At 43.8% G+C, this 144,179-nt stretch overlaps 1 protein-coding gene across 2 annotated transcripts; it reads left to right on the top strand.

Annotated features, from left to right (window-relative positions):
* Nucleotides 1–23,756: 23,756 nt before the first annotated feature.
* On the top strand, nt 23,757–79,209 carry BCL6 (BCL6 transcription repressor). 2 transcript variants are annotated; one of them, XM_060767272.2, is made up of 10 exons: nt 23,757–23,859; nt 51,905–51,943; nt 52,606–52,777; nt 55,354–55,575; nt 56,472–57,455; nt 62,293–62,474; nt 65,399–65,566; nt 69,254–69,384; nt 73,016–73,153; nt 75,437–79,209. In XM_060767272.2, exons 3-10 carry the CDS (start codon nt 52,617–52,619, stop codon nt 75,575–75,577), a joined length of 2,127 nt encoding a protein of 708 aa, XP_060623255.2. In that variant the 5' UTR covers nt 23,757–23,859; nt 51,905–51,943; nt 52,606–52,616; the 3' UTR covers nt 75,578–79,209. The 2 variants fall into 2 exon arrangements, with proteins under 2 accessions (XP_060623255.2, XP_060623256.2); XM_060767273.2 differs by lacking the exon at nt 65,399–65,566.
* The last annotated feature ends 64,970 nt before the right edge of the window (nt 79,210–144,179 follow it).

Here is a 144,179-nt window from a genome sequence, read left to right as displayed (position 1 = left end):
TCTGGAGAACAAGCCCTATGAGGAGCGGCTTAAGGAGCTGGGCATGTTTAGCCTGAAGAAGAGAAGGCTGAGAGGAGACATGATGACAGCCATGTATAAATATGTGAGAGCAAGCCACAGAGGAGGGAGCAGGCTTGTTTTCTGCTTCCCTGGAGCCTAGGACGCAATGGAGCCATGGCTTCAAACTACAAGAGAGGAGATTCCATCTGAACATGAGGAAGAACTTCCTGACTGTGAGAGCCGTTCAGCAGTGGAACTCTCTGCCCCGGAGTGTAGTGGAGGCTCCTTCTTTGGGAGCTTTTAAACAGAGGCTGGATGGCCATCTGTCAGGGGTGCTTTGAATCCAATATTCCTGCTTCTTGGCAGAAAGGGGTTGGACTGGATGGCCCATGAGGTCTCTTCCAACTCTTTGATTCTAGGATTCCTTGTGGATCAAGACAGGTTATAGAATAATTAGAACACATAAACATTGTGGAAACACCACAAATGCACGTATTAAATTGCATTTCTATAAAAGATACATATTAAAATCCATTTCTAATTATATCCCACTTTCTTAAAAAGAGTCTCAAATTAACTATAATCCCCATAATCCCTTATCCAGCGTGGCCGAAAGCTCTGGGCATTATAGTCCTAAGATGTAAATATCTTCCTATTGTATTGTCGAAGGCTTTCATGGCTGGAATCACTAGGTTCTTGTGGGGTTTTCCGGGCTATATGGCCATGTTCTAGAGGCATTCTCTCCTGACGTTTCGCCTGCATCTATGGCAAGCATCCTCAGAGGTAGTGAGGTCTGTTGGAAATAGGAAAATGGGTTTATATATCTGTGGAATGACTGGATATCTTCCTATTAGGATATCCTAATAGGATATCTTCCTATTGCTATCATGCAACTTTATAAGATCCAAAGCAGGCCCGATATTTTGGTTGATACAGTTTAATATCCTTAGCCGTCCTTCCCGACTCAGAGATCGTTGGAAAGCAGAAATAATGTTATTTATTTGTATTTTTACAAAAAGAAAATTGGCAAAAAAATTTTTTAAAGGCAGACAACTGAGCCTTGGTTCTTGTGGGTTTTTTTCGGGCTATATGGCCATGTTCTAGAGGCATTTCTCCTGACGTTTCGCCTGCATCTATGGCAAGCATCCTCAGAGGTGAGGATGCTTGCCACAGATGCAGGTGAAACGTCAGGAGAAATGCCTCTAGAACATGGCCATATAGCCCGAAAAAACCCACAAGAACTGAGTGATTCCAGCCATGAAAGCCTTCGACAATAAACTGAGCCTTGTTTTGGAGATCGGTGGCAGATTTGCAAGGTGCCGAAAAGCAAAGCAGATTCAGTAGCTGGAACTCTATATAAAAAGGAAATGCACACAATTAAAAGGGATCGTAAGGCCATGTGATGATGATTATGATGATGTTCCAGCCGAAACAAACAGACCGTTAAAAAAAAAAAACCCTGAATGTCAAGGAGATAAGATCTGCGACGCCTCCCACGAAAACCGGTGCAAAATGATATTGACACTAGAAAACAAACTGAATGCAAAGGAAGGTGTCACTGGAGAAGAGGACATATAAATACATGCCTCTCCGACTGACTTCTGCAGTTCAAAAGGCCGGCACATTCTGATCCCAAGCCATTTCATTTTCAAGATCAGGTTTTCGAAGTTCATTCCTGTGCAGCCCAGAATGGAGTAGAACTTAGAATCATAGAATCAAAGAGTTGGAAGAGACCTCATGGGCCATCCAGTCCAACCCCATTCTGCCAAGAAGCAGGAATATTGCATTCAAATCACCCCTGACAGATGGCCATCCAGCCTCTGTTTAAAAGCTTCCAAAGAAGGAGCCTCTACTACACTCTGGGGCAGAGAGTTCCACTGCTGAACGGCTCTCACAATCAGGAAGTTCTTCCTCATGTTCAGATGGAATCTCCTCTCTTGTAGTTTGAAGCCATTGTTCCATTGTGTCCTAGTCTCCAAGGAAGCAGAAAACAAGCTTGCTCCCTCCTCCCTGTGACTTCCCCTCACATATTTATACATGGCTATCATGTCTCCTCTCAGCCTTCTCTTCTTCAGGCTAAACATGCTCAGCTCCTTAAGCCGCTCCTCATAGGGCTTGTTCTCCAGACCCTTGATCATTTTAGTCCCCCTCCTCTGGACACATTCCAGCTTGTCAATATCTCTCTTGAATTGTGGTGCCCAGAATTGTCTCCAGCAGGGAAAAGCAATATAGACAGTTTTAAAATCTACGCATTTCACATTATGGAATGCATGTGGCATTGATTACCAAACACATGTCTTGGACGCTTCTGGTGATGAAGGGGTTAATAAATGGATTTAATGGTCACTGGGTTAATAAATGGATTTAATGGTCACTTTTCTGTGCCGAAGAAAAGCCAAGCAGAGTATTTTTCTTCTTCTTTTTATTATTCCATTTTTATTAAAACGTTGCATAGGAAAGTACACAAATAAAGAAAGCAATAATTATACATACACAAACATACTTGAACAACACTTACATAACTTTGCAAATTCGCTTCCCAACATCTATCTCTTGTCTAAAATACATAACTTAGTTTCCATCCTCTCTTGTCTAACTCAAGCATACAAAATTTACATCCTCTCTTTTATTGGTTTCTCTATGTTTTACTATTTCCATCTTCTATCCAGCAATTATTTTCTTCTGTTTTTACATAAACAAATTAATAACCCAAAGGTTTGTAACATCTCCAAACTTGTACACAAACTTTTCTTATTTCCCCGACATATATTGATAGGAAGGTTTTCCATTCTCCTGTAATATTCTCCAATAAAGGAAAATGAGGAATTGATGAACAGTTATCGATATAAGACATTCACAATGGGTTAATTAATTGCAAATAATTATTAAGCATTACAGATTGGACTATTCGGAAATGTAATAAGAATGGCAAGAGTATCCCTATTGACAACCATGCAGAATGTGTTGAAGACTATATGCTTAAATGTTTGAATATCGATCTATATAAAGACCTCACAGTGGGTTAATTAATTGCAAATAATTAATAAACATTACAGACTGGATTATTCGGGAAATGTAAAAAGAATGGCAAGAGTATCCCTATTGACAACCATGCAGAATGTGTTGAAGACTATATGCTTAAATGTTTGAATATCTATCTATATAAAGACCTCACAATGGGTTAATTAATTGCAAATAATTAATAAGCATTACATATTGGATTATTTGGAAATGTAATAAGAATGGCAAGAGTATCCCTATTGACAACCATGCAGAATGTGTTGAAGACTATATGCTCAAATGTCTAAATATCTATCTAATTATATCTATCTATCTATCTATCTATCTATCTATGTATCTATCTATCTATCTATCTATCTATCTATCTATCTATCTAATCTATCTATCTATGTATCTATCTGTCTATGTATCTATCTATGTATCTGTCTATGTATCTATATCTATCTATCTATCTATCTATCTATCTATCTATCTATCTATGTATCTATCTGTCTATGTATTTATCTGTCTATGTATCTATCTATCTATGTATCTATCTCTCTATCTATCTGTCTGTCTGTCTATCTATCTGTCTATCTATTTATCTATGTATGTATGTATGTATGTATGTATGTATCTATCTATCTATCTATCTAATTATCTATCTATCTAATTATCTATCTATCTAATTATCTATCTATCTAATTATCTATCTATCTATCTATCTGTCTATGTATCTATCTGTCTATGTATCTATCTGTCTATGTATCTATCTATCTTTCTATGTATCTATCTATCTATCTATCTATCTATCTATCTATGTATCTATGTATCTATGTATCTATCTGTCTATCTATCTATCTATCTATCTATCTATCTATCTATCTATCTATGTATCTATCTATCTATCTATCTATCTACGTATCTAACTATCTATCTATCTATCTATCTATCTATCATCTATCTATCTAATTATCTATCTATCTATCTATCTAATTATCTATCTATCTCTCTATCTCTCTATCTTTCTATCTATCTATCTATCTATCTATCTATCTATCTATCTATGGCTCTTTTATGTATGCATTTTGCCGTGCATTGCATGCACACACACACACACACACACACACACACACACACTCTTTGTGGTTTGTTGCAATGTGCAGGAAGCCTGGAAATGAGACGCTGTTACTTTTGCACGTCTTGTGTTTACCAAACTTTCCCATGTTTTCCTTACTGTAACCATTGTGATTGAAGGTGTAATTAGGTAATTATTACACATGTGTTTTTCTTCAAAAGATGAGGAATGCAGTGGGAGGTGAATTGTAGTGGGAACACGGGAAGAAAACACACGCATGGACACATTGAGCCTTAATTTATGGCCTCTCCGAAGAAGGAAAGTCAGGGTTGTGAGTATTAGGCCCAAATGGGAAGTGGAAAAAATATACTATTCTGACAAAATGTATCTATATAAGAATTTTGTATTTCCAGGGATGAGAAAAAAGTAACTTTGGGTGCAACTACAATATTTTGACCCCACATGAACTGCCCTAGTTCAATGCTATGAGATCCTTGGGAGTTGTAGTTTTCTTAGGCCTTTAGCCTTCTCTGCCCAAAAGGACTGGTGCCTAGCCAAACTACAAATCCCAATATTCTATAGTTTTGGAACATAACAGTTCAAGTGGGGTCAGATTGCATTAATTCTATATTGAAATTATTGTTATTACTGTATTGTCGAAGGCTTTCATGGCCAGAATCACTGGGTTGTTGTATGTTTTTTCCTGGACACAGCATATTATTTGAGAACACAGAAATGCTGGACCACGAACAACCACCATGTCAGACTACACAGAGAAGCCATTGCAATCCACAAGCATGTGGACAATTTCAACAGAAAGGAGGAAACCATGAAAATGAACAAAATCTGGCTACCAGTATTAAAAAACTCTAAAATTACAGTAGCAAAACAACAGAGAGTAAACAATCAGGCACATCTAATCACCTCTCAACAAAAGATTCCCCCAGGCACTGCCAAGCCATCAAATGCTAATTAAGGTGGTCAGTTATGGAGCCCCCGGTGGCACAGTGGGTTAAAGCCCTGTGCCGGCAGGACTGAAGACCGACAGGTCACAGGTTCAAATTCGGGGAGAGGCGGATGAGCTCCCTCTATCAGCTCCAGCTCCTCATGCGGGGACATGAGAGAAGCCTCCCACAAGGATGACAAAACATCAAATCATCCGGGCGTCCCCTGGGCAACGTCCTTGCAGACGGCCAATTCTTTCACAACAGAAGCGACTTGCAGTTTCTCAATTCGCTCCTGACATGACCAAAAAGGTGGTCAGTTGAAACATTCACACCTAGCTCCAGCAGACAAGAGTCCTTTGTCCCACCCTGGTCATTCCACAGATATATAAACCCGTTTTCCTCGTTCCAACAGACCTCACTACTTCTGAGGATGCTTGCCATAGATGCAGGCGAAACGTCAGGAGAAAATGCCTCTAGAACATGGCCATATAGCCTGGAAAAACCCACAACAACCCCTATTGTTATTACTGTTATTATTTTATTTGTTACCAGGCTCTCCTTAAGGCTTGAGATGGGGTGCAATAGTAACTTTGGGTGCATCTACAGTGCCAACAACAACAACAACAACAGATTTCATTCCTTTCTTCAAAGCTCAAGACATCTTTGTAGATGCACCTTTCTTCACAGAGAATCAAGAAGTATTACAGAAAGAAACTATTCTGCCAAAGCATATCTAAGGGAATTTTGCACCTCTCAACTTTGCAGAAAAGGCTAACTTCAGGTGGATCTATATGGTAGAATGAATACAGTTTTGCACCACTTTAGCTGTGTATCTCAATGCTATGGAATAATGGGAGTTGTTGTCTTACAAGTCTGTGCCTCACCAAACTACAATATGAATATGGACTGAAGACCGACAGGTCACAGGTTTGAATCCGGGGAGAGGCAGATGAGCTCCCTCTATCAGCTCCAGCTCCCCAAGCGGGGACATGAGAGAAGCCTCCCACAAGGATGATAAAAACATCAAATCATCCGGGTGTCCCCTGGGCAACGTCCTTGCAGACAGCCAATTCTCTCACACCAGAAGTGACTTGCAGTTTCTCAAGTCGCTTCTGACACGACAAAAAAAAATAATAGTTCACATACAATCAAAGAGCATTCTGAACTCCACCAACGACTGAATTGAACCAGTCTTGGCACACAGAACTCCTATCACCAACAGTAAATACTGGAAGGGTTTGATAGGCATTGACCTTGAGTTTTGGAGTTGTAGTTCACCTTTATCCAGAGAGCACTGTGGACTCAAACAATGATGGATCTGGAACAAACTTGGCATGAATACTCAACATGCCCAAATGTGAATACTGGAGGAGGTTAGAGAAAATAGACCTTGACATTTGGGAGTCGTAGTTGCTGGGATTTATAGTTCACCTACAATCAAAGAGCATTCTGAACTCCAACAATGAGAGAATTGGGCTAAACTTCCTACACAGAACCCCCATGACCAATAGAAAATACTGTGTTTTCTGGTGGTCTTTGGCGACAAAAAACAAACAAACTACAACTCCCAGAATTATAACATTGAGCTGCGGCAGGAAAAGTGGTGTCAAAACTGTATTAATTCTGCAACAAAGATGCACCCTCATGGTAGATCAAGACTTAACACAGTCAAGTTCAGGACTTTCAATGGATGGGGTTAACCTGCATCCAGGTTCCTGTTGATCTTTGCACCTGTGAAGCTATGAAAAAAAAGCATTCTTCAGGTCAGACTAGAAGACAGTTGCTTTGTTTTGCAGCCAGCAACTTTTGCGCTTTGAATTTTTGCACATCGGAAATGAATTGTGTTGAAGAACAGCCTCTGCGTCCAAATCCATTTGGGATGAATGTCAGGTTGGAACATCTTCCCGACATTCCAGGTCACGTTGGCCAACTATGTGCCTCTGTTCGAAATAAAATAAACAACAATCCATTGCGATGTTTGCTTTTTCAAGCATTTGATCCTTGATACTGGACATTGTTTGAACATGGACGAGTGACATGGGTTAAATGGCACGACACTCTGTTTTGCACTCGACAGCTGAGATGTTTTCATCGTTCTTCATTGCTACTCAGATGCCATCAGTCTAAAGTTTCAAGTTCTGCACTTAAAGGTCCAGAATTCAAATATATGGACTTGCAAAATATTTCACATCCGAGTTGGAGACATTATTGAATGTGACTTATGATCCCAGAATTTTTTTGTCCAAAGTTATTTGGACAGGACGGGACTTGCATCCATTCTAACTCTGCAATTCTATGATTTTCCCTTCAAATTTTCAAAGAAGAGCTCCATATCTCTGATTTCAGCTTTTACAACCCTGTAAAATGGGCTAGACTTGTTAGTAAACTATGTTTTGATTTAAACCATTTTGGCTCCTCCATAATGGACAGAACGAGGGGGAAAATCATTATCCTTCCTCCGGAATCTACACCAATTTGGCAAATTGGAGTATAAGTTCTTTGCCTCCTCAAAAACTTATTATTATTATTCAGTTCTTGTGGGTTTTTCTGGGCTATATGGCCATGTTCTAGAGGCATTTCTCCTGACGTTTCGCCTGCATCTATGGCAAGCATCCTCAGAGGTGAGGTCTTGCCATAGATGCAGGCGAAACGTCAGGAGAAATGCCTCTAGAACATGGCCATATAGCCCGAAAAAACCCACAAGAACTGAGTGATTCCAGCCATGAAAGCCTTCGATAATACATTATTATTATTATTATTATTATTATTATTATTATTATTCCTAGTTAAGAAAGAATGCTTTATAATGTGGGTTTTTAATCCATGCATTCAAAGTGTTGGTGCCACTCCAGCCACATTAGGATTGTCTCTTTAAATGGATGCTCTTTCGATGTTGGATCCAAACAAATGACTCTGTGAAATCCAATTTACCCACGGCTTTTTAGACCATATCAAAGGACGGGTTTAGATTTCCAGGCTTGCCACCGTTAATAACAGTTCCCTCCGAAAAAAACAGAATCTGTGGATAGATTATGTATTGGAAGGATCGTCTTCAAATCGGTTCCGAATCCAGCTTTCCAAAGAAAATGCCTGGTCAGAGAGGAATATTCCAATGCTGCTTCCTGGGATTAGCTAACAGGCATTTGAATGTCTTTGCTTGCTGGCCGAATGGTCACTTTACAAAGCAAATCCGAAAGTGAACTTTGGTGTTGTAATGGAGAGAGTCCTGCAAACACTGCACGCTCTTTCGAACTCGGGGCCACAGTACAGATTGCCATGAATAAGGCACTCGGTGGCAATGGATCAATATTAAAAGGCCACCCTTCCTTTTGAAAAAAATCCCAAATAGTTGTCGTGCTCCAACCCAATGGGAAACAGATGCATGCAATGTTGTTGTTATGTTGGCTGGAATCGGCCGGCCTAAAAGGCAGCATAAAGTGCTCACATTTTGGATCGGAAATGTTTGGATAATTGAGAAAACTGTCCTCTCAGAAGGTCAAATGGACACCTGGCTTGGAGATAGATTATGCTTGTTATTTCTCCTTTTTTCCCCTTCCAAAATCCCCCCAAATTTGCCCACATGGAATTAGGGAAAACGAGATATGGCCAGACAATTTGGTAAGAGGGAAAGCTTGCCTCTGCTTCCGGTGGAAATAAATATTTCTTTCTTTAATACGGCAACCATGCACTTCCAAAAGTTCTCGCATTTGCATTTGGAAATTTTGCAGAATTTCTTTGCATTTGGAAATATTGCAGAAATGTGGGCCCAAAGTTGCATTTCTGAATGTGCAAATTTGTGCAAAAAGAGATTTTAAAAGTTGTGTTCAGGATGGAATATTTAGACATTCCAAACTAGAAAAATATCTTGCATGTTCTTTCTGGGCCAATACCACTTTACCTATTAATTCCTAATTTACTTATTAAACAGAGGCTGGATGGCCATCTGTCAGGGGTGATTTGAATGCAATATTCCTGCTTCTTGGCAGAATGGGGTTGGACTGGATGGCCCATGAGGTCTCTTCCAACTCTTTGATTCTATGATTCTATGAATTCACTTCAGATATTGATTGATTATAATGTTTTGCATAATCACGTAACTTTTCGGTCGAAGGTTTGTTGACCAAAATAAATACTGACTGACTGAGTGATAATCACCTCTGTCTACTGTGCAACCTTGCAGGAGTGTCACTTATCTATTTAGAGTCCCTTTTAAAAGAGGAAAGCAAAATAATGATAATAATGATAACAACAACAAGTAAAAATATCCCCCAGAGTAGGCACCATGCATGGATATTTACAACTTCAAAATTGTGTGAAGAAATGGTAAAAGCAATAACTGATTTTCAAAAATATTTTTCATGCAAGGATGTTTTCTATATATATATAGTCCCAAAAAGTCTTAGAAAAAGGAAATTAAACGGTTCCAAACCAGAAAATATCTTGCATGTTCTTTCATTAATATCCCCTTATCTATTAAGTCTCTCCAGATATATTAATTGGTAATGTTTTGCATAGATCGTCTCTGTCTGTTGTGCTACTTTGCAGGAGCATTGCTTTCCTGCTATTACCAGCGAGGCTGGTTTGCTTCTCTGCTTCGAGTCTATATTAAATTGCTTCGAGTCTCCTTTAAGACAGGGAAGTAGTAGTAGTAGGAGGAGGATAACAGCACCAACAACAACAACAACATGTAGATGAGACTGGATATTTATTGGTATCGTTTTGCATAAATTGCCTCTGTCCGCTATACTACTCTGCAGGACTGTCATTTACCTGCTAGTATCAATGAGGTTGGTTCACTTATCCACTCTGAATCTCCTTTAAGCCACTTTGGCCCTTCTTCCAAAGAGCCAAAGTTCCAGGATCTGCCCGATATTCCAGAATCAGATCTCAGGTTATCTGCTTTAAATTAGATTATATTAATTGTCGAAGGCTTTCATGGCCAGAATGACTGAGTTGTTGTAGGTTTTTCCAGGCTATATGGCCATGTTCTAGAGGCATATTTTCTCCTGACGTTTCACCGGTGGCACAGTGGGTTAAAGCCCTGTGCTGGCAGGACTGAAGACTGACAGGTCACAGGTTCGAATCCCGGGCGAGGAAGATGAGCTCCCTGTATCAGCTCCAGCTCCTCATGTGGGGACATGAGAGAAGCCTCCCACAAGGATGATAAAACATCAGAAATCATCCGAGCATCCCCTGGGCAACGTCCTTGCAGACGGCCAATTCTCTCACAACAAGAGCGGTCACTCCTGACACGACAAAAAAAACAAAACAAAAACCTGCATCTATGTGGACAATTTCAACAGAAAGGAAGAAACCACGCAAATGAACAAAATCTGGCTACCAGTATTAAAAAACTCTAAAATTAAAACAGCGAAACAACAAAGAGTAAACAATCAGGCACATCAAATCACCTCCCAAAAAAACATTCCCCCAGGCACTTCCAAGCCATTATATGCTAATCAATGGTCAGTTGAAACATTCACACCTACCTCCAACAGACAAGAGTCCTTTGTCCCACCCCAGTCATTCCACAGATATATAAACCCATTTTCCTACTTCCAAACAGACCTCACTACCTCTGAGGATGCTTGCCATAGATGCAGGCAAAACGTCAGGAGAAAATATGCCTCTAGAACATGGCCATATAGCCCGGAAAAACCTACAACAACTTAGATTATATGTGTTTCCACTGTCAGATAATCTGGGACGAGAAGATAATCTGGGATCAGATCCAGGGATATAGGGCAGTGTGGAAGGGGCCTTTGAGATTCTTTTAAGAGAGGTAACAACAACAACAACAACAACACTGATGGTCCCAGTGGTCATTGGCACACTGGGTGCAGTTCCAAAACATCTCAGATGGCATTTGGAAATAATAAACATTGACAAAATTACGATCTGTCAACTGCAAAAGGCCACCTGACTTGGATCTGCGCGCATCATTCGAAAATACATCATACAGTCCTAGACGCTTGGGAAGTGTTCGACTTGTGATTTTGTGATATGAAATCCAGCATATAGATCTCGTTTGCTGTGACATACTGTGTTTTTGTGTCAGTAAAATAATAATAATAATAATACATCGCACAGTCCTAGACGCTTGGGAAGTGTTCGACTTGCGATTTTGTGATACGAAATCCAGCATAGAAATCTCATTTGCTGTGACATACTGTATTTTTGTGTCAGTAAAATAATAATAGCCAGATGTGAAGAAAGAAAAAAAAACCCAAGGTGGGTATCATGCCTGGCTATTAGTAACTTCAGAAACATGGAACAAAACAATAAAATCAGTCACTGCATTTTAAAAGTATTTTCCATGCAAGGATAAGATGCCTCTCTCTCTCTCTCTCTCTCTATATATATATATATACATACACACATATATATACATAGATAGATAGATAGATAGATAGATAGATAGATAGATAGCCAGGCTTGTAAAATGGAAGCAGAGGAGTTGTGGGCAGTGTGGAAGGGGCCTTTGAGACTCTTTTAAGAGCAATAATAATAATAATAATAATAATAATAGCCATATGTGAAGAAAGAAAAAAAATCCAAGGTGGGTATCATACCTAGCAACTTCAGAAACATGGAACAAAACAATAAAATTGGTCACTGCATTTTAAAATAAGATGCTTCTCATATATATATATATATATATATATATATATATATAGCCAGGCTTGTAAAATGGAAGCAGGGGAGATGTGGGCAGTGTGGAAGGGGCCTTTGAAACTCTTTTAAGAGCAATAATAGTAATAATAATAATAGTCATATGTGAAGAAAGAAAAAAACCCAAGGTGGGTATCATACCTGGCTATTAGCAATTTCAGAAACATGGAACAAAACAATAAAATTGGACACTGCATTTTAAAAATATTTTCCATGCAAGGATAAGATGCTTCTTTATATATATATATATATATATATACACATACACACACACACACACACACACATATACATATACATATACACATACATACATACATATACATACTAGGCCTGGGCGGTTTCGTTCGTTAATTTTGTAATTCGTTAAATATTCGTTAATTTTAGCAATTACAAAACGATTACAAAACTTCTTTTTAAACCCGGAAGTGTTTTTAAATATCGAAACGGCATGTGCCAAATATTTTTGTATTTCCGTCCATTTCGGAAATACGTAAGATGGCTAGATGCTTGCTGGGAGCTCTCCTCTCTCTCCTCTCCTTAGCCAGTCAGAGCCTGAAAGAGGAGGAGGAGGAGGAGGAGAGGGCGGGGAAGGCGCCGGCTGAGCAAGCGAGTGAGAGGGCGAGTGACCCTCAGCGGGAAGGCGGTCCGTCCCTCCTTCCTCACCTTTGCGGTGGGTGTGCTTCATTCTCCCAATTCCGCACTGAAACCTTAGCGGAGGGCTGGGCTAGATGGCCTTTGGGGAGCCCTTCTCCCAATTTCGCATTGAGACCATAGCAGAGGGCGGGAGTAGATGGCCTTTGGGGAGCCCCTTCTCCCAATTCCGCATTGAAACCTTAAGAGGGGGCTGGACTAGATGGCCTTTGGGGACCCCCTTCTCCCAATTCCGCACTGAAACCTTAGCTTCGGAGGAGCCGGGCCCGACTCGGCGGCAGCGCTTGAGGGCCCGCCAGAGTGAGTGCCTGCCTTCCCTCCTTAATAATAATTTCTCCTCCCTATTCTACTAAATTAATAATTAAATTAAAAAAAATATTGAAAAAATATTGGAAAAAAAGGGCTCCATCTTTACAAAATGTTTTGTAAATATTAACGAAATTTTGTAAATACCGAACTTTTTTAAGGGAAAATTTTGTAATTATTTTAAATATCGAAACAAAAAAAAAACCCCAAATACAAATCGATTTTAGAAACAAATTTTTGCGTTGTTACCCAGGCCTAATACATACACATACACACACATATATATAACCAGGCTTGTAAAATGGAAGCAGGGGAGATGAAATGCATGCCATGGCAGCCAACTGTTGCATTTGGGATGTTTTGGAGGAAAAGGGTTGCCTCCAAACCAAAGCTGCCTTTTCAATATAAGCATTGCTGCTTTTGCACCACAGCGCCCCTTCTGGACACTTTGGGAAGCGACCCTCGATGGGGCTGGGAGGCCGGAGGAAGAGGAGGAGGAAGCAAAGCCAGCTTGGGGGTGGGTACGAAGGACAGACAGGTGCCAAAATGGGAAGCATCGCAATGTCAAAAGGCCACGTTAGTTGACGTTTGCAGGGATCAGAGGGGGAAGTCACGATGCGTCGCCGAAGCACAGCGGATCCAAAATTCCAATCTTAATACAATGGTGCTTTTCACTTACACAAGGAGTCATTTCTGACCGATAGTGAACTCTAATATATATATCTGGCAGGCTTTTCTTGGAAAGATCTGCTCGGAGGCAGTTTGCCTTTGCTTTCCTCCAAGGCTGAGAGAGTGTGACTCATCTAATGAGTCGCCACAGCCGAGCAAGAATTGGAACGCAAGTCTCCAGAATTGCAATCCAAAACTCAAGCCATTATAATCCACCGACTCTGCTAGATAGATAACATATCCAGTGAGTCTGCACGGATGAAAGGGATTAAAACTCGGATCACCAGAGTTGTAATCCATCATTCAAGGCTCTACAGCCTATTGACTCAACACAGGCATGGGCAAACTTTGGCCCTCCGGGTGTTTTGGACTTCAACTCCCACAATTCCGAACTGAGGTATTCTCATACTGAGGCCTACTAACACTGAGGCCTTTCTCCCACTGAGGCCTTTCTCCCACTGAGGCCTTCTCACACTGATGCCTCTCACATAAAGAGGCAAACTAACCCAGAGGGCCAAAGTTTGCCCATGCCTGTTCTAACACAACTAGTTGTTCTCCATGGCTGAGCAGGGACTCAGGCACTGAGTCTGAGGCATTCTCATACTAAGGCCTACTAACACTGAGGCCTTTCTCCCACTGAGGCCTTCTCACACTGAGAGCTCTCTCAGACTGATGCCTCTCACATACAGAGGCAAACTAACCCAGAGGGCCGAAGTTTGCCCATGCCTGTTCAAACACAACTAGTTGTTTTCCATGGCTGAGCAGGGACTCAGGCACTGAGTCTGGGGCATTCTCATACTGAGGCCTACTAACACTGAGGCCTTTCTCCCACTGAGGCCTTCTCACACTGAGAGCTCTCTCAGACTGATGCCTCTCACATACAGAGTCCAAAACACCCAGAGAGCCAAAGTTTGCCCATGCCTGTTCTAACACAACTAGTTGTTTTCCATGGCTGAGCAGGGACTCAGGCACTGAGTCTGGGGCATTCTCATACTGAGGCCTACTAACACTGAGGCCTTTCTCCCACTGAGGCCTTCTCACACTGAGAGCTCTCTCAGACTGATGGCGCTCACATACAGAGGCAAACTAATCCAGAGGGCCAAAGTTTGCCCATGCCTGTTCAAACACAACTAGTTGTTCTCCATGGCTGAGCAGGGACTCAGGCACTGAGTCTGAGGCATTCTCATACTGAGGCCTACTAACACTGAGGCCTTTCTCCCACTGAGTCCTTCTCACACTAAGAGCTCTCTCAGACTGACGCCTCTCACATAAAGCGACCAAAACACCCGGAGGGCCGAAGTTTGCCCATGTCTGTTCTAACACAACTAGTTGTTCTCCATGGCTGAGCAGGGACTCGAACCCTACTCCCCAGAGTTCTAATTCAAGGCTCAAAACATTATACTATACTGGCTCTGCTAGTTATAATATCCAGTGATTTTCCATAGCCAAATAGGGATTCGAACTGTGTTGCTAGAGTTACGATCCAATGCTGAAACCACTGCAATCCATTGACTACTAGCTAACATATTCAATGGGTTTCTATGGCTGAAGCGGGATTTGAACCTGGGTCTCCAGCATCATAATCCCATGCTCAAAGCATTGTCCCATGCTGGCCTTATGAGCTAAAACACTTCCCATAATTTTATGCTTTCTAATAGTAATTTAGTGCAGTTTTAAAGAGTTCGAGGCAATATCTTCCGGAATCATTGAGTGATTCGTTTGGCCACATCCTTTTAGAAATGTTGCCCAGCTATAATGTAAACATGCACAGGTTTGCATTCCAGGATATGTATAAAACTATAGAGAAATATAAGTTTAATAACCTCAACATGCACATGTTTGCATTCCAGGACATGTATAAAACTACAGAAAAATATAATGACAGGTAGATATATTGGTATCGAAAGTGAGAAGCCAGTCCTTATTGGATTCCCTTGCGCATCAATGTTTGCAAAAAATTTCACAGAGTTCAGTTCTCCTCAAATTGTGTAAAACTGTTCCTTAACCTCAACATGCACATGTTTGCATTCCAGGATATGTATAAAACTACAGAAAAATATAATGTCAGGTAGATATATTGGTATCGAATTGAGAAGCCAGTCCTTATTGGATTCACTTGTGCATCAATGTTTGCAAAATATTTCATAGAGCTCAGTTCTCCCCGAAACATGCACAGGTTTGCATTCCAGGATATGAATAAAACTAGAGAGAAATATAAGTTTAATAACCTCAACATGCACATGTTTGCATTCCAGGATATGTATAAAACTATAGATAAATGTAATGACAGATAGATATATTGCTATGAAAAGTGAGAAGCAAGTCCTTATTGGATTCACTTGCGCATCAATATTTGCAAAAAAATTCATACTGCTCAGTTCTCCCCGAATTGTGTAAAACTGTTCCTTAACTTCAAAATGCACATGTTTGCATTCCTGGATATGTATAAAACTATAGAGAAATGTAAGTTTAATAACCTCAATATACACATGTGTGCATTCTAGGATGTGTATGAAATTATAGAGAAATATAATGACAGGTAGATATATTGGTATCGAAAGTGAGAAGCCAGTCCTTATTGGTTTCACTTGTGCATCAATGTTTGCAAACAAATTTCATAGAGCTCAGTTCTCCCCGAAACATGCGCATGTTTGCATTCCAGGATATGTATAAAACTATAGAGAAATATAATGACAGGTAGATATATTGGTATCGAATTGAGTAGCCAGTCCTTATTGGATTCACTTGTGCATCAATGTTTGCAAAAAAAAATCATAGAGCTCTGCTCTCTCCGAAACATGCTCAGGTTTGCATTCCTGGATATGTATAAAACTATAGAGAAATGTAAGTTTAATAACCTCAATATACATGTGTGTGCATTCCAGGATGTGTATAAAATTATAGAGAAATATAATGACAGGTAGATATATTGGTATCGAAAGTGAGAAGCCAGTCCTTATTGGATTCACTTGCGCATCAATGTTTGCAAAATATTTCATAGAACTCAGTTCTCCCCGAAACATGCTCAGGTTTGCATTCCAGGATATGTATAAAACTATAGAGAAATGTAAGTTTAATAACCTCAACATGCACATGTTTGCATTCTAGGATATGTATAAAATTATAGAGAAATATAATAACAGGTAGATATCGAAAGTGAGAAGCCAGTCCTTATTGGATTCACTTGTGCATCAATGTTTGCAAAAAATTTCATAGAGTTCCTTTCTCCCCAAATTGTGTAAGACTGTTCCTTAACCTCAACATGCACTTGTTTGCATTCCAGGATATGTATAAAACTATAGAGAAAAATAAGTTTAATAACCTCAACATACACATGTTTGCATTCCAGGATATGTATAAAACTATAGAGAAATATATTGATAGGTAGATATATTGGTATCAAAAGTGAGAAGCAAGTCCTTATTGGATTCACTTGCGCATCAATGTTTGCAAAAAAAATTCATAGTTCAGTTCTCTCCGAATTGTGTAAAACTGTTCCTTAACCTCAACATGCACATGTTTGCATTCCAGGATATGTATAAAACTATAGAAAAATATAATGATAGGTAGATATATTGGTATCGAATTGAGAAGCCAGTCCTTATTGGATTCACTTGTGCATCAATGTTTGCAAAATATTTCATAGAGCTGAGTTCTCCCCGAAACATGCACAGGTTTGCATTCCACGATATGTATAAAACTATAGAGAAATATAAGTTTAATAACCTGAACATGTACATATTTGCATTCCAGGATATGTATAAAATTATAGAGAAATATAATGACAGGTAGATATATTGGTATCGAAAGTGAGAAGCAAGTCCTTATTGGATTCACTTGCACATCAATATTTGCAAAAAAATTCATAGAGCTCAGTTCTCCCCAAATTGTGCAAAACTGTTCCTTAACCTCAACATGCACATGTTTGCATTCCAGGATATTTATAAAATTATAGAGAAATATAGTGACAGGTAGATATATTGGTATCGAATTGAGAAGCCAGTCCTTATTGGATTCACTTGCGCATCAATGTTTGCAAAATATTTCATAGAGCTCAGTTCTCTCCAAAACATGCACAGATTTGCATTCCAGGATATGTATAAAACTATAGAGAAAAATAAGTTTAATAACCTCAACATACACATGTTTGCATTCCAGGATATGTATAAAACTATAGAGAAATATAATGACAGGTAGATATATTGGTATCGAAAGTAAGAAGCAAGTCCTTATTGGATTCACTTGCACATCAATATTTGCAAAAAATTTCATACTGCTCAGTTCTCCCTGAATTGTGTAAAACTGTTACTTAACCTCAACATGCACATGTTTGCATTCCAGGATATGCACAAAACTATAGAGAAATATAATGATAGATAGATATATTGGTATCAAAAGTGAGAAGCAAGTCCTTGTTGGACTCACTTGTGCATCAATGTTTGCAAAAAAATTCATAGAGCTCAGTTCTCCCCGAATTGTGTAAAACTGTTCCTTAACTTCAAAATGCACATGTTTGCATTCCAGGATATGTACAAAACTATAGAAAAATATAATGACAGGTAGATATATTGGTATCGAATTGAGAAGCCAGTCCTTATTGGATTCACTTGTGCATCAATTTTTGCAAAATATTTCAGAGCTCATTTCTACCCAAATTGTGGAAAACTGTTCCTTAACCTCAATATGCACATGTTTGCATTCCAGGATAATTATAAAACTATAGAGAAATAACGGTGCTCCATGTAGTCATGCCGGCCACATGACCTTGGAGGTGTCTATGGACAATGCCGGCTCTTTGGCTTAGAATTGGAAATGAGCACCACCCCCCAGAGTTGGACACGACTGGACTTAATGTCAGGGGAAAACCTTTACCTTATAAAGAAATATACATGTTTGCATTCCGAGATATGTATAAAATTATAGAGAAATATAATGACAGATAGATATATTGGTATCGAAAGTGAGAAGCAACACCTTATTGGACTCACTTGCACATCAATGTTTGCAAAATATTTCACAGAGCTCAGTTCTCCCCGAATCTTGTAAAACTATTCCTAAAGTACAGATAAATAGATAGATAACAGTAATCAAAGGCCTTGCATTAATTGCCGGGACGAGCTGGTTTTCCCAATGCTTTCTTGTTTACCCCCATCTGTCCATGATCCAGATTGCATATTAAAATCCCAAACAAGAGAATTGCATAAACAACGCAATGCAAAAAAGTGCATTTGCTTCCAAGCCATTTTTTGCATGCCTTTCAGCTCCCTGGGCAATTTGGTTCTTCGGTTGCACCAGTGCCATTCAAACCAGGCCATTGTTGCAAACCAATTTCCGTTCATAATTATGATCAAGTTAAAAAAAAGGAGCCACCAGGTTATTTTTAGATCCTGCCATAATCTCACCACGATTAGAGGGTTTTATGATCGGTAAATAAACAAGTAATAGATAAACCCACTGGAGCATGAAAGCAGGCGAGCGAGGCCTGGCTAGAGCAAAAAGGGAAAACCAGGAAAATAGAGATTGGTAACATTGACTCCTTTGCAAAGAAGTCAATGTTTCTGACAGTTCTTCCTTGAAGATACATACACACACACACACACACACACACACACAATTAAATACAAGGATAAATGGGTTGGAAAGAAGCCGGCCTTCTGGACTTTGGGGAAAATAATATCAAGCAGATCCAGAAATAAACATCGGATATTTGATGCAATATTAATAATCCATATTTTGAGTCTTTTCTCCCAGAAAGAGAGACCCAATACAAAAATATTGACGTTGAACCAAATGGAAATTTGGGGCTGAAAATGAAAAGATGGCCTGAAATAGACATGGATATCTCAAGTAAGGATTTGAGGGTTGATTAGGGTACATCTGCACTGTATAATTACTGCAGTTCGATAGTATTTTGATTTCTATGGAAGTCCGGGAGTTGTAACTTTGCAAGATCCTATGCCTTGACCCCCTACACATGCCAGGATAAAGTGCTACCAAACTGCATTAATTCAATAGTGTAGATGCAGGCAGAAAGAGAAAGAAGCCTTTCCTTTTCTCCCAATAGATCAATTTCAAAGGACCACTGCTAATCTGACCTTGGGTGCATCTACAGTGCAGATTTGATGCAGTTTGACACCACTTTAACTGCTAAGGCTCAATGCAATGAGATCCTGGGAGTTGTAGTTTGGTGACATACTCTCAGGCATAGAAAGGACAAGCACCTTGCAAAACTACAACTTCTATTATTCAATAGCATTGAGCCACTCTCACTCTTTGGCATAGAAAGGCCAAGCACCTTGCAAAACTACAACTTCCATTATTCCGTAGCACTGAGCCACTCTCACTCTTTGGCACAGAAAGGCCAAGCACCTTGCAAAACTACAACTTCTATTATTTAATAGCATTGAGCCACCCACTCTCTTTGGCATAGAAAAGCCAAGCACCTTGCAAAACTACAAGTTCTATTATTCAATAGCATTGAGCCACCCACTCTCTTTGGCACAGAAAAGCCAAGCACCTTGCAAAACTACAACTTCCATTATTCCATAGCATTGAGCCACTCTCACTCTTTGGCACAGAAAAGCCAAGCACCTTGCAAAACTACAACTTCCATTATTCAATAGCATTGCGCCACCCACTCTCTTTGGCATAGAAAAGCCAAGCGACTTTCAATACTACAACTCATATTATTCCACAGCATTGAGCCATGGGTGTTAAAGTGGTGCCAAACTGCATCATTTCTACAGTTTAGATGAGCGTTCCCTGCACCATGAAAACCTTTTTGAACTCAGGCTCTTTTGGAGACTCCTTTTCTCTCCCTTCATCCAAACTTCACACTTCTATGAACTAGAAGTCCATCTACACTGTAGAATTAATGCAGTTTGGCACCACTTTAAGCTGCTATGCAATCACATGACTTTGACAAAGTCTCTCCAGCCTTTTCTGCCAAAGAATGTTGTTTGTACTTCACCAAACTACAACTCCCAGGAGCCATGGTGGCTCAAGTGGTGTCAAGGTGTGTTAATTCTACAGTGCAGACCAGCCATGGGGAAACTTAGCCTTTCAAGTGTTTTGGACTCCAACTCCCACCATTCCTAACAGCCTCGGGCCCTTTCCTTTCCCCCCTCAGCCGCTTAAGCCTGAGGCTGTTAGGAATTGTGGGAGTTGGAGTCCTAAACACCTGGAGGGCCCAAGTGTGCAGAAGCGTGCTGGGCCCATAACCCTTCAATGCAATTGGATTGCTTCGTATGATCCAATTAACTGACTTCAAACAGTTAAGCAGGAAAGGAAAGGGAGAAGGAAAAGCAAGGGGCCTGAGGCTGTTAGGAATGGTGGGAGTTGGAGTCCAAAACACATGGAAGAAAGGCCCAAGTTTGCCCAAGTGTGGTATAGATAGATACACCCCTATCTCCTTTGGAAAGGCCTGAAAATGGAGACCCAAGGCAGTCAAACTCTCCCAAGAGAAAGCAAGAGGCAAGCCAGGAGTCATGATGTGGAGCAAAGATATTAGACATACATAATATACATACATACATACATACATACATATATATTCGCACACTCCAGTGGAAAAAAACTAGTTGCAAAACATGCATATCCACCCAAACACACACACACACACACACATATATATATGTGTGTGTGTGTGTGTGTATATATATATATATATATATATATATATATATATATTCTTTATTATATAATATATAATGTATAATATAATATTATTTATTATATTATATATTTATTTTATATATAATATTACATATATATATTCGCTTACTCCAGTGGAAAACAACTATTTGCAAAACATGCATATCCACCCCTACACACACACACACATTCTTTATTATATAATATATAATATAATGTATATAATATAATATTATTTATTATATTATATATTATACATTTATTTTATATAAAATAATATATATATATATATATATATATATATATACATACGCGCTCACTCCAGTGGAAAACAACTATTTGCAAAACATGCCTATCTACCCCCTATATACATAGACATACAATATATATATATATATATATATATATATATTCACACACTCCAGTGTAAAACAACTATTTGCAAAACATGCCTATCTACCTCCTATATACATAGACATACATTATATATATATATATATATATATATATTAATATATTATATATATTAATATATATATTCATACACTCCAGTGGAAAACTAGTTGCAAAACATGTATATCCACCCCCTATGTACAAAGACATAATATATAATACTATTATATATAATTTATAATATGTTATATAATATATATTATGTATATTAATATATATATATTCACACACTCCAGTGCAAAACAACTATTTGCAAAACATGCCTATCCACCCCCTATATACATAGACATACTATATATATATATATAAAACACATTAATATATATATTATTCATACACTCCAGTGGAAAACTAGTTGCAAAACATGTATATCCGCCCCCTATATACATAGACATACATAATATATATTATTATATATAATATATGATATATTATATTATATATATTATATATATTAATATATGTATATATACATATATATATATGGCCTATTCATTTTGACTAACCCTGTATATATTCACACACTCCAGTGGAAAACGACTATTTGCAAGACATGTATATCCACCCCCTATATACATAGACATATATTATATGTGTGTGTGTGTGTGTGTGTGTGTATTCATACACTCCAGTGGAAAACTAGTTGCAAAACATGTATATCCACCCCCTATACACAAAGATTTACAAAATATATATTATTATATATAATTTATAATATATAAGATTATATTAATATATATATTCACACAGTCCAGTGCAAAACATTTACATAATATATATATTATTATATATTATATATTATATAATATATAATATTATATATATATTAATACATATATTCACACGCTCCAGAGGAAAACAACTATTTGCAAGACATGCCTAAGTATCCATCCACCCCCCTTCCCTTTGCAAGGGCCATAAAACCCAAGGCTAGACAGAAAGCAAGAAGCAATAATAGAATAAGCTTGACCTTGTTCCATCATCATCCTCACCAGCCATTCCTTTACATAAGAGTCAGGAAAGAAGCAAAAACCAAAACACAGTATATAGTCCCAAAATCCTTCTTCGGAGAGGAAAAATAAAAAATATTCCAGTGATGTAAACAAACAAAAAGCAGAAAAAAATTAAAAAATTGCCAAAAATGCCCAACATAAACAATCCAAAACAAGAAAAATACCAAAAAAATATATATTTTCCTAATCATAAACAATCCAAAACAAGAAAAATACAAAAAAAATATTATTTTTTCCTAGGCTTTTTTCCAAACTGGATTATCCTTGGAAGTCCTTCCTTGGCTTGGCTTTCCCTTTTCAGAGGAAGGAGAGCTGTTGGCATTTTCTCTGCATTGCAAATGAAGCTTTCTGGTTGCTATTTCCCTTTTCTCTTCTGCTTTCTTTCCTTTGCTCCTTTTACTTTCTGGATCCAGGTTGAGCTTTGAGCTTCTTTGCTGTGTCAATCCACCAACACAACACAACACAATATATTTTTTAAAAAATTGCAAAATTGCACAAACCTTTTGCATTCCCTTCTATTTCTCCTTGCAGATTATCCATCCAGGTTGAGCTTTGAGCTTCTTTGCTGTGTCAATCCACCAACACAACACAACACAACAAAATATATATTTTTAAAAATTGCAAAATTGCACCAACCTATTGCATTCCCTTCTATTTCTCCTTGCAGATTATCCATCCAGGTTGAGCTTTGAGCTTCTTTGCTGTGTCAATCCACCAACACAACACAACACAACAAAATATATATATTTTTTAAAAATTGCAAAATTGCACCAACCTATTGCATTCCCTTCTATTTATCCATATCTATTATTTTTTGCAAATATATCTATCTCTATACTTCTATTTTCTCCAAGGATATTGCATATACAATGCACTCCCATTTTCCCCAACCTTAAAAACTGATATATTCCCCTTCTTTCCCCCTTTTTTTTAGTGCCACCCGAATTTGCAAATTACTTCTCAGAATTCCGGAGGGGAGGGGGGAAAGAGAAAGAGGAGAAAAAAAATTGGAGGCGGGGCTTGAGCGCCTGCAACATTGTATCCAGGCCCGGGCAGTGACGTCACAATGGGCCCGGGCAGCACGTGACCCGGGGAGAGCGGGCCGTACCAACTGCGGCGGGGGGAGACGGGGGAGTGTAAACACCAGAATTAAGGCGTTTCTGCACCTTTTGCACCACTTTTCCACTCAAATGCAACAAAATACTAACTTGAAATGCGTATTATAGGATGTGGGACGCTTCTAAAGGTTGAAGGGGGCTTGCAAGTTGCACCAACCCACCCGAGTTCCTCCCCCGAGCTTGCAAAATGGAACACCCCTCCGCTCAAATTCCGAGAATTGAGCTGTGTTGATTCTTAGAACTGGGGTTCTTAGAAGTGGTGATGCAAGGAGTTTCTAGGAAAGCGAGGAGACCAGGTGATGATCCTTTTCCTTTGCTTCTTCTCCTTTGGAGGAGGCTTTTGCCTTGCTCCCCATTGCAAGCAGAATAATTAATACTCCCCCACCATTATATCATCATAATATTATTTTCCTATACCATTTAAGTCCCCAGATGGGTTTGCTTGCCTTTGCATCCTCCTGTAATATTTATATAATGGGTATATTTATATATATATATATATATTTTCTGCAAAAGCCAATCTCCTCCCTCTTTTGCCTTTCGTGGGATTTCTCAGAACTGCTCTTCTCCGAATTTTGCAAAGGGAGGGAAAGGGAGGAAAGGAACAAAACAAGGGAGGGGGGGGGATTTTTTTGGGACAATTTTTAAAAAAACACTAGTGGGAGTGGGGTGTTTTTTTCACGCGTGGGGGAACATGTTATGTCTTATATACTATGTCTCTGTATATGTGTATGTATTTATTTTATTTTGTTAGCAATAACCTCAATTATTTTATATTCTATCTTAAAAAAAACACCAGTGAGAGTGGGGGTTTTTTTCCACGCGTGGGGGAACATGTTATGCATTATATATTCTGTCTCTGTGTATATGTGTATGTATTTATTTTATTTTGTTAGCAATGACCTCAGTTATTTTATATTCTATCTTAAAAAAACACCAGTGAGAGTGGGGTGTTTTTTTTCCACGCGTGGGGGAACATGTTATGCCTTATATATTCTGTCTCTGTGTATATGTGTATGTATTTATTTTATTTATTAGCAATAACCTCGATTTCTGAGAATTGCAAAAAAATTACAATTTTTACCCCCCACCATCGCGAGTGGGGACTTTGGGGGGAACATGCTATTCATTAAATATTATGTGTGTTTATATGTTTACTATGCATTATATATTCTGTCTCTGTGTATAGGTGTATGTATGTATTTATTTTTTTAGCAATAACCTCGATTTCTGAGAATTGCAAAAAAATACACCCGTGGGAGGGATTATCCCCCCCCCCCAATCATCGCGAGTGGGGACTTTGGGGGAACATGCTATTCATTAAATATTATATGTTTAGTTATTTATTTGTATGTATTTATTTATTTTTAGCAATAACCTCTATTTCTGAGAATTAGAAAAAAAACACCCGTGGGAGGGATTTTTTCCCCCCACCATCGCGAGTGGGGACTTTGGGGGAAACATGCTATTTATTAAATATTATATGCGTTTATATGTTTATGTATTTATTTTTAGTAATCACCTCTTTCGTGGGATTTCTGAGAATTGCACAAAAATCACCAGTGGGAGGGTTTTATTCCCCCACCATCGCGAGTGGGGACTTTGGGGGAACATGAAAAGCATTATATATATATTGTGTGTGTATATATTTATTTTTAGCAATAACCTCTTTCGTGGGATTTCTGAGAACTGCCTGTTCTTGGAGTCTCGGGTGGGAAGGAAGGAGGGAGGGGAGGCTATTGAGGGGATTATTCTCTCTGTTTTGCGTGTTTGTTGTTGTTGTGTGGCCTTTTTGTGCCGCGTAGGGACCCCCTTCCTTTCCCTCGCTTTGGCAGGCGGATCTCGGGGGAAATCAGGGGTTTTGGGGGGCCCACGCAGGACCCTTTGGCTTACCTGCTGGTCTCTCTCCCTCGGCGTGAATCCCTTCCTTCCCTCGGCCTCCTCTTCGGGGTTTTCCAGCCCGTGTTTCCCTTCTCCTTCGCCCCGTTTTCCTTTCGGGGGAAAAAGAGGTGGAAGAAGAGGCGCGGCGTGGGCTTCGCGGCCCGTGGGTCTCCCCAATGACACCTCCCGGGCTTGGAAAGGAGAGAAAAGCTTTCCCTCCATGATGTTGTTTTGTCTATGTTTTGGAAGGAAGTATCTGACATTCCACGCGTGGGAGTGGGAGAAAGGGGTCCCCCCATGATTTCGCCTCTAACCCCCTCCAGAATGATTCCTTCTAATCCAAAACATTGCCTAGTTTCTTATCATTTAGAGGCATTATATTTTCTCGAGTGGGAGAAGGGGTGTCCCACGCAGTTTTGATTCCAAAAGAGGCACCCTCCCTTCCCAACACGACACATTCCCTACTTAGTTTCCTGACTATCATCCCTGGATGGTGGTGTGTTTTGTTTCTCGCGTGGGAGTGGGGGTCCCCCTGCCACACTCACAGTTTCCCCCTAAAAGAGGGCCCCCTCAACCCGAAACATTGCCTATCATTCCTGGTTAGTTTCCTGACTATCATTCCTGGATGGTGTTGTGTTTTGTTTCTCGCGTGGGAGTGGGAGAGGGGGTCCCCCTGCCACACTCACACACAGTTTCCTTTCCCCCTAAAAGAGGCCCCCCTCAACCCTATCATTCCCGGTTGTTGTTGTTGTGTTCATTTTCTCGAGTGGGAGAAAGGGGGTCCCGCTGTTTCCTCCCTAGTTTCCTGACTATCATTTCTGGATAGTGTTGTGTTTTGTTTCTCGCGTGGGAGAGGGGGGGGTCCCCCTGCCACACTCACACACAGTTTTCTTTCCCCCCTAAAAGAGGGTCCCCTCAACCCAAAACATTGCCTATCATTCCTGGTTGTTGTTGTTGTGTTCATTTTCTCGCGTGGGAGTGGGAGAAAGGGGGTCCCGCTGTTTGTATTTCCTATCTCCCCAAAAAGAGGGCCCTAACCCTCTTTTTGGGGTGGGCTCGCTTTCCCCGTCCCGAGGGAGACCTCCAAAAGGTTTCCTTCCCCACTCGTGTTTTTGGGGCACTAGATATAGTTATTGGGAACCTCTTCCTCCTCGACTTTCCTGGGTTTCCACCCGTGTTTGGGGTCTCTCGAGCCTCTCAGGGAGGGAACCCGAAAGTCGGGTGTTTTTCTCCCTCCGGCGACAGGAAAAGGGATCTCTTCTCCTTCCACTCGCGTTTTAGGGGCCAAATGGGGGTCCTTAGAGTGCACCCCACGAACCCCAATCCATACCCCTCCTTTCTCCCGTGTTTTCCCCCCAATTCCGTGCCCCCCAAAACCGAAACACGGGTTGCCTTTCTCCGTCCCGGCGGGTGGGTGCTTTCTCCTCCCTCCACTCGCGTTTTGCGGCCCAGATGGGACCCCAAGAACGGCGCCACTTATTGCAGAAGAGGGCTAGGTTGTGCTCCTGCCTTTCCTGCGTGTTTTCCCCGCGTGTGTCCCCAAATTTGGGCCGGAAAAGCCGTCCCGGCGCCGGGTTGTGTTGTTGCTCCGTCCCCGGAAGGAAAGAGAAACAGGCCGCGGGTGGGAAAGGCTGGCGTTAGGCTTCCATCTCGTTCCTCTCTCATTTTGTCCTTCTGTCCACGCAAAAACCAGCCAAACCCGCGGTCTGACCCACGGGGAATGTTTTCTCGCGTGTAAAGCGTCCTTTTATTTTAACTTCCCGCGTCTCTGAGTTGTCTCCGGCCCCACGCCGCGGTCTCGAGTGGGTCTCCTCGGGAGTAAGGCTTTCCCCAACTCGAAGCGTATTCTCTATATTTATTGCTTCAAGCCCTTTTGAAAAACCCCTTCTGCGTGGGGAGAAAAAACACGCGTGGGTTGGAGCTTAGCGTGTCGGTTGCATTCCGACGTGGCCGGAGTTGGTTAGGGTGCCTATGGGACCTGGTTCACGCGACTCCTCTCCCCACGGAGGCTTGTCATGCGTGGGGAGGCCTGCGTGCGCGTGTGAACGCGCGGGTTGCGTGACTCCAGGCCGGCTGCCAATGGCGGCGCGAACAACAACAACCGAGGAAGGGGGAGGGGGAAAGATCAGGGAAATAAAAGACTCTTAAAAACCTCCAAATTGGCACGTGTGAACGTCTATATGCGTGTCCCGGAGTTGGGAGATAACCGCGCGTGGAAATGGAGCCTCCGTTGATGTTCAGCTCCAAAACAGTGTCTTAAATGATCCTTTGAATGCGTGTTTCCCAAGACGCGTGTCTTCTTGCGTGTCAAGTGGAGTTTCCTACATATAGTAAAGGAGGATTTCCACGGGGGCGAAGGAGTGGGAACCCAGTAGGAGTGGGTCCGTGGTCCAAAAGAGAGAAACTCCCCACGCGCGACTTATTATACTGTTTGGATGTGGGTTTTTATGCGTGTATTGACCCTCTGAGCCTCAATTCTCCTCTTTTTGGGGTCACTGTGTGTTCAAGAAGGACTTCCAAAAGCACGCGTGGAGTCTGGAAAATAGATACAGTCCAGTTCCTAAGAGATAGATACATTTAGATACACAGATAGTTATGTGGAAGTATAGACAAATAGATGGGATATCTTCCTTTCCTCGAGTGAAGACATAAACACGCGTGGATTCGGGAAAATGCAAACACTCCAGTTTCTATGGCTTCCTGGGGTTGCGAGTAGATAAGTGTATATATATGTGTCTGTATAAAACGACCACATTTCCACGCATATCTATATAAACACGCGTGGAGAGCGTGGTAAATAATAGCCCAAATCCGGATCCTTTTAAGACACATTGACCCAGGGGGAATTACTCGCGTGTCGAGTCTCCATTCAGAAATCTATTAGTTCTTATGCCAGGTCAGGGAGATTAGAGAAAGCGTGTTATCGCGTTCACACGGGAGGCTTGACCCGAGTGGGGCAAAACCCGATTGTTTGAATGGCGTGGCCCGGGTTTCCTTTGGCGTGGGATTGGGAAGGCAGGCGGGTCCAGGACTGTGTGGCTTGAAAGAGGAAAGCAGGTGGCTATAGTTTAGTTTAATCCGGGTTAGTAAATCCTCATTAGAAACAGGGGCACCTTTGGAAGGTGAACATGTGTCTTTTTTTGGAGAGGAGAGAGTTCGGTATCTCGAAACAGGTGGCGATAGTCTAGTTTAATCCGGAGTATCTTAATCCAGGTTAGTAAATCCGGATTAAAAACAGGGACAGCTTTGGGAGGTGAACACAAGTCTTTTATTGGAGGGGAGATAATCCGGAATCTCGAAAGAGGTGGCTAGTTTAATTCGGAGTATCCTAATCCGGATTAAGTAAATCCGGATTAAAAACAGGGATAGCCTTGGGAGGCGAACACAAGCCTTTTTTTAATAGGGGAGATAATCCGGAATCTCTAAACAGGTGGCTAGTTTAACCCGGAGTATCCTAATCCGGATTAAGTATATCCGGGTTCAAAAGCAGAGGCACCTTTGGGGGAGTGAACACATGCCATTTTTGGAGGGGAGATAATCCGGAGTCTCAAAACAGGTGGCCATTGTCTTACTTTAATCCGGAGTATCCTAATCCGGATTAAGTAAATCCGGATTAAAATGGGGCACCTTTTTAGGGGTGTCTTTTTTTGGAGGGGAGATAATCCGGAACCTCTTGGCAGCATCTAGCGAGAGCCAAGTTACTTTTTTCCCCTCTAAAGGCTTTTGGAGTCTATAGAAAAAGGAATGTAAATAGTAATTTAAAAAGGAATTAAATCTGTTTCAAATAGAATTCCTTTAAAAGAAAATTAATAGAAAATCTTAGGGAAAGAAAGTGGGTGAGGCAGGGAACTCTCTCTGGATATGAAGTAACCCATTCACTTTTGGAACACTAATATTATTATTGATTATTGATTATTAGTACTACTATTATTATTATTGATTAGGCTTTGGCTTAAAGAGAAAGCAGTGAGGGTATCAAAGAGGTGCTGCTTAGATGCCTCTCCTCCCATATTTTTCCCCTTCTTGTTTTTGGGTGGAAAGAGAGAGAGAGAGAGAGAGAGAGAGAGGCACAGAAAGAAAGAAAGACAGAAAAAGGGGAAGAAAGAATAATAATAATAAAAAGTTTGTTGTGAAACTTAGTTTTGAAGCCTGGGTCAATAGTGACACCTGGTGGTCAGGCCTGGAATAGCAGGGCTGTATTCATTCAAACCCTTGTGTTTTCCTCTCTTATGCAAAATTGTGATTTTTTTTTAAAAAAAAATACCAATATTATGAAAGAGCCTTGGCATGCAGAGAAAGGGGTGTGTGCTTTGGGGGAAAATATTCTGCATTTTCCCTATTTTGTCCAGTTCTGAATTTCCCCCTTGTGATCTTTGTGTATTTATAGAATGTATTGGGTGTGTGTGTGTGTGTATGTATGTGTATATATATATGTGTGTGTGTGTATATATATGTGTGTATATATATACATATATATACACACACACACATATATATGTATATATATGTGTGTGTATGTATATGTATGTATATGTATGTATATGTATGTATATGTATGTATATGTATGTATATATGTATATGTATATATATATATATAAGGAGCTGGGGGTGGTAACGGCCGACAGGGAGCTCTGGCGTGGGCTGGTCCATGAGGTCACGAAGAGTCGGAGACGACTGAACGAATGAACAACATATATAAGGAGCCCCCCCCCCACCCGGTGGCGCAGTGGGTTAAAGCACTGAGCTGCTGAGCTTGTTGATTGAAAGGTCGCAGGTTCGATTCCGGGGAGCGACGTGAGCTTCCGCTGTCAGCCCTAGCTTCTGCCAACCTAGCAGTTCGAAAACATGCAAATGTGAGTAGATCAATAGGCGGGAAGGTAACGGCGCTCCATGCAGTCATGCTGGCCACATGACCTTGGAGGTGTCTACGGACAATGCTGGCTCTTCGGCTTAGAAATGGAGATGAGCACCACACCCCAGAGTCAAGACATAACTGGACTTAATGTCAGGGGACTACCTTTACCTATATGTGTGTGTGTGTGTGTGTGTATATATATGTATATATATATGTATATATGTGTATACACACACACATATACATATATATATGGTGTCCCCTTGCTGTGGCCCAGTCTGTGTATATGTGTTTTTGTGTGTATATATATGTGGTTTTCTGCATGCGTTGTAAGTTATATATTTTTTTATTTTTGGGCTTTTGAAGTCGTTTCCACTGTGTTTTTCAGTGTTTTTATGAGTGATGGCCACTTGTTGCCCTGATGGGTGTATTGTGTCCAAATTTGGTGTCAATTCGCCTAGTGGTTTTTGAGTTATGTTAATCCCACAAACGAACATTACATATATATACACATACACATCTCTCTCTCTCTCTATATATATATATATATATTATATATATAATTTTTATATGTGTGTGTGTATGTGTGTGTATAAATTTAATGGGACTCCAGCATCCACAGATTTAGATCCTGGGACCACAACCCAGTAGATACTGAGGGTTTGACATCTATCTATCTATCTATCTATCTATCTATCTATACACACACACACACTAGCTGTCCCCTGCTATGTGTTGCTGTGGCCCAGTCCGGTGTTCTGGAAAATAAAGTAACAAGAAAGTGTTGGTTTCTAATATATGTAATTTCTTTATGCTTGTGTTGATGTAGAGATTGTCTGTTTGGCCTACTCTTGAACATGCAACATATAATTGTCCTTCTTTAGGGGTCCCTTTCAAATCTACGATACTATATCTGTGTGTGAGAGAGTCATATCTATCTATCTATCTATCTATCTATCTATATCGATGGCTGGATGGCTCTTTGTCAGGAGGGCTTTGATTACGTTTTCTTGCCCTGGTGAAGGGAGTTGGACTGGATGGCCTTAAGTATTTTCTGTTGGTCATGGCGGTTCAGTGTGGGAAGTTTGTCCCAATTCTGTCATTAGTGGGGTTCAGAATGCTCTTTGATTGTAGGTGAATTGTAAATCTCAGTAACTACAGCTCCCAAATGTCAAGGTCTGTTTTCCCCAAACTCCATCTGTGTTTATATTTGGGCAAGTTGAGTATTCGTGCCGAGTTTGGTCCAGATCCATCATTGTTTGAGTCCACAGTGCTCTCTAGATGTAGGTGAACTTGTTGTTGTTCATTCGTTCAGTCGTCTCCGACTCTTCGTGACCTCATGGACCAGTCTACGCCAGAGCTCCCTGTCGGCCGTTACCACCCCCAGCTCCCTCAAGGTCAGTCCAGTCCAGGTGAACTACAATTCCAAAATTCAAGGTGAATGCCAACGAAACCCTTCCAGTATTTTGCTGGTGGTCATGGGAGTTCTGTGTACCAAGTTTGGTTCAATTCCATCATTGGTGGAGTTCAGAATGCTCTTCGATTTTAAGTGAACTATAAATCCCAGCAACTACAACTCCCAAATGACAAAATCATAGTTTTTTGAGTGATGGTCACTCCTTGTGTAGTGAGACGTTGTGTTGCCAAATTTGGTGTGATTTCGTTCATTGGTTCTTTTGTTTTTAAGGAACTCATTATGCACAGAGCTTTTTGTATATATATAGTTGTGTGTGTGTGTATACATCAAGTCTCCAGTGTATGTTGTCTCGAACCTTTTCTACCTTCAATTTGAGAACTTCATTCCAAGTCACTATGCATTATCCCTTTCTCAAATGTGGCTAATTTCAAGTCTCTAGTGTATGTTGTCTTGAACCTTTTCTACCTCGAATTTGGAAATATACGCCTGATCCGTTTCCCTAAAGAGAGACAGATGGATTTACAATGATGGCTAATGTGTTTTGGGGAACGTTGGGTTCCTTTCTGGTCAGTCAATGGTGGAATAGTATATTATATTATATAATTTTTTCCCAAATGAATGGAGAGCTTAGAAGCCCTTTCTTGGCTTCCTTCCTGCACCAGAAAGTGTTCAGATCTTCCTTCTCCATCAAGTATTCCCTTCTGGGCGAAAGCATTGATTCGCCACAATAGAGTCTGGTTAAATTGTCCATGACGGCCGGGAGGAAATGCATCTTAACATCTCCTTGGCGGAGGGATGTTAACCTGTCTACAAGCGACTTCAGGCAGAAAGAAACTGCGCTGAAGGATGGGAAATGTCCCAAGTGTTGCATATGTGTGTGTTTTGGAGGCACGAAATAAAATGATACATGTCGTAGAAGAGTGTTGTTCAATCGGTTATTTATTTATTGTGTCAGGAGCGAACCAAAGAGTTGTATTACATTTTTTAGCAAACAAACAAAACACAAAAGTTTGCAGGCTTGGTAGTTGATTAAATGTCCTTTGACCAGTATCTGGCCACTTGGAGTGCCTCTGGTGTTGCCACAAGAAGGTCCTCCATTGTGCATGTGGCAGGGCTCAGGGTGCATTGCAGCAGGTGGTCAGTGGTTTGCTCCTTTCCGCACTCGCATGTCGTGGATTCTACTTTGTAGCCCCATTTCTGAAGGTTGGCTCTGCATCTCGTGGTGCCCGAGCGCAGTCTGTTCAGCGCTTTCCAAGTCGCCCAGTTTTCTGTGTGCCCAGGAGGGAGTCTTTCATTTGGTATCAGCCATTGATTGAGGTTCTGGGTTTGAGCCTGCCACTTTTGGACTCTTGCTTGCTGAGGTGTTCCACTAAGTGTCTCTGTAGATCTTAGAAAACTATTTCTTGATTTAAGTCATTGGTGTGCTGGCTGATACCCAAACAGAGGATGGTCCAGAGATGTCACTGTCTTGGTCCTTTCACTATTGGTTGCTACTTCCCGGCAGATGTCGAGTGGTGCAATACTAGCTAAATAGTATAATTTCTCCAGTGGTGTTGGGCGCAGACATCCTGTGTTTCATTAAGAGCCACATCCACTGTTTTAGTGTGGTGAGATGTGTTCCACACTGGGCATGCATACTAAGCAGCAGAGTACCATAGTGCAATGGCAGATGTCTTCACTGTGTCTGGTTGTGATCCCCAGGTTGTGCCAGTCAGCTTTCGTATGATATTGTTTCTAGCACCCACTTTTTGCTTGATATTCAGGGAGCGCTTCTTGTATGTCAGAGCACAGTGTCTGGTTGTGATCTCCAGGTTGTGCCAGTTCTATCGCTTGGATCCAGGGTTGTCATTCCAGAACTTGCTGAAGTAGAATAGAGTTGAGATATGTCTTCCTTCAATCTTGACACCAGACTCCTATCTGATAAATATGTGTGGGAAAATCGTAGGGAGGAGGGAGCAAGCTTGTCTTCTGCTGTCCTGGAAATTAGGACGCAATGGAACAATGGTTTCAAACTACAAGAGAGGAGATTCCATCTGAACATGAGGAAGAACTTCCTGACTGTGAGAGCCGTTCAGCAGTGGAACTCTCTGCCCCGGAGTGTGGTGGAGGCTCCTTCTTTGGAGGCTTTATGGCCATCTGTTGGGGGTGCTTTGAATGTGATTTTCCTGCTTCTTGGCAGAATGGAGTTGGACTGGATGGCCCGCAAGGTCTCGTCCAACTCTTTGATTCTATGATCTATGAGAGGCTGAATGGCCATCAGTCGGGGGTGCTTTGAATGTAATTTTCCTGCTTCTTGGCAGAATGGGCTTGGACTGGATGGTCCATGAGGTCTCTTCCAACTCTTTGATTGTGTGATTCTATGAGAGGCTGGATGGCCATCTGTCAGGGGTGATTTGAATGTAACATTCCTGCTTCTTGGCAGAATGGGGTTGGACTGGATGGCCCATGAGGTCTTTTCCAACTCTTTGATTCTATGAGAGGCTGAATGGCCATCTGTCAGGGGTGCTTTGAATGTGATTTTCCTGCTTCTTGGCAGAATGGGGTTGGACTGGATGGTCCATGAGGTCTCTTCCAACTCTTTGATTGTGTGATTCTATGAGAGGCTGGATGGCCATCTGTCAGGGGTGATTTGAATGTAATATTCCTGCTTCTTGGCAGAATGGGGTTGGACTGGATGATCCATGAGGTCTCTTCCAACTCTTTGATTCTATGATTCTATGAGAGGCTGAATGGCCATCTGTCGGGGGTGTTTTGAATATGATTTTCCTGCTTCTTGGCAGAATAGGGTTGGACTGGATGGCCCGCGAGGTCCCTTCTAACTCTAGGATTCTAGATTGGAATCGCATTGGCCTTTTTCGCTGCCGCATCACACTCTCGACACCCTCCACCCAGGCGTCTTTCCATAAGAGCTGAAGCACACCAATCTCAACCCTGTGCAATGTGTATATTGCGCAAGGAAAAACCAAAACTCTGGGTGGATGGTGACCTCGGTTTCGGCAACCCCAGCTCGGCTTAGTTTTGAGAAACTTCAGGTTCTGCAAGATGTGGAGAGGTAAGATGGGCTTGGCGGAGGTGCCTTCTCGCTATGCAATGGAATTCAGTTACGGCACAGCTGAGAGCCTGGAAGTAGGCTTCAGAAGCCACAGTCTAGAAGAACATCATCAAGACAACGTGTTGGATTTCAAGGGAAGTGAGAGATTCACTTCTCTTCCCTTTCGAGAGCCATGGGATTTCCAAGACGCCGAGATGCTGAGTTGTGTCTGTAGCGAAACATGAGTCAATGGTGGAGATAGATTTCAGAGTCAAAGGAGACCAGTTCTAGGAGCTGTTGTAGTTCTTGGATTAGGATTCAATACTCAATACTATCGAATCATGGGAGGTGTAGTTTGGCAGAGAAAGCTCAAGATCTTCTAGGACAGGCATGGGCAAACTTGGGCCTTCCAGGTGTTTTGGATTCCAACTCCCACAATTCCGATAGGCTGTTAGGAATTGTGGGAGTTGGAGTCCAAAACACCTGGAAGGCCCAAGTTTGCCTGTTCTATAAGCTTCTCAAAAGTGGTGTCAAAACTGCATTCTTTCCACAGTGTAGATGCATCCTTTGCAAAGGAGGCCAATCTGAGCTGCAAACCCTTCTAGTAAACTCATTGAAAATGGCAGCTAAAGGGAAACTCTAATTTATTTATTTTTGGAGAAGGTGCAATTCTGAATATCAAAATTGGGGAAAAAGCAGAGATCTGAGGACTTAACATCCCTGCAGAAAGCTAGGTTAGATGGATAGTTGAGGTGCATCTGCATTGCAGAATGATTGCAACTTGTTGTGTGAAAAAGATCTTGGAGTCCTCGTGGACAAGAAGTTAAACATGAGCCAACAATGTGATGTGGTGGCAAGAAAAGCCAATGGGATTTTGGCCTGCATCAATAGGAGCATAGTGTCTAGATCTAGGGAAGTCATGCTCCCCGTGCTCTCTTCTGCTTTGGTTAGACCACACCTGGAATATTGTGTCCAGTTCTGGGCACCACAATTCAAGAGAGATGTTGACAAGCTGGAATGTGTCCAGAGGAGGGCGACTCAAATGATCAAGGATCTGGAGAACAAGCCCTACGAGGAGCGGCTTAAGGAGCTGGGCATGTTTAGCCTGAAGAAGAGAAGGCTGAGAGGAGATATGATAGCCATGTATAAATATATGAGAGGAAGTCACAGGGAGGAGGGAGCAAGCTTGTTTTCTGCTTTCCTGGAGACTAGGACTCAATGGAGCAATGGCTTCAAACTACACAAAAGGAGATTCCATCTGAACATGAGGAAGAACTTCCTGACTGTGAGAGCCGTTCAGCAGTGGAACTCTCTGCCCCGGAGTGTGGTGGAGGCTCCTCCTTTGGAAGCTTTGAAACAGAAGCTGGATGGCCATCTGTCAGGGGTGATTTGAATGCAATATTCCTGCTTCTTGGCAGAATGGGGTTGGACTGGATGGCCCATGAGATCTCTTCCAACTCTAGAATTCTATGATTCTTGCAAAACTACGACTCTCCTGGTCCCACATGGGCATTGAAGTGGTGTCCAACTGCATCAATTCTGCAGCGTACACTGGAGGGAAGGATAAGAGAGGCCAAGATGAAGTCCTTTGGCCACGTCATGAGGAGACAGCAAAGCCTAGAGAAGACAATGATGCTGGGGAAAGTGGAAGGCAAAAGGAAGAGGGGCCGACCAAGGGCAAGATGGATGGATGGCATCCTTGAAGTGACTGGACTGACCTTGAAGGAGCTGGGGGTGGTGACGGCCGACAGGGAGCTCTGGCGTGGGCTGGTCCATGAGGTCACAAAGAGTCGGAGACGACTGAACGAATGAACAACGAACAACAAGATGCAGAACTCTTCCAACTCTTTGATTCTATGTTGTACAATGCATTGTTGCATTGTGTCTACGGTGTTGATGCACCCCATGGAGGAAAAGGATCCAAATCCCTGAATGGCTTTGGAAACCAATTGGGAGACCTTGTGGAAGGCACACTCTCTCAGCCTTAGAAGAAGAGACCCAGAAACTCCAAGGGCAGACTCACCATGAGTTGAAGTTGTCTTCCTTCGCGGAGACTTTCAATTTTTCATAGATTTTGTGATGATTTTCCCTTGTGATGGGAAGCTAGTTAAACTTCCACCTGAATTATTTATCGTGGGAGAGTTGGTCGTGTGTGAAAAATGCCATGGTGGTGTTTGTGTCGTCGCCAACAGCGGATGTGTTCTTCTGCATTTGATCTCCCGCAAACTTTCACTTTGATGAATGTATATTTTTGGTGGGTTAGCTGTCATTTTAGGTTCCTGGGTCCAGAACTGAGAGGGAGAGTGAATTGGCTTTGCGGAAGCAGCTGCCGCAGAGTCCTGTTTTTACTCAAGGACTTTTACTTTTAGGTTGAGTCGCAGGTTTTGTGAAACTCAACTTTGTGCTGCACAATGTTTTGCACTTTCTGTTGTTAAGTCAAGGCAACCATGCCACAATTTGGTCTCATCGTTGTTGGGGGTTTTTTTTGTGGTTGTTAAATCATGTCGACTTTGACTTATGGCAACTTCATGAATGGCAGACCTCCGAAAGCTTCAGTCGTCAACTCAAGTCTTGCAAAGATAAGGGTGGCTTCCTGGATTGAACCAATTCACTGTTTTGTGCTCTTCCCCTTTTCCTACTGTCTCTGGGTTTGCCAAGCATTATTACCTGTCTAGGACTCTTAAGATCATCTGGGGAGGCCCTGCTCTCGGGCCCACCTTCTTCACGGGGGTGTTTGCAGACGATACCAAATTGGGAGGGAGAGCCAATACTCCAGAGGACAGGAACAGGATTCAAAACGATCTTGACAGATTAGAGAGATGGCTATACAATATCCCAGAGTACTTGTAGCGTATCAGCACAAACACAAAACAATCTATGTATAATGTCAAAATACAATGTCAAAGGAGCATATAGTATGCTATTTAACAAAATCCCGAGTACATAGCTCAATTCAGTGGCCCAAAACAAAATCAAAAGGAGCAACCGCTCTCAAATGTAACAGTTCCAGGTCTATACACGGGTACCACTGTATATAGGCTTCAGGGATACATACAATGAGACAAATCATACACAAAGTAAGCATAGAGTCATGAGTTGATCAACTCCTGAGGAAGGGGACTGCTTTCCCCGAAACAGGGTACAAAAATACCTGGGCACCCCTGTTGAATGCCATTCGGACTTTTCCTACAGAGACTTATTTTGAGAAGCAGTGCTCCATTTTCACTGGACTTCATTTGGATTTATTCCATGAAGATTTTTGAGAGTGGTGCTCCATCTTCATTATTGACTTCAGTATACATATAGCCTCATGACTCTATGCTTACTTTGTGTATGATTTGTCTCATTGTATGTATCCCTGAAGCCTATATACAGTGGTACCCGTGTATAGACCTGGAACTGTTACATTTGAGAGCGGTTACTCCTTTTGATTTTGTTTTGGGCCACTGAATTGAGCTATGTACTCGGGATTTTGTTAAATAGCATACTATATGCTCCTTTGACATTGTATTTTGACATTATACATAGATTGTTTTGTGTTTGTGCAGATTAGAGAGATGGGCCAAAACTAACAAAATGAAGTTCAACAGTGACAAATGCAAGATACTCCACATAGGCAGAAAAAACGAAATGCAAAGATACAGAATGGGGGACGATGCCTGGCTCGAGAGCAGTACGTGTGAAAAAGATCTTGGAGTCCTCGTGGACAACAAGTTAAACATGAGCCAGGAATGTGATGTGGCGGCAAAAAAACCCAATGGGATTTTGGCCTGCATCAATAGGAGCATAGTGTCTAGATCTAAGGAAGTAATGCTACCTCTCTATTCTACTCTGGTTAGACCACACCTGGAATATTGTGTCCAATTCTGGGCACCACAATTGAAGAGAGATATTGACAAGCTGGAATGTGTCCAGAGGAGGGCGACTAAAATGATCAAGGGTCTGGAGAACAAGCCCTATGAGGAGCGGCTTAAGGAGCTGGGCATTTTTAGCCTGAAGAAGAGAAGGCTCAGAGGAGATATGATAGCCATGTATAAATACGTGAGAGGAAGCCACAGGGAGGAGGGAGCAAGCTTGTTTTCTGCTTCCTTGGAGACTAGGACGCAATGGAACAATGGCTTCAAACTACAAGAGAGGAGATTCCATCTGAACATGAGGAAGAACTTCCTGACTGTGAGAGCCGTTCAACAGTGGAACTCTCTGCCCCGGAGTGTGGTGGAGGCTCCTTCTTTGGAAGCTTTTAAGCAGAGGCTGGATATCTGTCAGGGGTGATTTGAATGCAATATTCCTGTTTCTTGGCAGAATGGGGTTGGACTGGATGGCCCATGAGGTCTCTTCCAACTCTTTGATTGCTACAAATGTGCTACAACAAAGAAAAATCAAATAGACCCTGAACTCTAAACTAGGAGTGGAAATAATATCATTTTTCCTTGGCAGAATCAGACATTTCTTGACTCCAAACAAAGCACTCCGAACAGTGCTCACACATGTGAGAAATCATTTGGGGGAATTCTTCTGCACACAAATACAATTGTTCTTTTTTCTATGCAAACCGCCCACTTTTTTGAGCCATGTGGGCATTTCTGCAAAAGAATAACTCTCCCAAGGAGTCTGCAAGATGCAAATGCATCTTGAGAACTGAACAAATAAATGGGGGAAACCGCGGCGGAGTGGCTGCTATGGAAATTATATTTCAGTGCATGCAATGCTAATGAAAGCAGAGATAGACGTCCTTTGACTAAACCGGATCCAGAAACCAAACGCAGGAGAAGGATGGCTTGCTAATATGGTCCCTCAACTGAGCAAAGACACTCAGAAAATATGGCCATGTTCTAGAGGCATTTCTCCTGACGTTTCGCCTGCATCTATGGCAAGCATCCTCAGAGGTGAGATGCTCACCTCTGAGGATGCTTGCCATAGATGCAGGCGAAACGTCAGGAGAAATGCCTCTAGAACATGGCCATATAGCCCGAAAAAACCCACAAGAACTTAGCTCCAGCAGACAAGAGTCCTTTGTCCCACCTGGTCATTCCACAGATATATAAACCCTTTTTCCTAGTTCCAACAGACTTTACTGCCTCAGAGGATGCTTGCCATAGATGCAGGCAAAACATCAGGAAAAATGCCTCTAGAACATGGCTATATAGCCCGAAAAAACCCACAAGAACTTAGTGATTCCAGCCATGAAAGCCTTCGACAATACACTCAGAAAAGCTGGAACCTCAGCAGATGGAACCAACTTCAGAAAAGGGGAATTTCAGATAAGGAGGATGTTTTCGCTTGTAACTCATGCATCTCCCCAAATGCTGAGTCTTTTGTTTTCTGCGGAACACGTTCTCTTAGGTTTGCTAATCCTTTAGCACCATCAGACAACAACATCCCAACAACTGACGCTATTTGGTAAATAATGGGAATTTTTTTGACATTGGGTCAAACCAAAGTTCCACATCTGGACAATTGCACATGACAGAGAAAATCATTTTTAGAAGGAAATCCAAATTTTCTGCATTCAATGATTCTTTGGACAAGTGATTCCCAAACTCTAGTTCTCTGGGTGTTTTGGACTTCAACTCCCAGAAGCTTCAACTCCCTTGGCCAGTGCTTAGGGATTCTGGGAGTTGAAGTCCCAAACACCAGGAAGACCAGTTTGGGAATCACTGGGAAAACAGCTCTCCAAATCTGAGGGTGATTTGTTGGAAATGCAACCAAAGGAGGCAGACTGGGCTGTGAGGACTGGGATGTGGCAAAGCTAGTTAGTAGCCAGCTGCATTAAATCGTAGAATCATAGAATCAAAGAGTTGGAAGAGACCTCAGGGGCCATCCAATCCAACCCGATTCTGCCAAGAAGCAGGAATATTGCATTCAAATCACCCCTGACAGATGGCCATCCAGCCTCTGTTTAAAAGCTTCTAAAGAAGGAGCCTCCACCACACTCCGGGGCAGTGAGTTCCACTGCTGAACGGCTCTCACAGTCAGGAAGTTCTTCCTCGTGTTTGAAGCCATTGTTTCGTGTCCTAGTCTCCAAGGAAGCAGAAAACAAGCTTGCTCCCTCCCCCCTGTGGCTTCCTCTTACATATTTGTACATGGTCATCATATCCCCTCTCAGCCTTCTCTTCTTCAGGCTAAACATGCCCAGCTCCTTAAGCCGCTCCTCATAGGGCTTGTTCTCCAGACCTTTTATCATTTTAGTCGCTCTCCTTTGGACACATTCCAGCTTGTCAATATCTCTCTTGAAGTGCAATTGCGCATTCATTACAATGGGAGCATCCAAAGAGTTCCAGATGGACCAAAATGTGTGAGATGTTATCTATCACACAGTAGTCCATTGCACAGTTGTGGCTGTGAACTTTGTAATTTGGGGAAGGAAAAAAAATCCAAGCTGAATTGCAATAAAGCGGCAGAATAAAATGAAATTGAACTTTGTGAATTTTCACAGAAGGAAAGTGGAATTGGAAAGAGAGTTGGAAGTCTCATTCATGGAAAAAAGGGAACAGAAGACAGAGCAGTTGTCTGTTCATTCTTGCTACTGGAAAAGTAACTTTTTCTGACTCTTTGCTTGGGATGAGATTTGCAGACACTCTCAACTTCAAGCCATGTTTGCTGCAGAGCTTCTTGCCAATATTTCCATGTTACAGATGGAAGTTGAGGCAGAGAGAGAGAGAGAGAGCAGGTCACCAATGGATGGACCAAACTTTAGAAAACTTCCTTCTTTGGGGAGATGAGACATCTGACTTCCAGAGAACTGAAAGCACTTGAGAGCTTGCTTTCCTAAGAAATTGCGTTGGTCCCTGATGTCGGGAAAAGACATTCGACATTGCTCAAATGATGCACTGGGATGGTTGATCATTTTTGGAGTTTGGGATTTATTCTGCATATAAACAAATACACTTTATTGGCATAGAAAATCGAGTTTTCTGCACAGAAACATGACAACAACAAATTCCAATTCCATTTTAAGGTATAAAAGGGAACATTTTGTCAATTCTTAATAGGAAAGGGAATTGGCAGCTCCACTGGCTGCCGATCCAGTTCCGAGCACAATTCAAAGTGCTGGTTTTGACCTATAAAACCCTATACGGATCCAGCCCAGCGTACCTGTCCGAACGTATCTCCTTCTATGTCCCACCTCGGAGTTTAAGATCTTCAGGGGAGGCCCTGCTCTCGATCCCACCTCTATCACAAGTGAGGCTGGTGGGGACGAGGGACAGGGCCTTCTCGGTGGTGGCCCCTCGTCTGTGGAATTCACTCCCCGGGGAAATTAGGTCATCAACACCCCTCCTCTCCTTCAGAAGGAAGCTGAAAACATGGATATGGGACCAGGCCTTTGGGTAATCTGGCAGACTGACAAGATAATGACGACCAGAAATTGGAAAGGACTATAGTAATGCTGAATGGACTTACGGATATCAGAACTCGGTGAACGTTGACCACTAGATTGGCTTTTAATAGTTTAATTATTGTTTTAATTGATTGTTTTAACTACTGTGGTTATTGCTGTTATGTAATTTATTGTTGAATTGTTGGCATCGAATTGTGCCGGTGTAAGATGCCCTGAGTCCCCCCTCGGGGGTTGAGAAGGGCGGGGTATAAGTGGCCAAAATAAGTAAATAAATAATCCTATATCTTATTGAACTCCTTGCACGTTTGACCATTAGCTGTGCTAGCTGGGAATTATAGTCCACCGATAGACTCCTGTTTAAATGCTTGGGGAAGTTGCTCTTTTGGACTGCATCTCTCAGAAGGCCACACTCAGCTTGACAATTGTACAGGAGTTTGGAAGACATTGTCCTCCATATAAGAATTCAACTGCCCCAATGTTTTGCTTCTGCCCTCTATATTTCTAGCATTGCAGTGACCTAAAAGTGGAGCATAGAATCATAGAATCAAAGAGTTGGAAGAGACCTCATGGGCCATCCAGTCCAACCCCATTCTGCCAAGAAGCAGGAATATTACATTCAAATCACCCCTGACAGATGGCCATCCAGCCTCTGTTTAAAAGCTTCCAAAGAAGGAGCCTCCACCACATTCCGGGGCAGTGAGTTCCACTGCTGAACGGCTCTCACAGTCAGGAAGTTCTTCCTCATGTTCAGATGGAATCTCCTCTCTTGTAGTTTGAAGCCATTGTTCCATTGCGTCCTAATCTCCAGGGAAGCAGAAAACAATCTTGCTCCCTCCTCCTCCCTGTGGCTTCCTCTCACATATTTATACATGGCTATCATATCCCCTCTCAGCCTTCTCTTCTTCAGGCTAAACATGCCCAGCTCCTTAAGCCGCTCCTCATAGGGCTTGTTCTCCAGACCCTTGATCATTTTAGTCGCTCTCCTCTGGATACATTCCAGCTTGTCAAGATCTCTCTTGAATTGTGGTGCCTAGAAATGGACACAATATTCCAGGTGTGGTCTAACCAAAGCAGAATAGAGGGGTAGCATGACTTCCCTAGATCTAGACACTAGGCTCCTCTTGATGCAGGCATGTAGGAAGACTCATCGGGCAAGCAAAGTCTCTGGGTCCCTTTCTAGCTCTATGAATCTATGAAAAGCAAGCATAGCAAATATCAGAAATTTGGAGGCAAAGTATCTCCAGCATCTTACTGTTTGTAGTGCTAGAAATTTGGGGATTGAAGGAACATGTCATTTGGGAAACATCGTCCTTATTTGGAGAGCTAATGCCCATGTTTTGCCGCCCCATCATTCTCTGTAGTTGCTGCATCCCTACTGTTGGGAATATTGTGGGAGGCGAAGCTCCAACAAGATAACTTTCCCAAACAACCATTAAACCTCCCCATTAACGTAAGTGAGGATTTGGAAGCGCAAGAGTGACATATCCAGGGCACGGCAGCTGCTAATCCGCTCATATCTTCTGCTAAGAAAGGCAACCTTTAGACGCCATTTCCAGATTTATTCTGCGTAATGCCAGCCTCGCTCTGTTTCCCTGCCCCACTTTCTCTCTCTCTCTCTGCCAATTCAGGTGGGCAGAGGAGCTGCGGAGTCTGGGTTTCAGGCTTGGCATTGTTGCCTTCACCACCATTTGCCATGTTTCCTTAGATGGGTTTGCAGTAGGAATGTCCTTAATGTGGAAAATGGTACCCGATGGAACAGAAAGGAGCCTAAAGCTGGCAAAGCACAATCCCAAGGCCTTGAATGGACAATGTTGTAATGGAAAGAGTGGCAGGAATTGTTCAGTGTGGCTCTTCCAACATATCCTCCCCTCTACTCTTCAGAAGGCAAAAACTAACATGCCACTAGATCAGGCATCCTCAAATTGTGGCCCTCCAGCTGTTTGGGCCTCCAATTCCCAGGAGCCCTAATGAGCTTGTTTAATTGTCAGGAAGTCTGGGAGCTGAAGGCCAAAACTGCTGCAGGGTCGTAGCTTGAGAATGTCTGCACTATAGTCTTAGAAATGCATAACTTCCTTACTTAGGCAATATTTCCCCTCAGCCTTTTTGGGAACAATCCTTAAATGGGATACGCGTAAGGATGGAGTTGGGGGAGTCTTAAATGGGCCCAAAACCCTACCTTCCCTGACTTCTTTGCTGATTTTTGTGTTGCACTATCAACTCCATGCCTACGGTGGATTTTAAATTTGGGGACAATGTAGGAGAACGAGGACCCTCCGCGGGAATGCGGAATCCTTTTGAAGTGCTCAGCCTAACTTCCGGCGGCGCATCCGGCGAAGTGATCACAGGAGGCACTGGCTGAGCCGGCCGCACATCATCCACCTCTGGGTTGGCGGTAGTCAAAGGGGCCGTCGCCACTGAGGACACTGGCTGTTGCTGCTGTTGGAGCTCAGCCGGTGCCTCATTGGGATTTGCTGATGGCAGGTCATCTGGAAGCCGTTGGGCACCCTGCGTCTCCGTAGGTGGAACCGTCTCTAGAAGAGAAACATGAGACAACAGGGATTTAAAAATCTGTTCCTTACTAGCCCGTCAGCGACCCAGCCCCAGGGGCAACCACATTTTTGTCCATTTTTGACCAAAGGACAACACCTCATTCAGAAACAGCATAGAACATGCAGTGCCATTTTGCCACTGCTGCCAGTGCACATTGCATGGGAAGATCTGCCTGGGCCAATGCACACTGAGCATTGCAATTCTGATTTTGCATTTCCTTGGATGTTGCGTTGTGCATAGTTGCAATTTATTAATGCACAGTCGTCTTGTGACTCTGTCTCCTTAATTCACAACCTGGAGCATTTGGGAATGCCCCAAGTGTAGAGAATAGTACGCAATGGAGCGAAAACTGTTCTCAGGCAAGCAAAGCATCATCTCAAGGTCTGAGTGATCAACAAGCGATGATTGATATGGTGGATGATAAAAGCTGGCATCTTGCTAGTGACTTAGATTTGTCTACGTTCCTTTACTCTGGTGATTGTACATTTCATCTCATTCAGAAACTGAGTTGGCACCCAGTGCCATTTTGCCAGTCGTGCTATTCTGCATGGCATGGGCAGGTGTGCATTGCATATTGCATTGCACGTTGGACATCGTAATCTTCTTCAGACGTTCTGTTGTTGCAATTCTTAAATGCACAGTTGTCACATAGCTTGGCAACTTGGCTTTTTTCATTCATGGCCAGGACCTCAAGTCCATCCCTGTGTCCTTTTGGTCCTTTCTGTTTAGATCCCATTCCTACCAACTTCTTTTTACTTCTCAATGCAAGGCGTGCCGTCCCCTGCAATGTTTCCGGCTGCGCGTCCCATTGCTGTCGCGTCAGCTTTTTGCCGGCAATGCATTCCGCAGCAATGTCGTCCTGAGATGTCGGTGCACCGGAGCCTCGGATGGGGGCAAACTCTGTCGCATTGCAGAGCCCACACCAGAACCGTCCTGCCATTTTGGCAACCCAGCTGGGCGTCCTTCCACCAGCAAAGGAGAATGGACCACCTCTCTTCCCTTTCAGTTGGCTTGGAGGGTTGGCTTTTTCAGTAACAACAACAAAACTGTACATTTGTGCCTGCCTCTCTCCATGGATTGCCTCCCCAAATCTCAGATCAGTGCTAGGTATCCAATAACCCTGTGTGTCTCAACCTTCCTAATGCCGCGATCCTGTAATACAGTTCCTTATGTTGTGGTGACCCCCAAAGATAACATTATTTTCGTTGCTACTTCATAACTGTAATTTTGATACAGTTATGAATTGTCATATAAATATCTGATATGCAGGATGTATCTTCATGCACTGGACCAAATTTGGCACAAATACCTGATACACCCGCATTTGAATACTGGTGGGGTTGTGGGGATGGTGATTGATTTTGTCATTTGGGAGTTGTAGTTGCTGGGATTTTCCATCTGAACATTAGGAAAAACTTCCTGACTGTGAGAGCTATTCAGCAGTGGAACTCTCTGCCCCAGGGTGTGGTGGAGGCTCCTTCTTTGGAGGCTTTTAAACAGAGGCTGGATGGCCATCTGTCAGGGATGCTTGGAATGCAATATTCCTGCTTCTTGGCAGAATGGGGTTGGACTGGATGGCCCATGAGGTCTCTTCCAACTCTAGGATTCTATGATTTGTAGTTAACCTACAAATCAAAAAACATTCTGAATGCCACTGATAATGGAATTATTATTATTATTATTATTATTAAACTTTATTTGTACCCCGCTAGCATCTCCCGAAGGACTCGATGCGGCTTACATAGGCCAAGGCCTCAAAACACAATGGAATTGAACCAAACTTGGCACACAGAACTCCCGTGGCCAATAGAAAATACTGGAAGGGTTTGGTGGGCATTGGCCTTGAGTTTTGGGGTTATAGTTCACTTACATCCAGAGAGCACTGTGGACTCAAATAATGATAAATCTGGACTGATCTTGGCACTGATACTCAATTTGTCCAAATGTAAACACTAGTGATGTTTGGGGAAAATAGGCCTTGACATTTGGGAGTTGTAGTTGCGGGGATGTATAGTTCACCTACAATCAAAGAGCATTCTGAACCCCACCAATGATAGAATTGGGCCAAACTTGGCACACTGATCCCCCATGACCAACAGAAAATCCTGGAAGGGTTTGCTGGGCATTGGCCTTGAATTTGGGAGTTGTAGTTCGCCTATATCTAGAGAGCGCTGTGGACTCAAATGATAGAATTGGGCCAAACTTCCCACATTGAAACCCCATGACGAACAGAATATACTGTGTTTTCTGATCATCTTTGGCAATGCCTCTGACACCCCCTCTCATGACACCCGCAGGGGTTGCAACCCTCAGGTTGTGAAATGCTGCACTAACCCATGAGGCTAGGCTGGAGAGTGCACACTAATCTGGACCTCTTTTCCAAGGTTCAACTCACCCCATCTCTTTTGAATTTCCGGAAAGACGATGGTATTTTGCTTACAATGTAGCTCTTAACATTAGGAACATCTGGTCTGGTTAGTTTACAAGAACTCTCTAAAATGAGCCTTAAAGGAAAGGATGTGGTTTGATAGCACTCTTATCTGTCATGGTGCAATGCTATGAAAATGTGGGACTTACAGTGGTGCAAGGTCTTTATCTTTCATTTCCCTAGTTGGGAAGAATTGAGAGGATTCGGCTTCCAACTCCCACCAGTCCAAAACACTTGGAGGGCCCAAGTTTGCCCATGCCTGATGTACACAGTAGAATGAATGGACTTTCATACTATTTTAATTGCCATAACATCATGGAAACTATCCTTTTGCAAGGCCTTTTTCCTTCTGTGCCTTGCCAAACTACTACAATACCCAGCAGATGAAGTGGTGTCAAACTTCAATCATTCTACCGTTAGCATGCAGCCTTATTTTGGGTCTTGGTTATTTATTTAAGAGTTGTAAGTGGTTTGTTTCCTCCCAAATTGTTATGCATCCTCTCCAAATCCCTGGTGGGTCATGACATGCTAAAGAAACCTACGAAAGCAGGGGAAATCCTGCAAATTGTCATACTTTTTGCTGCAGTAGCAGCTTCCCGGCCATGTTCCTCCTTTATTTCCCGCATCTCGGAGGAGGAACCACACTTTCTAGCCTGCTGAGAGGCTGCCGATAATGCCGCCTTGCCCCCCAACGCTGCTGTGTTTCCTAGAAGCATTTCTCTCCCTTGGCAGGAAATTGGATTACGCCTTGAGCTGGGAACAGGAGGGCTTAACATAGACTTCTGGTAGCCTATTAGCCAAGAGGAGGAGGAGGAGGAGGAAGAAGTGGCAAAGCTTCCAGAATCAAAGACTCACTCATCTGACCTGGTGGAGGACTTCTAGCCTTGGTCCTCCAACTGCCTCTTGAGTTGCAAATGAATCCCAATTTATTTGTAGGCCTCCAATGAAAAGTGGCATGAACTGCAAAGCTCTGTGGCTGATCATCCATAATAATTATTGCTGTGAAGGAAGGAGGCTGCCTGCCATATAGTTAGGCAATCCTTCATTGTCCTAGTATGATCATCCTCCAAGTGCAGTGTCCTGGTATTGAGTCCGTAGGTCATTGTGGAGCTCTGTTCTTGATCCGCGTGTTCTCCCTTAGTGAGGGCATCGGTTTCCAGTGGGATGCGGTCCCAGTCAGGGTTGGCTTGTTTCTAACTTCCTCTTGGCACATTTCTCTCTTTCGCCCTCCATTCGTGCCTCTTCAAATTCCACAGCACTGCTGGTCGCAGCTGACCTCCAGCTGGAGTGCTCAAGGGCCAGGGCTTCCCAGTTCTCAGTGTCTATGCCACAGTTTTTAAGGTCAGCTTTGAGCTCATCTTTAATTTTCCATCCTTGCGTTCAGAGTAGAGCAACTGCTTTGGGAAACAGTGGTCGGGCATCCGGACAACGTGGCCGGTCCAGTGGAGTTGATGGCGAAGGAGCATCACTTCGATGCTAGTGGTCTTTGCTTCTTCCAGCACGCTGACATTTGTCCGTCTGTCTTCCCAAGATATTTTCAGAAGTTTTTTGGAGGCAACACTGATGGAATTGTTCCATGTGGCGTCTGTAGATAGTCCACGTTTCGTAGGCATATAGCAGGGTTGGGAGGACAATAACATTATAAACAAGCACCTTGGTATCCCTATGTATGATGATGATGATGGTGGTGGTGATAACATCCAGAGGGGGAGGTCTCTCTAGAGGACCATCGCTTCAATGATGGTGGTCTTTGCTTCTTCCAGAATGCTGACATTTGTCCGCCTGTCTGCCATATAATTTCTTGGCATATTCATAGAGTCCTAGGGTGGAAAGGACCCCCAAAGGTCATCCAGTCTGACCCTATTCCACCAATCAGGAGGATACAATCCAAACATTCCCAATTGGTGGCCATCAATCCTCTGCTTGGAGACCTCTAAGGATGGAGATCTGCCAGACTCCAAGGCCACATATTCCCCTGCCCAACAGCTCTTGTCATTGGAAGTTCTGCTATTTATTTATCGTGTCATCTGCAACCAGAACATTGTATTGAATTTCTAACAGAACAAAACAAACAAACAGATAAAAAAACAAAACACAATTTTTGCAAACTTGGTAGCTGATTAAATGTCCTTTGACCAGTCTCTGGCCACTTGGAGTGCCTCTGGTGTTGCCGCAACAAGGTCCTCCATTGTGCATGTGGCAGGGCTCAGGTTGCATTGCAGCAGGTGGTCAGTGGTTTGCTCCTCTCCGCACTCGCATGTTGTGGATTCCACTTTGTGGCCCCATTTCTTAAGATTGGCTCTGCATCTCGTGGTGCCAGAGCACAGTCTGTTCAGCGCCTTCCAAGTCTCCCAGTCTTCTGTGTGCCCAGGGGGGAATCTCTCATTTGGTATCACCCACGGATTGAGGTGCTGGGTTTGAGCCTGCCACTTTTGAACTCTCGCTTGCTGAGGTGTTCCAGCGAGTGTCTGCTTAAAGTTCTGCTTAAAGTTTAGGTAGAATCATTTTGTAATTTGAATCCATTGCTCCATTGAATAGAGCCATGACTTCCATTGATCGCGACACTATTGATGCAGCCTAGAATTGCATTGGCTTTTTTTGCTGTTGACTTGTGCTCAAGTGGGGTCAAACTGCATTCATTCTACAATGTAGATGCCTCCATAGACTGGAAAAGCAAAGAATTGGAGACAGGGGTTCTCTGCTCAAAGTGTGTCTGTCTGGAAAGCTTAAACCCTGTAGCACGGGTAGTAATTATTTGATATAAAGTGGCGAGACTGGCGGGTGATAGAAATGCCTTGAATGAATAATACAAAACAAAGGCAAGAGATTGATAGTTTCATGGTGCATGCATGCCACCTAGTGATCGGAAAGGCAATGGCACCATAGCATGAGCATCCTCAAGAGATGATGAGAGACAATGCTTTGAGTGTTGGAGCACCGTTACCTTCCCGCAGAAGCGGTATTTATTGATCTACTCACATTTGCATGTTTTCGAACTGCTAAGTTGGCAGAAGCTGGGGCTAACAGCGGGAGCTCATGCCGCTCCCCGGATTTGAACCGCCAACATTTCGGTCAGCAAGTTCAGCATCTCAGCAGTTTAATCCACTGTTCCACCAGCACTTACTATTATTAGAAGGTGCAAAATTACTGTGGTTAATTGGTGGCTTTATATACCAATAGTTATGTTATACTGTTTGTTATGTTATAGTTATGTTATAATATATAATATCACACATAATAGCTTAATATAATAGTTAAGTTATAGTCTGAGCCTTCCTTGCCCAAGACATCTCTACGAAATGCATACCGTTGTCGTAACTAACCAACATTTAAATTGGCACTAAATTAGATATCCCTATGTAACATGATTTTTGTTCCTGGGTTATAAATTTCATTTCCTAATTCTGTCTATTATTAAAAATATGGGAAAAGTTTATTAGAGTGCAAAAACTTTGTTTTTGTGGAAGGGACAGCGTGCTTTAGCACATTTTGCTATGAAAATTTCTAATTTCATATGTGTGTGTGTGTGTGACTTGGTTGATAAAAAATGGTTCAAAACTTTTCCGAACTTCTGAGACTTCCAAATCTTTTCATTAATGGTTTGAAAGTGTTATTTCCTGTTTCATTGGGTGGTCTTTACTTTGAAAGTAGTTGTTTTACTCCAGAAGTGGGGAAAAGCAAGCCAAGGAAATTCCTTCCTTCTCTGGTTTAAAACTGGCTTCTCTGGCTTGAGCCGAGGCCAAGAAATTACTTCTTTCTCTGGTTTAAAACTGGCTTCTCTTATTTATTTATTTATTTATTTGGGGTTCTTGTACCCCGCCCTTCTCACCCCGAAGGGGACCCAGGGCGGCTTACAGCTGCAAGGCGCACTTAGACGCCTGCTACACAACAATCATCACAAAAAATATAACAGTACAAATTCCCACAATTCAACATTATCCAATAAAATCAGTAAAATGATAAAATCAGTAAAAACAATACAAACCTGGAACTTCCTCCTACCCATCAGTGTACAATTAACTCACAGATCTGTTTTGGTTCCATTTCGACAATCCTGCCGATCTCACACATCTGATTGTCTTATTTGGTTGTCATTGTCTAATTGCCTGGTTGCCCAAAGGCCTGGTTCCACAGCCATGTCTTCACCCTCCTCCTGAAGGAGAGGAGGGTTGGTGCTGTTCTGATTTCCCCCGGGAGTGAATTCCACAGGTGGGGGGCCACCACTGAGAAGGCTCTGCTTCTCGTCCCCACCAGCCTCACTTGTGAGAGTGGTGGGGTCGAGAGCAGGGCCTCCCCAGATGATCTCAAACTCCGAGGTGGGACGTAGAGGGAGATACGTTCGGACAGATACACTGGACCAGAACCGTATAGGGTTTTGTAGGTTAAGAGCCAAGGCCAGGGACCAGGGCTTGAGCCAAGGCCAGGGACCAGAAGCAGGGAAAAGCTGAATAATTTCCGCCTCACTTCCTGTAACAAAAATATTGGAAAAAGCTTTGGAAGGCCAAAGAGACTTCTGGTTTTTAAAAAAACTTTGATATCGCTTCAGAAAGGTAATTTTAACGAAATTATTACGAGCAACGAGTTATCTGACTGACTCTCTCCATGCCTAATACGTATATAAAGAATCTAAACCAATTCAACATAGTGTGTGGCACTAAAATGAAGTTTCTGGAGTGGAACAATGACTTCCAAAGGAAGGACCGACCATACAACTAAGCAGGAAATAATATTTTCAAGCCAGGAACAGAATATTTTTCAAAGTGTGCAACATAGTGTATTTTGTGTCTGTTTCTGTGCTCCTTCCTGATTTAATGCCTCCCTCCTCTTCTCTCTGCCCAGGTCTGAAAGGAACCCTTGGACTGTGAATCGAAGCGCAAGGTGCGTCCCTGTTAATTTCACGCCCGGCTTCTCTCTAAAGTGCAGCAAATGGGATATTTCATTAGGAAATGGAGTGCGGGAGACAGGAAACATGACATGTTCATCCCCCGATGGGGACGGAGTGGGCCGACTGTAACGGAAGCTGACATTGAGCCATTGGGGGGGGGGGGGGGAAGCAACTCTTTCGCTTGCAGGAAAGGTACCGGGTCATTCATGGTGTCTTCCCTGGACTGTCGTTATTTTACATTTGAAATGAATTGCATTTCTGCGTTTGAACAAACTTGTTTTAATAACTGTGTTGCAGCCACTTAGTTGATCCATTCCTCAGCTTTTGCACAGATCACATCTTCTTGATTCACCTTCATTCATTATTGTTTTGGACTTCAACTCCCACAATTCCCAACAGCCTACAAGCTGTTAGGAATTGTGGGAGTTGAAGTCCTAAACACTTGGAGAGAGGGCCCAAGTTTGCCCATGACTAGTTGATGGTCTTCCAGATGCAATCCCAAGTCTTCCTATTTTGGTTCAAGGTGCATTTCAACTACAGTTGTGTGGGATTGCCTCACTTCCAGGTCTTGGAGATGCCTCCTTGATTGTCTTTTGTGCTCTTTGCTGCTATGGAGTCTCCTTGAGGCTCATGTCTTCCTCTTCTTCCCTTCCAGACAGACCCAGGATGGCGTCTCCGGCCGATAGCTGCATCCAGTTCACCCGACACGCCAGCGACGTCCTCCTCAACCTCAACCGCCTTCGGAGTAGAGACATCCTGACGGACGTTGTCATCATCGTCAACCGGGAGCAGTTCCGGGCCCATAAAACTGTATTGATGGCCTGCAGGTGAGGGCTGGGGATCAAATGCAATACAACCTGGTTGTGTGGCAGTTTGAAACAATAGCATCCTAGGGCAGGACTCAATCCAAGCCCTCCTGATAGATGGCCATTCAGCTTCTTCTTTCTCCAGAGAAGGAGACTCCACTCCATTTTGCCAAGCTCCACTCCATTTTCCATGGCAAACAGCTCTGATCATTGTAAAGTCTTCCTAATGTTTAGGTGGGATCTTTGTTCCTGCAACTTGAATCCATGGCTCCATTGTGTTCAAAGTCTCTGGAATAGCAGAAAATAAGCTTTCCCCCTTCTCAATGGGATCACGTTGAAATATTATATTTACTCAAGTTTAATGCACAGGATAGTTTGAGTGGTATTTATTTATCATGTCATCAGCAACCAGAAAATTGTTTTATATTTTTAACAAAAACAAACAGACAAAACACAGAGTTTGCAAACTTGATAGTTGATTAAATGTCCTTTCACCACTATCTAGCCACTTGGAGTGCCTCTGGCGTTGCCGCAAGAAGGTCCTCCCTTGTGCATGTGGCAGGGCTCAGGATGCATTGCAGCAGGTGGTCAGTGGTTTGCTCTTCTCCACACTCGCATGCCGTGGATTCCACTTTGTGGCCCCATTTCTTAAGGTTGGCTCTGCATCTTGTGGTGCCAGAGCGCAGTCTGTTCAGTGCCTTCCAAGTCGCCCAGTTTTCTGTGTGTCCAGGGGGGTGTCTCTCATCTGGTATCAGCCATTGATTGAGATTCTGGGTTTGAGCCTGCCACGTTTGGACTCTCGCTTGCTGAGGTGTTCCAGCGAGTGTCTCTGTAGATCTTAAAAAACTATTTCTTGATTTAAGTCATTGATGTGCTGGCTGATACCCAAACGGGATGGGCCGGAGATGTCTCTACCTTGGTCCTTTCACTATTGGTTACTACTTCCCGGCGGATGTGAGGTGGTGCAATACCGGCTAGACAGTGTAATTTCTCCAGTGGTGTAGGGCGCAGACACCCCGTGATAATGCGGCATGTCTCATTAAGAGCCACATCCACTGTTTTAGCATGGTGAGATGTGTTCCACACTGGGCATGCATACTCAGCAGCAGAGTAGCATAGCGCAAGGGCAGATGTCTTCACTGTGTCTGGTTGTGATCCCCAGGTTGTGTCAGTCAGCTTTCGTATGATATTGTTTCTAGTGCCCACTTTTTGTTTGATGTTCAGGCAGTGCTTCTTGTAGGTCAGAGCACGGTCCAGAGTGGCTCTCAGGTATTTGGGTGCGCTGCAATGCTCCAGTGGGATTCCTTCCCAGGTGATCCTCAGAGCTCGGGATGCCTGTCTGTTCTTGGGATGAAAAGCACATGTCTGTGTTTTAGATGGGTTAGGGATGTAATAGGCAGTAAGAGCATCTAGAGCTTCGGAGAGCTTCTGTTCTACTATCTCAAGGCTCGTCAGCATAGATGAAACTCTCTGTCCCTTCTGGCAGTGGCTGGTCATTTGTGTAGATGTTGAACATGGATGGAGCAAGCACGCTCCCCTGAGGCAGGCCGTTCTTCTGTTTCCGCCATCTGCTTCTCTGGCCCTGAAACTCAACAAAAAAGCTCCTGTTTTGTAGCAGGTTTCCTATGAAGCGGGTGAGGTGGTAGTCCTTTGTGATATTATACATTTTTCTCAGGAGGAGACGGTGGTTCACAGTCTCATAGGCTGCTGACAGTTCTAGGAAGACAGCTCCAGTTTGAGTGGTGAGTAGGGTAGTATTAGCTAGTTATATGAGGAGCTGTAATGAGCCCTGAAACTGAGCAGGAAGGCAAATACATAACAAACGATAACTTCGACCAAAGGATCCACCAAATGCAGTACTGCTTTCAGTTCAATCTACTCACAGCACATGTTGAGGCAGAAAAAGTTCATTCCAAATATTCATATTTTATGTTCTATCTAGTGCATGTGTGGCCATCCTTATCTGAGGTCTATGTGACCAGCACAGAATGTATTCAGAGGTTGTTAGTTGTTATGTGGATATTCAGGAAATTTCATCTGTCGGTGGTGCTTTGATTGTTCTTTTCCTGCGTGGCAGGGGGTTGGACTAGATGACCGACGTGGTCTCTTCCAACTCTGATTCTTCTCATGATCTTAAGGAAAGTGATTTTACTACACTAATATATATAATGGGAGTTGGGCATCTCTGGATGTTGATATCCACAGGGGATCATGAAGCCAAAACCTGGTGAATACCAAACACTCACTGTTTCCCCATTTTTAACTCTTAATGGATTTGTTTAAAGCAGGCACAGGCAAGCTTCAGCCCTCCAGGTGTTTTGGACTTCGGTTACCACCATTCCTAACACCTGGAGGGAGGGCTGAAGTTTGCCTGTGCCTGCTTAAAAGAGACTAAAACCCTCCAAAGTCAGCTTTGTAAATGGTAGAAAATCACCATGTGTTTTCCCCCCAAATTACCCCCAGTTTCCACAAAGCATAGGCAGGATGGGGCATTCCAAGACTGGAAGGAGTCAGAAATGACCCTCCGACCTTACAAGCCTGATCTCAGTCTAACTCCTTCCAAGTCTGAATGTCTTTCCGTCTCGTTTTCCTTCCAGCGGCCTTTTCTACAGCATTTTCACGGATCAGTTGAAGTGCAATTTGAACGTCATCAACCTGGATCCCGAGATCAACCCGGAAGGCTTTGGCATCCTCTTGGACTTCATGTACACCTCCCGCCTCAACCTGCGGGAAGGCAACATCATGGCCGTCATGACCACCGCCCTTTACCTGCAGATGGAGCATGTGGTGGACACCTGCCGAAGGCTGGTCAACTCAAGGTGAGTGGCTCCGGATCGGTCCACCTTGGTGGAGAACTTGAGTGGGACATATCCCCTCTCTCTGTTCCTCATGCATTTCTAATGCATTTCATCCTGAAGGCACTAGATCCCACCTGATCTCAGATGCTAAGCAGGGTCAGCCCTGGTTAGTACTTGGATGGGAGACCATCTACGGAGACTGTAGGCTGTATTTCGGAGGAAGGAACTGACAAAACCTTACTTAAGTAAACTTAATGAAATACACGAGGTCGGCATCCTGAAGGCACCAGATCCCACCTGATCTCAGATGCTAAGCAGGGTCAGCCCTGGTTAGTACTTGGATGGGAGACCATCAACTGAGACTGTATGATGTAGGCTGTATTTTAGATGAAGGAACTGACAAAACTTTGCTTAAGTAAACTTAATGAAATACACGAGGTCGGCATCCTGAAGGCACCAGATCCCACCTGATCTCAGATGCTAAGCAGGGTCAGCCCGGGTTAGTACTTGGATGGGAGACCATCAACTGAGACTGTATGATGTAGGCTGTATTTTAGATGAGGGAACTGACAAAACTTTGCTTAAGTAAACTTAATGAAATACACGAGGTCGGCATTTCATCCTGAAGGCACCAGTTCCCATCTGACCTCGGATACTAAGCAGGGTCAGCCCTGGTTAGTACTTGGATGGGAGACCATCAACTGAGACTGTATGCTGTAGGCTGTATTTCGGAGGAAGGAGCTGACAAAACCTTACCTAAGTAAACTTAATGAAATACATGAGGTCGGCATATGATGGTTCATAGAGCATGGGTAGCATGCTCTTTCTTAACTATGATGTAAGTTGGATGTTTGGAAGTCGAGGACTGCCTGGTATTCATTTTCCCTTTCTCTCCCTCCCCGCTTTGCCCTCTTCAGCGAAGCAGAGCTGGTCTCGGCTGTGAAAGCTCCACGGGAAGAATTCCTCGCCAGCCGCATGCTGAGCCATCCGGAGATGATGGCATACAGGGCCCGGGAAATGTCCGAAAGCGGCCTGCCCCTCCGGAGCGGCCCCATTTGTGATGGGCGGGCCTACATCCCCGGCTTGTACAACGGCCTTTCGGGGTCCCCAATCTCCTACACTGGATACAGCCCGGTGCCCGTCGGCGGCTACCTGTTCTCGGACGAAGAGGCTAGGATGCCGCTGCCGGACATGTCCAGGGCCAACACTTTCCAGAGGGAGCGAGCGCTGCCTTGCGGCGTGTCCCGGACATGCTCCGCCGATTATACCCGGACAACAGCCGACGCTTCTCCCGGCACGTGCCACAATGCCATCTACTCCCCGAAAGAAGCTGCTGCTGAAGAGGTCAAGAGCGACATGCGCTACAGCGCCGCCTCCGCCACCGGACCCAAACCCGCCACCCCTTTGACCCGGAACAACGGCTACTTCGCCTGCGACAAGGCAAGCAAAGAGGAGGAGCGGAGCCACGCGGAGGACGAGATGGGGCCGCGCTATGAGCCGAGCAACGCGCCCGTGAACCGCAAGGTCCTGATCAGCCCCCAGAGCCCCCAGAAGTCGGACTGCCAGCCCAACTCTCCGACCGAGTCCAGCAGCAGCAAGAACGCCTGCATCGGCCAAGGGGCCGGCTCCCTCGCCGCCAAGAGCCCCACGGACCCCAAGGCGTGCAACTGGAAGAAGTACAAGTTCATTGTCCTCAACTCGCTCAACCAGAGTGCCAAGCAAGACGGCCCCGAGCAGAACGAAGCCGGGACCCTCTCCCCGCAGTCCTACGCCCCTTCCCTGACCTGCCAGCAACCCATGGAGCCAGAGAACCTGGACCTGCAGTCCCCAACCAAGATGAACGTCAACGGAGAAGACTCCACAATCCCGCAAGCCAGCCGGCTGAACAACCTGGTGAACAGGTACGAGGAGGAATTAATGATGGCTCATGGGGGGGATTTGGTGACCTGTTAACTTGAATCAGGAGCCAGGAAAAATATGTAGACTAGGCTAATGTCATCTTCTCAGACTGTCCCACCCTGTAGGTTTGTTGAGGAGTTGTGGAGTAGGGTTGTTGTTCATTTGTGTGATGTGGAATGCCACGTGCATTGCCTTGAGACCAGTAGAGCAGTGGTTCTCAACCTTCTTAATGTCACGACCCCTTAATATTTATTATTTATTTATTTATTTGGGGTTCTTGTACCCCGCCCTTCTCACCCCGAAGGGGACCCAGGGCGGCTTACAGCTGCAAGGCGCACTTAGACGCCTGCTACACAAACAATCATCACAAAAAATATAACAGTACAAATTCCCACAATTCAACATTATCCAATAAAATCAGTAAAATGATAAAATCAGTAAAAACAATACAAACCTGGAACTTCCTCCTACCCATCAGTGTACAATTAACTCAAAGATCTGTTTTGGTTCCATTTCGACAATCCTGCCGATCTCACACATCTGATTGTCTTATTTGGTTGTCATTGTCTAATTGCCTGGTTGCCCAAAGGCCTGGTTCCACAGCCATGTCTTCACCCTCCTCCTGAAGGAGAGGAGGGTTGGTGCTGTTCTGATTTCCCCCGGGAGTGAATTCCACAGGTGGGGGGCCACCACTGAGAAGGCCCTGCTTCTCGTCCCCACCAGCCTCACTTGTGAGAGTGGTGAGGTCGAGAGCAGGGCCTCCCCAGATGATCTCAAACTCCGAGGTGGGACGTAGAGGGAGAGACGTTCGGACAGATACACTGGACCAGAACCGTATAGGGTTTTGTAGGTTAAGACCAGCACCTTGAATTGTGCTCGGAATTGAACCGGCAGCCAGTGGAGCTGGCACAACAGGGGGGTGGTATGCTCCCTGTATGTCGCTCCGGTGAGCAATCTGGCTGCCGCACGCTGGACTAGTTGGAGTTTCCGAACAGTCTTCAAGGGCAACCCCACGTAGAGCGCGTTGCAGTAGTCTATCCGGGATGTAACAAGAGCGTGGACCACCGTGGCCAGATCAGACTTCCCAAGGTAATACAGTTCCTCATGTTGTGGTGACCCCCAAGCAAAAAATTATTGTTATTGCTACTTCATATCTGCAACTTTGCTACTGTTATTATGTAAATATCTGATATTGCAGGATGTATTTTCATCACTGGACCAAATTTGAATACTGGGGGGGTTGAGGGGATTTAATTTTGTCATTTGGGAGTTGTAGTCGCTGGGATTTATAGTTCACCTACAATCAAAGAGCATGCTTTACTCCACCAACGATGGAATTGAAGCAAACGAGGCACACAGAACTCCCATGGCCAACAGAAAATACTGGAAGGGTTTGGTGGACATTGACCTTGAGCTTTGGAGTTGTAGTTCACCTACATCCAGAGAGCACTGTGGACTCAAACAATGATGGATCTGGACCAAACTTGGCATGAATACTCAATATGCCCAAATATGAACACTGGTGGAGTTTGGTGAAAATAGTCCTTGACATTTGGGAGTTGTAGTTGCTGGGATTTATAGTTCACCTACAATCAAGAGAATTATGAACCGCACCAATGATAGAATTGGGTGAAACTCCCCACATAGAACCCCCATGACCAACAGAAAATGTTGTGTTTTCTGATGGTCTTTGGCGACCCCTCTAAAAACCTCTTGCGACCCCTCCAGGGGTCCCGACCCCCAGGTTGAGAACCACTGCAGTAGAGGAATGGCAAGCTGTCCGTGGATGCATTTACAGTGTAGAATTAATTTAGTTTGACACAACTTTAACTCCCATGACTCGATACCATGGAACCCTGGGAACCATAGTTTCACAAGGTGCTGAAAATGGCATCTTATCAAACTAAAATTCTCAGAATTCCATGGCATTGAACAATAGCAGGTAAAGTGGTGTCCAACTGCATTAATTCTATAGTTTATTGGACAGCAATTTTCATCACACCCACCCAACATCATCAGTGGCAAAAGTCATAGTCATGGGAATCCCACTTTGTCTCAGAGTAATGTAAATACTAAGCTTGTTTGATAAAAAATATGGTTCAAAACTCATTTCGGATGTGGGGGGCACTGGTGGTTTGATTCGGAAATCAATTCCGATTTTCACAGAAAAAAATGTTCAAAACTTTTTGAAACTTCCGAGACTTCTGAATCCTTCCGTAATGGTTTGCAAGTGTAATTTCCCATTTCATTGGGTGGTCTTTACTTTGAAAGTAGTTGTTTTTTATTCCAGAAGTGGGGAAGGGGGGAAGCAAAGGGAGGAAATTCATCCAGAATGGTTTAAAACGCTTCCCAGGCTTGAGACCAGAAGCGAGGGGAAAGCTGAATCATTTCCGTCTCACTTACTGCTTCGTAACAGAAATGGCAGAAAAAGCTTCGGAAGGGCAAAGGGACTTCTGGATTCCTTAAAAACTTCAAAATTGCTTCAAAAAGCAAATCTTTCCAAATTTATTCCGAACTACGAAGATTCAGACCAAACCTAACCATGCCTAGCAAATATGGCAGACTTAACCTATGCTGTTAGTACACAAACCCCTATTGTGACTGCCATCCTAGTGCAATGTATCGGAAGCAGTGAATGTGCATAGCTGTCCATCCACTGAATAATAAAGCAGTACTGAATTGCATTGATGCACGTGCATTATTGTGAATTTGCAACAATTCTACATACAAAAACTCAGCTTCTGGCATCATCAGCTGGAATATATATATATATTTCGGGTACTTTTACCCTGCCCTTCTCAACCCCTGAGGGGGGACTCAGGGTGGCTTACAAAAAGACACAATTCGATGCCTATAGAAATTACACATGATGTACAAAACCATAATTAAAACAATTATCACAGTTATTATACACACATACACATACACATATATATACACACACACACATACCCATATACATACACACACAAACACATATATAAAATCAGCTGGATAATATCTATAAAGGGGAGGCCCTGCTCTCGATCCCACCTGCATCGCAAACACGTTTGGTGGGGACGAGAGACAGGGCCATCTCCGTGGTGGCCCCTCGGCTATGGAACGCCCTTCCTGGGGACATTAGATCGGCCCCCTCCCTCTTAACATTTTGGAAGAGAGTCAAGACTTGGATGTTTGAGCAAGCTTTTGAAAATGCAAGATAAAAGACATAGGAATTGGAACAATTGGACAACGTGATGGGACAATATTTTTATTAGGAGACACAAATGATGTATGCTTTTAGTATTCTTGTTATGTATTGTCAAAGGCTTTCATGACCGGAATCACTGGGTTGTTATAGATTTTTTCAGGCTATATGACCATTTTCTCCTGACGTTTCGCCTGCATCTATGGCAAGCATCCTCAGAGGTAGTGAGGTCAGTTGGAACTCTAAAAACTCTAAAATTAGAACAGCACAACAACAGAGAGGAAACAAACAAAGACATCTAATCGCATCTCAACAAAAGATTGCTCCAGGCACTGCCAGGCAATCAAATGCTAATCAAGGTGATCAGTTGAAACATTCACACCTAGCTCCAGCAGACAGGAGTCCTTTGTCCCACCCTGGTCATTCCACAGATATATAAACCCTTTTTCCTAGTTCCAACAGACCTCACTACCTCTGAGGATGCTTGCCATAGATGCAGGCGAAACGTCAGGAGAAAATGCCTTTAGAACATGGCCATATAGCCCGAAAAAACCTACAACAACCCATTCTTGTTATGGTTTTATATTATGTGTTAATGTTTTCAAATTTTTTATGGTATTTTGGGCATCGAATCATTGCCATTGTAAACTGCCCAGAGTCACCTGAGGGCTGAGAAGGGCGGTATACAAATATAGTCAATAAATAAATAGTAAATAAATATTCCCCATTGTTCAAAAAAGGTTCCTCCATCATAGTTATGCCTCTATGGATGTCACCAACAAGACTGACTCCTCTGAAGGGACATGGAGAAGAATTTTGCCACTTGTTTGCCCAGAGACTTGGTAGAGGCCTTATTTTGTTTTTGCAATGGGAAATAATCTGGAAGTTGACTTTCCATGGAACTATATTGGCCAAAACATTGCCCCTATTGGGGTCATTTTTTCATTTTTCCAGAATGGATGCCATTGGGGATGCAGCCTTTTGAGGGTCTCCTACTTTTGGTCTGAAATGTATTGGACTTAACTAGTTTCATTTCTTACTACCAAAAAAACAGGGTGAGGATTAGGAGAGTTGTAATCCAACCAATCTGGAAGATGAAAGATTGGGGGAAAATGTCATATACAGGCAATCCTCAAGTTACAAACATCTGATAACAGGAAATGAGAGAAATCTGCCCTTTGGAAGGGAAATCCACGCCTGGAAGAGTTAATATCATGGGGAAAAGGGGTCTCAAAAGAAGCTTGATCTCCAAACCTTGTTTCCACAACAAGCTACATTTTCCAAAATCCAACCATCACAGGGACAGAAAGTGAGGTGAAATCTAAACAGAAGCACGGGGAGCAAAACCAAAAAAAGGGGTATTAAACCTTCCCTATGCTATCCAAAGCTGAGAGAGAGAGAGAGAGAGAGAGAGAGAGAGAGAGAGACCACAACAAAGTTGTAGACCACAACAAAGTTTTTGCAGTTTAATCAACTTTCCCCATGTTTTTATGATGGAACCAATTAGGAAATGACATTTATAACCCAGTAACAAAATTGGTGCTATCATAATGGTAACCATTAACCCATTGGATACAGCTGCTACTTCAAAATGGGAGTTACTTGTTGGTGATAGTGATGTAACCCGTGTGTTTGTGTCTTTTCCTGGCCAGGTCCTTGGAGGGCTCCCCACGGAGCAGCGAGGTCCAGTCCCCCTTGTACCTGCATTCCTCCAAGTGCAGCTCCTGCGGCTCCCAGTCCCCCCAGCATCCCGAGATGTGCCTTCACACCCCCAGCTCCAACTTCGGAGAAGAGATGGGCGAGACCCAGTCCGAATATTCCGATTCCAGTTGCGGTAAGTCCCGGAATCGCCGTTGTGACGTCGCATTTCCTGCTAAGGCAAAAATTCGTTGTGCCGGCTTCCTTCTGTATACAAGGCAGGCATCCCCAAATAGGGTTCCAGAACAGCTTCATTCTGCAAGATGTCTAGAAGCATACCTGAGCCCAGGTGATAGTTCTTTCGAACGCCATAAGGGCAGACCTTTGCACTCTCCAAAGATAGAGGTCCCAATTTTGTTGTGCAATAATGCAATAGCATACAAAGCTATTCTACATATTCTATTCCTTATGGTGTCATGGGAAGAGACAGGTAAGAACTGAGAGGAGAATTGCTGCAGTGTGACGTTGCGATAACAGCTGTGACTCGGTGTTACAGAATGGTGGAAACTAAATAGCGAGTAAGAAAGGTGCCCATTTGAATAGATAGATAGATAGATAGATAGATAGATAGATAGATAGATAGATGGAGATAGGTAGGTAGGTAGGTAGGTATAGGTTTAGTTCCTGGACTGTCAAGTTCACAACCACCTTATGGAGTACCAAACCATTTTACCATCTTTTTGGATCACACGGTGCTATACAAAATTCTTTTGCGAGGGATATTTGTGTTTCTGTTATATTTCTAGGCCTGGGTTTAGGTTTCAAAGCTTCCCTGGACAAGCTACTTCAATAAAAAATCAATAATAATAATAATAATAGTAATCAAACTGCAAAGACTCTGGCACAAGCCAGTCAAGGTGGTCCCAGTGGTGATTGGCACACTGGGTGCAGTGCCTAAAGACCTTGGCATGCACTTAAACACAATCGTGCTGACAAGATTACCATCTGCCAGCTGCAGAAGGCCACCTTACTGGGAAGGGACCACATGGGTCATCTAGTCCAACCCCCTGCCATGCAGGAACAGCACAATCAAAGTATCCCTGACAGATAGCCATCCAAAAATATCATTTCTGATGCCATCATATCCTACAGTTGGCACCACAAAAACCAAAATTTATAAAGTTACTTTTTTCAAAGTAGTTTGAAAGGTAGCTCATTTGGGTTACTCTACAACTTTTTATTACTTTCCATTATTGGGGGCAGCTTTAGAATGGGTAGCATAAGACCTCAAAAACCTCCAGTGATGCCTTCAAGGCTTGGATTCTTTTAGTAAACGCCCAAATGAGATCTGTTAGACCAGTTCTTGAACTGTAAGACAAGAATTTTGTAAACCTAATGGATGCAATTGGGTCAGCTCTAATTGGGAAGCATTACTCTTTGCACCAAGAAAGTACATTTTGCACAAGACTTTCAAAGTCTAATAACACCCTTGCAACTATGGCCTCCAAGAAACTGATGATTTGTAAGTCAGACATGGGCAAACTTGGACCCTCCCACAATTCCCAACATCCTACTGTAGGCTGTTGGGAACAGTAGGCTGTTGGGAATTGTGGGAGTTGAAGTCCAAAACACCCAGAGGGCCCAAATTTGCCCATGTCTGTTTGTAACTTTGTCTCCTGTGCCATGCTAGTAATATAATAATATATAATATAATATAATATAATATAATATAATATATTGTGTATATATAATATTTATAATATTATAATGTAATTCAATATAATAATAATAATAATAATAATAATATATTATAATTATATATTTATATAACATGTAATATTCCTAATAATATTACAATATAATGGTATAGTACAATATAGTAATATTTAATACTCATATTGCAGTATGCTAATAACATAATATATTCTGTGTATGTATGTATGTATATATATATATATACACACACACACACACACACACACATACATACATACACACACACACACATCTTGTAAGCCACTCTGTGTCCACTTCGGGGTCAGAAGGGCAGCATATAAATGGCGTAAATAAATAATAAATAACTACTCTCAGACCCAGACATCCCTGGAGAAAATGCTTCCCTTGACATTTGTAGGTCCTCCAGTGTGATTCTGTGGTCATCTTCTGGCAGGTTTTGACCTTAGAGTCGCACTGGAGCACATAATAATAATAATAATAATAACAATAATAACAATAACAACAACAACAACAACAACAACTTTGTTTATGCCCCGCCACTATCTCCCCAAGGGCAGCTTACATGAGGCCAAGCCCAACTATACATACATCAGTAAATCAACACAGCAATAAAATAAAATAAAAATACAATACAAAATCACTATAAATAACATATAAATAACACTTAGAGATGTCGAAGGCTTTCATGACCGGAATCACTGGGTTGTTGTAGGTTTTTCCGGGCTATATGGCCAAGAGGAGATTCCATCTGAACATGAGGAAGAACTTCCTGACTGTGAGAGCCGTTCAGCAGTGGAACTCTCTGCCCCGGAGTGTGGTGGAGGCTCCTTCTTTGGAAGCTTTTAAGCAGAGGCTGGATGGCCATTTGTCAGGGGTGATTTGAATGCAATATTCCTGCTTCTTGGCAGGGGGTTGGACTGGATGGCCCATGAGGTCTCTTCCAACTCTTTGATTCTATGATCTATGATTCTGGAGGCAATTTTTCTCCTGACGTTTCACCTGCATCTATGGCAAGCATCCTCAGAGGTAGTGAGACCTTACTACCTCTGATGATGCTTGCCATAGATGCAGGCGAAACGTCAGGAGAAAAATTGCCTCCAGAACATGGCCATATAGCCCGGAAAAACCTACAACAACCCAACACTTAGAGATGTCTAGAGAGACCTTTTTCAGACTGGTAGATTCTGGGAGTTGTATCCCCAAACGTTGCGTTGCTCTGCGCTCTCTTAATCCAAGAGCGACGATGGTGCCAAGAAGCCCCGCTAAACCTGTGTGCGTGTTTTGCCTGTGTGTGTGGTGCGGTGCAATGCAGTGCAGCCCCTTTTGCTTGCTTGCTTGCTCGTCTCACCCCGATCCAACTCTTCCTCTCTCGGTCTCCGACAGAAAACGGAACCTTTTTCTGCAACGAATGCCACTGCCGCTTTTCGGAAGAGGCTGCCCTCAAGCGACACTCCCTCCAAATGCACAGCGACAAGCCCTACAAATGTGACTGTTGCCAAGCCTCCTTCCGCTACAAGGGGAACCTAGCCAGCCATAAAACTGTCCACACAGGTACAGCCTCGCCAATTGCAGTGATCTCTGTCCAGGCAGGGGTGGTTGACCTGGGTTCGAATCCCGGTTCAGTGAGTGACTGGCTGGGTGACCCTGGGGGGCATTGTGCGGTTCTGTGTGTCATAAAGACTTCTTAAACTTTCAAAAAGCATTAGGAAAGTTCTTCTTCCAATTCAAGAGAGATATTGACAAGCTGGAATGTGTCCAGAGGAGGGCGACTAAAATGATCAAGGGTTTGGAGAACAAGCCCTATGAGGAGTGGCTTAGGGAACTGGGCATGTTTAGCCTGAAGAAGAGAAGGCTGAGAGGAGATATGATAAGGGCCATGTATAAATATGTGAGAGGAAGCCACAGGGAGGAGGGAGCAAGCTTCCTTTCTGCTTCCTTGGAGACTAGGACGCAATGGAACAATGGCTTCAAACTACAAGAGAGGAGATTCCATCTGAACATTAGGAAGAACTTCCTGACTGTGAGAGCCGTTCAGCAGTGGAACTCTCTGCCCCGGAGTGTGGTGGAGGCTCCTTCTTTGGAAGCTTTTAAGCAGAGGCTGGATGGCCATCTGTCAGGGGTGATTTGAATGCAATATTCCTGCTTCTTGGCAGAATGGGGTTGGACTGGATGGCCCATGAGGTCTCTTTCAACTCTTTGAGTCTATGATTCTATTTCATTTACAGTGAGGCAGAATATATCACAGACCAATACAGAGGGAGAAAAGGTAGACACACAGACCCTATAGCTACACTGGGTACCCAAATATTACATTTTGCTCAGCATTCACAGACATAAAAACTTTCATTCATCACTGTGCATACATTACCATCCCTTCTTCCTTTTCCTGGAAAAGAGAACCCAAAGTAGACCAGATTGTGTCCCTAGCAAATCTGCCATTCTACGAATACACCATCTCTCTCCATCTCTTGGAGAAGATGGTGGGTGGACTCCACTGTCTGCCACAATTTTGGAATAGTAAAGTGTCTCTTATATAGCAATATTTCAGTTGATGTGGTTTTGAAAGCTGTAAATGAAGGACAGGTTATTGTCGAAGGCTTTCATGGCCGAAATCACTGGGTTGTTGTAGGTCTTTTCGGGCTATATGGCCATGTTCTAGAGGCATTCTCTCCTCTAGAGGAGGGAATGCCTCTAGAACGTGGCCATATAGCCCGAAAAGACCTACAACAACCCAAAGGGCAGGTTGTTTGGCCAGCTAAAACATGCCGACTCCATCAGTTCCTGGACAGATGTTGACTTTCCTTCCTTAAGTTTTACTTTATTTATTTGTCGTGTTAGGACAACCAGTCAAATTATATTACATTTCTAACACAACAAAGCAAACAAACAGACAAAATACAAAATTTGTGAGTTTGCTAGTTGATTAAATGTCCTTTGACCAGTATCTGGCCACTTGGAGTGCCTCTGGTGTTGCTGCAAGAAGGTCCTCCATTGTGCATGTGGCAGGGCTCAGGTTGCATTGCAGCAGGTGGTCAGTGGTTTGCTCTTCTGCACACTTGCATGTCGTGGATTCCACTTTGTGGCCCCATTTCTTAAGATTGGCTCTGCATCTCGTGGTGCCAGAGCGCAGTCTGTTCAGCGCCTTCCAAGTTGCCCAGTCTTCTGTGTGCCCGGGGGAGTCTCTCATTGGGTTGAGGTTCTGGGTTTGAGCCTGCCACTTTTGGACTCTCACTTGCTGGGGTATTCCAGCGATTGTGTCTCTGTAAATCTTAGAAAACTATTTCTTGATTTAAGTCGTTGACGTGCTGGCTGATACCCAAACAAGGGATGAGCTGGAGATGTCACTGTTTGGCCAGCTAAAACATGCCAACTCCATCAGTTCCTGGACAGATGTTGACTTTCCTTCCTTAAGTGATAATTAGTTTTCCTTCTTAAGGAGGCTGGTTTGACTTCCTTAACGGATGTTGGTTTTCCTTCTTAACGTAAGGAGCCACTGTGTTGACTTCCTTAAGTTAAAAGAGTCATTGTCTCTGGTAATGTAAACATGTTGTTTTCCACCACTTGTCTCTGGTCATATCAGCAATTCTCATCAGCAACTTTTAATTATAGTTCAGCAGTTTCACCTCCTCTTAGTAGTTTTCCAGGCCTCATTTATTACGATGGCATCTTTAGGCTATATAGACCCCAACCATACTCCTTTCATCCAATTTCATTCAATGTATTGTTGAAGGCTTTCATGGCTGGAATCACTGGGTTGTTATAGGTTTTTTTGGGCTATATGGCCATGGTCTGGAGGCATTCTCTCCTGATGTTTCGCCTGCATCTATGGCAAGCATCCTCAGAAGTAGTGAGGTGAGGATGCTACCTCTGAGGATGCTTGCCATAGATGCAGGCGAAACGTCAGGAGAGAATGCCTCCAGACCATGGCTATATAGCCCAAAAAAACCTACAACAACCCAATTTCACTCAAACTATATCACATATTCACCATATCTCTTCTCTGGCTATATTGATTTCCAAACCTGAGGGTGCAAAATAATGATATTTGGGCTTAACATTTCCCATGAGCCTATAGCCAGCATGGCCAACGAGCTTCTGGGAGTTGGAGTCCAAAAAAGTAATTCAGAAATGTATCTACACTATAGAACGAATTCAGTTTGAGGCTACTTTAACTGCTACGAATCAATGCTTTCAACCCCTGGGAGATGTGGCTTTACAAGTTCTTTGTGGTTCCTCATCCAATTACAACTCCCAGGATTCCAGAGCATTGATCCCTGGTAATTCAAGTGGCATCAATCCGCATTCATTCTACAATGTAGATGCACCCTGATTTCCTTCCAAGCTCTGCACTGAAAAGAGGGGGTGGGCTCATAGTTGCTCTGTGAATCTCTTCTCCATTTGTAAAGCACTCTGTGATCTGTTTCAAAGGAACGACCCAAAACATTCAGTGATATTTGGTTAAGAAAGTGAGCCAGGTAGTCAACAGTTCAATATGGTGGCCTCAGTTATCCATTCCCAATGAGGAGACTATGCTCAGAGGGACCTCAATGGGCCACCCAGTCCCATCCCCTTCTGAACGCAGGAAGACACAATCCAAGCACTCAGGACAGATGTCCATGCAGTCTCTGCTTTGAAACCTTTGGGGAAGGAGATTCCACCAGACTCCCCCAGGCAGCAGCATATCACTTTGTCAAACTGCTCTTACAGAGGAAGTTCTTCCTAATGTTTGGGTGGAATCTCTTTTTCCTGAAGTTGGAATCTATTGCTCCCTTGTGTCCTAGTCTCTGAAGCAGCAGAAAACAACATTGCAGCACAGTCTTCAATATGATATCTTTCCAAATCTCAATCTTCTCCAGGTTCAACATCCCCAGCTCTGTAAACAGTTCCTTATAGGGAGCCAAAGTTTCCAGACCTTTGGCCATTTTGGTGGCCCTTCTCTGGACTCCTTCCACCTTCTCCACCTCCTTTTTGAATTGTGTCCAAAACAGGACAATGACCCTCTGTTCCTGTAAGGCAGGGTGGGGATGCATTTAGTATTTGGTCCATGCAATCTGGTCTTCTGTTATTCATAGTGCCTAGATTTCCTGCTACGAATCAATGCTTTCAACCCCTGGGAGATGTGGCTTTACAAGTTCTTTGTGGTTCCTCATCCAATTACAACTGCCATTTACTTGTCGATGCTTTGTGTCCTTGTTTCTTCCGTTGGGGCACTAAACGGGCTCTGTTTTATTGGGACAGGTGAGAAACCGTATCGCTGCAGCATTTGCGGAGCGCAGTTCAACCGGCCGGCCAACCTGAAGACTCACACGCGGATCCACTCTGGCGAGAAGCCCTACAAGTGTGAAACCTGCGGGGCAAGATTCGTCCAGGTGAATATCCATAGAAGCATAGAACCATAGAGTTGGAAGGGACTCCAAAAGGCCATCCAGTCCAGCCTCATTCTGCCAGGCAGGAAGACACAATTCAATCATTCCTGACAGATGGTCACCCAGCCTCTATCGATGTTCCTTTACTAGCTTGGTCAAAGATTTGACCCCTTGCATATAGTCTATTAGGGCTGGGCGGTTTCGTTTCGTTAATTCGTAATTCGTTAAAAATTCGTTATTTTTTTTGTTAACGAAGCAATAACGAACCATTCTGGAGCAACTTAAAAACGAAACGAATTTTTCAATTCGTTTCGTAAATGCTTCGTATTTCTTTATGTATTCGTTTCGTTATTGGTTTGAGGTCGTTTCGTTATTATTTCCGCATGTCTGGGGCAAGTTTTATAGTTGTTTTTTGTTTAATTAGTGAAAAAAAATTATAATATCACACCAACAGTCAACAACAGAGGGAGAGGGAAGCTTCAGAAGTTTTTTTAGCGTATTGCGCGATCGCGGCCGCCATTAACAAATCGATTCGTTATTGTTTCGTTATTGTTTTGTAATTTTTTTACCATTTACGAAATTTCGTAAATATCGAACTTTTTTTTTAAAAAAAATCGGAATTCTTTTAAATATCGAAACGCAAAAAACCCCAAAAAACGAATCGATTTTAGAAACAATTTTTGTTGTTGTTACCCAGGCCTATAGTCTATGGTTCCCAGATTCAAAGCATTGGAGCAACTTTGCACGCAAATTCACCAAACCTATTTACTAGGGATGTGCAATTTTTTGTTAGTCGTCGTAAGTCGTATCAAATTTGTTAAATTCGTATTTACGATGGGATATATGACACGTGGGTATGGCCCACTCCAAAAACTTAAGAATTGAAAATTACCCAATACTTCAGTGTTTCTCAACCTTCCTAATGCCATGACCCCTTAATACAGTTCCTCATGTTGTGGTGACCCCCAACCATAACATTATTTTCATTGCTACTTCATAATTTTGCTACTGTTATAAATCGTAATGTAAATATCTGATATACAGGATATATTTTCATTCACTGGACTAAATTTGGCACAAATACCCAATATACCCAGATTTGAATACTGGTGGGGTTAGGAGAGGGATTATTTTTGCCATTTGGGAGTTGTAGTTGCTGGGATTTATAGTTCACCTACAATCAAAGCACATTCCGAACTCCGTCAGCAATGGAATTGAACCAAACTTGGCACACAAAATTCCCATAAACACCAGAAAATACTGGAAAGGTTGGTCGGGCATTGACCTTGAATTTGGGGGTTGTAGTTCACCTACATCCAGAAAGCACTGTGGTCTCAAATAATGATGGATCTGGACCAAACTTGGCACAAATACTCAATATGCCCAAATGTGAACACTGGTGGGAGTTTGGGGAATATAGACCTTGACATTTGGAAGTTGTAATGGCTGAGATTTATAGTTCACCTACAATCAAGGACATTCTGAACCCCTCCAACAATGGAATTGGACCAGACTTTCAAGCTTCCAAAGAAGGAGCCTCCACCACACTCCGGGGCAGAGAGTTCCACTGCTGAACGGCTCTCACAGTCAGGAAGTTCTTCCTCATGTTCAGATGGAATCTCCTCTCTTGTAGTTTGAAGCCATTGTTCCATTGCGTCCTAGTCTCCAAGGAAGCAGAAAACAAGCTTGCTCCTTTATGCCCAAATGTGAACACTGGTGGAGTTAGGGGAGTATAGAGCTTGACATTTGGGATTTGTAGTTGCTGGGATTTATAGTTCACCTACAATCAAAGAGCATTCTGAACCCCTCCAATGATAGAATTGGGCCAAACGTCCCACACAAAATTCCCATGACCAACAGAAAATACTGGTGGTCTTTGGTGACCCCTCTGACACCCCGTCGTAACCCCCCCCGGGGGTCCCGACCCCCAGGTTGAGAAACGCTGCAATACTTTTTGATGTGAATTTTGTAAACTTCGGAAGGCTCCCAAAGTCAGTTTCATGTTCAGCACAAGCGAGCAAAGCAAAGCCAAAAAAGCTGCGTTTCCTCTTTAAATTAATGTCCTCTCGCCATTACGAGAGGAAAGCAGCAGGGAGAAAGCAGAGTTCGCTGGGAAAGGCACTGAGAGAGCATAGAATTCTGGGAAATGTAGTTTGGGAAGGTGAGGAGCCCTATGCTAGAGAATATACAAGGTCCTGAACTACATTTCCCAGAATTCGGTTCAGCATCAGGAAACCCCAATCAGGAGAGGGGAGAGATGTGCCCATCCTAGTACCTGCCTTCCAGAGTTCCAGTGAATGGTTGTATCTACAAAGAGGAGGAATGATTGACACTTCTAGTAAATCAGTCTCTGGGCTGGTCCGAGCTAGGCTGGGCTGGGAAGAAATCCTTCAATTGAAGATCTATTGGTTAATATGAGAGACATTCAATGACATAGCTAATTTTTTTTTTGAAAAAAATCCTAGATGTCTGAATATTTCTGAAAGTTGGGAGCAATGATGCCCTGTTTATCTTAGAATCATAGAATCATAGAATCATAGAATCAAAGAGTTGGAAGAGACCTCATGGGCCATCCAGTCCAACCCCATTCTGCCAAGAAGCAGGAATATTGCATTCAAATCACTCCTGACAAATGGCCATCCAGCCTCTGCTTAAAAGCTTCCAAAGAAGGAGCCTCCACCACACTCCGGGGCAGAGAGTTCCACTGCTGAACGGCTCTCACAGTCAGGAAGTTCTTCCTAATGTTCAGATGGAATCTCCTCTCTTGTAGTTTGAAACCATTGTTCCATTGCGTCCTAGTCTCCAAGGAAGCAGAAAACAAGCTTGCTCCCTCCTCCTCCCTGTGGCTTCCTCTCACATATTTATACATGGCTATCATATCTTGTGTTGTCGTATAGAAAGTTCAAGGAGATTGCGCTTGTAGTTTTTGTTTTTAAAATGTTTATAAAAACTTTGATAATTTCCTATCAGTCCGTGGATAAGTGAAATGTTCTGAAACTTGATGGGCTAACAGTGGTAAAGATGTTGTATAATTGCAGCAAGTTTCACCCCAATAGCTTTCAAAATGAGGGAGAAAAGAGCCCCAGAAGCTTCTCTAGGTGCACAATTACTATAACGAAAAAGTAACGAAATTTCGTTACTCTCGTTAGAGTGATGAAATGTTCACCAACAATACTTTAGAATGATAGAATCCAAGAGTTGGAAGAGACCTCCTGGGCCATCCAGTCCAACCCCATTCTGCCAAGAAGCAGGAATATTGCATTCAAATCACCCCTGACAGATGGCCATCCAGCCTCTGTTTAAATGCCTCCAAAGAAGGAGCTTCCCTTCACCACATTCTGGGGCAGAGAGTTCCACTGCTGAACAGCTCTCACAATCAGGAAGTTCTTCCTAATATTTAGATGGAATCACCTTTAGTAATGAAATGCCAGCACCCCTTGATTTTGTAATGACTTTTGAAACATATTTATTGATTGTACATGCCTAGCAAATTGTCCTCCAGAAAATTTGCCCTTGTGGAGGGCTATCTTGAGAGGAAGGTGCAGAATGTCTTTGAATGAAGATTAATGTCTTTGAATGAAGATTTGCGTCCCTCGTGAGAACCGAGCCTCTGACCTTTGTCTCCCTTTGCCAGGTTGCGCACCTCCGGGCCCATGTGCTGATCCACACTGGCGAGAAACCCTACCCATGTGAAATCTGTGGCACGCGCTTCAGGCACCTGCAGACCCTCAAGAGTCACCTTCGCATCCACACCGGAGAGAAGCCCTACCATGTAAGTACCATTGTTATGGGCTTGGAGGAACTTTTAGGGACCTTGCTTCCTTGATGACATGACACAGGACCTCTGGCTCCATGAGGTGCCCAAAAGTGAGCACACCATTGTGCTTTCGAAATGCCTTTGGGGTTCAATACCTTCAAAGTATTTAGGCTGCAGAATCAATCAAAGTGAGTCAAAAACAGAGCTAAATCTCATTATTTAATGTGTTTACTAATAATCAGGTCCATGCCTAAAATTGATTGTTAGCAGTTATTTTCCTAAAAGTTCACATTTTGTACTACAGTTATAGATTTTGTTGTTCTTGCTCCTTATTAAGTAATTCATTCCAAAAAAGATTTTGGGAGGTTGCGTTCATTGACTTTAATCCTTTTCTCTGATAGTCTGTCCAGTTTGGGTGATCTCTATGAGCACATATATGTTGTTGTTGTTGTTCATTCGTTCAGTCGTCTCCGACTCTTCGTGACCTCATGGACCAGCCCACGCCAGAGCTCCCTGTCGGCTGTCACCACCCCAGCTCCTTCAGGGTCAGTCCAGTCACTTCAAGGATGCCATCCATCCATCTTGCCCTTGGTTGGCCCCTCTTCCTTTTGCCTTCCACTTTCTCCAGCATCATTCCCTTCTCTAGGCTTTGCTGTCTCCTCATGATGTGGCCAAAGGACTTGAACTTTGTCTCTAGTCTCGTTCCCTCCAATGAGCAGCTGGGCTTTCTTTCCTGGAGGATGGACTGGTTGGATCTTCTCGCAGTCCAAGGCACTCTCAGAACTTTCCTCCAACACCACAGTTCAAAAGCATCTCTCTTCCTTCGCTCGGCCTTCCCTAAGGTCCAGCTCTCACATCCGTAGGTGACTACAGGGAAGACCATGGCTTTGACTAGGCAATGGATCTTTGTTGCCAGTCTGATGTCTCTACTCTTTACTATTTTATCGAGATTGGACATTGCTCTCCTCCCAAGAAGGAAGCGTCTTCTGTAGTATGTTAGATTTGTTCTTGTTGAAATGTATTGTGTTAGTTCTGGACAATCGGCTCTCTAATCTGTTGAGGTCCTTTTGAATTCTGATTCTGTCCCCTCGAGTATTAGCTCTCCCTCCTAATTTGGTGTCATCTGCAAACTTGATCAACCTGCCCTCTAAACCTTCATCCAAGTCATTAATAAAGACGTTGAACAGTACTGGGCCCAAAACTTTGTAAATTTCCTATTAATCTGTGGATAAGTGAAATGTTCTGAAACTTGATGGGCTAACAGTGGTAAAGGTGTTGTATAATTGCAGCAAGTTTCACCCTAATAGCTTTCAAAGTGAGGGAGAAAGGGAGCCCCAGAAGCTTCTCCAGGTGCACAATTACTATAACGTAAAAGTAACGAAATTTCGTTATCTGTGGATAAGTGAAATGTTCTGAGACTTGATGGGCTAACAGTGGTAAAGGTGTTGTATAATTGCAGCAAGTTTCACCCTAATAGCTTTCAAAGTGAGGGAGAAAGGGAGCCCCAGAAGCTTCTCCAGGTGCACAATTACTATAACGTAAAAGTAACGAAATTTCGTTATCTGTGGATAAGTGAAATGTTCTGAAACTTGATGGGCTAACAGTGGTAAAGGTGTTGTATAATTGCAGCAAGTTTCACCCTAATAGCTTTCAAAGTGAGGGAGAAAGGGAGCCCCAGAAACTTCTCCAGGTGCACAATTACTATAACGTAAAAGTAACGAAATTTCATTATCTGTGGATAAGCGAAATGTTCTGCAACCCTCTTCATGGCACCCAAACAATCACTTCTTGTACAGGGTCTGGAGAACAAGCCCTATGAGGAGCGGCTTAGGGAACTGGGCATGTTTAGCCTGAAGAAGAGAAGGCTGAGAGGAGATATGATAGCCAGGTATAAATATGTGAGAGGAAGCCACAGGGAGGAGGAGGGAGCAAGCTTGTTTTCTGCTTCCTTGGAGACTAGGACGCAATGGAACAATGGCTTCAAACTACAAGAGAGGAGATTCCATCTGAACATTAGGAAGAACTTCCTGACTGTGAGAGCTGTTCAGCAGTGGAACTCTCTGCCCCGGAGGGAGTGTAGTGGAGGCTCCTTCTTTGGAAGCTTTGAAGCAGAGGCTGGATGGCCATCTGTCAGGGGTGATTTGAATGCAATATTCCTGCTTCTTGGCAGAATGGGGTTGGACTGGATGGCCCATGAGGTCTCTTCCAACTCTTTGATTCTATGATTCTATGATATGCCGAAGTACTGCTGGGGTCGGGCACTCGATTAATTCCTCCTCTGTTTCGTTCTCCTTTCAGTGTGAAAAGTGCAACCTCCATTTCCGCCACAAAAGCCAGCTGCGGCTCCACTTGCGCCAGAAGCACGGGGCCATCACCAACACCAAGGTGCAATACCGCGTCTCGGCGGAGGTCACGCCGGAGCTCCCCAAAGCGTGCTAGAGGTGGGCGAGGGCGAAGGAAGGCGAGGGCGGCGAGCCCGGGAGACGGCGGCGGCGGCGGCAAAGACGAGCGAGTGGCGCGGAAGGGGGAGACGATGCCCAAAGGATACTTGCAACACTTTAGCAACTCCTCCACTGCTTTTAATTCGTTTTGTTGGTCACACAATGGAGTGCCTCGAAGAAGCCCAGAGCGCAGGCAGGCAGGCAGGTGGAACAGAGGAAAAGGACTGACGAATGATGAGAATACACGGGTTTTATGTTTTTATTATTAATATTATTATTATTATTTTGGTTTATTTCCCAGTTATGTGAATTTTTCAAGGAAAAAAAGATCTATATATATAGATATATATATATATGTATATGTGCGTAACAGCTGAGATTCTACCTTGGGTTTGCGTTGCGTCGGACTCCACTTGTGGAGCCGCAGATGAATTGTGATGAATGGCTCGGTTATGCCACTGAACCAAGATGTCAAATGTGCCACTACGTGGGCACGCACCTCCGTGCGCAGTGTGTGTGTGCCTGTGTGCGCATCCGTGCACATCCATACACGATTTGTGCCTACGTGCAATGTGCTCATCCATGCGCACCTACTTGCAATGGACATTACCGTATTTCTTCGATTGTAAGGCGCACTTTCCCCCCCGTAGAAAATTGGAGGTGCATCCTAGAATCACATGTATGTATTTCACAAGGAAGGAGCAGAGCATCATAGCAGAGCATCCTTGAAGTGACTGGACTGACCTTGAAGGAGCTGGGGGTGGTGACAGCCGACAGGGAGCTCTGGCGTGGGCTGGTCCATGAGGTCACGAAGAGTCGGAGACGACTGAACGAATCATAGAATCATAGAATCAAAGAGTTGGAAGAGACCTCATGGGCCATCCAGTCCAACCCCATTCTGCCAAGAAGCAGGAATATTGCATTCAAATCACCCCTGACAGATGGCCATCCAGCCTCTGTTTAAAAGCTTCCAAAGAAGGAGCCTCCACCATGCCCTGGGGCAGAGAGTTCCACTGCTGAACGCCATCAGTGCCATGTGCCTCTGCAGAAAGGCCAACTTTGCTTTCAACTAGGTATACATGGTTGACAGGAGGAATCCAGCCAATTTATGGCTGAAACAAGTATAGTGGACTCTCAGTTAACCAATACCCATGGGGATTAGTAGGTACTTTTTGGTTGCTTGGGAGTTACTATTAAAAATAGGAATAATTCATACCCCATAATTTTCCTTACGCTAAACTCTGTGTTGGCATAATAGTTGTGGGATTAACAGAACTCAAAAACCACTGGACAAATTGACACCAAATTTGGACACAAGACACCAAACAACCCGATGTATGTCCTTCACTAAAAAAAAACTGATTTTGTCATTTGGGAGTTGTAGTTGCTGGGATTTATAGTTCACCCACAATCAAAGAGCATTCTGAACCCCACTAACGATGGAATTGAACCAAATTTGGCACACAGTTTTCCCACGACCAACAGGAAATACTGGAAGGGTTTGGTGGGCAGTGTCCTTTGGTTTGGGAGTTGTAGTTCACCTAAATCCAGAGATCACTGTGGACTCAAACAATGATGGATCTGGACCAAACTCTACACAAATACTCAATATGCCCAAATGTGAGCACTGGTGGAGTTTGGGGAAAATAGAATCTTGACATTTGGGAGTTGTAGTTGCTGGGATTTATAGTTCACCTACAATCACAGAGCATTGTGAACCCCATCAAAGATAGAATTGGGCCAAACTTCCCATACAGAACCCCCATGTGGGCCACAGCAATGCGTGGCAGGGGATGGCTAGTATAAAATACAATAAAAGGCTGCGAAAAGGGAGATAAATTCATTAAGAGGAGAATTAAAACACGAGATAGGGTATCTATAAGATATTCAAAGTCATTACTTTTGAGAAGCAAAGCTTTGTTTTGGTTGTGTGCACCTTACAATCAAGGGAATGCGGTATTTGCCACATGCACGCAAATCTACATTCATGCGCCTCCATGTGCAAAGTGCGCCTCCATGCACCCCCCTACACAGTTTGTGCCTCTCTGCAGTGTGCTCCTCCATGCACACCCATTTACAATGTGCACCCGATTGCAAGGTGCGCATGTCCTTGTATCCATGCTCAGTGCACAATAATGTGCCATGTGCCCATCCATGCACTCGGCCCCATTGCACTACCTATGCACTTCTGCTGTTTTGAACCGTATTCTGCATTGGACAAAAACCTCCCGACGACTTCTGTTTGGGAAGTTCTACCCACAAAAGACAGACACTGATAGGATTCTGGCCAGCTATATCTATCCATATATATACGTTTCAAATATACAGTAGACTCTCGGTTAACCGGCACTCATGGGGATAGGTAGATGCCAGATAAATGCAGATTCTGGTTGCTTGAGAGTTACTAATAAAATAGGCCTGACTAATACTATAAACGAGACATGGGCACATTCAGATCTTCGGGTGTTTTTGGACTTCAACTCCCACCGGCTGTTAGGAATTGTGGGAGTTGGAGTCCAAAACATCTGAAATGCCAAAATTTGCCCATGCTTGCTATAAACTCTGCATTGACTTGCTATTAATATTGAAATACAATCATTAGAAGCAAATTAAGACCAACTTAATTGACTGTATTACGAGAGGTGGCGCAACATGTTAAAACTGCTGACCTAAAGGTTGGCAGTTTGAATCCGGGGAGTAGGGTGAGCTCCCATCTGTCAGCTCCAGCTTCCCACGCAGGGACATGAGAGATGCCTCCCACAGGATGGTAACACATCTGGGCAATGTCCTTGCAGACAATAAATTCTCAATTCTCCCACAGGATGGTAACACTGACCTGAAGGTTGGCGGTTTGAATCCAGGGAGCGGGGTGAGCTCCCATCTGTCAGCTCCAGCTTCCCACGCAGGGACATGAGAGATGCCTCCCACAGGATCATAGAATCATAGAATCAAAGAGTTGGAAGAGACCTCATGGGCCATCATCCAGTCCAACCCCATTCTGCCAAGAAGCGGGAATATTGCATTCAAATCACCCCTGACAGATGGCCATCCAGCCTCTGTTTAAAAGCTTCCAAGGAAGGAGCCTCCACCACACTCCGGGGCAGAGAGTTCCACTGCTGAACGGCTCTCACAGTCAGGAAGTTCTTCCTCATGTTCAGATGGAGGGTAACACATCTGGGCAATGTCCTTGCAGACAATAAATTCTCAATTCTCCCCCAGGATGGTAACACTGACCTGAAGGTTGGCGGTTTGTATCCGGGGAGCGGGGTGAGCTGCCATCTGTCAGCTCCAGCTTCCCACGCAGGGACATGAGAGATGCCTCCCACAGGAGGGTAACACATCTGGGCAACGTCCTTGCAGACAGTCAATTTTCAATTCTCCCCCAGGATGGTAACACTGACCTGAAGGTTGGCGGTTTGAATCCGGGGAGCGGGGTGAGCTCCCATCTGTCAGCTCCAGCTTCCCACGCAGGGACACGAGAGATGCCTCCCACAGGAGGGTAACACATCTGGGCAACGTCCTTGCAGACAGTCCATTTTCAATTCTCCCCCAGGATGGTAACACATCTGGGCAACGTCCTTGCAGACAGTCAATTTTCAATTCTCCCCCAGGATAGGATGGTAACACATCTGGGCAATGTCCTTGCAGGCAGTCAATTTTCAATTCTCCCCCAGGATAGGATGGTAACACATCTGGGCAACGTCCTTGCAGACAGTCAATTTTCAATTCTCCCCCAGGATAGGATGGTAACGCATCTGGGCAACGTCCTTGCAGACAGTCAATTCTCTCACACCAGAGGTGACTACAGCCAACCATTTTGTCTGGTTGCTTGAGAGTGCCGGTTAACCGAGAGCCTACTGTATTTGTGAAGGAGAGGGATTGTGAAAGACGTCTCTGTCTCTCTCCGTGTTAGGAAGGGATCGGAAAGGTTTCCTTTCGTTCGTAGAAATCTATATAGTGGAGAGTCAGGGAAAATACCGACTCTTTTGCGGCCAGAACAAAAATATAATCAAATGAGGAATGTATATCGTTTTACGGGAACAACATTTATTTTATTATTATTTTTTTGAAATGCAAAAAAGTTTGTTTGTAAACAAAAGAGAGCGGGGAGAGAAAAAGATTGTATATGCTATACGACATGGGCAAAGTTTGGCCTTCTGGGTGTTTTGGACTCCAACTCCCATCATTCCTAACAGCCTCAGGCCCTTTCCTTTTTCCCCTCGGCCGCTTAAGCGGCCGAGGGGAAAAAGGAAAGGGCCTGAGGCTGTTAGGAATGATGGGAGTTGGAGTCCAAAACACCCAGAAGGCCAAACTTTGCCCATTGCCACAATCAGACGAAAAGTAAACAAAGGAGAGGGCTTTAACTTTTTAACCAAAGGTGAAGGAAAATCTATGGCAGAGTTGTACATATATGAACATATATATAAATAAAGTATATATATATATATATAAAAATATCAACCTTTAAGAAAAAGATATATTAAATATATAAATATATATATATTAAAATGCACTGGAGTCTCCGTCTCGGTCTCTGCGGGCAGACGTCCGGTTCGGAGAGGCTTCCTTTGCGACAGAGCACTTAACGAGATATTTTACGAGAGAGAGAGAGAGAGAGACGCGCGCGAAAAAGTATTGCATCTGTATTAGTGAGGAAAAATATTTTGTCTAAGAGCATTTGAGTGTGTATTTGTATTTTTTTGCAAGTGAAGGTTTACAATTTACAAAAAAAAAATATATAGTGTGTATTAAAAAAAAAAACAACCAACGAAAGCTGCAGAAGGAATTTTAAGGAAAAAATAATAATATAAAGTGTAATAATAATTATAATTATATTTTTTTCAGGGTCCCCCCACCCACCCACCCCCCTAAGTCTGTATATATTATATGTATGTGTGTGTGTTTGTGTATAATGTTTGTTTGGGGTTCTTCGTTTCTCGTTTTTATTGTTTTGTTTTTTCTCACGGTGCCTTTCTTTTGCAACTCGGTTTAGAGCCCTGCTTTGAGGTACGATGATGGTTGGATCTTTTATGGAAAGCTTAAAAAAGGTATTGTCGAAGGCTTTCATGGCCAGAATCACTGGGTTGCTGTAAGTTTTTTGGGCTGTATGGCCAGGTTGCAGAAGCATTCTCTCCTGACGTTTCGCCTGCAGCCCTCAATCAAAGAGTATTCTCACCCCACAACAATAGAATTGACAAAACTTCCCAAACAGAACCCCCATAACAAACAAAAAATACTGTGTTTTCTTATGGTCTTTGGCAACCCGTCTGACACACCCTTTCAACCCCCCCCAGGGGTCCTGACCCCCAGTTGAGAAAGGCTGGCTTAGGTAAACAGAAAGCTTGGGCTGACAGGAGCTCACGCCAACCTGAGGCTTCAAACTGAGAAAGGCTGGCTTAGGTAAACAGAAAGCTGGGCTGACAGTCAGGAGCTCACGCCAACCCAAGGCTTCAAACTGGTAGTTGGTAGATCTTGACATTTGGGATTTGGTAGATCTTGACATTTGGGATTTGTAGTTGCTACGATTGATAGTTTACCCACAATCAAAGAGCATTCTGAACCCCACCAACAATAGAATTGGCAAAACTTCCCAAACAGAACCCCATAAGAAACAAAAAATACTGTTTTTGCTTATGGTCTTTGGTAACCCCTCTGACACCCCCTTGCAACCCCCCCCCCCAGGGGTCCTGACCCCAAGTTGAGAAAGGCTGGTTTAGGTAAATAGAAAGCTGGGCTGACTGTCAGGAGCTCACGCCAACCCAGGGCTTCAAACTGGCAGCCTTTCAGTTGGTAGATCTTGACATTTGGGAGTTGTAGTTGCTGGGATTTATAATTTTCTTACAGTCTTTGGCAACCCATCTGACACCCCCTTTCGACCCCCCCCCCCCAGGGGTCCTGACCCCTGGTTGACAAAGGCTGGCTTAGGTAAATAGAAAGCTGGGCTGACAGGAGCTAACGCCAACCACCATGACCAACAGAAAATACTATTTTCTTATAGTCTTTGGCAACCCCTCTGACACCCCCTTGTGACCCCCCCAGGGGTCCTGACTTCCAGTTGAGAGAGGCTGGCTTAGGTAAATAGAAAGATGGGCTGACAGGAGCTAACGCCAACCCCCATGACCAACAGAAAATACTGTGTTTTCTTATGGTCTTTGGTAACCCCTCTGACACCCCCGTTCACCCCCCCCCCCCCCGGGGTCCTGACCCCTGGGTTGAGAAAGCCTGGCTTAGGTAAATAGAAAGCTGGGCTGACAGTCAGGAGCTCACGCCAACCCGGGGCTTCAAACTGGGCAGCCTTTCAGTTGGTAGATCTTGACATTTGGGAGTTGTAGTTGCTGGGATTTATAGTTTACACACAATCAAAGAGCATTCTGAAGACCCACCAACAATAGAATTGGCAAAACTTCCCAAACAGAACCCCCATAACAAACAAAAAATTCTGTGTTTTCTGATGGTCTTTGGTGACCCCTCTGACACCCCATTGCGACCCCTCCCAGGGGTCCTGGTCCCCGGTTGAGAAAGGCTGGCTTAGGTAAACAGCAAGCTGGGCTGATAGTCAGGAGCTCACGCCAACCCAGGGCTTCGAACTAGCAACCTTTTGGTTGGTAGAGCTTATCATTGCTGGTGATTTACCAGCTGTGCTAAAGTCCGGCCCTTTCTAGTAATACAATCACAGTTCCTCTGGAGTATCTCATGCATGGTCCTTGCCTTGAATTCATGCAATGCTTTCCATCAGAATATATGTCTTCTCCCAATCTTCATTCCTTTTCATGGAGATGAGCATGGAAGACATCCTGCCATAGATGCAGGCGAAACATCAGGAGAGAATGCTTCTGGAATGTGGTCATACATCCCGGAAAACTTACAACAACCCAAGCTAAAAAGGTTTGGCCCAAAAGCAGTCCCTCGATGGGGGAAAAATATATATCAGGTGGTTCTTTGCGTTTCCTTTGTTTTCTTTTTTTTAAATTACTAAAAAATTTAAAAAGGTAAATTGGTCTCATGTTTTCTACACTTGTGTTAACAATCAGTCAATCTCGGGAGAACAGGGTCTGGGCTGCAACAAAACTTGCATTGATGCGTTTCTGTAAAATAATAGCTGTACAAACTCAAAAGAGAAAAAAGGAGAAAAAAATAAAACAGCAGAAAGCAACCATGAACGAGACTTTGTGCTGAGTTTTCTTTCGTTTGGCTCTGAAATCGGTGGAAGGGATGATGGACCCAAACTTGGAGGGATGGCTAAGACCTCAAAGGGGGTTACGGTTTGACCAGCAGAATCATTGAATCCTAGAGTTGGAAGAGACCTCATGGGCCATCCAGTCCAACCCCATTCTGCCAAGAAGTAGGAATATTGCATTCAAATCACCCCTGACAGAAGGCCATCCACCCTCTGTTTAAAAGCCTCCAAAGAAGGAGCCTCCACCACACTCCGGGGCAGAGAGTTCCACTTCTGAACGGCTCTCACAGTCAGGAAGTTCTTCCTAATGTTCAGATGGAATCTCCTCTCTTGTAGTTTGAAGCCATTGTTCCATTGCGTCCTAGTCTCCAAGGAAGCAGAAAACAAGCTTCCTCCCTGTGACATCTCCTCACATATTTATACATGGCTATCATATCCCCTCTCATCCTTCTCTTCTTCAGTCTAAACATGCCCAGCTCCTTAAGCCGCTCCTCATAGGGCTTGTTCTCCAGACCCTTGATCATTTGAGTCACCCTCCTCTAGACACATTCCAGCTTGTCCATATCTCTCTTGAATTGTGGTGCCCAGAATTGGACACAATATTCCAGGTAAAGTGGTCTAACCAAAGCAGAATAGAGGGGTAGCATTACTTCCCTAGATCTAGACACTAGGCTCCTCTTGATGCAGGCCAAAATCCCACTGGCTTTTTTTGCCGCCACATCACATTGTTGGCTCATGTTTAACTTGTTGTCCACGAGGACTCCAAGATCTTTTTCACACGTCTTGCTCTCAAGCCAGGCATTGTCCCCCATTCTGTATCTTGGCATTTTGTTTTTCCTGCCTAAGTGGAGTATCTTGCATTTGTCTCTGTTGAACTTCATTTTGTTAGTTTTGGCCCATCTCTCTAATCTGTCGAGATCCCTTTGAATCCTGCTCCTGTCCTCTGGAGTCTTAGCTATCCCTCCCAACTTGGTGTCATCTGCAAACTTGATGATCCTGCCTTCTAGCCCTTCATCTAAGTCGTTAATAAAGTTGTTGAACACAAGATGAGCAACACAAGTAGAGGACATGCAAAACTTAAATTTTACTCTTGTGCAGCGGAGTTCATGAAAAAGAAACAGCCATTTCAATAATAACACTTTATTTATATTCCGCGCTATCTCCCCAAGAGGACTCGGGACAGATCACAGTACACATACACAGCATTTTGTATAGACAGGACAGAGACAAACAGAACAGAATGTTGTTATGTCAACGTCTAGCTTTTTGGTGCCTTGGAGGTTGTGCTTACATCCAGCCACAGGTGGGTGCTGTCAATCCATCCTCTATGATTGTCGCACCTCAGAGTAATTCACCTTGCTGAAAAACACCAAACTGCATACAGCCAGTTTATTCTCACCACAGAAGCGACCAAAAGCAAGTTGCGCTATGCTACTCTGCTGCTGAGTATGCATGCCCAGTGAGGAACACATCTCACCACGCTAAAACAGTGGATGTGGCTCTTAATGAGACATGCCGCATTATCACAGGGTGTCTGCGCTCTACACCACTGGAGAAATTACACTGCTTAGCCGGCATTGCACAACCTGACATCCACCGGGAAGTAGCAGCCAATAGTGAAAGGACCAAGGTAGAGACATCTCCAGCTCATCCCCTGTTTGGATATCAGCCAGCAAGTCAACGACTTAAATCAAGAAATAGTTTTCTAAGATCTACAGAGATACTTGCTGGAACACCCCAGCAAGCGAGAGTCCAAAAGTGGCAGGCTCAAACCCAGAACCTCAACCAATGGCTGATACCAAATGAGAGACTCCCCCCTGGGCACACAGAGGACTGGGCGACTTGGAAGGCGCTGAACAGACTGCGCTCTGGCACCACGAGACGCAGAGCCAACCTTAAGAAATGGGGCTACAAAGTGGAATCCACAACATGCGAGTGTGGAGAAGAGCAAACCACTGACCACCTGCTGCAATGCAACCTGAGCCCTGCCACATGCACAACGGAGGACCTTCTTGCGGCAACACCAGAGGCACTCCAAGTGGCCAGATACTGGTCAAAGGACATTTAGTCAACTACCAAGTTTGCAAAATTTGTGCTTTTTTTATCTGTTTGTTTGTTTTGTTCTGTTAGAAATGTAATGCAATGGTCTGGTTGCTGATGACACGATAAATAAATAAATAAATAGCCAGTTTATCGAAAATAAAAGGTAAAAAGTTCTTAAAAGCAAAAGGTAATGTTGCAAAAATTGAATAAAAAAGCACTTTGAAGATTAATCCAAAAATGCACCAGCAAAACAAAAACCCAAGAGAACATGACAAAGTCCTGGAAACATGAACACAAGAACGCAAGGTAATTATAGAGAAATGCTATAGAAATCACTATTATAAATCATGCCGCTTGCCACCACTGTAATAAAGTATGTATAATATATCCCACCACTGGTACCAATTATAATGTATATACTATAATATCCCACAGCTGGACACTACTGTAAAGGATTATATATAATACTAGCTGTGCCCTGCCACGCGTTGCTGTGGCCTATAGTAAAACTTATCAAAGTTGAGGTAGATATCTGGACTATTATGAAAGAGAGGTACCTACCTATTCCTTCCCCCTTTTCCTCCCCCTTTCTCCTTTCTTCCTTCTCTACCTCTTTCTTTCTTTCACTACTTGGTTTCATCCTTCTCTCTTTCCTTCATTCCCTCCCCCTTTCTTCCTTTGCCTTTCTTCCCTCCCTGTTTGCTTCCTTCTTTCTCTTTTTATTTCCTTTTATTTCACCACCATCATAACAATAACAATAATGCAATGCATTGCCTCTGGGACCTGACACCTCTCCCATTCCCCCTAAAAGGGTCTCAGAGGAATAATAGCATCATCATCATAATAATAGAAATAACAACCTTTACCCGCCACGTGTTGCTGTGGCCAATCTTCCCTCTTTCTCTCCTTCTTTCCCTCCTTCCTTCCTTCCTTCCCTCCCATCTTTCCTTCTCCTCTTCTTTATCTCTTTCCTTCCTTTCCCCTTTTTCTTTCTTTTCTGCTGTCTCTCTTTTCTTTCCTTCCATCTTTCCTTTTCTTTCCTTTTCTTCTTCCTTCTTTCTCTAACTTTCCTTCCTTCCCCCTTTTTCTTTACCTCCCTTTCTCTTTCTTCCTTCTTTCCTTCCTTCCTGTCTTTCCTAGATTTTGACAGGGCGGGAAGGGGCGGGGTGGGGTTTGGAGGTGGTGTGAAATAAAAGGAGGTAAGATTGGGGTGGGGGAGTGATGGAGCGTGGGGTTGCGTGTGTGTGTGCGGCGGCGGGGGGAGTGGGGTTGCGTGTGTGCGTGCGGCGGCGGGGGGAGTGATGGAGTGTGGGGTTGTGTGTGTGTGTGCGGCAGGGTGTGTGTGTGTGCGGGAAGCAGCGCGATGGGGCTTGGAGTGAGTTGTTTTTCATTTTGAGTAGATATGTTTGTACCTTGTGGGTTGTGTTATGGGCACGGGGATTTTGGTTAAGTTTCGTTGGGGGATTTTTGAGTTTTGTTGTTTTGCCGTTTTGTGAGTGTGTTGTTGTGTTGTTTTTCATTTTGAGTACATATGTTTGTACCTTGTGGGTTGTGTTATGCGCATGAGAAGTTTGGTTAAGTTTCGTTGGGGGATTTTTGAGTTTTGTTGTTTTGCCATTTTGTGAGTGTGTTGTTGTGTTGTTTTTCATTTTGAGTAGATATGTTTGTACCTTGTGGGTTGTGTTATGGGCATGGGAATTTTGGTTAAGTTTCATTGGGGTTTTTTTGAGTTTTGTTTCCTCGTTGGATGCCCCTAACAAATTTATATATATAGATCACACCACTGGACACCAGTATAAAGTATTATATTATGGACAATGACACAAGGCTGGAGGCTTATTGATAATACGTCTGGGTAGGATGGATCTTCCCCAAAGATTTTCTTCTCCTCAAAAATCCCACCCCAGTGCCTCCAATATGGTAGCGAGAAGCTGTTAGATATGTGTATTGGTAGAGTGAACACTGCTTGTCTTTAAGCTTTCTTTTTGGATTAAAGCTGCCACCAACCTAAGTAGTTTTAGGATTTTTAAAATGAGTATTTAAGGTAAATTTTTCCCACTCCTGCCAACACTGCTTTTCCCCTGGCTCCCAAAATGGCTGTTTGATAAGAGGCTTTTCAGTAGTAACAAGATGTTAAAATGCTGGAATTATCACAAAAGCTTGTTGATGGAGAGATGTACAATAGTGACCTTTTTGAAAGTTAAATAGAAAAAGATTTATTTATAAAAACAGACAACTAACTACTTCTGAGAGGTACAAAAATGTAGCTTGTTACAAAAGTACTTCAGCTTGATGGTTGCTTGAATAAGTTTCTTCACTTCATTACAGACAGAGCTAATCAAGCAGATCTGACTGTTGGCAACAAAACCCTCACTCTACTTCAGAGAAATAGTAATGAGTTCTGACTAACCTATCCTAGGTAGTCCCCTGGGTTATTAACTAACTCTTCCCTACATTTCTTCCTGCTAACTAACCCAGCCTAGTGAGCTAATCTCTTGTGCCAACTCCCACAAGAAATCAGGTTGCTGTCGGGCCCTTTTCTTGTCAGCTCACAGCACTGTCTGACACAGTCTGGAGGCGGGTGGGAATTGATTTTGTCATTTGGGAGTTGTAGTTGCTGGGATTAATAGTTAACCTACAAAGAGCATTCTGAACTCCACCAATGATGGGATTGAATCACAACCTTAGATATGCAGATGATACCACTTTGATGATTGAACACAAGGAGGAATTGAGGAGCCTTCTAACCAAAGTGAAAGAAGAAAGTTCAAAAGCTGGGTTGCTGGGTTGCAGTTAAACATTAAAAAAAAAAACCCAAGATAATGGCTACCAGAGTAATTGATAACTGGCAAAGAGAGGGAGAAAACATGGAGGCACTGGCAGGGTTTGTATTTTTAGGCACAAAGATGACTGCAGCCAGGAAATCAGAAGGCGTTTACTTCCTGGAAGGAGAGCAAGGACCATACTCAATAAAATAGTATTTATATTTATTTATTTATCGTGTCCTCAGGAACCATACCATTGTATTACATTTCTAACAGAACAAAGCAAACAAACATTTAACCCCCCCCCCCCCCCCCACAGATTTTGCAAACTTGGTAGTTGGTTAAATGTCCTTTGGCCACTTGGAGTGCCTCTGGTGTTGCCGCAAGGAGGTCCTCCCTTGTGCATGTGGCAGGGCTCAGGTTGCATTGCAGCAGGTGGTCAGTGGTTTGCTCCTCTCCGCACTCGCATGTTGAGGATTCCACTTTGTGGCCCCATTTCTTAAGATTGACTCTGCATCTCGTGGTGCCAGAGTGCAGTCTGTTCAGTGCCTTCCAAGTCGCCCAGTTTTCTGTGTGCCCAGGGGGGAGTCTCTCATTTGGTATCACCCACAGATTGAGGTTCTGGGTTTGAGCCTGCCACTTTTGGACTCTTGCTTGCTGAGGTGTTCCAGAGAGTGTATCTGTAGATCTAAGAAAACTATGTCTTGATTTAAGTCGTTGACGTGCTGACTGATACCCAAACAAGGGATGAGCTGGAGATGTCACTGCCTTGGTCCTTTCACTATTGGCTGCTACTTCCCAGCAGATGTCAGGTGGTACAATACCGGCTAGACAGTGAAATTTCTCCAGTGGTGTAGGGCGCAGACACCCTGTGATAATGCGGCATGTCTCATTAAGAGCCACATCTACTGTTTTAGCGTGGTGAGATGTGTTCCACACTGGGCATGCCTACTCAGCAGCAGAGTAGCATAGCGCAAGGGCAGATGTCTTCACTGTGTCTGGTTGTGATCCCCAGGTTGTGCCAGTCAGCTTTCGTATGATATTGTTTCTAGCGCCCACTTTTTGCTTGATGTTCAGGCAGTGCTTCTTGTAGGTCAGAGTACGGTCCAAAGTGACTCCCAGGTATTTGGGGAAAAAAGCAACCAGAATAAAATAGTGAATAGTAGAGACATCACACTTGCAATGAAGATACACATAGTTAAAACAATGGTATTCCTTGTAGCAACCTATGGATGTGAGAGCTGGACCAGAAGGAAGGCTGAGTGAAGGAAGATAAATGCTTTTGAACTGTGGTGCTGGAGGAAAATGCTGAGAGTGCCTTGGACCGTGAGAAGACCCAACGAGTCCATAGTTTGGGAAATAAAGCCCTTAGGGTCTCCTGCGACTTAAGATCCTATGATTCCTTGACTAAGAGCCCTGGAGCCTTTTCTCTAGTGGCACCATACCTAATTGAGCCATGAGTATGGAATAGGACTGGGAAACCCCATTTGGATTTCCTCCAGCTGTCCATCCAAAGGAACCAATTGCTTATAGAGGGTTCACCTTCTTTGGATTGCTTCAAAAAGAAGCTATAAAGCACCCATCTGGGCATGCTTTAGCTGGAGATCCTACATTCAGAAGAGAGTTGGGCAGGATTGGCCTTGGGATAAGTGTTCAATAGACATGGTTAGGTCCAGTCAGAATCTTCATAATTCGGAAAAATTACCTTTTTGTAGGAAACTGGAAGTCCCTTTGCCCTTCCGAAGCTAGCCTCGCCATTTTTCTTTTGACTCAAGAAGTGAGTCGGAAATTATTCTGGTCCCTGGCCTCAACTCAAGCCAGAGAAGCCAGTTTTAAACCAGAGAAGGAAGGAATTTCCTCCGCTTGTTTTTCCCCACTCCTGGTGTAAAACAACTACTTTCAAAGTAAAGACCACCCAGTGAAACAGGAAATAACACTTTAAAACCATTAACAAAAGGATTCAGAAGTCTTGAAAGTTTCGAAAAGTTTCAAACATTTTTTTCTGTGAAAATTGGAATTGACTTTAGAATTGAACCACCAGCGCTCCCTACATCCAAAACGAGTTTTGAACTCTTTTTGGATCAAACAAGCCTAGTGTTCAGTGTGAATCCATGAATAACCCCATCCAGAAAGTCCAAATTCACTAATTTGGGGGGCGGGGGACACACACACCTGTATCGCACAACTAAAGTTTCATGCATGGAGTTTTATGCAAATTGTAAGATCATAGCCAATATGAATTAAGAAAGCAAGATCTCAATCTACAGAATAATTATTTCTTTCCACTCATTGAGCCTTCCAGATATTTGTCCTTAAAGGCTGAATCCTAACCAGCAATAATGGTCATACCTGTCACCACCACAAGGTGGCAGGTGAGGCCAAGATTTGAGTCTCCATTGAACAAAGTTCCATTCCTGGGTGCTTCTATCCAGTAGAATTAGTAATACAATTTGAAACCTGTCTAAATATAGTAGGAGCTCCATATGTTTCCAGCTGGTTGAAGCTGCAGGTACACCATTGAATTACCCAACTTCCTGCCCAAGTACTTACTTACTTACTTACTTAGGCAATCCCTCGTTGGATAAGTAAGATGGTCTTCCATTATACGTTTCCTTGTGGATTCGTAGGTGTCTGTGGAGCCCTATTCTTGACCCGTATCTTCTCCCACAGTGAGGAGATTGGTTTCCAGGTGGAAGGCGGTCCCGGTCGAGGCTGGCTTGACGTGCCTTCCTCCTGGCACATTTCTCTCTTTCACCCTCCACTCGTGCCTCCTCGAATTCTGCAGCACTGCTGGTCACAGCTGACCTCCAGCTGGAGCGCTCAAGGGCCAGGGCTTCCCAGTTCTCAGTGTCTATGCCAGAGATTTTAAGGTTGGCTTTGAGCCCATCTTTAAATCTCTTTTCCTGTCCACCAACGTTCCGTTTTCCGTTCTTAAGTTCAGAGTAGAGCAACTGCTTTGGGAGACGGTGGTTGGGCATCCGCACAACGTGGCCGGCCCAGCGGAGTTGATGGCAGAGGACCATCACTTCAATGCTGGTGGTCTTTGCTTCTTCCAGCATGCTGACGTTTGTCTGCTTGTCTTCCCAGGAGATTTGCAGGATTTTCCGGAGGCAGCGCTGATGGAAGTTCCAGGAGTTGCATGTGACATCTGTAGACAGTCCACGTTTCACAGGCATATAGCAGGGTTGGAAGGACAATAGCTTTGTAGCTTTCCTGCCCAAGTATACAAGGGTTGAATAAAAAGTAATGCCTCCACCTTCGTAATGCCTCAACAGATGCCAGTACTGCTATGCAGTAGGTACTGGCTTGTTCAGTAGACTCTCTTCTACAGTTCCATTTTGGCGGGAAGCCTCAACATTTAATAGTTGTGCTGTTAAAATGTGAAGTATGGAACCCTGCGCAGACAGTCGGTCAATGCGACTTAAGCAATGTACAGTCATTGAATTCTTGAGAGCAGAAGGTGTCACCCCGAAGGAGATTCATCGGAGAATTCAAGCTGTTTATGGTGATTGTGTTGATGTGAGTACTGTACGTCATTGGGCGAGTAAGTTTAAAGATGTTGAGGTGGGAACATCTGACTTGCGTGACAAACAAAGAGTTCAGTTCTTGTGGGTTTTTTCGGGCTATATGGCCATGTTCTAGAGGCCTTTCTCCTGACGTTTCGCCTGCATCTATGGCAAGCATCCTCAGAGGTGAGGTCTGCTGGAACTGTGAAAAAAGGGGTTTATATATCTGTGGAATGACCAGGGTGAGACAAAGGGCTTTTGTAAGTTGGGCTGGGTGTGAATCTTTCGACTAACCACCTTGATTAGCATACAATGGGCTGACTGTGCCTGGAGCAAACTCTTCTTGAAAGGTGATTAGATGTCCCTGCCTGTTTTTCTCTCGGAAAAGGATGAAGGATGCTTGCCATAGATGCAGGCGAAACGTCAGGAGAAATGCCTCTAGAACATGGCCATATAGCCCGAAAAAACCCACAAGAACTGAGTGATTCCAGCTATGAAAGCCTTCGACAAAACAAAGAGTTGGTCGTCCTGTGACAACAACCACTGAGTTTCATAAGCAAAAGGTTGACAGATTGATTCAGGATGATCATTGTATCACTCAGAAAGAAATTTCAGGCATAATCGGCATTTCACAAGAATGTGTGGGCCACATCATTGCTTTGCTTGGCTATCGGAAGGTCTGTGCACGATGGGTACCCAGGATGTTGACGCCTGAAATGTCAGATGCCACCACAGCAGAACTTCAGAGACTGGATCTCACCACCGTACGACATCCTCCATGTTGTTGTTGTTCATTCGTTCAGTCATCTCCGACTCTTCGTGACCTCATGGACCAGCCCACGCCAGAGCTCCCTGTCGGCCGTCACCACCCCCAGCTCCTTCAAGGTCAGCCCAGTCACTTCAAGGATGCCATCCATCCATCTTGCCCTTGGCCGGCCCCTCTTCCTTTTGCCTTCCACTTTCCCCAGCATCATTCCCTTCTCTAGGCTTTGCTGTCTCCTCATGATGTGGCCAAAGGACTTCCACTTTGTCTCTAGTCTCCTTCCCTCCAGTGAGCAGCCGGGCTTTCTTTCCTGGAGGATGGACTGGTTGGACTTGCGTGACATCCTCCATACAGTCCCAATTTAGCACTGTTTGACTTCCATGTGTTCCCAATAATGAAAGAAGATCTGCGGGAACATCATGATGCTTCCGATGAAGACGTTGAGAGAACTGTGAGATGCTGGTTGCGGAAACCGAGTGTCGACTTCTTCCGTGATGGCTTCAGAAAACTTGTTCATCGTTGGCAGAAATGTTTCCAATTGTCTGGTGATTATGTGGAAAAGTGAATGGTGCAGACTACTTCATTCAGAGAAGTCACCCATATTATTTGAGAACACAGAAATGCTGGACCAATCTCACAACCACCATGTCAGGCTACACAGAGAAGCCACTGAAATCCACAAGCATGTGGACAATTTCAACAGAAAGGAGGAAACCATGAAAATGAACAAAATCTGGCTACCAGTATTAAAAAAAACTCTAAAATTACAACAGCAAAACACTAGAGAGGAAACAATCAAGGACATCTAATCACCTCTCAACAAAAGATTGCCCCAGGCACTGCCAGACCATCAAATGCTAATCAAGGTGGTCAGTTGAAACATTCACACCTAGCCCCAACAGACAAGTGTCCTTTGTCCCACCCTGGTCATTCCACAGATATATAAACCCTTTTTCCTAGTTCCAACAGACCTCACTACCTCTGAGGATGCTTGCCATAGATGCAGACGAAACGTCAGGAGAGAATGCCTCTAGAACATGGCCATATAGCCTGAAAAAAACTACAACAACCCAAAGTGATTAGTGGTAGTTAAAGAGCACGTTCTAAGGATTATTTCTGCATTTGATTTATTAAAATATTCCCATCCAATTCCAAGTAACGAAGTTGGAGGCATTACTTTTTATTCAACCCTCGTACTATAGATTTGTTTTTACTTCTCTAGGAATTTGTTAAATCCTCCCACACAACTCTAAAGTAATTTCAAATGCTACTCACGCTCATGGGTCTGGTACTGTACTTCTTTACAAAAGTTACTAAATTTTGCAGAGAAAAAAAAATCCCCAATGCAATAACACCAATGCCCAGCAGAGGGCAGTGTAGCATCTCATTTCATCACTCCTGAAGAACAAAGGGAAAATGCAAAAAGAGTTGAAAACACTTTTCAATATCAGAAAGAAATATTATTTCTGAACAATGCCCCCAATTGAAAATAATGCCAGAGTTCAGATACTTATACGTGTAGAGAATATCCCTTATTTTGGACACAGAACTGGCTTCACAAAGTGCTTTTTTTCGTGTCAGGAGCAACTTGAGAAACTGCAAGTCGCTTCTGGTGTGAGAGAATTGACTGTCTGTGAGGACGTTGCCTGGGGGACGTTGCCCAGATGTTTTGATGTTTTACCATCCTTGTGGGAAGCTTCTCTCATGTCCCTATATGGGGAGCTGGAGGTGACAGAGGGAGCTCATCCACACTCTCCCTGGATTCGAACCTCCGACCTGTCTGTCTTCAATCCTGCCAGCACACAAGGGTTTAACCCATTGCACCACCAGGGGCTAAGTGCTAAGAATCAATGAGTGAAAGCCAAAAAAAGATCTAACATGATCTTCTTCTTCTCCTTCTTCTCCTTCTTCTTACTTACTTACTTAAGCAATCCCTCGTAGTCTGAGGATAGTCCTCCAAGGTCGGTGTTGTGTCGGTGGGTCCGTAGGTTACTGTGGAACCCAATTCTTGATCTGCATCTTCTCCCCCAGTGAGGGCATTGGTTTCCAGGTGGAAGGCAGTCCCAGTTGGGGTTAGCTTGACACGCCTTCCTTTTGGCACATTTCTCTCTTTCGCCCTCCATTCGTGCCTCTTCAAACTTCACAGCACTGCTGGTCACAGCTGACATCCAGCTGGAAGAAGCAAAGACCACCAGCATTGAAGCGATGATCCTCTGCCATCAACTCTGCTCCGAACTCAAGAATGGAAAACGGAATGTTGGAGGTCCGGAAAAGAGATTGAAAGATGAGCTCAAAACCAACCTTAAAAACTGTGGCATAGACGCTGAGAACTGGGAAGCCCTGGCCCTATTATTATTATTATTATTATTATTATTATTATTAGTAGTAGTAGTATATTTATACCCTGCTTTATCTCTCAAAGCAGCTTAACATAAACAGATCTCACAACCTCTGAGGATGCCTGACATAGATGCAGGTGAAATATCAGGAGAGAATGCTTCTAGAACATGGCCATACAACCCATAAAAACATCAGCATACCATTTAAAATATACAAATATTAAAACAGCATTAAACACCATATTTATTTATTTATTTACAGCATTTATATTCCTCACTCCAAAGGGTGAGGAACACAAACATGGTGAATATGCAGTGCATTAAACATACAGGAAGACAACAGATAGAGGGATATGTCAGTATTTTTCCCAAGTTCGGCATTCTGGAGGTCATTTTCAATTCTGGCCACAAGGGGGTACTGTCGCTCCATCCTCTATGACAAAGAGCCCTTGATTACAGACTTCCTCCTTCTTTGATTGACAGTATTTTCTAGTATTTCCTTTTTAAGGTGCCTTAAAATACCTTCCTGCTTAATAATAATAATAATAATAATAATAATAATAATAATAATAATAGAGTTTATTTATACCCTGCCACCATCTCCCCAAAGGCGGTGCCTAATTTCTCTACTCACAGCTGTTTTTGACCTACTTAGGTGGACAGTGAGTTGGGCTGAAGGTTGGGTGCTCACCCCGACCCGGGCTTCGAACTGCCAACCTTTAGATTGGTGTGATCTATTGTGCCTGGTGATTAACCAGATGTGCTAAAGCCCAGCCCTCAAAACAATTTAGCTTAAACCCATAAAATATATAAAACCACAGCCCCCTGCCCTGCTCAAATCATGTGTTGGACTATAACTCCCACCAACCTTGCTCCTGGGCTGGGGATGATGGGGTTTGTAGTCCAAAAACTGCTTGGAGGCCACTGGTTAGAAAGAAATTGCAGGCGGCACTAAATTGGGAGGGATAGTAGTGGATGCATATCCAAAACGACAGTGGAGCAAAAGTAACAAAGTGAAGTGTAATAAGGGGAAATGTGTGGCATGACCCTGAGGCAGAGAACAATGACATGCACAGATATAAGTCTGGCTTGGAAACAGTCCAAGTGAAAGGCATCTACCGGCTGTTAGGAATGGTGGGAGTTGAAGTCCAAAACACCTGGAGGGCCCAAGTTTGCCCATGCCTGTTCTAGATGCTTGCAAAGCAGCATGTGCAAGAGAAGTCCCGCTAATTCCCAAGGGATTGAGGTTTGTATATGAGCACATGCTGATAGGCAGCTTGCATTTTTAGCCAGCGCTTCTTCCGGTTCCCTTTTGTGCAGCTTCGTAAGGAGGATATTATATTTAAGCTCACAACGGGATTTAATGGGAACCCATGCTCTGCTTGAAAATGGAATCTCACATTTGAAAAATGTGAAAAAATACTTATGTATTGTTTCAGGAAAACATAAAAAGATTCATGGTTGGACACGTCGTCTCATAAACACACACCCCTGAAAAAGCCTGAAATAGACTTTCATACAAGGACCATTTCTGAAAGGGAGAAAATGAACATTTTGTAGATCTAAAATGCAAGCTGTGTGAAATTGTGTTTCTTGCTAGTCTTTCAAAGGACTCTGGAAATTTTCCTTGAGGAATGTATGTTTGAATAAAAATCACAAAAAAAAAAAGAGAATGCATTCTAAACCCGAAATAAGAATGGTTACGCCTCTCTGTTTGTGGTTTGTTATTCCAGCTTGACTTCCAGGGTACTCTGGATGTTGAGAATGACAACGAGGTTCATGTATCTAATGATATTTCTAATGATGAGGTTGCTCTAGATGCAGAGAATGAAAATGGGATTTCTGTTCAAAGTGCCTTTTCTGATAAGAATGTTCCTGTAGGGTTTGGGGATGATGGTATGGTCCCTGGAAGAGGGCCTGAATTGCTACCAGAGAATTCCCAGGACTTTGAGCCTGAGAAAAGCTCAGCACCTGACCCAGCTGCAGAAATCAATTAGCCAGTAGATAGAAGGCATATTTTCAGTCAGCACAAGCAAACAAACCAATCTCTCTGGCGCTCTGCCAGGTTGAGAGAGAGATTGATAGCAGAGTCAAGGCTGAAACGAAATGCTTGGGACATAGAGTAGATTAGGGGATAAAAGTGCCAAGTATAGAATCTATAGTCAGACGAAGCAATGTTGAAATTGAGTCAAGACATCTTCCCTGGTTCTTGAAAACCTTGCCTTGGATAGATTAATGTGTTAAATGCCTTGTTTGATTCATGATTCAAGTTTTGGGGTTTACCTTGGAAGTTTCTGTATTTGTTTTTCCACACTTGATCTTAGCCAAAAGGCCGAGAAGCCTTCATTTCTATTGGCTGGTTATAATCCCATTCTGACAACACAAGTTGTCCTTTATCTGTTTAAAGCTGCTAAAAGGAGATCAGAGTACATAGATCAGATTGGGGTGCAGTGTAGGGGAGACGAGGATAGTTGATGCATATATCTATGGCTACCTGTATGTTCGTATTTTATTTTAAGAGGATTAGATGTATGTTGTATGTTATGTCTGCATTGTTTGTTTTTGATAAGGCCAATTGGCCAATCAATAAAAATTGTTGTTGTTGTTGTATTTGTTTTTCATGAACTCTGATGGACTAATTTCCTGGACTATTTGTTTCTGCTTACTCTTCTACCTAATTAGATTTACCTATTTTTGTGGAGTGTTATTTTACTGCTACTTTAATTATCTTCAATAAACTGCTTGCATTTTTCTCCTGGAGTCTGATTGACAAACGATTACTTGAAGGAACAGATGGAAGCTCAGAACTTAACTAGGTCTCTCTTGATAACTCCGAAGGGATCTTCTTTCCAGTCTCTTTTCTGTGTCCTTTGCCTGACTTTGTCTTCTATTAACACCTCTCCTTAAGTCTCCTTTCTTCTTTAAATTGCAGGCTTGGTTCCTTAATACTTCAAGCTTGCTTCTCCAAGACTTGAACTTAGTTTCTCAAACTTTTGACATAGTTTCCTAACCTTTACACTTCTTAAACCGAGTTCCCTCAACCTTAGACATAAAACTTTGACTGAGTTTTCTCAATGTTAGACATGGAAGATATTGCAGCCTCTAGGCTTCTAGGCACCCTTAGACTAACCAATTGGCTGCAAAGGAGTAGCTGGGGAGGAGTGCAATCTCTGCCTCTGGGGAGGTTTCTTAAAGGGATAGGGTCTAATTAAGGTTACCTTCCACAGAAAACTATATAAAAAGAAACCGAATATATTGTAACTAAGGGAATAACTGAGGCTTAACAAAGAAAACAGTAAAAGCCTCTGTGGGGGCATGACAAGGAGATTTTCCAACATTGACTCGCCTTCCAACAATCAATTCAATGGATTTCAGTCAGCACAGGCAAACCAACCAATATCTCAGGTGCTCTGCCAGGCTGAGAGAGAGATTGATAACAGAGTCAAGGCTGAAACGAAATCCATTCCTGGCTGCTTGGGACCAACATATGATTCTATTATTCTATGATTTATCCTAATAGGGCTAACCAACAGAATTCACAGGGAGGAGGGAGCAAGCTTGTTTTCTGCTGTCCTGGAGACTAGGACGCAATGGAACAATGGCTTCAAACTACAAGAGAGGAGATTCCATCTGAACATCAGGAAGAACTTCCTGACTGTGAGAGCCGTTCAGCAGTGGAACTCTCTGCCCTGGAGTGTGGTGGAGGCTTCTTCTTTGGAAGCTTTTAAACAGAGGCTGGATGGCCATCTGTCAGGGGTGATTTGAATGCAACATTCCTGCTTCTTGGCAGAATGAGGTTGGACTGGATGGCCCATGAGGTCTCTTCCAACTCTTTGATTCTATGATTCTATGATTCACATCATAATTATCCTTGAAGTGACTGGCTTGACCTTGAAGGAGCTGGGGGTGGTGACGGCCAACAGGGAGCTATGGTGTGGGCTGGTCCATGAGGTCACAAAGAGTTGGAAGTGATTGAACGAATAAAAAACAACATGTTTACAACAATCTAGTGTGGGATTTATTGAGTGGCGCCAGAGTGGAGGCTTTGGGGAGCCCAACCATATGTGCCATGCCACTGTACATGTAGCGCTGCAGTATGTGCAAATCTTCCCTGTGCATTCTGCATGCAGATGAGCATTGCAACCATGCACTTTGTATTGATGTATTGTCGAAGGCTTTCATGGCTGGAATCACTAGGTTCTTGTGGATTTTTTCGGGCTATAGGGCCATGTTCTAGAGGCATTTCTCCTGACGTTTCTCCTGCATCTATGGCAAGCATCCTCAGAGGTAGTGAGGTCTGTTGGAACTAGGAAAATGGATTTATATATCTGTGGAATAACTTGGGTGGGGCAAAGAGCTCTTCTCTGCTGGAGCTAGGTGTGAATGTTTCAACAGACCACCTTCATTAGCATTTGAAGGCCTGGCTGAGCCTGGGACTACTGCAGACTACTCCAACCAGAGAAGTCAGCCATAGCAGAGCACCCGATGAACCAGCCTGGACACAGCATATTATTAGAGAACACAGAAATGCTGGACCACACCAACAACCACGATGTCAGACTACACAGAGAAGCCATTGAAATCCACAAGAAGCATGTGGACAATTTCAACAGAAAGGAAGAGACCATGAAAATGAACAAAATCTGGCTACCAGTATTAAAAAACTCTAAAATTACAACAGCACAACAGCAGAGAGGAAACAACCAGGCACATCTTAACACCTCTCAACAAAAGATTTTCCCAGGCTCAGCCAGGCTTCAAATGCTAATCAAGGTGATCAGTTGAAACATTCACACCTAGCTCCAGCAGACAAGAGTCCCTTGTCCCACCCTGGTCATTCCACGGATATATAAACCTTTTTCCTAGTTCCAACAGACCTCACTACCTCTGAGGATGCTTGCCATAGATGCAGGCGAAACGTCAGGAGAAATGCCTCTAGAACATGGCCCTATAGCCCGAAAAAACCCACAAGAATCACTTTGTATTGGTTTGCACATTCAGCGTTGCCACGCACTTGTGCACGATCTTCATGGAAGGAGTGTAAAGTTAGGCTCTTTTTCTTTGATTTAGGGTCTCCGCCGAACATTTCCACCAACACCACCACCAACATGTGACTGAACCTGCCTGACTTAATGAGGCTATGTGTGAAGGGGGTTAGCCTTGAGTGTGGACATCTCGATATCTTGGGATTCGAGAGGGTTCAAAGCAAACAGCAATTAAACTGCCCACAACTTGCAGGTTTGCTGAGCTCCGGACCAGAGATCAAAGGGGGAAAACAGCTGTGTTCTCCTCATTTGGGTGGACATTAATCAGCTTGGTTTTCCCAAAATGTCAGTTGAAAAGCACTAATGAGTTCTGGTGCTAACTTGCTAATGATGAAGTAACATTCTACAAATGTAAAGGAAGGAAGGAGGAAATGGAGACATGCCTCGTGGGACAAATACGACCAAACCTATACCTATGGAAACAACAAAATTCAACTCATTTGTAATCTTCCCTTGTTGAGTTTCTCGTTTCCTATTTATTCCATGGTTGTTGTTCCTTGGTACCTGCCATCCAGCGCTCTTTGCTTAAATGAAAATGGATGCAGCATTTATTTTCAATTAACATTCATTACGAAGATGAAGTTTTATGCATTCCCATTTAATTCCACCTTCCTTGGTAAATAATCAAGTGCAATTAATAGATGACTTTGCCTGCTCAAACAACCCGCACTTGGAGAGAATCAACATTATTTATTGTTTCATTTCAGAAACAAGAGGGAACCAAAAAAACAACGTGAAGCAAATTTGTTTTACTGAGACTTGCACAGAAGCTCTTAAAAACAGCAAGAGTTCAGAAGGGCACGGCATACTGTTGACCGGTGGATTCCATGTCAGTGGAGAGGCTGATCTGCTTTGGGTTCTAATTTGAACGTTAGGAAAAACTTCCCGACAGTCAGAGCTATTATAAGGTGGAATCAACTGATGCCTAGGATGTTGGGACTCAGCCTGTGATTGAACCTGAGCCTGTGCATGTGTTTCAGTCTCCTGATGTTTCTGTGTCTGATGTGGGTAATGAGGAGGGAAATCAGTCCCCTGTTTCTTCTGATGTGCGGGATGCTGGGACTGACTCTGAGGTGCAAGATGGAGACACTTCAGTCAATGAGTTTCATGCAGACAATGACAGAGAGGCTTCAGCGCAAAGGGCAGATTCTGTTGGGGTTCAGCCTGATCCTGATCTGTGTGAACCGAATTCTCTGATCATTTTTCCAACTGAGCAAGCTCTCCCTGACTCTGACAGTGTGGAATCTGTTGTTGATGCAGAGATCAGCAAGGATGAAAACGAAATCCAACAGCTGGAGGAAAATGTTTTGGAAGTTAGCCGTGATATCACTAGCCGTGATATCTCTCCACCTGGGGTTTTTAATGAGGACCGAAGAGAACAGATAGTTAGAGACAGAAATATTTCCCAGTTTCTACGACGATCACATCGCTTACAGGAGAGACAGGCCCAGACGTCAAAGTCAAGGGGCGTTTCAAAGAATAGCTTCTTTGGTTTAAGAGGCCTCCTGCCAGGTGCCTCTTTAGATCAAGCAACGTTTGGGACTGTGGCTGTGCCTTGGCAGAATTCCTGTGTTCCATGGCCAGTAATCCCAGAGGCTTCTAGTTTTCAAGTTCATGGTTAGTAAAAGGCTAAGAGGTTCCTGGTTCTTGTTTTGTGGCTTTTGAAATTTTGCTCAAGTTCAGAGATTCTACTGACTGCTGTGTTTTTCTGTGGCTTTTTGACTTTGCATTTACCTTTCTTTTGTAACCAATTTTTCATCAATAAACAAGGATTGCTTTTCCTACAGTCCAGTGTGGTGGATTTAATCTTAGGGTCTCATTCCTTGAACTGGGATGCATCAGATTCTCATGAGAATGTTTCTGTCAGGCCTTGGGAGAAAGGTTTACTCCCTCTGTCTGTGAGGTCTCCAGATTCTAGTCTGGAAAACAGCCTGACACCTGGTAAAGTTAACGAGGAGTCAGATAAGCAGAGTCGGCAGCTGGAGATTAGCCAGAATTGACAAGAGGCCCAATGTTTATTCGTCAATTAAAGTCAAAGACTGGAGGAAAACGAAACCAGTTTTTAGGATTTAAGGTTTGCCTGTAGAAAATCTTGTCAGATCAAGCATCATTTGGAAACCAAGTTCTTGCGCCATGGAAGTCTTGTTCAAGGGACCTTGTTTCTATGGAGTTTTTTAGCCTTTTGAATTGTCTTTGCATCCTGCTTGATTCCTGTCTGGATTAATGCTGCCTTGGATTGCCTATATTTCTTGTGTGGACATTATTTTGGGTTACTACTGTTTGTGGACTAATACTTTTTGGAACCTGCTGATTTTCTTACGAGCATTTATTTCTTCTGGCTATTTGTTGTTGTTCATTCGTTCAGTCATCTCCGACTCTTTGTGACCTCATGGACCAGCCCACGCCAGAGCTCCCTGTTGGCCGTCACCACCCCCAGCTCCTTCAAGGTCAGTCAAGTCACTTCAAGGATGCCATCCATCCATCTTGCCCTTGGTCGGCCCCTCTTCCTTTTATCTTCCACTTTCCCCAGCATAATTGTCTTCTCTAGGCTTTGCTGTCTCCTCATGATGTGGCCATTTACTGGCTATTTACTAAGCTTTAATAAAAGAAGATTTGATTCTTCACTCTTCGTGTGGTGTGTTTTAAGTCAGAGGGCTTCTTCTGGACCTGGAGTGCAACATAGGAGCCTGGTGGAATTTCTTTCCCTGCAGGTTTTTAAGCTGGAGTTGGATGGCCATCTGTCAGGAGGGCTTGGATTGTGTCTTTTTGCATGGCTGAAGAGGGTTCAATGGACCTTAGGGTCCTTTCTTGAGTTATTCTGCTCAGAACTGGATAGAGTGTTACAATATTCCAAGTGAGAATTGACGCAAAGATTACTGCAGATGCAGACTGAGGCCAGGAAATCAGAAGACGCTTCCTTCTTGGGAGGAGAGCGATGCCCAATCTCGATAAAATAGTGAAGAGTAGAGACATCACATCTGCAACAAAGATCCGCATAGTTAAAGCAATGGTATTCCCCATAGTCACCTACGGATGTGAAAGCTGGACCACAAGGAAGACTTAGTGAAGGAAGAGAGATGCTTTTGAACTGTGGTGCTGGAGGAAAGTTCTGAGAGTGTCTTGGACCACGAGAAGATCCAACAAGTCCATACTTCAGGAAATAAAGCCCAACTGCTCATTGGAGGGAAGAATAGTAGAGGCCAAGATGAAGGACTTTGGCCACATCATGAGAAGAAAGGAAAACTTCTCCTCCTTCCTCCTTGTCTTTCTCTCTTCTTCCTCTTCTCCCTCCTTTTCCCCATCCTCTCCTCCTCTTCTTCATCAATCCTCCTCCTCTTCTCTCTCTTTCTCCTTCCCTTCTTCCCCCCCCCTCCTCCTTCTCTTTCTTCCCTTTCTTAGTTTCAACACATTATCTGACCTGCACTAATTCCTCATTCCCCTCTGCTGGACTGGTGCCTACATACATATGGAGGAAGCCATAAAAAATTAAAGGGCCGTGGGCAACGGAGGCTCGGGCCTCAATGAAAAATTAACCGTCCTCCTGGTATTGGGACATTCATAAAGGATGAAGACACCTTGGCAGCTGGACAGGTACATGTCGCTTCCTTCAACCAAAACTTAACCTTTTCAAAGCCAATTGACAGCCCATTCCTTCGTCTCCTGGTTCAGGAGAAGTAATATTTCATGAAGAAGAAGGGAGTCTCTCTTTCTCTTGGGTCTCCATTTAGGACTGTGGTTATTTGGGCATCTCCAAAAAAAGAAGACAAAAAGGTGACACAGACATGTATAAAATGCCATCTGCTTATTTTACATATATACTAATGCAATTACACTATGTAACATTATTTCTGTTCCTGGGTTACAAACGTCATTTACTAATTGATTATATTGTGAAATATGGGGAAAGTTTATGAAACTGCAAAAACTTTGTTTTCGTGGGACATCCTGCAGCACATTTTTGCTATTGGTTGTTGTAGGTTTTTTCAGGCTATATGGCCATGTTCTAGAGGCATTCTCTCCTGACGTTTCGCCTGCATCTATGGCAAGCATTCTCAGAGGTGGATCCCCCGGTAGCGCAGTGGGTTAAACCCCTGTGCTGGCAGGACTGAAGACCGACAGGTCGCAGGTTCGAATCCAGGGAGAGGCGGATGAGCTCCCTCTATCAGTTCCAGCTCCTCATGCGGGGACATGGGAGAAGCCTCCCACAAGGATGATAAAACATCAAACCATCCGGGCGTCCCCTGGGCAACGTTCTTGCAGACAGCCAATTCTCTCACACCAGGAGCAACTTGCAGTTTCTTAGGTTGCTCCTGACACGACAAAAAAAATCCTCAGAGGTTGTGAAGCCAGACCTTGAAGCTGCTAGGACATTCAATGCTAATCAAGGGAGCCAATTGCAACATTCACACTTGCCTCAAGCAGACACACCCTGGACATTATTTCACAGATATATAAACCCAATTTTCCTAGTTTCCAACAGACCTCACAACCTCTGAGGATGCAGGCGAAATGTCAGGAGAGCATGCTTCTAGAACATGGCCATATAGCCCGAAAAACCTACAACAACCCAGTGATTTCCAGCCATGAAAGCCTTCGACAACCAGAGAAATAATACTTTAAATCAAAATAAAACCACAAAGCTGCTGTTATGAACAAAAAACTGTGTTACATGAAGTGTGCCCTAATTTGCTTTTCATGACTGTATTTCGATATTAATTTTTTTGATATTGATGTCTTGTCTTATGTCTGTTATAACAGGCTGTGGTTTTTGAAATTTAATTTTGTGGCAGCCACAAAAGCAAAGTTTCTGGAGAAGAACAACTACTTTCAAAGTAAGGAGTACACAATTAAACAGGAAATTACACTTTCAAACCAGAAACAGAAAAAAACCCCAATTTTAATGTAATGTTCATTTGCGGGATGAACATAACTCAAAAACCACTGGACGAATTGACACCAAATTTGGACACAATACACCTAACAGGCCAACAAGTGACCATCACTCATAAAACACTGAAAACCAAATTGCTTTATCAGCAAGCACTGACCAATCCCTCTGCATTGCCCATACATAGTGGGGTCAATGGCACTTGGAATAGGATCAAGGCACAGTGGTCCTCTTCCAATTTCTATTGAACTTGGAATAGGACCAAAGCAATGGAAGCTGACACATGGTGGAAGGGCCTCTGACCCACTGAAGGGACCAAAGCATCATTGCTCTGGCTTCTCCTCTGTCCTTCAGAAAGCAGAGCAATGTTTGTGGGAATATAACTAAGGCCACCGTATACCATGCAGCTGTGGACAAGTCTACATAGGGACCACCAAACGCAGCGCCCAGACACGCATCAAGGAACATGAAAGGCACTGCAAATTACTCCAGCCAGAGAAATCAGCCATAGCAGAGCACCTGATGAACCAACCTGGACACAGCATATTATTTGAGAACACAGAAGTGCTGGACCACTCTCACAACCACCATGTCAGGCTATACAGAGAAGACATTGAAATCCACAAGCACGTGGACAATTTCAACAGAAAGGAAGAAACCATGAAAATGAACAAAATCTGGCTACCAGTATTAAAAAACTCAAAAATTACTACAGCAAAACAACAGAGGGGAAACAAACAGGCACATAAAATCACTCTCAACAAAAAATTCCCCCCAGGCACTTCCAAGCCATTGAATGCTAATCAAGGTGATCAGCTGAAACATTCACAGCTAGTATTGTCGAAGGCTTTCATGGCTGGAATCACTAGGTTCTTGTGGGTTTTTTCGGGCTATAGGGCCATGTTCTAGAGGCATTTCTCCTGACGTTTCGCCTGCATCTATGGCAAGCATCCTCAGAGGTAGTGAGGTCTGTTGGAATTAGGACAATGGGTTTATATATCTGTGGAATGGCTGGGGTGGGGCAAGGAGCTCTTCTCTGCTGGAGCTAGGTGTGAATGTTTCAACTGACCACCTTCATTAGCATTTGAAGGCCTGGCTGAGCCTGGGAAAATCTCTTGCTGGGAGGTGTTAATCTGTGCCTGGTTGTTTTCTCTCTGTTGTTTTGCTGTTATAATTTTAGAGTTTTTTAATACTGGTAGCCAGATTTTGTTCATTTTCATGGTTTCCTCCTTTCTGTTGAAATTGTCCACATGCTTGTGGATTTCAGTGGCTTTTCTGTGTAGTCTGACATGGTGGTTGTGAGAGTGGTCCAGCATTTCTGTGTTCTCAAATAATATGCTGTGTCCAGGTTGGTTCATCAGGTGCTCTGCTATGGCTGACTTCTCTGGTTGAAGTAGTCTGCAGTGCCTTTCATGTTCCTTGATGCGTGTCTGGGCAATGCTGCGTTTGGTGGTCCCTATGTAGACTTGTCCACAGCTGCATGGTACACGGTAGACTCCTGCAGAGGTGAGAGGATCCCTCTTGTCCTTTGCACAGCTAGCTCCAGCAGACAAGAGTCCTTTGTCCCACCCTGGTCATTCCACAGATATATAAACCAATTTTTCCTACTTCCAACAGACCTCACTACCTCTGAGGATGCTTGCCATAGATGCAGGCGAAACGTCAGGAGAAAAATTGCCTCCAAAACATGGCCATATAGCCCGGAAAAACCTACAACATCCCAATATAGCTAAGCCTTGGCAGTAACCACATCTGGCTGTTGTTCTTTCCTTCATGGAGACCACACACCACATTTCTGGACATATCTTCAGCACTGAGTGTTTTTTAAGGATGCCAAACTGTATGAGAGAAGAGTCCACTTTTCATAGAATCCTAAAGCTGGAAGGCACCTCAAAGGCCATTCAGTCCAACCCCCTTCTGCCATGCAGGAAGACACAATCAAAGCACCCCCAACAGATGGCCATCCAGCCTCTACTTCACAACCTCCAGAGAAGGTGAATGTACTGGACTCTGAGTACATCTCTCCCTTGTGCCCTAGTTTCAGAAACATCAGGAAATAATGCCCCTCCTTCAATATGGTATTCTTTAATACCTAAACATGGCTATCAATTCCCTTTCTTCACTTTCTCTTCTCCACTTTTTGTCTTTTTCCTTTGACTCTAAATGCGATGCAGGGTTAGAACTGCAAAAGCCGAAGGCCTTCACTCCACATCTATTGCCTCCGACAGAGCGGAGGGGTTCGTTTAGATTCATTCCATCAAAAAACATTAATTGTTTTCTGTAGTTCTCCATCCACCCGCGAGTCAGGGGCTCATTAATTTGAACAAAAGGGTATCTGGTTTGCTCCATCGATCCTCGAGTATTTCGAGCCAGAGGGTCTTGAATGTGATTCTGACAGTACATGGGCCATTTAACTGAATGTAATTGCCATCGTGTTAGAATTAATCGTTTGTGCCTTCAAGAAATCGGTGCCGTCACCACTCCGGAAGCAGCCGCTAAATATGGAGAGAACATTGGGCTCCTGGTTTTTTGTTTTTTTTTATGTGGGCTTATATGAGTTTGTTTATTGTGCAGTGAAGTTTGGAAATGAGCATGTTCACAATCAAACTCATCTCTCCCCCTTCCTTTTAGTGTTCAGTTTGATCGTTGTGTCAAACAAATGAACACAAACAAACTTGTTTCTTAAACACTGAGCTTTTTGAAACCAAAACAGCACCACCCATGTAAAGCAATACAGGAAATTACTTGAAATCTAGAATCCTGGAGTTGGTAAGGGGAGCCCAGAGGCCATCTAGTCCAACCTCCTAACAAACTGAAGTTCAACAGGGACAAATGCAAGGAGTCCTCGTGGGGAGGAAGGGGAACATGAGCCAGGAATGTCAGGCGGCAGCTTAAAAACACAGTGGGATTTTGGGCTGCATCAATAGGAGTCTAGTCTCTAGATCCAGGGAAGTCATGCTTCGCTTCTATTCTAGTCTGCATTGCTCAGACCACACCTGGAATCACACAGTGTCCAATTCTGGACTCTGCAATTGAAAGGAGATGTTGACTCTAAGCTGAAATGTGTCCAGAGGAGGGTGACTCAAAGGGTCAAGGGTCTGGAGAACAAGCCCTATGAGGAGTGGTTTAAAGAGCTATGCATGTTTAGCCTACAGAAGAGAAGGCAGAAAGGAGACATGAGGGATAGGTATCAAGAGGTGAGTGGAAGTCATAAAGAGGAGGGAGCAGGCTTGTTTTCAGTTGCCCTGGAGACTAGGACACAATGGAACAATGGCTTTAACCTACTGCAAAGGAGATTCCATCTGAACATCAGGAAGACCTTCCTAACTGTAAGGAGAGCTGTTCAGCAGTATATATCTCTCTGCCCCAGAGTGTGGTGGAGATTCCTTCTTTGGAGGCTTTTAAACAGATACTGCCAGGGATGCTTTGAATGTGATTATCCTGCTTTTTGGCAGAATGGGGTTGGACTGGATGGCCCACAAGGTCTCTTTTGTGAAGTCTTGGCTTTTCCTTCTCCTCTCCTCTAGCACTAGGACATTCTTGAAGGCAACTTGAAGGCATGTACACACATATGCAAGGTTCCTCTTCTCCAAATGCTGCAAGTAATCCTAGGATCGAATAATTGCAAGGGGGCCCCGGAGGCCATCTAATCCAACCTCCTTCTCAATGTAGGATCTCCAAAACATGGAGAATGGTGCCTTCTTGGACAGTAATGCCCAGAATACCCTGATCAGCTATTCTGGGCATAATAATAAACAGAATGGCCTTTCTTTAAGCCCAGAAGGACTACCAAGGTGCTGTAGGCTCCATTTCAAAGCATGGAACAGACAAACTAACAATGTTCTTTGCCTAAGAAAACTCATGAGGTCACCCTAAGTCAACGTTTGACCCAAAAGCACAGACACAGGGCCTGTAAACTGACATTTCTGCCATTCCGTGCTACAATGCTTCTAGATGTTTGGACCTCCTTCTACCTGGTCAGGCCCAATTCATGTGGAAGGTCACTTGGCCACCCTGCTGCATGGCCAACCTTCCTGACCAGCTATCTATTTGCTTGCGGCTGACCTCCCTCTCCTTCTGCTTTCCTTGCCTCTTGTGTTTCAATCGAACAGTTCAGCGGAGAGAATGAGGGAAGAGAGCATATCATACTTGACATTGATGGATCATTACTTACCCCTCAGGAGCCCATTCTCCAGTCTTTCTAAGGATCGACCTGGTTGACAACTCCGTCTGAGAAAACAAGACGTAAATGGAGTGTGGAAGCGTGCCCCTTCCAGTCGATGAAGTCTTCTCAGGGCATCATCATCGCAGAGAGAAGATTTCCCTGATGCCATCAACACAGCTCTTACCTGGTGAATAATCCCTATTGGTCCTCAGGGGAGCCATCAATCAAAGACTAAGTTACTTTCTGAAAACCTACGCAAAGTACACCTCTCCCTGCCTCCCCCCCCCCCCCTCAACTGCTCTTCCACAAACACATAAACTGTGCATGCAGCTTTTTCTAGCAGATTTTGTTTCCCAATGTAAACACCAACTAAAGTAAAGTTTTAGGGTGTTTCTAAGAAGGTTCTCTCTCTCTCTCTCTCTCTCTCTCTCTCTCTATATATATATATATATAGATATGCAGATGATACCACTTTGATGGCCAAAAGCAAGGAGGAGCTGAGGAGCCTTCTAACCAAGGTCAAAGAAGAAAGTACAAAAGTTTGGATGCAGTTAAACATAAAAAACCAAGATTATGGCAACAAGACTGGTTGATAACTGGGAAATAGAGGGAGAAAACATGGAGGCAGTGACAAACTTTGTATTTCTAGATGCAAAGATTACTGCAGACACAGACTGCAGCCAGGAAATCAGAAGGCGTTGGGAGGAGAGCAATGGCCAATCTCGATAAAATAGTGAAGAGTAAAGACATCACACTGGCAACCAAGATCCGCATGGTTGAAGCAATGGTATTCCCTGTAGTCACCTATGGATGGGTGTCAGGTGTCACCACCTGACATCCGCCAGGAAATAGCAGCCAATAGTGAAAGGGCCAAGGCAGACACATCTCCAGCTCATCCCCTGTTTGGGTATCAGCCAGCACGTCAACGACTTAAATCAAGACATAGTTTTCTTAGATCTACAGATACACTCTCTGGAACACCTCAGCAAGCAAGAGTCCAAAAGTGGCAGGCTCAAACCCAGAACCTCAATCCGTGGGTGATACCAGATGAGAGACTCCCCCCTGGGCTCACAGAAGTCTGGGCGACTTGGAAGGTGCTGAACAGACTGCGCTCTGGCACCACGAGATGCAGAGTCAATCTTAAGAAATGGGGCCACAAAGTGGAGTCCACCACATGCAAGTGCGGAGAAGAGCAAACCACTGACCACCTGCTGCAATGCAACCTGAGCCCTGCCACATGCACAATGGAGACATTTAATCAACTACCAAGTTTGCAAAATCTGTGTTTTTTTTCATCTGTTTGTTTGTTTTGTTCTGTCAGAAATGTAATACAATGGTATGGTTGCTGATGACACGATAAATAAATAAATACCTATGGATGGGAGAGCTGGACCATAAGGAAGGCTGAGCGAAGGAAGAGGGACGCTTTGGAACTGTGGTGTTGGAGGAAAATTCTGCGAGTGCCTTGGACAGAGAAAAGATCCAACCAGTCCATAATCCAGGAAAGAAAGCCCAACTGCTCGCTGGAGGGAAGGATATGAGAGGCAAAGATGAGAAGACATGAAAGCTTGGAGAAGAAAATGATGCTGGGGAAAATGGAAGGAAAGAGGAAGAGAGGCTGACCAATGGCAAGATGGATGGATGGCATCCTTGAAGGGACTGGCTTGACTCTGAAGGAGCTGGGGGTGATAACCGCCGACAGGGAGTTCTGGTCTGGGATGGTCCATGAGGTCATGTAGATTCAGAAGTGACTGAATGATTAAACACCAAACAAACAACACACACACACACACACACACATGTATGTATACTTATACATATACACACACATATATGGCATGCGCGATGGATTAAAAAATGAATCAAAAGGGGGAACTGGCATTTCGTTTCTAAAGTGTTTCTAAAGTGTCGTTAAATAAAAATGTGGACTGAGTGGCTCCAGACTAACAAAGGAAACAAATGGAAACCAGTCCATGACAGAGGGATCATTATGGAGTTCAGTTCTTCAGGTGAGAACTAAGCTGAGATTTTTCCATGAGGGCAAGAGGCCACATCTTCTCATCCTGACAGTCGGTAGATCAATTGTGTAAGTTTTTCCAATTCTGAGCAATCACCACAAGAGCTTGTTGTTAACTGCAGTCAGGGGATTGACAAGCTGAAAATGCCCAGAGACAGGTGGCCAAGATGGTCAAAGTTCTAAAAGCCATGGATTCTCTTTGGAGTAGCTGAGGAAGGACGGTATATTTAGTAGAACTCATTCTGCACTAGGCTTTTTCTAACTTTCACATATTCATGCTGGTTATTTGCTTGAATTCCACCTCCTCCTCCTCCTCCTCCTCCTCTTCTTCTTCTTCTTCTTCTTCTTCTTCTTCTTCTTCTTCTTCTTCTTCAATACACAACAAGATGAGTCCATAGCAAACAAGCTCACTCTACTGGCTGTTGTATTAGATCACACGTTGGAGACTTCCCAAGTGTCCAGGACTGTGTGATGTATCTGTGATCCCAGTAAGGTGGCCTTTTGCAGCTGGCAGATGGTAATTTTGTCAGCGCCGATTGTGTTTAAGTGCAGGCCAAGGTCTTTAGGCACTGCACCCAGTGTGCCGATCACCACTGGGACCACCTTGACTGGCTTGTGCTAGAATCTTTGCAGTTCGATCTTTAAATCCTCAGTTTTTCCAATTGTTTCCCTTCAATCCTGCTGTCATCTAGGATTGCAACATTGATGATCCATAGTTTGTTTTTTAACACGATCATAAGGTGAGGAGTCATGTGCTCCAAAATTCTGTCAGTCTGAATTCGGAAGACCCAGAGGAGTTTGACGTGTTCATTTTCCATAACTTTTTCCAGCTTGTGATCCCACCAGTTCTTTGTCGCAGGCAGATGGTATTTGTGGCACAAGTTCCAATGAATCATCTGAGCAACGGTGTTGTACCTCTGTTTTAGTGTGGTGAGATGTGTCCCACACTGGGCATGCGTACTCAGCAGCAGAGACCACACATGTCTTCACTGTGTCTGGTTGTGATCCCCGGGTTGTGCCAGTCAGCTTTCGTATGATTTTGTTTCTAGCACCCACTTTTTGCTTGATGTTCAGGCAGTGTTTCTTGTAGGTAAGAGCACGGTTCAGAGTGACTCCCAGGTATTTGGGTGCGCTGCAATGCTCCAGTGGGATTCCTTCCCAGGTAATCCTCGGAGCTCTGGATGCTTGTCTGTTCTTAAGGTGAAAGGCACATGTTTGTGTTTTAGATGGATTAGGAATCAATTGGTTTCCCCTGTAATAGGCAGTAAGAGCACCTAGAGCTTCGGAGAGTTTCTGTTCTACCATCTCAAAGCTCCCTGCTTGAGCAGTAATGGCACGATCATCAGCATAGATGAAACTCTCTGTCCCTTCTGGCAGTGGCTGGTCATTTGTGTAGATGTTGAACATGGATGGAGCAAGCACGCTCCCCTGAGGCAGGCCGTTCTTCTGTTTCCGCCATCTGCTTCTCTGGCCCTGGAACTCAACAAAAAAGCTCCTGTTTTGTAGCAGGTTTCCTATGATGGAGGTGAGATGGTAGTCCTTTGTGATATTATACATTTTTCTCAGGAGGCAGTGGTGGTTCACAGTATCATAGGCTACTGACAGGTCTATGAAGACAGCTCCTGTGATCTGCTGCCTTTCAAACCATGTTCTATGTGCTGAGTCAGGTTCAGCACTTGCGATGTGCAGCTTTTGCCTTTTCTGAAGCCAGCTTGCTGTGGGATCAGACAGGGGTCTATATTTTCCATAATTCTATGCAAAATAAGTCTCTCCAGAACTTTGTAGAGGTGGCACAACAGAGAGATTGGTCTGTAGCTTTTTGGATCATTACGGTCTTTGCCTGGCTTCAAGATGGCGATGGCTCTTGCTTTCCTCCAGATTTTGGGGATCTGACAGGATGCAGTGCAGTTGTTCATCAGCTCCAGCAGCCAGCGCCTTGCTTTTGGACCAAAGTTCTTGATTTGTTCCATCCGTAGTTCATCCAGGTCAGCTGCTTTGCCATTTTTACATTTATTGAGAGCCATGTCCAATTCAGTAGATGTAAAGGGTTCATGGAGGTTGTTGTTCTCAATCTCTGGTTGTCTGGCTATTTCTTTCCTACTTTGGTGGCAAGGTTGGGTTTCCCATTCTTCAAGAGTTGGTGTGCTATCTGATCAAACCCAGCACCTCAATTCATGGGTGATACCAGATGAGAGACTCCCCCCTGAGCACTCAGAAGACTGGGCGACTTGGAAGGCGCTGAACAGACTGCGCTCTGGCACCACGAGATGCAGAGCCAATCTTAAGAAATGGGGCCACAAAGTTGAATCCTCGGCATGCGAGTGCGGAGAAGAACAAACCACTGACCACCTGCTGCAATGCACCCTGAGCCCTGCCACATGCACGATGGAGGACCTTCTTGCGGCAACCCCAGAGGCACTCCAAGTGGCCAGATACTGGTCAAAGGACATTTAACCAAATACCAAATTTGCAAAATCTGTGTGGTTTTTCTTTCTTTCTTTCTTTTCTTTTTCTTTTTAATCTCTGTGTTTGTTTTGCTCTGTTAGAATTGTAATACAATGGTTGCTGATGACACGATAAATAAATCTGATCTGCCTTTATGTTGGCATGGGTATTGGTTTGTGAGGGGTCGTTGCTCAACCGTCTCAGCAGCCTCCACGCCTTCTGGCTGCTCCTGCCCATGTCGACCTCTGTGATCAGCTTGATCCACTGTTCTTTCTTGGCTTCAGAGATGGAGGACACAATACTCTGCGCTGCCTGAAGGGTTTGCTCACTAAATGGGTCTTCGTTGTGGAGCCTGTAATAGTTTTCCAACAAGGCAGTTGTTTCAGGAGTAATGCCCTGAAGGTAGTTGGTTCTGCAGCGTCTCGGTATCGAGGCTCGTGAGCAGGTTTTCACTATTTCAATAAAGTGCTCGTATTTCTGTGTAACCAAAGTGTGGTTATGCTTGTGCAACATGTAGATTGCAGGCAAAAATAATCAGTGGAGATTGGCTGGACTAGGTTTCTGGGAGAAAGGTTGCCCATAGACTCAACACTGGACCCTTCTTGGTATTTCCTTGGACCATAGTTGTAGTTTGCTGTGGCTTCATGATTCTTTGGCAGAGAAGATTAAAGGCCATTGCAATTAAAGTGGTGTCCAGCTATATTCATTCCACAGTGTAAATAAACCCAAAAAAACCTGGGTTCAAATCCCCATTCAGCTACAGAAATCCACTAAGTAACCTTGGGCAAATGACAATCTCTCAGCTTCAGAGCGAGGGAAAGGATATATTCTGCCAAAAAACCCCAATAATAGGTCTGCCTTAGGGTTGCTGTAAGTTGGAACTGGCTTGAAAGCACACCATTACTACTACTACTACTACTACTACTACTACTACTTTTTGATTATGTGCTCGATGCAGAATCTTGGCTCACCTTCTCCATTTCTGAATTTTGGCACTAAGAACAATTTTTGAAGCTCTTCTTTTGATTTCCATTTAGGATTCGTACAAGCACCTTGCTTTAGTTTGCAGACACAGAACATTCAAATTTCACGCTTTGGCTCCTAGAGCCAACTGTACCAGGGGCGGTTGATATTCTCTCTTGTTTGCTCCCTTCCAAAACAACAACAACAATAATTTAACCGTTCCCGTCAGAAGCGCCGAATTAATGTTTGCCCTGGATTCTGTTTTGTTATGATGAAGAGGCTTTCAGGAGCGTGCATTAGGAGCCAGACTGCTTGAAAACTAATTGCTTTGTCAGACCATCTAACCTACTTTGAACCCGAGAGGCAGCAGAAGCGAAGTTTGAGACTTGGATTCTCTTCCGAAAAGGACGCGGCTGTCAACAACAAAGAATGGCTTGGAGTCCAGAAGCCACCAGTTACAAGTGGCATAACAACTTGCTCTTATTTTTTCCCATAATGAGGGCACAATGAAGTTATTTTTCAGATGTAACATAGTAAATAGGAATGAAACTACAGTGGTGAAGGAAATCAGACAGATTTTTAATTTTTTTCTTAGAATCATAGAGTTGGAAGGCAAAGAGAGTGTGGAGCTCACAAGCTCACCTAGTAGGGGTGCATTCATATTGTAGAATTGTTGTAAAAATCCAAGAGACCCCATAATCTGCACCCAAGGAAGATGCCTTGAAGGATCCCAAAGGCTAACATAGAATCATAGAATCAAAGAATCAAAGAGTTGGAAGAGACCTCATGGGCCATCCAGTCCAACCCCATTCTGCCAAGAAGCAGGAATATTGCATTCAAATCACCCCTGACAGATGGCCATCCAGCCTCTGCTTAAAAGCTTCCAAAGAAGGAGCCTCCACCACACTCCGGGGCAGAGAGTTCCACTGCTGAACGGCTCTCACAGTCAGGAAGTTCTTCCTAATGTTCAGATGGAATCTCCTTTCTTGTAGTTTGAAGCCATTGTTCCGCGTCCTAGTCTCCAAGGAAGCAGAAAACAAGCTTGCTCCCTCCTCCCTGTGGCTTCCTCTCACATATTTATACATGGCTATCATATCTCCTCTCAGCCTTCTCTTCTTCAGGCTAAACATGCCCAGTTCCCTAAGCCGCTCCTCATAGGGCTTGTTCTCCAGACCCTTGATCATTTTAGTCGCCCTCCTCTGGACACATTCCAGCTTGTCAATATCTCTCTTGAATTGTGGTGCCCAGAATTGGACACAATATTCCAGATGTGGTCTAACCAAAGCAGAATAGAGGGGTAGCATTACTTCCTTAGATCTAGACACTATGCTCCTATTGATGCAGGCCAAAATCCCATTGGCTTTTTTTGCCGCCACATCACATTGTTGGCTCATGTTTAACTTGTTGTCCACGAGGACTCCAAGATCTTTTTCACACGTACTGCTCTCAAGCCAGGCATTGTCCCCCATTCTGTATCTTTGCATTTCATTTTTTCTGCCAAAGTGGAGTATCTTGCATTTGTCACTGTTGAACTTCATTTTGTTAGTTTTGGCCCATCTCTCTAATCTGTCAAGATTGTTTTGAATTCTGCTCCTGTCCTCTGGAGTATTGGCTATCCCTCCCAATTTGGTGCCGTCTGCAAACTTGATGATCATGCCTTCTAGCCCTTCATCTAAGTCATTAATAAAGATGTTGAACAGGACATCTACATGATCTCAACCAAAAGCATGATCTAGCTAACATCCGAAGGTAACCTTTGTCCTAGATCTATAGTACAACAAGCACACACCAAAGGGAAACACGGGGCTAATCTCATGATTCCTTCAGGCAGCTAGCATAACCATAGACCGTCCAAAAATGAACCGGGTTGTTGTAGGTTTTTCAGGCTGTATGGCCATCCATCCAATGACTGATCAAGACTAAACTTGGCACACAGAGTCCCCATGACCCACTCTACATCCTGGTGCAGTTTGGAGGACGATGGACTATGGATGATGGGACTTGCAGTACCTTCACTCACTTCCTGTGACTACAGCAACACTCATCCAATGACTTATCAAGACCAAACTTGGCACACAGAGCCCCCATGACCCACTCTACATCTTGGTGCAGTTTGGAGGACGATGGACTATGGATGATGGCACTTGAAGTACCTTCACTCACTTCCTGTGACTACAGCAACACTCATCCAATGACTGATCAAGACCAAACTTGGCACACAGAGCCCCCATGGCCCACTCTACATCCTGGTGCAGTTTGGAGGACGATGGACTATGGATGATGGGACTTGCAGTACCTTCACTCACTTCCTGTGACTACAGCAACACTCATCCAATGACTGATCAAGACCAAACTTGGCACACAGAGCCCCCATGACCCACTCTACATCCTGGTGCAGTTTGGAGGACGATGGACTATGGATGATGGGACTTGCAGTACCTTCACTCACTTCCTGTGACTACAGCAACACTCATCCAATGACTGATCAAGACCAAACTTGGCACACAGAGCCCCCATGGCCCACTCTACATCCTGGTGCAGTTTGGAGGAGGATGGACCACAGATGATGGCACTTGAAGTACCTGCACTCACTTCCCGAGGAGATGGGTTTGCATATTCTTTTTGACCTGTCTGCCAGGGCTTTAATTGTGCTTTTTTTAAAAACTTGGGTGATGGTTGGAGTTTTTTTGTAGGTATCTATCCATGCGTATAGGTTTTCTGTAAACTGTGAGACCCAATTGTTGATCTGGTATGTGGATGACTAAGACATCTAGAAAAGGCAGTCTTCCTTCATTTTCTTTTTCCATGGTGAACTGGATGTTTGGGTGGATGCTGTTAAGGTGGTCCAGGAATCTGTTTAGTTCTTCTTCTCCATGGCTCCAAATGGTAAAGGTGTCATCCATATATAGTCTACATAGGGATCACTAAGTGCAGCACCCAAACACAAATCAAGGAACATGAACAGATATATAAACCCAATTTTCCTAGTTTCCAACAGACCTCAACCTCTGAGGATGCCTGCTATCGATGCAGGTGAAACATCAGGAGAGAATGCTTCTAGAACATGGCCATACAGCCTTAAAAACCTACATCAACCCAGTGATTCCAGCGATGAAAGCCTTCGACAATACAACAATGAATCCTTACACCCATGAATGAATGAATCTCTTGGCAACCAGAAAGGTCACAAAGTTACATAAGTTTTGAAAAGCTTTCCTGTGTCTATGGTGTCATGACCTACTCAACCTTCTTGTTCCCAAGTGTCCAGTTTATCCAAGTGAGCTTCTTGCAAGGGAGACATGACAATTTGTTGACATCCTGCATAGCTTCCAACGATTGATTCCTAGCACTGCTCTGCTTCCATGTCCCAGTATTGATTGCTCAGAAGTTGGAACAGAATGTTTGTTCCAGCCTAACATGGTCCTCTATACTCTCAAGGCACAAGAACATAAATAGAGGTTGTATGAATTACTTCGTTTCCTGTCTACACCTTGCAAAATCAGTTGTTGGTATTCACCCTTGTAAAGCATAAAGATCAAACATTACAAACAGGGTGAATTGCTGGAAAAAGCCAAGTTTGGTCCCCTATGAGTGGCTCAAAAGCATATCCACAAACTCCCGAGACCCCACTCCCTATATAATATATCTATCTAAATAAAAATGTAATATTCGTTTGTGGGATTATCATAACTCAAAAACTACTGGACGAATTGACACCAAATTTGGACACAAGACACCTAACAGGCCAACAAGTGACCATCACTCATAAAAACACTGAAAAACACATCAGAAGAGACTTAAAAAGCCAAAAAAATAAAAAAATACATTACACTGCATGCACAAAACCACATATATACATGCAAACACACACATATGCACATATACAGAAATATAGACACACACATATACACATATACACACACACAAAACACATATACACAGACTGGACCACACCAACACGTGGCAGGGGATGGCTTGTGTGTGTGTGTGTGTGTGTGTATAGGTAAAGGTAAAGGTTTTCCCCTGACATGAAGTCCAGTCGTGTCCAACTCTGGGGTGTGGTGCTCATCTCCATTTCTAAGCCGAAGAGCTGGCATTGTCCATAGACACCTCCAAGGTCATGTGGCTGGCATGACTGCATTGAACACCGCTACCTTCCTTCCAGAGCAGTACCTATTGATTTACTATTGACAAGCTGGAATGTGACAAGCTGGAATGTGTCCAGAGGAGGGCGACTAAAATGATCAAGGGTCTGGAGAACAAGCCCTATGAGGAGCGGCTTAAGGAGCTAGGCATGTTTAGCCTGAAGAAGAGAAGGCTGAGAGGAGATATGATAGCCATGTATAAATATGTGAGAGGAAGCCACAGGGAGGAGGAGGGAGCAAGCTTGTTTTCTGCTGCCCTGGAGACTAGGATGCAATGGAACAATGGCTTCAAACTACAAGAGAGGAGATTCCATCTGAACATGAGGAAGAACTTCCTGACTGTGAGAGCTGTTCTCTTCCCTGGATTGTGGTGGAGGCTCCTTCTTTGGAAGCTTTGAAACAGAGGCTGGATGGCCATCTGTCAGGGGTGATTTGAATGCAATATTCCTGCTTCTTGGCAGAATGGGGTTGGACTGGATGGCCCATGAGGTCTCTTCCAACTCTTTGATTCTATGATTCTACTCACATTTGCATGTTTTCGAACTGCTAGGTTGGCAGAAGCTGGGGCTCACAGCAGGAGCTCACGCCGTTCCCCAGATTCAGACCTGCGGCCTTTCAGTCAATAAGTTTAGCAGCTCAGCTGTTTAACCCATTGCACCACCAGAGACTCCTGGGTTGTATTTAGTTTGGAAGATCAGGGTAAGCAATCCATTTTGGAAGATTAGGGTAAGCAATCCATTGCTGTTGGGGGGCCATTTGGGCCATTTACATGGAAGGAAGTATTGACCTGGAAATTGGCACAAAGTATATATACTTCCTTCCATGTAAATGGCCCAAATGGCTCCCCAACAGCAATGGATTGCTTACCCGAATCTTCCAAATTAAATACAGCCCAAAAACCCCTCAAGTCAGGGGGAAATGGCTCCAAACCAGATTGTTTTCCCTCTGTTTTTTTTTTTTTTGATAGTTTTTAAGGAATGTGACAAAATGAAAATCATGCGTAGTTCAAGTTTGATCAGGCTACACACTGTCTTGCCAGAGAAAGAAAATATACCATGCAGATGATCAAGAAAGAAAAGGTAGTTTACTCTTCGTAATTCAGAACAACATATTTACAATCCTGTGATCAGTTACATTGACTCACATTGACTTGGGAAGTCTGATTTGGCCACGGTGGTCCACACTCTGGTTACATCCCGTATAGACTACTGCAACGCTCTCTACGTGGGGTTGTCTCTGAAGACTGCCCGGAAGCTACAACTAGTCCAACCTGCAGCAGCCAGATTACTAACAGGAGCGGGGTACAGGGAGCTTACTACTCCTCTGTTGCGCCAGCTCCAGTGGCTGCCAATCGGCTTCCGAGCATAATTCAAAGTGCTGGTGTTGACCTATAAAGCCCGGCCCAGTTTACCTGTCCGAACGGATTTTCCCCTACGAACCATCAAGGTTGTTAAGATCTTCTAGAGGGGCCCTGCTCTCGGTCCCATCACCTTCGCAATCGCGTCTGGTGGGGATGAGATACAGGAGCTTCTCGGTGGTGGCCCCTCGGCTGTGGAACTCTCTCCCGATAGAGATCAGATCTGCCCCCTCCCTCTTGACTTTCGGAAAGATGGTAAAATCTTGGCTCTGGAATTTAGCATTCTCAGATTGATGATCGAATCAATAACTGTTGACCACAAGGCGGATGGTGGTGAATTTGTGATTTACCTTGACAAATTGGCTTTATGTAATTCTTGATCTGTATTTTAATGTGTTTTAATGTATTAATGTACTATGATGTTATTATGCTTTAGTTTATTTGTATATTGATTCTCTGTTGTTACCCGGCCTGAGTCCCTCCTCGAAGGTCGAGAAGACCGGGTTATAAAAGCTCTAAATAAATAAATAAAAATAATAATGTGCTTTTATGAGAGATTTAAAAGGGTCTTTCTTTGTCCATGTGGAGAATCTTCCTCAAGGAGCTCATGAAGCAAGAGTACACTCCAAATCAGTCTCTCTCTACTTCTCTCTGCTTCCCTGCAAGCATCTGCACAGCTCAAGCCTGAAAATGTAACAGTATCCAAAAGTCCCAGGCTCAGCCAGCTCCCCAACCAATCAGCTTCATGCATCTTATTTTACAGTTGACATACATACACACTCACTGATTTCTTACATGCTCCAACGGGGGATTGTTTGGAAGATTAGATTACGCAAAGAATTGCAGTTTCGTTAAGGGGAGAAACAAAAGAATCTGCGAAGCCCACCTCCTTCAAGATGAACTGAACCACCTCAACTGGGCTCTCCAGGCCAATGGAGACTCCACCTCAGACATCAGAAGAGCGGCAAGACCACCGAGAACAAGCCACAAGAGTCAAGACCAAGAGGAAAAGGGTTCTTGCCATACATCAAGGGAACCACTGACTGCATAGGGAAGCTGATGAGGAAACACAGCATACAAACTATCTATAGACCCACCAAGAAAATCCAACAAATGCTATGTTCACCAAAGGTCAAGAGGGATCCTCTCGCTTCTGCAGGAGTCTACCGTATACCATGCAGCTGTGGACAAGTCTACAGAGGGACCACCAAACACAGCAGTGCCCAACACATGAATCAAGGAACATGAAAGGCACTGCAGACTACTTCAACCAGAGAAGTCAGCCATAGCAGAGCACCTGAGGAACCAACCTGGACACAACATATGATTTGAGAACACAGAAATGCTGGACCACTCTCACAACCACCATGTCAGGCTACACAGAGAAGCCATTTAAATCCACAAGAAGCATGTGAACAATTTCAACAGAAAGGAGGAAACCATGAAAATGAACAAAATCTGGCTACCAATATTAAAAAAAAACTCTAAAATTACAACAGCACAACAACAGAGAGGAAACAAACAAGAACATCTAATCACCTCTCAACAATAGTTTGCTCTAGGCACTGCCAGGCCATCAAATGCTAATCAAGGTGGTCAGTTGAAACATTCACACCTAGCTCCAGCAGACAAGAGTCCTTTGTCCCACCCTGGTCATTCCACAGATATAAAAACCCTTTTTCCTAGTTCCAACAGACCTCACTACCTCTGAGGATGCTTGCCATAGATGCAGGTGAAACGTCAGGAGAGAATGCCTCTAGACCATGGCCATATAGCCCGAAAAATCTACAACCACCCAACAAAAGAAATATTTTAATAAATAAACGAATGGAATGGGAAAGGTTTGCTTTTCCTGAAGCTTCTTACCCAGATACGTGATTAAATCCCTATTCAAAGCACAAAGAAATATCAAGTCTGTTGGCATGAAATGCTTCCTTCCCAAAGCTCATTTTGAGGAGACTTTATGAAGGCAGGTATAAATGTTCACGTGTCGCTATCCATGGTACTTCAGTTTCTCTTGCACTTCGAAGCCAGGTTCTCCTGCTGAGCCCAGAGAGCAAAGTTTCTTTTCTTAGCTTCATCGGTGGGGTGATCCACATTTTTATGACACATGGAACTCTGGTGCAAGGGCAGCGAAATCCAGGAGGAAATTCCCATTACAATATTCAAGAAGTGTGTCTTGGAGAGACGGGTGGAATAAGGACAGGAGATTGCTAGAGGTTGTTTCCGGTATCAAGAAAGGGATCATAAGCATGACAAGGCCATGGTGTACCTTTGTGGACTTCCATAGAGGAAACTGTGTATAGTTATTGTGAGAGTGCATAGGGCTGAGGCAGTTAGCATGACAAAATCTTTTCCATATTTTTGATAGATAACTGTGACAGTGCGAGTGGCGCCACCCGCGTGTAGAACTTTAAAGTGCAAAGGTTTAAACTTTATAACATGCCCAAACTTGCCTAGTTTATAAATGTATAGTTGGAATGATTGGTTATTTATAGCTGTCAATCAGTGTTGTTTGCACCAGTTCTATTGCTTCCGCAGCTCAATTGCTTGGCTCCACCTCTTCCTGGAGGAGGGCAGAGCTTTTCCTTTTCCATTCTACCATCAAACTTTTCATCAGATAGACGTGAGAAAGAGACTTGGCTCTAAAGCCCTTAATTAAGTTACCTCTCATCACCTATTCTAAGGTTTTTACCCTTGGGACTCATGCTTCATGTCCAGATTGCCCTGGACAACGTTGAGGAGACCCAAGGACCTTCAAATCGGTCCTTTGGCATCAAAAGAAAGACTCTGTGCCTTCAACATAGGCCATTGGACTGGGGGTTGTGTTTGTTCCGACCTTCACAGCCATTGCGAAAAGAGGGAACAGGAAAAGCTTCTCAGCTGCGAAATCTCCTTGGACCCAAGACAATCAGAGACTGTAATGTATATTTCCTTTACCCCCTTTGAAACTTCTAGCTTATTGCCTTAAAGGGATAACTCTTTGTGAACAATAAAAACCTATTTTCAGTTATCTACAGTGTTTTGGTCCTTGGGAGTTCCAGTTCTTTAAAGGAAGGCAAGAAGCGATCCCCTGGGGAAAAGATGTCACGTCTATGTCTCTTTCACTAAGAGTTTTATAGCCCCCAGGCATGACGGCACAATAACAATGAGGAGTGGAAGCAAATAATAGGGCAGGGTTTACAGTAGAGTCTAAAACACAGACATGTGCTTTTCACCTTAAGAACAGACAAGCATCCCAAGCTGTGAGGATGACCTGGGAAGGAATCCCACTGGAGCATTGCAGCGCACCCAAATACCTGGGAGTGACCCTGGACCGTGCTCTGACCTACAAGAAGTACTGCCTGAATATCAAGTAAAAAGTGGGTACTAGAAGCAATATCATACAAAAGCTGACTGGCACAGCCTGGGGATCACAACCAGATACAGTAAAGACATCTGCCCTTGATTCTGTTCAAAGGCTGAGATCCGACATTGTGCTTGTAAGGTGTTAAGCCTACACTCACATACTTACGTGGTGGTTGCAATACCAGTGTTTTGGTGAACACCAGTATTGCAATACTAGTCATGTATTAGAATCATAGAATCATACAATCAAAGAGTTGGAAGAGACCTCCTGGGCCATCCAGTCCAACCCCATTCTGCCAAGAAGCAGGAATATTGCATTCAAAGCACCTCCGACAGATGGCCATCCAGCCTCTGTTTAAAAGTTTCCAAAGAAGGAGCCTCCATCACACTCCGGGGCAGAGAGTTCCACTGCTGAACGGCTCTCCATTGGCTTTTTTTGCCACCACATCACATTGTTGGCTCATGTTTAACTTGTTGTCCACGAGGACTCCAAGATCTTTTTCACATGTACTGCTCTCGAGCCAGGCATCCCCCATTCTGTATCTTTGCATTTCGTTTTTCCTGCCAAAGTGAAGTATCTTGCATTTGTCACTGTTGAACTTCATTGTCCAAATGTCCAAATGTCCAAATGTGTGATCTTTGTGTTGTGAAGGCATATGGAGATATTTCTGCAGTCCTACTGAATCAATCCTACTGAATCCCTACTGAATCCTACTGGAGCATTGCAGTTCACCCACATACCTGGGAGTTACTCTGTACCGTGCAAGAACATATGAAAGCTGACTGGCACAACCTGGGGATCACAACCAGACACAGTGAAGACATCTGTCCTTGCGCTGTGCTACTCTGCTGCTGAGTATGCATGCCCAGTGTGGAACACATCTCACCATGCTAAAACAGTAGATGTGGCTCTTAGTGAAACATACCATGTCTGTGCCCTACACCACTGGAGAAATTACACTGTTTAGCCGGTATCACATCACCTGACATCCGCTGGGAAGTAGCAGCCAATAGTGAAAGGACCAAGGCAGAGACATCTCCAGCCTATCCCCTGTTTGGATATCAGCCAGCACACCAATTTAAATCAAGAAATAGTTTACTAAGATCTCCAGAGACACCTCAGCAAGCGAGAGTCCAAAAGTGGCAGGCTCAAATCTAGAACCTCAATCAATGGCATTCAAAGCACTCCCGACAGATGGCCATCCAGCCTCTTTTTAAAAGCCTCCAAAGAAGGAGCCTCCACCACACCCCAGGGCAGAGAGTTCCACTGCTGAACAATTCTTACAGTCAGGAAGTTCTTCCTAATGTTCAGGTGGAATCTCCTTTTTTGTAGTTTGAAGCCATTGCTCCATTGCGTCCTACTCTGTAGGGCAGCTGAAAACTAAGCTTGCTCCCTCCTCCCTGTGGCTTCCTTTCCTTTCTAACATTCTCAAGTGGATAAGAAGAGAAAGGAAAGGGCCTGGGGGATTTGCAGTACCTTCACTCACTTGACATCCTACTGCAGTTTGGAAGAGGACGGACCATGGATGATGGGACTTGCAGTACCATCACTCACTTTCTGAAACCACTGTGACCTTCATCCAATTACTGATCTAGACCAAACTTGGCACATAGACCTCTCATGACCCACTTTACGCCCTGGTGTGGTTTGGCCAGGGATGGACCATGGATTATGGGACTTGCAGTACCTTCGCTCAATTCCTGAGACCACTGCAACCCTCATCCATTTACCGACGAAGACCAAACTTGGCACACTGAGTCTCCATGATGCACTCTACATCCTGCTGTGGTTTGGGGGAGGATACACCATGGACGATGGGACTTGCAATACCTGTACTCCCATCCTGAGACCATTACAACTGTCAAAAATGATGGATCAGGATCACACAGAGAGCCCGCATGACCCATTTTACATCTTGGTGTGGTTTGGAAGAATTTGAAGATGGATGATGGGACTTGCAGTAACTTCACTCACTTCCTGAGACCACGGACACCCTCACCAATGACTGATCAAGACCAAACTTGGCACACAGAGCCCCCATGACCCACTCTACATCCTGGTGCACTTTTGAGGAGGACAGACCATGGATGATGGGACTTCAAGTGGGACTTCAAGTACCTCACCAGAATGTTGAGTTGGCCATAGGGGCTCCCTGTGCCAAGTTTGGTCTTTATTGGTATTTGGATGAGTGTTGCTGTGGTTTCAGGAAGTGAGTGAAAGTACTGCAAGTCCCATCATCCATCGTCCATCCTCCTCCAAACAGCACCGGGGATGTAGAGTGGCTCATGGGGGAAGGGTCCCAAGACTGCTGCAACCCTCATCTAATGACCGATCAAGACCAAACTTGGCACACAGAGCCCCCATGAGCCACTCTACATCCTGGTGCTGTTTGGAGGAGGATGGACGATGGATGATGGGACTTGAAGTACCTTCACTCCCTTCCTGAAACCACAGCGACACTCATCGAAATACCAATAAAGACCAAACTTGGCACAGGGAGCCCCTATGGCCAACTCAACATTCTAGTGAGGTTTGGGGGAGAACAGACTATGGATGATGGGACTTGCAGTACCTTAACTCACTTTCTGAGACCACTGTGACCCTCATCCAATGACTGATCAAGATCAAACTTGGCACACAGAGCCCTCATGACCCACTCTCCATCCTGGTGCAGTTTGGAGGATGATGGACCACAGATGATGGGACTCGCAGTATCTTCACTAACTTCCTGAAACCACTGCGAGCCATATAAATAACTGATAAAGACCAACCTTGAGACACAATTCCTTTCTCAAATAACCCAGGCAGCGCCGGGTCCCCAAGCTAGTATATATATAGAGAGAGAGAGAGAGAGAGAGAGAGAGAGCGAAGACACACAAAAGACACACTTGGAGTACCCAACTGAGAGCAGCATGAGATGCCAGTCTGTGCCATAAAACATCTTCTGTTTAAAACGCCTGTCAAGCGTGCCTCCTTAGCAGTCATGGCTTGAGCACCTTCAAATATTAGTAATTCCATTATTGTAGAGTGAGTGCCATGAAAAGTGATGAAGTGGGTCATGTGAAATCAATTTTCCAAGACTTCGAATGCTTGACAGACAGATATTTTGTGCCGCCCGTACTGCAGGAAAGAGTTGATTCTTTTCCTCCCTGAAGCTAGACATGCGAGATAATATATCCTCTGCTCCGAGGGATGTTGCAATTATATTTATGGCACAGAGGTGTTAGTTTGTAAAAGCTTGCTTTGCTGTTTGTCTCATCAAACAGCAAAGCAAAGGGAAGAAAAATCACAATTTGTACAGCATTTCCACCCATCTAGAGTTGGATTCAGAACTAGGAGTTTATGGAAAATGGCTGATTCAAATGGGTAAAGCTGCATTACTTACACTCAAACCCCATCTCATTTATTTATCTATTTATCTATCTATCTATTTATTTATTTACTATATACGTATACTAGGCCTGTCGGTTTTAGTTCGTTAATTCGTTATTTCGTAATTTAATCGTTATTTTTACCATATCCGACGCGATTTCAAAACATATTTTCAAACCCGGAAGGGTTTAAAAATATCGAAACAGCAGCCCCATTTTTTTTACGAGCTTCAGCTCGTCTCGTTAATGGGATGGAGGCTGCTGTGCTGCTGGTGCCTGGGAGCCAATCCGGCGCTCCCAAGCACCCCAGCAGTAAATGGGGCGGGCGGGGCGAAGGGGCGGCGCGAGCAACACAGCTGGGAGGAGGAGGAGGAGGAGGAGGGTGCAGCAGCCGGAGCCGATTGGATGGCGCGCGCGCTCCTGCGCCCTCCTCCTCCTCCTCCTCCTGGCACTTCCTGCAACACAGCTGGGAGGAGGAGGAGGAGGAGGGCGCAGGAGCACGCGCGCCATCCAATCGGCTCCGGCTGCTGCGCCCTCCTCCTCCTCCTCCTCCTCCCAGCTGTGTTGCAGGAAGTGTCAGGAGGAGGAGGAGGAGGGCGCAGCAGCCGGAGCCGATTGGATGGCGCGCGTGCTCCTGCGCCCTCCTCCTCCTCCTCCTCCTCCTGGCACTTCCTGCAACACAGCTGGGAGGAGGAGGAGGAGGAGGGCGCAGGAGCGCGCGCGCCATCCAATCGGCTCCGGCTGCTGCGCCCTCCCCCTCCCCCTCCTCTTCCGCGGGCCAGGCCAGCGCAGTGACGTCAGCGCGCCCTTGCTGCCGAGGCTCGGAGACCCCGCAGCCAGACCCTGTCCACGTTTCAGGAAGAAGGAGAAGGAGAAGGAAGAGAAGGTGGAGGTGGAGGTGAGGAAGGGCGCTGCGGGTGTTTGGGTGGGGGCCCCACCTGCCCGCCTGCCCGCCTGGCTTTGGGGGGCCTTCCTTCCCTCGCCGCCCCAGCCCCCCTTTGCCCCCTTTGCCTCGCAGGCAGGCTTCGCAGCGCCGGCTGCCTTCAATATTCATTATTATGATTACCATGTGAGCTTATATATTAGAGTATACGTGTTATGGCTTTAGTCACGCCAATCATATATCAACGGGTTGCTGTTCGTTTTCCGGGCTGCCAGGAAACGCCCCCAGCAGCATTCTCTCCTGACGTTTCGCCCACAACTATGGCAGGCAGGCCTCCTCAGAGCTTGAGGGGTCCCCAGGAAACTAGGCCAGGGGGGCTTGTTGTTTGTGTATATATCTATTAGGCCTGTTTGATCAAGAAAAAATTTGTTTCTAAAATGTTTTGTAAATATTTACGAAATTTCGTAAATAACAAAACATTTTTTTGGAAAGTTTTGTAAATATTTTAAATATCGAAACAAAAAAACACCCCAATTACAAATCGATTTTAGAAACAAATTTTTTCTTGATCAAACAGGCCTAATAGAGAAGGGGTGTCCATTTCTCAATACAATGGCTCTGAGTTAATTCTTGGATTTGGAATTTTAATGAGAGATATTAATCCATCTCTGTCGTAGAGCTCTGTGTCATGTTGCTAGGGCTCTGCCTTATTCAGGTAGAGATGAACCAAACAAATACCCAGTTTGTGTTAAACAATTTAATCAAAACAGCACTGACTTTCTGGCTGTTTTAATAGTCCAAAATACAAAACGTATCGATTGCACTCAGCCACAGAATATAAAACAAAAACAGCAAACACTGTTGCAGGTTCAAGATAACTCCGTAGTCAAAAGGTCCAGTCCAGTGGTCAAATGCCGAGAGTTCAATGAACAAAGTTCAGGGATCATAAGTCTATACCAGGGGTCCTCAAACTAAGGCCCGGGGGCCAAATGCAGCCCTCCAAAGTAATTTACCTGGCCCTTGATCAGGGTCAACCTGAAATGTTAAAATTGTTCTTAATTTTAATCATTGTATTGTTTTTAAGTGTTTTTAAGTGTTTTTTGCACTACAAATAAGATAATTGCAGTGTGCATAGGAATTCATTCATTTTTTTTTCAAATTATAATCCAGCCCTCCAACAGTTTGAGGGACTGTGACCTGGTCTGTGAGTCACAATTAGAGAAGGATATTTTCCACCATCCAAAAAAGAGCGGGCAACAGCAGAGATAATTGAAGCTATTTTGTCTTCCCTCTGTTCCAACCGGCAGCTAAACCAGCATTCAAGGTTCCAGGATTCCAAAGATTCAGGAGACAGGTCAGGACACCGAAAATCCAAAAACCTGGGGGTAAACCAGCAGCATCTACCACCATGTAGCTTCAGAATAGTTGGCGTTTTTGAAAGTTTTGTAGGGTTCAAGAGTGAAACCACCATGTGTTACAGTGTGTTGGGGTTCAGCCTCCGTGTGAACCTGACCCTCAGTCTCCGTGTGAACCTGACCCTGATTCTTTGATTGTATTTCCTGATGCAACTGAACAGGCTACTGAACATGTGTTTTTCCTGATGGTTTGGAAACTGTTGATTCTGGGAAAGTGGAACTAAACATCCTGATGAGGATGTTTCAGAATCAAGTGCTGATAACTCTCCAGAGGAGTTAACACCTGCCTTTTTTAATGAGGATAGAAGAAGGCAGATTTGGGAAAACAGGAGTGAATCACAGTGTATGCGAAAATCAAGTAGATTAAAGGAGAAGGAGGCTTCCAAGCCTGGAGGCGTGTCCCTAAACAGTTTCTTTAGTTTAAAGTGTCTTCCCCGGGCTGTCTGGTTAGACCAAGCATCGTTTAGACTGAGGCATTACCTTGGCTGAGTTCCCGTTTCCCATGGCCTGCATTTCCAGAGGCTTCTAGTTTCCAAGTACGGTTAGTGAGGTACTAACAGGTTTCAGGTTTTTATATAGTGTTGCTTTTGGAATTTTGATCTAGTTCAGAGATATTCCTGACTGCTGAAATTTACTGTGGCTTTTTGACTTTGCATTTTCCTCTATTTTGTAACTATTTTGTCATCAATAAAAAAAGATTGTTTTTCCTTCGATAGAGCTACAAGCTGGGTAGATGCGGGGAATGCCGTGGATGTAGCGTACCTGGATTTCAGTAAGGCCTTCGACAAGGTCCCCCATGACCTTCTGGCAAGGAAACTAGTCCATTGTGGGCTAGGCAAAACTACGGTGAGGTGCATCTGTAATTGGTTAAGTGGACGAATACAGAGAGTGCTCACTAATGCTTCCTCTTCATCCTGGAAAGAAGTGACAAGTGGAGTGCCGCAGGGTTCCGTCCTGGGCCCGGTCCTGTTCAACATCTTTATTAATGACTTAGATGAAGGGTTAGAAGGCAGGATCATCAAGTTTGCAGACGACACCAAATTGGGAGGGATAGCCAATAGTCCAGAGGACAGGAGCAGAATTCAAAACGATCTTGACAGATTAGAGAGATGGGCCAAAACTAACAAAATGAAGTTCAACAGTGACAAATGCAAGATACTCCACTTTGGCAGAAAAAATGAAATGCAAAGATACAGAATGGGGGACGCCTGGCTCGAGAGCAGTACGTGTGAAAAAGATCTTGGAGTCCTCGTGGATAACAAGTTAAACATGAGCCAACAATGTGATGTGGCGGCAAAAAAAGCCAATGGGATTTTGGCCTGCATCAAGAGGAGCGTAGTGTCTAGATCTAAGGAAGTAATGCTACCCCTCTATTCCACTTTGGTTAGACCACATCTGGAATATTGTGTCCAATTCTGGGCACCACAATTCAAGAGAGATATTGACAAGCTGGAATGTGTCCAGAGGAGGGCGACTAAAATGATCAAGGGTCTGGAGAACAAGCCCTATGAGGAGCGGCTTAGGGAACTGGGCATGTTTAGCCTGAAGAAGAGAAGGCTGAGAGGAGATATGATAGCCATGTATAAATATGTGAGAGGAATCCACAGGGAGGAGGGAGCAAGCTTGTTTTCTGCTTCCTTGGAGACTAGGACGTGGAACAATGGCTTCAAACTACAAGAGAGGAGATTCCATCTGAACATGAGGGAGAACTTCCTGACTGTGAGAGCCGTTCAGCAGTGGAACTCTCTGCCCCGGAGTGTGGTGGAGGCTCCTTCTTTGGAAGCTTTTAAGCAGAGGCTGGATGGCCATCTGTCAGGGGTGATCTGCTTCTTGGCAGAAAGGGGTTGGACTGGATGGCCCATGAGGTCTCTTCCAACTCTTTGATTCTATGATTCTATGATTCCCACAGTCAAGTGTGGTGGATTTAATCTTATGGTCTTGTTTCCTGATCTGGGTTGCAACACAGTGGCTTCCAAGTGTTTGGGACCATTTCTGGCTCTTTTACTTCAGCTTGAGCCACGAGGAGAGGCAGATAACACAAATTGTTGTTGTTGATAATGATGATGATGATGTTAGCGATGATGATGATGGCGATGATTCACCATTTCACAATGGATTTGATGGGTCTATTCCAGTTCGCTCTAATCAACTAGATTCTGGATGCTGTATTGTTTGGGAGATAATAATAGAGAAAGCACAAATAAAAACAACCTTAAAATAAAATGCCGACAATAATTTCCACCGAATGCATCAGCAACACAGTACACAGTTACAAAAAAATTATTTCCATCAGCTGCTATCTCTTTTGGTCCAAAACAAGTTCTTCCAAAATGGAATTTTTAATAATGCTGATGAAGATGTTTGTTTTCATTTCCAACCCACGCTTTCTTCGTAAGAGCTCAGAGCAGCTAATACGTCTAAAGGAAAAGTTACTGTCACACCCAGATATTACAAATACCTAAAACCACCAATTAGACATGTCTAACATTACAAATATCTAAAATCACAACTTAAAAGCACCTGCCAAAATATCAAACACAGCCTTGTTTTCCAAATGTTTGCGTCAAAGAAAGACACAGAATAACAAGTACGTTGAAAGACATAAAACATCTGGATCTTTGAAACAAAAAAGGAATTTTGTTGCGGTGTAAATACTTTTATTGGCATTTAATATAAGAAAACCAGGTTTATAACTGGTCCTAGAATCATAGAATCAAAGAGTTGGAAGGGACCTCATGGGCCATCCAGTCCAACCCCATTCTGCCAAGAAGCAGGAATATTGCATTCAAAGCACCTCTGACAGAGGGCCATCCAGCCTCTGTTTAAAAGCTTCCAAAGAAGGAGCCTCCACCACACTCCGGGGCAGAGAGTTCCACTGCTGAACGGCTCTCACAGTCAGGAAGTTCTTCCTCATGTTCAGATGGAATCTCATCTCTTGTAATTTGAAGCCATGTTCTGCGTCCTAGTCTCCAGGGAAGCAGAAAACAAGCTTGCTTCCTCCCCCCTGTGGCTTCCTCTCACATATTTATACATGGCTATCATATCTCCTCTCATCCTTCTCTTCTTCAGGCTAAATATGCCCAGCTCCTTAAGCCGCTCCTCATAGGGCTTGTTCTCCAGACCCTTGATCATTTGAATCGCCCTCCTCTGGACACATTCCAGCTTGTCAATATCTCTCTTGAATTGTGGTGCCCAGAATTGGACACAATATTCCAGATGTGGTCTGACCAAAGCAGAATAGAGCATGGGGAGCATGACTTCCCTAGATCTAGACACTATGCTCCTCTTGATGCAGGCCAAAATCCCATTGGCTTTTTTTGCCACCACATCACATTGTTAGCTCATATTTAACTTGTTGTCCATGAGGACTTCAAGATCTTTTTCACACGTACTGCTCTCGAGCCAGGCATTGTCCCCCATTCTGTATCTTTGCATTTCATTTTTCTGCCTAAGTGGAGTCTCTTGCATTTGTCACTGTTGAACTTCATTTTGTTAGTTTTGGCCCATCTCTCTAATCTGTCAAGAAGTCTTATTTAAGAAAGGAAAGCGGGGTAATAACAATGATAATAACAATATAATAACACAACAACAACACTCCCTGAGCCTCCTGTGGTCCATCCAAGGCTAAGCCGGGTTCCGGTTTCCTCTTTCCGGAGATGCCCCAACTCCACTCCTTGCCTCTCCTTGCCTGTTAGCGGAGCTTCATCCCTTCTCTCCTTCTTTCCGCCTGACTGATTTATTTCATTAACTTATGAAATTACGCCTGACTTTCCTCCCACAGTTGATCTCACATGATGTGTTTTTGGGGGGAGAGGAGGGGAGGGGAGGGGAGGATGCACAGAAATTACTTGTCAAACAACTCGAAGCTCAATGACTGTAATTTTCTTATCAAGGCAAAGTGTGTTCACTGCTTGTAGTTTTGCCTTTGGATCCCTGCTCCTTCCCAGTTTGTAACAAGAAAACTTTACGACACCAGGATTCAGGCTCCGTTCTGTTCAGACGAAGAAGGAAGAGAAGTCAATCTTCTACCTTTTTGATCAGATGGATTGAATTTGGGATTTGAACTCCCACCATGAAATAAAGAGTCAGACACAAGAAAATGGATCTAAAGGGCCATTTTCTGACCTATTTATTGAAAGAATTTGTAGTAAGCTGTAGAGCAGCGGTTCTCAACCTGGGGGTCGCGACCCCTCGGGGGGTCGTTTGGCCATTTTCTGGGGGTCGCGAAGCTGCATTGGCTGGCCACGCCCCCTCCAAAATGGCGGCCAACCCCCTGAGCCACTGGCACTCCCACGCTCGAAGCCATCCGCCTGTCCCTCATCTCCTTCTGATTGGCTAAAGAAGAAAGGTAAAAGGTAGTCCCCTGACATTAAGTCCAGTCATATCTGACTCTGGGGTGTGGTGCTCATCTCCATTTCTAAGCCAAAGAGCCAGCGTTGTCCGTAGACACCTCCAAGGTCATGTGGCCGGCATGACTGCATGGAGCGCCGTTACCTTCCCGCCGGAGCGGTAGCTATTGATCTACTCACATTTGCATGTTTTCGAACTGCTAGGTTGGCAGAAGCTAGGGCTAATAGCGGAAGCTTACGCCGCTCCCCGGAATTGAACCTGCGACCTTTCGATCAACAAGCTCAGCAGCTCAGTGCTTTAACCCACTGCGCCACCGGGGCAGTGGGTTAAGAAGAAAATGAGCCATCAAAAAGGGACAACAAGTATTATATACAAAATATTAATAGAGATTAAAGGGGAGAGAAAAGGGATACAAATAAGGGAACTATAGGAGGAAGAACTGGGAATAAAAATAGGAGAAAGGAATGGGGAAAAATTATGGAGAGCAAGACACCTCAAGAATTTATCAATTAGGATTAAAGAAAACTACTATAAGATGGTATGGAAATGGTACCTGACCCCAACAAAGATACATAATATGGATAAGAGTTGTTCAGAAAAATGTTGGAGGGGTTGCCAAGAAAGGGGTACGTATATCCACATGTGGTGGCAATGTAAATATGCACAGAGTTTCTGGGGAAAAGTTATAGTCGAAATAGAAAGTATTATGAAGAAAAAAATTAATAGAAATCCAGCGACTATACTGTTATCTATTGTTGCAATCCAGAGCAGGGAACGAGGCCCTCAGATAACTATCCACCACACTTGACTGTGAAAAACAATCCTTTTTTATTGAAGAAAAATGGTTACAAAATAAAGGAAAAATGCAAGTCAAAAGCCACAGCAAAATCAGCAAACATGAATTTAAATGGACAAAGCAAAACCAAAAGCCTCACTGGGAAATACTGGAATCTGTTAGCAATCCACTAACCGTACTTGATATAGAATCATAGAATCAAAGAATCAAAGAGTTGGAAGAGACCTCATGGGCCATCCAGTCCAACCCCATTCTGCCAAGAAGCAGGAATATTGCATTCAAATCACCCCTGACAGATGGCCATCCAGCCTCTGCTTAAAAGCTTCCAAAGAAGGAGCCTCCACCACACTCCGGGGCAGAGAGTTCCACTGCTGAACGGCTCTCACAGTCAGGAAGTTCTTCCCAATGTTCAGATGGAATCTCCTCTCTTGTAGTTTGAAGCCATTGTTCCGTCTCCTAGTCTCCAAGGAAGCAGAAAACAAGCTTGCTCCCTCCTCCCTGTGGCTTCCTCTCACATATTTATACATGGCTATCATATCTCCTCTCAGCCTTCTCTTCTTCAGGCTAAACATGCCCAGTTCCCTAAGCCGCTCCTCATAGGGCTTGTTCTCCAGACCCTTGATCATTTTAGTCGCCCTCTTCTGGACACATTCCAGCTTGTCAATATCTCTCTTGAATTGTGGTGCCCAGAATTGGACACAATATTCCAGAAATCTTTCAAAACTATGGCCAGGGAACCGGGAGAACTGCCAAGGTCTTCATCAATTCTGAAACGATGCCTGAACTGAGGCAATCAGCCTGGCGTATTGCAATTAAAACTCAAGAATCGGTTCCGTGAACCGCCCTTCTGTTTTGAAGCCAATGTTTTTAATTCTTGAATTCGGGAGGATCGACGCAAACTGAGTGATTTACTTCTGTCTTCCCAGATTTGGCCCCTTCTGTTGTCATTACAGTTAACAGGTGCAGAAGGGAGGGAAAGTTCAAGGCTTCTCTCTGAAACATTCTCATGAACACTGGTACTTTCATTTTCCAAATCTACAGAAGTTCCTTCCTCACTAATTTCAGGAACATTGGCCTTTTCCAAACCTACAGCAGTTTCTTCCTCACTAATTTCAGGAGCATTAGCATCAAGAGGTACATTTCCACTAGCATCAGTAAATATACTTTCATTAGCATCAGGCGGAACAAACAGAGAATCAGGTTCAAGTTCAAACTCAGGCTGAACCCCAACATCTATTTACAATACAGATGAATGGAAGGAAAATGAAAAGAATTTGATAACAATGTTGTTAACGGCTGCAAGGCAACTAATAGCAAAATATTGGAAAGGAGAGGTGGAAATTAAGATAGAAGAATGGTACAAGGAAATTTGGAAATTAGCAATAAATGACAAATTAACATGTAATTTAAAGGTTAAAAAAGGCCTAAGGAAGGGTAATGATTTTGAAAATATATGGAAAATATTTATTGAGGAAACATTAAGGAAAGAAGATGGGAGCCAACCCCCACCAGAAGAAATGAGGTTCTGGTGGGAGTATAAAGAAAAGAAGAACTCTGGAGATTTATTTACTTATTTATTTACTTTGCTTCTATACCGCTGTATCTCAAGCCCGAAGGCGACTCACAGCGGTTCACAAACAGTAAAAACAGTAGAAAAAGCAGTGGTTCCATACAACTTATAACAATTGACTTAACACATTATCCATAAATTACCAATAAGCCATTACAATGCACAATTATTACGAAAAACAACCGCACCCAATCTTCTCATCATCCAAGCGTAGTCCAGGTTCGTCGTCCATTGTTCCATTCCTATGTTCCATTACCAGATTGCACTAAATTACTCAAACGCCTGCACAAACATCCAGGTCTTCACCTTTTTGCGGAATACCATTAGAGATGGTGCTAGTCTAATGTCCGTAGGAAGGGCGTTCCACAGCCGAGGAGCCACCACCGAGAAGGCCCTATCTCTCGTCCCCGCCAGCCGAGCTTGAGAAGCAGGCGGGATCGAGAGCAGGGTCTCCCCGGAAGATCTCAAAGTCCTGGTGGGTTCATAGGCAGAGATTCGGTCAGATAGGTAGCTTGGGCCGGAACCGTTTAGGGCTTTAAAGGCCAACGCCAGCACTTTGAATTCAGCCCGGTAGCAGATCGGTAGCCAGTGGAGTTGGCGCAACAGGGGGGTTGTATGCTCCCTGCGCTCCGCTCCTGTTAGAATCATGGCTGCCGAGCGTTGGACTAGTTGGGGATGGGGAGCACAAGGGGTAGCACAACTGGGGAAAGGGGAAAAAAGTAACTATGTGAATTATAGAGATTGTTTTTGTAATGAAGGGAATATAAATGTAATAAAATTATTAGGTGTTTAGAAAAAAAAGAGGAGAACAAGTTGAATCGCTGTAAAGAATCTGGCTTAAAGAAAAGAATGAAGTAGTTTTTGTTAAGACTTATACATCTTTATTTCCTACTTTTCTTTCACTATATTGTTCCACCTCTTCTCAACTACAAGAGAGGAGATTCCATCTGAACATGAGGAAGAACTTCCTGACTGTGAGAGCCGTTCAGCAGTGGAACTCTCTGCCCCGGAGTGTGGTGGAGGCTCCTTCTTTGGAAGCTTTTAAACAGAGGCTGGATGGCCATCTGTCAGGGGTGATTTGAATGCAATATTCCTGCTTCTTGGCAGAATGGGGTTGGACTGGATGGCCCATGAGGTCTCTTCCAACTCTTTGATTTTATGATTCTATGATTCTTATGTATATAGCATTTCTTTTGTGGCTAATAAAAAAAAATTATATAAAAAAGGTGAGGGATGGGCGAGTGGCTCCTTGGGTGCCCCTCGCTTGCTTTGCTCTCCCACCGGCAGGCAAGGGTGCGGAGCAGGTGAGGGCTCTTCGTTGCAGGTGAACTATAAATCCCAGCAACTGCATCTCCCAAATGTCAAGGTCTATTTTCCCCAAACTCCACCAGTGTTCACATTGGGGCATATTGAGTATCTGTGCCAAGTGTGGTCCAGACCCATCATTGTTTGAATCTGCAATGCTCTCTGGATGCAGGTGAACTACAACTCCCAAACTCAACGTCAGTGCTCACCAAACCCTTCCAGTATTTTTCGTTGGTCGGGGGAGTTCTGTGTGCCAAGTTTGGTCCAATTCCATCATTGGTGGAGTTCAAAATGCTCTTTAATTGTAGGTGAACTATAAATCCCAGCAACTACAACTCCCAAAAGACATAATCAATTTTCCCTCCAACCCCACCAGTATTCAAATTTGGGCATATTGGATAAGGTAAAGGTTTTCCCCTGACATTAAGTCCAGTCGTGTCCAACTCTGGGAGTTGATGCTCAATTTCTAGGGCAAAGAGCCGGTGTTGTCCATAGACACCTCCAAGGTCATGTGGCTGACATGACGGCATGGAGCGCTGTTGTTGGTTATTTGTGCCAAATTTGGTCCAGTGAATGAAAATACATCCTGCATTTCAGATTTTTACATTATGATTCATAACAGTAACACAATTACAATGAGTAAGTAGCAATAATAATAATTTACGGAGTTTCGGGGTACGGTGTCATCTGTACGCAGATGATGTCCAACTCTGTCACTCCTTTCCACCTGCTACTAAGGAGGCTGTCCAGGTCCTGGCCACTGTAACGGTCTGGGCTGACTGTGCCTGGAGCAAACTCTTCTTGAAGGGTGATTAGATGTCCCTGCCTGTTTTCTCCCTGCTGTTTTTGCTGTTGCAATTACCCTTCAAGAAGCGTTTGCTCCAGGCACAGTCAGCCCATTGTATGCTAATCAAGGTGGTCAGTTGAAAGATTCACACCCAGCCCAACTTACAAAAGCCTTTTGTCTCACCCTGGTCATTCCACAGATATATAAACCCCTTTTTCCCAGCTCCAGCAGACCTCACCTCTGAGGAAGCTTGCCATAGATGCAGGCGAAACGTCAGGAGAAATGCCTCTAGAACATGGCCATATAGCCCAAAAAACCCCACAAGAACTGAGTGATTCCAGCCATGAAAGCCTTCGACAATACATTATTCACACTTAGCTCCAGCAGACAAGAGTTCTTTGTCCCACCCTGGTCTTTCCACAGATATATAAACCCTTTTTCCTAGTTCCAACAGACCTCACTACCTCTGAGGATGCTTGCCATAGATGCAGGCAAAACGTCAGGAGAAAATGCCTCTAGAACATGGCCATATAGCCCGAAAAAACCTACAACAACTCAGTGATTCTGGCCATGAAAGCCTTTGACAATACATTGAACAACTATCATGATTCCACAGCAGTTAAACTTGCATCAAACTGCATTGCTTCTGCAATGTAGACACATTCAATAATAGGTTAAATTGTGCAGAGAAAGAAAGATGTGTTTTTACAACCACTGCATCCCTTTCCTCCCCATCGAGGTTTTTTCGTGCTTCACTCCTGGTATTTAGACACCGTTGAACAATGCTCACCTCCTTCGGAAATTAAAATAATTGAGACAGGAACAAACACGCTCGGTGGCACGGTATCATTATGTGCAGAAAAGAGGCTGTTATCTCGTCTTGCTGAGCGGTGCGGATTTTTGTCTGAAAACTGTATCTTTCCTTGACAGAAATGAGTTCAATATTATCTCTACTCTTTTTTAGAAAACCCTTCGAATCCTTCAAAGAATGCATTTTGGTTTTCCGGGTGCCTAATCTGCTTATGAGATGAAATAGTGGCAGTTTGGGAGGAGAGGGAAAATAGGGCAAGGATGAATCTTTTAAGTGCAGACAAGGTGGGCAGGATGTAAATCATGGGCAAACAAACACGCTTTTCAGTGTCTCCCCGGGAAGAAGCGTGTATGTGTTTACAGAGATTGTTGTTGTTAACAACACGCAAACATCAGGCCTCGCTGGAGGCCGAGACGTCGGACGCAGAGCCCCAGGATCTTTCCACGATCAGAAACATGACATTTAAAGGTTATTGTCAGCATCCATTATTGATACGGCAGCCTCCCTCTTCCTGGAGCTGGAGAGCAGAAGCCACGAGGGAGAGTCCCTCTGTCCCAAAGAGCATACAATCCCGCCTCTGGAATATTGTCAGAGGTGTGTGCCATTTCCCATTCACAGCTAGGGCTCCCTTTCTATATTCTTGCACCACAGATGAGTCTCGTTCCAATTGCCCAGAACAATAGGGACCACAAAGGCCATCTAGTCTATCCATTGACAAGCAGAAATCTCTATAGATCGATGTTCCTCAACTTTCCTAATGCCGTGACCCAGGCCCGTAGCCAGGATTTCGTTTCGGGGGGGGGGGGGGGGGGCTAAAATTTTTTTCAGGGGGGTTTCGGGGGGGGGCTGAGTTTCGGGGGGGCTGAGTTTCGGGGGGGGGGGGCTGAGTCTAAGTGAAAGAGGGTCTAGCCTAGCAAACCTTTTGTATCATTACCCCAATACCCCCATGCATATGGGATATATTGTGTATGGTGATCAGATCATGATATGAATAAACATAACAGTTTAAATAATGCACCAATAAGGCCTTTTCGCGAACCACCATGAAAATTTCGGGGGGGGGGGGGGGCTGAAGCCCCCCGAGCCCCCCCCCCCCCCCGGCTACATGCCTGCCGTGACCCTTTAACACTGTTCCTCATATTGTGGTGACCCCAACCATAAAATAATTCTCATTGCTATTTCATAACTGTAATTTTCTACTGTTATGAATCATAATGTAAATATCTGATATGCAGGATGTATTTACGTTCACTGGACCAAGTTTGGCACAAATACCTGAGATGCCCAAATTTGAATACTGGTGGGGTTGGGGTGTGTGATGATGTGTATTTTTATTCCTATAGTCATGTATTGTTTAGACAGTAGTTAGTAATGGTAAGTATGTAGAATTGTATTTTATTAGGGATGGTAACTGGCTTGGCTTGCCTTGAGCTGAGTTGCCATAACAATGGGGGTGGAGCCAACTGCCAACTGCCACTTGGCAGCGCCGCTTTTTGAAAGTTGTCAGCTTTTTGAGAGTTACAGAAGAGAGTTACTGGACACAAATATCCAATACGCCCAAATTTGAATAGGTGGGGTTGAGGGAAGGATTGACTATATCATTTTGGAATTATAGTTGATGGGATTTATAGTTAACCTACAATCAAAGAACATTCTGAACTCCACCAATGATGGAATTGAACCAAACTTGGCACGCAGAACTCCCATGACCAACAGAAACTACTGGAAGGGTCTGGTGGTCATTGACCTCGAGTTTTGGAGTTGAACTTCACCTACATCCAGAGAGTACTGTGGACTCAAACAATGACTGATCTTGACCAAACTTGGCATGAATGCTCAATGTGCCCAAATGTGAACATTGGTGGAGTTTGGGGGAGCTAGACCTTGACATTTGGGAATTGCAGGTGCTAGGATTTTTAGTTCACCTACAATCAAAGAGTATTCTGAACCCCACTAACAATAGAATTGGGCCAAACTTCCCACACAGAACCTCCATGCCTTGAAGGGACTCACTGGCTCAAGCCTCTCTCCAGCCTCACACGCTCTCCCTCACCCACACATGCACACCATGCCGCCATATGCCAAGCATACTTGTTCTCCCCTCCCCGCTTGGAGTCTCAGAAATAACCCTCCCCTTGGCTGAGAGGCCAGTGAATCCTAGCGGAGGAGGGGTTTTGGTGAGAGGATTCACTGTCTGTTTCCAAAAAGGAAGAGAAGGACAGGCGGAGAGATCTTCAGCCTTCTCTACCAAAGGAGTTCGTAAGACCATCAGAACTATGTGTTGAGAAATGCTGCTCTAAATAAAAGTAAACATTGGCCTGTCTTTTTCTATCACAAAGTGAAGTGGCTCTCTGTGATATCACAAAGAAAGGTGACATATGTCAGCTAGAAAGTTCTGTGTTAGAAAGAAATGCATTGCATGTAACTGCATTGTGTGAATAATACAGTTCTAATGGACATGTGGTCACAAGACACTCCACTGAAGGCTTAAGCAAGTAGAGATGTGGAATCTAGACCATATGACATGCATGACAAGAATTGCATCATTTCCTGTGGTCCCTATGAGTATAAAAGTAAGTGAAAAACATGTGTGTGTTCTTTTGCCATATGTTCCTCTTGCCATGTGTGTGTTGCTCTAGTCATCCCTTCTCATTGTGTCAATGTGTATATACTGATAGCAGACATTATGTACATAGTTGTACATATAGTAACGAGTGAAGAATAAAATCTCCAAAGGAGCTTGGATGAAAGCCAGAATTCAAGTGAATTATTAAAGCGGCGAGCAGCAAACAAGGTCAGAGGCTATGCTATAAATCTCTGCTAACTACAGATAAAGACTCTGCTATGTTTTGGTTTGACCTAACTGCTTGTCTTGAGACAATCAGTCCCATGTGCAGCTCTGGAAGGATGTGAGAGGAGGAAATAATTCACTTACCTACCCAGTAGGTGTTTTGTTGTCTATTTACCCCGACAAAGATGACATACGTTTATAGAGATAGGTGGCTCGAATGTCCCCTTCTCTCATTCCCAGCTCACTAAGCTGCACAGGGATTCATGACTTCCATACCTTTGGCCATTTTGGCCTCTCTCCTCTGGATACTGTCCAGCTTTTTGTTGTGGCTGAGCTAGTTTCTGACGATGAGGATGATGGGATTCAGATTCCTGTTGGGTTTCAGCTTCCTGGCTCTTTGTGTGTGCCTCAAATCTCTGAGCCTGCTTCCGAGGCTCTCACAGACAGTGCAGGAATTTTAACGAAGGGAATAGCGAGCAGGTGCCTTCCTACGATGACACCAAAAGTGTAGATAATGATTTGACCCAAGAAGCTCGCCTTGATCTCCGGGTCAGGTGGAGTTCACGTCTGGCAAGCAGACGGGAGGCTAGCTCGGTGCGAGGTCATCGCAATGCTTTTATGATGCTGAGAGCCTAATGTTTTGATGTTAGAAAGGTATTTAGGCTTCCTGGATACTCTGTGAAAGCGTCAGTTCAACGTGGCTTATTAGTTGAAAGCTTCATGGAATAACCTTAACCTGGAAAGCAGTATGCTTAGGATTTCTTGCATTGTGATCCTTGGGGCAAATGTATCATTGCTTGTACCTGGGACTCTGGTTTGAACTTTGCCAATAGGATTATGTCTCCTGCTTTTACCTGAAGATCTTTGGAACTGTATTCTGCATTTAACCTTAATCTCTGGGACTTTGCAATGCTTATCCTTTATTTTGACTTGGATTTTTTCCTCAATAAACTGTAAAACTACAGCTCTTGTGTGATGGTGTTTGGAAGCAAGGTGAAGCCTACTCTGAGTTGCAACACTTCTCCATATCAAAACAGATCTAACACCTTAGACAGCTCTTCTAACGTTTGAGAGAAACCTAAAGAGCGATGGTGCTCCAGTTTGAGTGCTATATGACTCTGGAAGAACTGTGTTCAAATCTCTGCTCAGCCATTGAAGCCCATTGGGAGCCCATTGTCTCTATAGGTCGGAGCACCTTGGTGGAGAGTGACTAATTAAGAAATAAAGTGAAGTGAAGTGAAGTGAAGTGAAGAAAATGATTTAAAGGTACACAAGAATAATGGAAAGGTAATGTGGATGCAGGTACCATCTCATTGACATCGAAACCCCCAAATGTATTGCCTGGAATCTACTTTATCCTCCCTCTTGAATTCCTTTGTATTAAAAAATCTCCAAAACTGAGGAGGAAACCCATTAAGGAAGAGGACGGCTTCCTCACACAATGCACTATTTTTATAGTGGCTAATCCAATTAGTTGTAATTTGGTTGAAGGATTTAAACTCCAAGGAATGCAACACCCCCTTCTTTTGTTTTAAACGAATCCATCCATCTCTATCTGCACCGCAAACAAAGCTCGAAATGTCACTTTCATACACGGATAAAAGAGCACATTTAATTCATCTTTTCTTCCAGAACACGTCAAACACACACACACACACACACACGTGTGTGTGTAAAAAAATTAATTATAGAGCACGCCTATCCATTTCTATGCTGGCTGCCATCCTGACATAATGCAGAAATATTGTTTTGATGTATTTGCAAAAGTACAAAGCCATCAATTAATTTGCTTAACGCTCCACCAACATCCTCAATAAATTAACCAAAACTTAAAGGATTAAACTTTCCTTATGTTTTCCAAAAGTTGTTTAGCATTCTTTTGTTGAAAGGCAATACAATCGCTTTAGCAAAGAAAATGTAGATAAGATGCCGCCAGCAAGCTGCATTATGGGGTTCTCTATTTTTAATTAATTTATTATAATATTGATTGTTGTGTGCTTTCAAGCTAATTCAGACTTATGAAAGTCTTTAATACAGGGTTTTTTTTGGCAGGATTTCTTCAGAAGGGATTCGCCTTAGCTTTTTTTCAGAGGCTGAGAGAGCATCACCAAGAAGGTGAAACTATGGGTTTTCCAACATTTATCGAGATGTGGGTGAAGCGTCAGGAGAGAATGCTTTTGGAACATGGCTATACACCCCAGAAAACTCTCAGCAACCCATTTATTGATAAGTTTTGAGATGTAGGAAGAAGTTCTGTTGGGAATCAGGAGCTGTTAGGCTCAAAAATAACCCTCACCTGGGTATAATTTCACAAAATATAACAGAGTGCCAGAAGCACAGTTCATAACCAGCAGAAACTTACGTGTAGTGAGCAAGGATTAGTTTCCATTCAGCAGGATGGAACAGAATTGCAGATCCACAACTTCATAGGATCATAGGTTACAGGTTCGAATCCGGGGAGAGGCGGATGAGCTCCTTCTATCAGCTCCAGCTTCTCATGCGGGGACATGAGAGAAGCCTCCCACAAGGATGATAAAAAATCAAATCATCCGGGCGTCCCCTGGGCAACATCCTTGCAGACAGCCAATTCTCTCACACCAGAAGCGACTTGCAGTTTCTCAAGTCGCTCCTGACACGACAAAAAAAATAGGATCAAAAATAATATGTATATTAAAGATAAAAGAAATCCATTCTTGGGTTATTGTAGGTTTTTTTGGGCTATATGGCCATGTTCTAGAGGCATTCTCTCCTGACGTTTTGCCTGCATCTATGGCAAGCATCCTCAGAGGTAGTGAGATCTGTTGGTAGTAGGAAAATTGGTTTATATATCTGTGGAAAGACCAGGGTGGGACAAAGAGCTCTTGTGTGTTGGAGCTAGGTGTGAATATTTTGACTGACCACCTTGATTAGCATTTGAAGGCCTGGCAGTGCCTGGGGCAATCTTTTGTTGAGAGGTGATTAGTTTTCAATGATTGTTTCCCTTCTGTTGATGTGCTGTTGTAATTGTAGAGTTTTTTAATACTGGTAGCCAGATTTTGTTCATTTTCATGGTATCCTCCTTTCTGTTGAAATTATCCACATGCTTATGGATTTCAATGGCTTCTCTGTGTCGTCTGACATGGTGGTTGTGAGAGTGGTCCAGCATTTCTGTGTTCTCAAATAAAATGCTGTGTCCAGGCTGGTTCATCGTGTGCTCTGCTATGGCTGACTTCTCTGGTTGAAGGAGTCTGCATGCCTTTCATGTTCCTTGATTCGTGTTTGGGCAATGCTGCGGCGTTTGGTGGTCCCTCTGTAGACTTGTCCACAGCTGCATGGTACACGGTAGACTCCTGCAGAAGTGAGAGGATCCCTCTTGTCCTGAACGTAGCAAACGCAGCATTGCCCAAACACATATCAAGGAACATGAAAGGCACTGCAGACTACTTCAACCCGGTGGCGCAGTGGGTTAAACCCCTGTGCTGGCAGGACTGAAGACCGACAGGTCGCAGGTTCGAATCTGGGGAGAGGCGGATGAGCTCCCTTTATCAGCTCCAGCTACTCATACGGGGACATGA

This window comes from Anolis sagrei, chromosome 3 (assembly GCF_037176765.1).
Source record: "Anolis sagrei isolate rAnoSag1 chromosome 3, rAnoSag1.mat, whole genome shotgun sequence".
Lineage (NCBI taxonomy): Eukaryota > Metazoa > Chordata > Lepidosauria > Squamata > Dactyloidae > Anolis > Anolis sagrei.
Note: the sequence above shows the minus strand (reverse complement) of the source record. Positions and strands in the feature narration are given on the sequence as shown.

Coding starts and splice junctions, on each gene's coding strand:
- BCL6 (XM_060767272.2), top strand. CDS start 52,617: ATGGCGTCTCCGGCCGATAGCTGCATCCAGTTCACCCGACACGCCAGC. Junction 62,475..65,398: donor ATATTCCGATTCCAGTTGCG/GTAAGTCCCGGA, acceptor GGTCTCCGACAG/AAAACGGAACCTTTTTCTGC. Junction 73,154..75,436: donor CCGGAGAGAAGCCCTACCAT/GTAAGTACCATT, acceptor TTCTCCTTTCAG/TGTGAAAAGTGCAACCTCCA.